We start from the raw sequence: 136,191 nt of genomic DNA, 5'->3' as shown, positions 1-136,191 counted from the left end.
TTGACAGAAATCAACCGACCTTAATAAAAATTAATCACTCGATAAAGAAAAAAAAGAGGAATCAAACCTTGCTGAAGTTTTATTTTGTCTTTTTAATTAACTGATATTGCCTGAGTATGTAGGAGGGGGGGGAAGAACTAGAAAGTACCAGAGATGATGCAAAGGGTTTGCTCTCTCCCATGTCATCCCAGGTGTAAATAATGCTCCTGTTAATTTAAAGCCAAGGCTGCCTGTCTGTATGACTTCACTGCACTCCCATTAGCTCTGTCTTTATACAGTGTCACGGGTGCAAATAGCCTGGGTTGGAAACTTCCCCCAGAGCCACTTTAAAGTGACTCCCAATCTTTCCCTTTAGTGGTGTTAATTCGACTTCACAAGACTGTTTGAAGCTCCATTAGGCAGAGAAATGGACCTTCTCTTCTGCTGGTGCCTTTATTCAAATAGCAACCATACCAAACAACAGCAAAAAAAATCTGTTTCATATCAGGCCAAATCTCTGGGGCTCCCGAGGACAGCTGAAGGAGATGTGGGCTTCCTTTTTATGAGACTGAAATACATAAAGGATTTATGCTTTGCATTTCTGTCTCTCCAAGCACCTTGGAAACCTCCTCCCCACATGCAGGAGGAGTGGGAGCAGCTGATGGAAATGGGAACAGAGGAAGAACCTGGCCTGGATACACAGTGGCATGCTACTGGGGAGGTTTTTTTTTTACTGCAGGACAGGTGCAATGTGAGGTGCTGGGAAGCTGTAGATGGTTTGTGGTAGGCTGTGGTCATGTCTATATTTCTGTCTGGCATCCTACAAGTGGGTGATGGGGGTGCTTGGCTGTCATCAGTGGGAGTGTGACTGGCATTAGCAAGAAGGTCACGTTCCAAAAGCTGTGAGACCCAAAACATCAGCTCTGATGGCTGGAGAAAGGTTTATCATGCCCAGAGAACCTTCCAGCCCTGCTTCCAGCACCAACCCCAGCTTCCAGCAGGGTCCAGGAACAGAGAAATTGGGGAAAAGGGACACACACCCAGTGCACCTTTGCTGAGGGTGATGTCCCAGCCTCTGGCAAGCTGCAGGGTAAAACACCTCCTGATCTGGTGGCTTTCTCTGAACCATCATGATTGACAGTCAATGTTGGATGTGTCCTTTAGGAATCTATTGGATCCCTTTACTGACTGTCATCTACAAGTTTGGCTTCTACAACCTCCAGGAGCAGTGAGTTCCACAGAGTAAGTGCACATTTTGTGAGAAACTACCTGTCCATGCTCTGAAAAAGAGAATAAATATTCCCCTGAGCCCTTCCCTTTCCAGGTTGGGGTGGGCCTCTCTCATCCTCCATCTCAACCATCCCTCTGTTTTTGACAGCTTAGACAGCAAGGGATGGTGCAGTTACCCCAAGTTTTGGCTGAGAAAAAAATATTCTTAGAGGACAGTCTGCCCCAGGAGAGCCAAATGGTCCCTGGGCTCTGGCAGGTGCAGGGATTACAGCCCAAAAAGAAGGACTGCAAGGTCGTGGGATGTGACTTTCTCCTGTCCTCCAGGAGAGGGCAATCCCTGGCTGGAACTGAGCTGAGACACACTGGTTAAAAAGAGATGCTTGGGAGGATTTTCCTCTTTCACTGCTCCTTCCAAGCGAAAGCTCAAATTACTGTGATAGAGGAAGGCTGTAAAATGGAAAACCCAGATGGGGGAACTTACAGGAAGGGTGAGTTTGGGGTGGCCTGTGGATATTTTATTTTTTTTGCATGGTGGCATTCATTAGTGCAAACTGACTCTGCTCACAACAAGGAAAAAGCAGAGTTTAAAATAAACTGGAGTTTCTTTTGAATCACTCAGAACTTTATGCTGAGTGATCCATTCATAGCTCACCATTTATTTTCATTAGACTTGTTTTTCATTCTTCTGCTCTAACATTCTTCCCTTTCAAAGACCCAGATGGGTAAAACCAAGTTCTGAATGTTTTATTTATGCAGTGCACCCTCACATTAGCAAATGCATTCTTGACTTGCCCTGCAGAGACAGGCTGGTGAGCAAGACCCTAGCAAAAGTTCATTCCAAGTTTTATTCAATGTTAGTGAGAGACACGGATCAAACAGCTCAGCCTGTTCCCCAGTTCAGTTTCCTCAGATGCAAAATCAGGTTCATGAAAGTGTAACATTTTGCAAGATGTCAGAGTGCAGAAGCCATGAATTAAACATAATTTTCTTCATGTTCTCTTTCCTAACGGGGCAGTGAAGATCCAAGGCAGAATTTCTGATCTGTTTTACCATGCCTGTGGGAGGTGTCCCACGTCCTTCACAGAAGCTGCTTTTGAGCACGGCCTTAAAATTGCACTTGGAGATGTCCAGGAGATTGTGGAAGAGGGAAATGAGGAGAGGAAAGGGGGTCAAAACATTTCTGAGTGAAGAAACCACCCACTGCGTGGAGAGCTGCTCAGCACCCCAGGGATTTCCCAACTACTTCCAGGGAGAAGGTTTGGGAAACCTAATGGACAAGTATTGGATGGGAAGTGGGCATCCCACTGAGCTGCTTTATCCTGGGAAGGGTGTGGTTCAGAGAAAGAATATCTGGAAAATAAATGAAAAAAACCTTGTCAAAATAGCCCTTGGACCATCAGGCCTCTTGCCAACTGTTAGGTACAGAAAGCAAACAGGAATGAGAGAAAAGCAAAACAAAACAAAAGAAAACCAAAAAAGCCCAAACTACACTCAAGCCTGGGAGACGTGGAATGTGCTTTTTGGCACAAGCTGAGCAGGAGAAGTTTCCAGAAGAAACAACATGAGTGAGAGGATTATTACGAAAGGCCAGAGTGTCAAATCTGTGCTGGGAGTTAAAAGGAGCCCATAAAATCCACTCACCAGAAATGGAGCCAGAGCAAGGTCTGGAGTTAACTCCTTAAAGTCTACAAAACAGTGATAACCATCAGGAGGGACTTTCTCTATGTGAGGTGCAGAGTCTGGGCAAAGTCCCATCTTAGCTGTTACCCAGAAAGCTATAAAGAGGGAAAAAGCAGATCAAGCAGGTTGATGAGTGTTTTATGCAACGCAATAAATCCAATGTCCAGAGCAGCTCACTAATTTAAACTTTCCTTTCTTAGCCATTTATAATAACTCCTTCAAAAATAAAAGAGAATCATAACAATATAAATCAGTTATATTATAACAATAGAATCCATATGCACCTAATTTTACCATCATTATTAATAAAAATTATTGCCCTGTGGTAGCTCTGTGAGGTCAAACCCTACTGGGGACCTGCAAACTGATTGCAAAGTAGGGAAAAAAAAGAAATTTCAATGTTTTGCTTTTTTTTTTCCTATTCAAACCCTTTGCATTCACTCAGCAGTTACACGAGTTACACAGTGATTTATCCTCCCCTGTGTAAACGCAGTGAGTTCCTGAGGTTATTTGAAGACTGACAAGTCTGAAGATGCAGAGCTTGAAGAGATATTTCAGAGCATTGCCTAAATAACACCTGAAAGTGGGGGACAAGATTGGAGTGTAACATGTTCCTCACTGTTATGGTGGATGGGACAAGAGCAAACGGATTTAGATTGCAGCTAAGATTGATGTGACACAGGTTCAAAGAATTTGGGTCTGGAAGGAGCAGAAAGGATGGATTCAAAGTCTGCAGGTGGTGAGGGATCTCTGGTGCTGGGTGGATATGTGTCACAGTGATAGCAAGATAAAACTGCCTGAGATCATGTGGCAAGCTAAGGCTCCTTCTTACAGCTCCCACCTCCTGCTTCCCTTGCAGAAAGTCTTTATAGGCCTCTGGTCACATAAGGCAGGAGCAACTGATTAGATTAGAGGCCAGCCCCAGCCTGTCCTCACTTCCCCTTCTGCTGCTGGCCTTTGGATCCCAACCCTGCTCTACAAAAACGTGAGATGGAGCCTGTCTGGAGGGAGTGGGAGGCACAAGTCCTGCTCTCCCTGCACGACTCTGGCTCATCCACACAAATCAGGGAAAACAAGAGGAGAAGCAGGGTTCAGGAGATCATGAAATGTTGACTGGATGGACAGTGCAGTCCTGTTGGGATCACTGGTGTTCGGAGACATTTTGAGAGAAAGAGAGGTGCCAACATTTCCAGAAGATTTTGGTTGTTCTCCTCAAAAGGCAGGTGCTCAGTCATAGGGAAGGACTTGATACCCACACCAGAACAAATATCGTGCCTCCAGCTCAGAGACAATCACACTGAGATGCTTTGAAAAGACAGAAACAAATGTAATACAGAAGCAAAGACAAACTAATGAAAGTCAGAATGAATTTATGAGGCACCTTAATGAAACACGTGGACACACAGAAGATGAATCCATGATGTTTAAGCTTTTAAGTCTGCAGATTGCATGGAACACGCATGAGTGAGAAGTTAATAAATTTCCTAGCAAATGGACAAGATCATGTTTGCACAGAGAAAACCTTTGCCCAAAGCATGTGTGTGTGGTTAGTGAAAGATTCAATTAGCCTCAATTTAATGCCAGTTGCACAACTGTCTTGTTCAAAGACTTGTACTATGTTCTGTCAAAGGTTGCACCCCTTAAATGCTAACATTTATGGATTGAAGTCGAGCAGCTTTGCTCTGCCCGACAGATGGGTCTTGTTCCTTTGATGCAAAAGATCACAGAGAAAATGATAAACAAATCATGTCTGATTCCATACCCACAGTGACAGAACATATATAATAAATGTTACTTTTTACTTAATTACCCAGAAAATGCTCAAACGACAGAGGGGCTGCAAACAGGACATGGAAGCTCTGAGCAACAGGAAGCTGGGAACATTTATCAGCCATCCCACAGCAACACCCCTGCCCAGCTGCTGATCAGAAACCCCAGCACCCTGCTGGGTGAGCCTGAAGAAACAACCCCCCCAGGTGTCAGCAGGGATGAGACCCCCGGGGTGCCCCCCTGAGCATCCAATGGGCTCAGCTGCCATCCCTCAGTGACCTTGGGGACACATTTGAACCCAGGGATGGCAGCACCGTGGAGAGCTCCGGGTCCCAATGGTGTTGGATTTGGATTTGGATTTGGATTTGGATAGGGATTGGGATTGGGATATGGATAGAGACAGGGAAATGAGTATGGATGAGTGGATATGGTATGGATAGGGACATAGGTATGGATACGGTACAGATAGGGATAAAGTCAGGGATAGGGTTTAGGGATAGGAATAGGAATAAAGAGGAATTGGTCTCATCTGGACACTGATGTGGATTTTCTGACCCAGGGTTCAGCCCCAGCTGCACAGGCTCATGGCAAAACTCCACCTGTCTCACCAAGCTCCATTAGGATTCTCCATTCCCAGGAGTTTTGGAGCTTCTTTCCCAAATCAATCCTCTGAAAAGAGTCCTCAGCTACGGCTTGAGCCTCCTCTCTGTGACAGAGAACATTAATGATGGGTTTGATAAGCAAAAGCTCTGGTGACTCCTCACCAGTTCAGAACTGGGAAGGGTTGTCCCTGCTCTGAGTACGGCCACGTTCTGTGACACAACCCAGGTGTCATCCAAGTCCAATCAGTTGGGCTGTGCTTTGCTTTTCACCCCTGCACTGATCTGTTTGCACGTGGCTGCCTGGAATCACTGTGCAACCAGTCAGAAATGCCTTAAAACACCTTAAATTATAAGAGCAAAGTAACACCACCAGCTTCAGTTAACAAAGTCAAATAAAATATAAACTAATAATAATAATAATAATTAATAATATAGTGATGATCATCATAATTATAGTAATAGTATTAATAATGATAATTATAATAGTGATAATGAATATTCAGTCGCCTTAAGCTATATTTAACACAGAGGGAGAAAAAGAATGATTTCTTCCCGCAGTCGGGGGGAAAATCTGCAAAATAAGATAAAGGTAACAGGTTTTCCCCTAGCTGACCGGGTGCAAACACGCGGGAGGGAAATCGCCTGCGGAGCCCCCGTGTGTGCGGAGCAAGCGACTCCGCACCCCTGCGTTGTGTTTTGAAGATCTTTTCTTGCAGCCAAGATCGGAAAGATCGGGAGCGTCTTTGTTCACAAGCCAAGCAGATGCGCAAGGCAAACTACCAAATCAACCGCGGGGTTGTGCAAAGCAGAAACCCTCTTTTTTTTTTTTTTTTTTAAATAAACTAAAATTGTTTTATCCAGCTTTAATCACAACTTTTTTGGAAAAAAACCCAAAAAACAAAAAAATAAATAAATAAAGAAATTAATGCTGGTGCAATGCGGCAGCATGAACTGTGCAGAGCTCCGGATATTCTTTATTCATTATTTATTTCACTCACCAGCGGCGACAGTGATTTTTCTCTCCGCTTTCCCTTGAGAAATCTGGAGCTGCAGCACCCTTCTTATCTCCGGTGATAACTTCCCACTGCTGTTTAACTGCGTCTGTCCTCTTCTGTCTCCTCTTCAGGCAGTAGAGAAAAACCTTCCAGAGAAACCGGGAGGGATAATTCAAAGTGACCCTGCGGAAAGTGTGACTGCAAATAGAGACAAGTAATAATTTGCAGCCTAAAAACTTGGTGTCTAGATGCAGGGAGAGGTTAATTTTTGGAAGAGGAATAGTGGCTTGTGGGTGTGGATTAGTGCAACGTTTTCTACAGCTTAAAAAGGGTTAAAATGAGCACGGGGAATTTTACAGAATTATTTTCAAAGCTGAAACTTACATTTTATGAAATAGATGCCTCCTCCAGAGTGATCTCCGGTGCTATTTTTAAAATTACTCCATACTACTTTTTACGTGTGAAAATAAAAACCAAACCAAACCAAAAACTATCCAAAGAAAACGAAAACAACAAAAAATTGCGAGGCTTTTGCAAACGTTCCCTCTCTCTGGGGCCGCACGGGATGAGGATCCACAGGGCCGCAGCCGGGACAGGGGTTTTGGGGTTTTCCCTCGAACTGGCAGGTGGAGTTGGGGGTTACGATTTTCTTGGAATGGGGTTTATGTATTGTAGAGCTGCTGCTGTCCAAAATAAATTAAAATCCGTGTGATCTACGACTTTCGCTGTTCTAAATTAGTATTAGTTTTAAAATTTTTTTTTCTGTCTTTGTTAGGTTTTTTCCTTCCAGAAGTAAATTGTATCGCATAATTTTCTTTTTTTCCCGGGTGGTTTCGGAGGTGGGGGAATCTCGGTCGCAGCCTCCCGGGTGCCCACCAGACCCTCGGCAAACTCTTCTCCTTGAGGCAGGAGCTTTCCGTCCCCCCGCCCCGGCTCCGGACCCTCGGGGGGAGCACCCAAAGCTCTGTCACCGTCCTTTGAGGCCGGATGAATCTCTCAGCCGTGTCGGACACTTTCAGCCCGGGAACGAGATCCAAGGCTGGAATTTACTGGGATTATCCCAGTCCGTGAGCCCTCAGGGGGTTCTGGGGCACCCAGCGGCAAGTTGGTCTGCACCCATGGCTCTTGGATAAAAGAGGGTGGAATTATTTAATTTATTAACCCATCAACCCCAACCTTTTTCTCTCTCCCTGGTTCCTTTCACGGAAAAGGTCCCCCCGATTTTTCCTTTGCTCGTTTTGCCTGCGCGGCCGCGGAGCAGAGGAGAAGGGAGATAGGGGGGGAGAGGAGGGTGGGATTTCCGATTCCGACGGCTGGATATCGAAGCATCGGGATTTACTGTAAACCATCGAGTCGGTCTTTTCCGGAGAGGATTCGAGGCGACAAAGTCTGAGAATGTCACTTAGCCTGAGAATGTCACTTAGCCAGAGTTTGTCGCAAAAAAAAAAAAAAAAAAAAAAAAAAAAGCCAAACAAAACATCCCCTGAGCTGTTGTTCAGGCGGCGATAAATTTCCCCTCTGGCACGGAGCAAATTGAACCACGGCAGGGGGGAAAAAAGAGGGGGAAAGGCCGGGCTGGGAAGGGCTCTCTGCTGCAACTCCTTAATTCTCAGTAGTTTTATTTCTGGGGGTCTGATCTAGACACCCACCCTCCTGAATCAGCCACCACCCCCAGCAATAGGGTTTCCCTGGTGCTGTGACCCCCGCAGGTATTGCCAGTCCCTTCAGGCAGGGGGTCTCTGATGGAAGGGATCTTGATTTATATTCAAATCATTATTGGACTGAATTACACTTTTCAAGAGGTGAAAAGGGCCTGACGCACACAAGCACCCCACAGGCACAGGACCTTGAGTGGGCTTGAGTGGAGTGGGTTCTGCACATCAACCCAGGGCTCCACTGTGGAGAGGAACCCAGGGCCTTCTGCTCCCAGTGGAAGGCTGGGTGGTGGAGTGAGCAACAGGGTGAGAAAAGCTCCTCTGGCATGGTGGAGACTGGAAGGAAGGTGAGGGGAGAGAGCAAAAAAACTATTGTCCATTAATTCCCTCAAAAAAATTTGGCATCTCACTTCTTCTACTGACATTTGACATTTGAGGCAAAGGGAAGTTAAAAATAAAATAAAATAATGTAAAAAAAAATTAAAAAGAGATGAGGTTTTGAAAAAGGTGGACTTTGGAGGCAGGTGAAAAGGAAGAGTTCAAGAAAGTTTATGTTTTGGGAGAGAACTGAGGTTGATGGTCCCCAAGGCTCTTGGTGGCCAGGTCCATCGTGCAACCATTCTTCATGTTCCAGCCAGCCTGAACAGAATGTTTCACACAGAGTCCCTGCAGCCTTTTCCAAGCTCTGCTGTTGGCCAGGCTGGAGGACCCCACAAGTTTGCCATGTTTTCTGGTGCCTCTGGCCTACTGCTGGCAGCCAAGCTAGGTGCTAGGCAGATTTGGGAGGATTTATTTGCAGCTTAGATTATAAATGACATTCACCTTTCTATGGCAGAGTTTCACAGAGATCTCAGCCAGTTTACAATGACTGTAAGAGGTGGAAATACAATTAGAGATGATGGTAAAGACAGAAGTACAAGTCAAACCTCTCAAGTTCCAGGGTAGCATTCAAAGTGCTGGGCTCTTGGGACTTTGTAAATATATTAATTCCTTTGCAGCAGAAGCCATAAACCAAATGGGAACCAAATCTTGGGATTTTTATTTAAAGCACTCAGTCTTGGGCTTTGAATTCATGCTGAGAACAGAGACAAGCCAACATTTATTTTTGTCTTTGAGAAATGTTCCTCTTTTCTTCTAAGACTTGGGTGGGGAAGAACTGGGAAGTATTCTGATAAAGAATAGCTAGAGGCAAATTCCAAACCTCCAGTTATTTTACTGAGGAGATTTCCTAATCCAACTTTTACCTTTTCCTGGAATAATAAGATGGGGAGGACAGAGGAAGGTGACTGCAAGGATGGGGTGTGACAAATGCCCAAAGCTTTGGGTGGTTTTCCAGTTCTGCTCCGTACATATCACATTATTTCATGCCTTTGTGTAACCCTAGGTTTAGTGGAATGTGCCTGAATGATGGTTGAGCACAGATGTAGGAAAAGACTGCCAAAACTGCTCCAAGAAAGGACATGGGACTGGCAATAAAGAGAGCTGCATCAGCAGAAATGGAGCCTATGAGCCCTGGAATCTCATTCCAGACTTCCCATCCTCTGTGGACTTTTGATGATTGGGAAGCTGGGAGAGGGATAGGAAACTGGGTGGCTGGGGTCCCAACACCACCAGCTCAGGCATAGACTCAGCATTAGATTTAACAACAACAACAACAACAAAAATAAAGAGTGAGTGGGAAATCAGAAGGAAAACAAAAAAACAAACAAACAAAAAGAGTCCTTCAATGCTTTGTTTTGAAAAAAATACTTTTGTCACTGACTTATGGTGATGAGGGCTTGGCCAGGGCATAGAAAGCATCATGCAGGTAAGGAAGAAGATTTGTGATTCCTGGGTTCCAGTTGTCTACAAATTCAGACTGAAAAGGTAAACCAGGATAAAAATAACCACACCATAAAGTGCTCTTACCTTTTACCACAAGATCAGCAGACTTGGGGACTAATAGGGCATGGAGAAGGCCTTGTTAGGTCTGACTCCTCTCTCTCTGAGCTGGGGCTGTGCACAGCTGTAGGAATGAGCTTTGTCCCTGAGCTGACTGGCTGTGGAGGAAAAGCCCATTTGTTAATGAGAACAAAGTGATGAGGCTGAGACCAGAATCTCTCTGGTTGCCAGTTAAAAGCTCACACTGCTTTCCCTCAGGTTCCTCTAAAAGCTCCAGCTGAGATTCCCAGCCCTGGGGGTCTCATCAGCTCCCCCCTTGCCTACCAGCAGAGATGAGGACAGCTTGGCTCCCACCAATCTGGCCACCAACACCAGTGTCTGGGTCTTTTCCCCTTCCCCCAGCAAGTGCACCTCAGCACTCACCCTGCATCCCCTGCCCATACCTCAGGCAAAGCCATCAGGTACCAATAAAGCTTAAGGTGTGTGATTTTTATGTAAACATTTATTTAGAGGTGGGTTCTTTGGTCTGCTGGGGAGACTCTGTACCTGGGGCACATTTGCCACTGTGTACAAACCTTCAGGGTTCTTTGAAACACCTCCTGAGTGGTAGGGCACTCAGGGCCAAGGAGGGAGGGAGTTTGTGAAAATAAGAATAGAAAAAGAGCCTTTATCAGGGGCAGCAAGGTACATTAACCAGGGGTTCCCATAAAAATACCACTGACCTTCCTTTGCTTGTGAAAACCTTATGTCTGAGGAACTGCAACACTGTGGGACTCATTTCCCTGTTCACACAAAAGCACTTTCTCTTTTAATGTTTGTAGGGAAAAAAGTCCCTGGACTGGGTAAGGAAGATCCCAGGGTTGGGCAAACCCATTGCTGTGAAAGGCTGGAGGTGGGAAAATTGGTCCTGGTGGTTCTGGAAAAACATGCTGAACTTATCTCTGTGCTAAATGACTTCTTGGAGGGAGAAAGAGGAACAAACTAAGTGTTTAGGGCCAGCCACATAAGATGTTTTATGGAAAATATTTTGTCTTCCAGGATAGGCTGGTATATTTTAAAATAATTTAAAAAATCATTATTTGGAAGTATGTTCAGGAAATACAGAGGTGTTCAGCACTATTTTCTAATCGTAAGAGGACATAGATGGTTGTGCAAAAAGGGTGAACCTTCAAATGACAGGAAACCCACCCCAACCTGCCATGTAATTCAGCAGAGGAATTTTAACAAGAAGCACCTGCCTGTCTCCTCTGGCTCAGCACTGGCCTTTATGGCTTTACACACATTGTTAAACTTAATCAAGCTCATCAGTTTACATATAATTTCTAATGATTAAACTCTCTATGGCTGTTTTTTCACATACAGGTGAAGGTACTAAGGTAAATTAAAAATAAAAAAACCCAAAAAACCAGTAATCAGCTAAAAACCCCATGCAGGCTGTTTGCATGCTGTGCCCTGAAACAGGGAACTGGAATATTCTCAGCACCAGCATCCAAGAGTTCCTCCACACAGACTCTTGAGGAATCTCACAGGGGAGGAAGGATGGGAAAAGCATTTGACCTCACAGCCAGGCTGCTCTTTGTGTCCACGTGACACCAGGAGAAGCACGACCCCAGAAAATGGTCCCCATGGGCAGCCCAGTTCAACCACTTGTGCTGCTGAAGGACCAGTACGTGGTGGACTGGGATGGTTTGTCATGGTGTGTTTCAGATTCAGAGATGAGGAAATGTTTCTGTGCTGACTAACATCACCCAGGGTTAAAAAAAGGAGCATCCAAACAATTGGAAGGAAGTTATGGGGGATGGAAGGATGGCCACAGCCTGGAAATCCCCAGCATGAAGAGAAGGAGATGGAGCAGACAAGTCTGAGAGTGCTGGGCTGGCTGGCTGTGTCCTCTGCTGGGTTGTGTGTACCAGGGCCCAGCAGCTGCATCAGGCTCAGTCCTTGCAGGTGACCTCTCCCTACTTCCCTTTGTTCCACATTTCTGGCTGTTCAAATGCCATGACCATCGAGAAGTGGATAAAGAGAACAAGTCCTGAAGCCCTGAATTCCCACTTCTTTCTCAGTTCTTTGGCTCAGTCCCACCTTCACAGGCCCAGGGGGGCTGTTGCTGGGTGCAAGCATGGAAGGAAGAGCACTCTCTGTGTCAGCTCCTGCAGGTCACAAATCTCTTGTCCATCTGAAAGATATTGTCTTGCTAGGCCACTGCTTGCCCAGGACAAATGTGGGGAAGGCACAGAAAAATGTGCTGTGGGAGAAGCAGTTGGATCTCAGTTGCTGGGGGAGGAAGCAGCAGCTCCATCCCTGGTGGATTTGCAGTGCCAAGTTGGTGCTTCAGGGCTGTCCATCCAAGGAGATTGTCAGGAACAAATAGGAAAAGCTGTAAGAAGGTGACATGAAATAATAGCTCATGCTGCAGATATGCTCTGCTTCATGCCTCCCAAATGTGCATGAAATTATTCCATCTCCTCTGCACTAAACTTAAAGAGATTGCTTTGAACTTTAACCAGTGCAAGGCACTGCCTGGTTTTGCTGGTGCACTTCAGGGGAATTGCTATTGATTTATCTCAACACCAGCCCAGGAGCTGATGAGAGTGATGGGGAGAGGAAAAGCTCACCCTGGTCCTCAGGGCTGTGTGTGCTCGAGTGAGGCCAAATGAGCTGCACATCCACCCAGCTCCTGGATTTTTGGGGATCTTCTGTCCTGGACTAAAGCTGGAAGTTGTTGCTCTCAGTGCTGCCAGAGCTCCACAAGTGCTCACAGTGCAGGAAAAATTAGTTTAACATAATATATCTGCTTTCCATTTCTTCTCTTTCCTGTTTCATGCAGTAAATAATAAAAAAAAAAAAAATCTGTGAGAAAAGATGCTTTGGGTGTTTTTCCAGGAAAGCCAGTGCAACACTTCTGTTTCTGATAAACCTGAAAAAAACAGTGTACCTGGCTTGGTGTGTGGCTGTGACTGTATATGAGGGTGTGTGAACAGGTGACCATGAAAGGAAAAGGAAATTTCTTTTATAAAAATTAATTAATCCAAAGTTTGGGGGGCAGATGAAGTTATATAGCTGTTTTAATAGATTAAAGATGGTTTTGTTTTATTTTGTTATGTTATGTTTTGTTTCGTTCAGGAGGAGATGTTGTCCAGCTACCCTTTTCCTGATGAGATTTTCCAAGCCCGAATTGTTTTCTTCCTCTGCCTTGTTTGCAAACAGCCCCTCAGGTGGGCAAAACCCACACCAGCACCCTCAGTTATTTACACCCACAGTCACCTTGCCCGTTGAGGAGCTGGACGACAAACCTTAAAAGCTCCAAGTCCCACGAGGTGTTTGAAAACTGCCTGGGTTTTGGCCAGATTAAGCTCCTTTGTCTCATTCACTTGCTCAAAGCAGTCACTGAGGCATCTTGCTGAACTGGGACTTCAACAAGGAAACGAAGGTGTGAGTCCAGGTTAATTTTTTGTTAATAAATTATTGAGTGGTGCTGAAGCCCGTGCATGCAAACACAGACCTGGCTCTGCTTCCACCCCTCCCATTTCCACCCCTCTCCAGAATTTCAGGGCATTTCCATGGGAAGCAGACAGGAAAGTTGAATTTTCATAACCTGTGCATGTCCTTAAGCTCCATCATCTTTTGTACAGGTTTGAGTCTGGACCTGACATTTCCCCCTCTTTCACTTCTTATGTTCTTGCCAGGACCTGGTTTCGGGGTCACAGGCTCCAGGTGGGTCCCTGATGGGCTTTGTGAGGGTGATTTGGGGTTGAAGATGAGTTTTGGTTAATCAAATCCCTTCAAAACTCCAATAAATGGCCACTGGAAGGTGACACAGGTGGGACCTGAGTTTCTTCTGTCCATGGCACACACCAAGTGCCCCAAGCTCCCTTTTTACCTTCACGCCTCTGCATCACTCAGCAATTAATGGCATTAAAAAGAAACAGATCTTTTAACTCAATTTTTTTTTGTTGTTGTTGCTGCTTTAGGCAACTGAAGATAAGTGACACTGGGAGTTTCTGTGTAAACCCCTTCGTAGTGTCATCACGACTGATGCCCGCCTTTCCAAGCATTTTTCTTCATTCCCTACCACCCTTCCTGTGGCCGTACAGACAGCCTTTATTTTCTTATATAAATGAAAAGCAAGCGGGTGTGTCCTAAAAACCAAATTAATCTTTTAGCCTTGGGTGTTTAGGGACAAAACCAACCCAACAGGTAGGGAAAAAATATATTTATCTGCACGTTACTGAAAGGGGCAGGAGACGCTTGAAAGGCGAGCGCGGGTGCAGAGGGGGCTTTTCACTTTTTAGGTAAAAATATGTTTTAAATGGGATTTTTTCCTTCCCGTAGCCCGCCCTAGGGCTGGGGCCGCTCTCGGCAGGTCGGGGCTGGTGTTCCCCGTGCTGTGCAACCTCAGACTAAACAAATCGATTTTTTTTCGTCCCCGTTTCTCCTCCGGGCTCTCGTTTCTCCTCCTGCCCGGCCGAGAGCAGCAGGAATCGCCTCGATCTTGCGGTTTCTTGAACGCAAATTGGTGAGAAAAGAGCGATGGAGGCTGCGGCTAAATGCAAACTGGCTGCGGAGTGGTTGTGCGCTTAAAGAAGGAAAAAAACCAAATGTTTTTAATCATCAGAATAAAGACAAAACGGTGGTTGAAAGGAATTGAGAAGAGCCCCTTTTTCTCTGTCTTTTGGTTGCAACAGAAAATCGCACACGGATCCATAATGCGGATATTTCACAGTCTTGCCCTGAGCATTAACATTCAGCACACGGGGCTCTGCAGTAGGAATGAAATGGTTTGGAGTGTGAACGAACAAAAACCCATCAGAAAGCCATGACTGGATTAGATTTCACCTCCGAAAATTGACATATTTCTCATTTGGACCCTTACTTCTGTAGATCAGAGCAAAAACTCCAACAAAAAGAGCTCTTTGGTTGCTGCTTAGGGAATATTTCATCCCAGTGGCACTTCCAGGGTGGTGTGAGACCCATCAATGTTGAGTCAGGTTTATTGTTTGCAAGCACTTTCATTTTTTATTTTTTTTTCTTTATTTTATAGAAAGCAATCAAGTCATCTAGCAGAGTAAAATAACGATTCCTGGGGAATATTCATTATGTTTTGCCTTTGTACAGAGTGTAGCTCCATGATCTATGGAAAAGGCTTTTCCCTGGCAGGGTTTTAGAGCAACGAATTTAATTTTAAATTTATGGGATATAACAACATTAAGGAGCCTTCCTGTTTTGTTTACACGTCTAACATTACACGGTGATGTGCAGCAGCACACAGAGGAAGAGATCAAGTAGTCTTAGACTTGAAAAAATAATAATTAAAAATGAAATATAAAAAGGGAGCTCTGCCTCTCTTCATCATTTTATTTTTTTTATTTATGGGCTCAGATTACGAAACAAACGGAGTGAGGACATTCAAAAAATACCTTTGTTTCAGCTGAAGGAGAATCAGGGGAAGGCAGAGCCGTCTGACATCCCTGTTAATGACATCCCGTCAAGATGCTTGTAAGACCCAAGAATGTTTACAACGTGGTCTCAAGTTCAATGACAAAATCCTTTGAAGGGGGGAAAAAAAAAAAAAAAAAAAAAGCAGCCCAGACACTTTGTGCAGTGGGCATGAACTTGAACAAAAGGAAGGAGTCAAAGGCTGGGGGACAAGGGGGGGAGGAGTGAAGGAAGGACTCGGAGCAGTGATTCCACTGCTCCTGTTTCTGTCTCCCCTGTGCTCCTAGGTGGATTTTGGATACGTTTTAATTTGATTTAAGGGGGAACAAAGGAGGAAAAGAAGGAAAGGGAAGGAAAAAGTCAGTATGGTTTGTACGCACCTTGGGGCAGAGTGGGGCAGAAAGTGCCTCTCCAGTGACATTGATTTAAACTCAATTGTCCTACTAAAACCACCCCAGAGCCCCCCACCCCGGGACTTCTCAGGGCTGCTCTGCCCCAGGTTTCAGTCTGCCGTGACCCAGATTTTGGGGCTGCTCCTCCCTTGGTTTCAGGGTGTTTTGCACCAGGTTTGGCGCTGCTCTGTCCCAGGTTTTCTGAGTTTCAAGTTCAACGGCAAAGGGAGGAGGGGGGCAGCCATCACCTGGCCCGGCGCCCCCCGGCAGCGGCTCCTTCCCGGCTTTTTACGAGGATGTCGGGTCTTTCTCGCCCTTTGCTGAGGCCGCCGTGTAAAGGTTTTACAGCTCTCCCTGAGACTCTCCTCCTCCCCTTCCCATCTGCATTTTCCGCCCTGGATTCGGGAATGGATCTAAGGCCAAGGAGTGGGGGGCGGGAGGGGGCAACGTCTCCCAGTATGAGTCCAGTTTCTCACTAATGAGAAGGGATCCTGACTGGGCTGGAGGTGTCTGGGGAGGGGGGGGAGGGTTCCACCCATTTCATGATGACATCGGGGAAAGATCCTTGGGTAGAGGGGAGAAAAAAAAAACAAAACAGATGGGAAAAAGAAACCGCTCACTTAAAGGTTTAACCCTTAAACTGCCTTCGAAGGGGAGCAAACCTTTCCAAACGCAGAAAAAGTCGGAGTTTATTTTGAAGTTTCGGTCAGATACGGGCCAGATTTCTTCTATTTTCTTGGATTATTTGCTTCTCTCTGGGGGAGATCCGAGAGGCTTCTTTCTGTCGTGTAAAGCTCTGCGGCATCTCCAGACACCCAGAAATCAAGGCAAGAATGTTCAGTAGCAGTAACACAGGGTGAAAGAAAAGAGGATTTGGAACTTTTTACACAGAAAAGCCAAGCAAACATTCCCAGCCCCTGGAGGAGCGTCGGTTTCGGACAGTACCGTCGGGATTCAGACCCAGGATACTCCCTCCAGGTCCCTCCAGGACCCACCACGGCTACAACGGGCTGAAGGAGCGTTATAGGCGAGCAGAGGGATCTGTAGCGCGATTCTGCGCCCAAACTGCCCCTATTGTCCCCTTTTCTGACTTTTTTTTTGGTTGGTTTGCTGGCTGGTTTGGTTCTACTTGTGGCCGTCCCCGCAGCCCCGACGGGATGGGAATTATGACGTCAGTTCCACCTCCCCCGCTTACGTCACCGCTCGGGGATGTTAAACCCGAGCGCTATTGGCCGGCTCCACCCCCGAGTTGCTTACGTCACGCTTGACGTCACGGGAGAGGTGACGCCCACCCAACCGGGGAAAGGCTGCACCCCGGGGTGCTGCCGGTACCTCCTGCAAAGCGCGGGGCACAAATGTCTCGGAAAAAGGCAGAAAAAAATGGCAAAAACACCGAGGAACCCTTGTCCGGCTCCTCTCCTCTCCCGGGGGCTGCTGGAAGCCAGTTCCTGCCCAAACCTGAAATATTTAATAAATATGTTATTAAACAAGAACAAAATCACTATATAAAATTAACGTTATTTAGGACACGATGCGGTTTAATGCTTCAGATTTGTAAAAGAAAGACAAATGAGGAAAAGGGGAAAAAAAGGCAAAGTTTTGGTTGCGGTAAGGGCATCTTGGAGTTGCCTCGCCCTTTGAGAGGCTTTTCTGGGGGCTTACAGTCAAGTTTAAAAACTGCTGCAGTGCCTTTGCCAGCCGACACACCGCTGCCTTGAGACACCGAGATATTAAACAAAGAAATTGTGATTGTGGAGTTTGCACTTCCCTGAGGCTGTAAAAACGACCCCCAAAGAGCAGAGAAATGCAGACGTCCGAGCAGATTTACTTTCACCCTGTTCATTCTGTAGAAAAGGATGAGGACGCTTCTTAGTATTAACCAAGATTATTTAATGTTACACGGGGATTAGGTCAGCACATGCTGCGAAACGCATCGCTCTAATTCTGGGTTAGCAGGAGGGAAAATGTGGGTACAAATCCACGGATATTAAACACAAAGGAAAAGCGCGTATGGAATGATACGGATTGCATTTACCTGTACCAAAATATAAGCGAGAACATACAATTATGACGCTATGTTGGGAGTACAAACACGGGTATATACATTTTTTATGGGAGTATATATTTATATCCACACAGCCAGTAGCATACTGTGTGTGTACATGCAGTGGCTGGGGTAGCTGCTGGCTATTCTATAGAAAATCGGGGACACAAAGAGATGAGAAAAAGGTAAAATAAAGCGTATTTCTAAATACGTGCATGTGCATACATGTATGTATATTTTATATTTATATAACCACGCAAAAACAGAGGACGTGCCGTCATAAAAAGGGTTACACAGAAGTCAGCCGCAGGTCCTGGTGCAGCCCCCCATGCCTCGGTGCAAACAGTTCACGCGTGTTTCTACATAGCACTCTCAGATTTATTCCCCCTCGGGCGCGTGTTTTGATACTTCTGCCTGAATTAAGGATATTTTTTTTTCCTTCTAGAAATACATGTTTCGATTCTAAAGACCACATTCCCTATGACCCCCACCCCTGGATGGCCCCTCTCCCACCGCAGGCAGGCGATCCCGGAGCTGAATATTTAGTTTAATTAACGCAATTAGGCATTTTTAGTTTCCTTTTCTTTTTTTTTTTTCTTCTTTTCTTTTTGTAAGTGTTCTGGGGGTGCAGTTCAAACCGAAGCCGTGGGAGATGGAGCGAATACAAAGTGGCAGCAGCGGCGTAAGGCAAGAGCAAACTGCACAGGGTCCTCTGGGTGCAAAGTGGAGAAGGGATGGGGCATCTTCGCCCCTCGCCCTCCTCTGAGGGGGTCTCACCCCCTTGGGAGCGGTGTGGAGCGGTGCCCAGCGCTGCACGGCCTTGGGGACGGCTGAGCCCGCCCGGGCCGCCTCTCGCTCCCGCCGCTGAGGGTGCCAGAGACATCTCCCCCTCACCCTGCGGGGTTTGGGGACACACACAGATGGGGAACCCTTTAGGGCTCGCGGTGTCCGCGTCCTCACGGGGTGCTGCTGCTGCTGGTTTTAATTTTGGCGACGACTTTTTTCTCTTTCACCCGCCGGTTCTGGAACCAGATGGTGATCTGTCGCTCCGTGAGGTTGGTGGCGGCCGAAATCTTCCTCCTTTTGTCACGGGTGATGAACTTGCTGCTGGCGTACTCCTTCTCCAGCTCCTTCAGCTGCCCCTTGCTGTACGGGACCCTCTTCTTGCGGCCCCGGCGGAAGGAGCAGCCGTCGGGGGGCAACTGCCCGGCGGAGTCTGAGCATGAGGAGAAATGGGGCTGAGGGGAGCTGGGGGGGGTCCCCAGGCATCCTGCACCCCCCCTGTGCCCCCTTCCCATTACCTTTCCCTGCAGGCAGCACCCTCTTTCCCTGCCACCACATTTCTTCCCTCCAGCCTCCCTGATATTTAAAGATATTTAGGTGTTAATTTCTCCGAATTGATAGTTAAAGATTATGTTGCGGGGTTTTTTTCTTTCCTGAATTTCTTATTAATATTGTGGGAAGATATCCAGGCACAGGTAAAATACCGACGTGGGTAAGACCCGCGCTAATTCCCGAGCAGGCGCTCCGCGTTTTCAGCGTGGTCGTTGCCCGGCCGAGCAGGGTCAAGGGCAAGTTCAGTCCCACCGGCATGAAATGGGAAGGGTCCGTGTGTGTGTGTCCCCCAACATCCCCATTCACGGCCCTGTACGGTGGGGTCAGGGACATCCCTGCCCCATTTAAAGCAGTCCCAATTCCCGGTGCTGCTACTGGCCGGCATGGTGTATGAACTCGGGCGGTGTTACCTCCCGCCTCCCGGCCGTGAGTTACAAAGGGAGGTGTTAATCAAAAGTATTATTTTTGGAAGCCGATCTACTGGGTAATTGGGGTTAACTCGCGAATGGGTGTTCCTAGACGGCAAGAGCAGCTCCCCAAGAGATCATTTTAAACCTTCTCAATCCCAACCGCGTACGATGGACCCACAGCCCCCCTCGTCCCCTCTCCCAGACCAAACCCAGGGTTTTTACCTGCAAAGGCGGATTTCAGGAGGTACCCGGCCTGCCCCTGCTCTTTGGGGCAGCACATCTGGCTGCTCCAGCCGCCTCCCAGAGCCCACGGCTGATGGTAGCCATCCACGGGCAGCAGAGTCTCATGTCGGGCTTCCCCGGGGCCGCCCAACCCCGGTACCACCGACACGTCCAGGTAACCGGCGACGGGCTGGTAAGGAGCCCCGTAACCGGGGTAGAAAGCGAACTCGGCGGGGCGGCTCTGGAAATCCTCGGTAGCCCCGGAAGGATCCAGGTATTTCTCGGTGGGGAAAGGCCCCTGAGCCGGGCCGGCTTTCAGAGCGCTGCGGGAAACGCGGCAGGAGTAGTAACCGCTGCCGAAATATCCGTAGGGCAGCGGGGCGGAGGCGGCGGGACCCGGAGGGGCGGCCGGGGGAGGCGGTGGGGCAGCGGCACAAGGCTTGGGGGGCTCGGCCGGCCCCTCCGCGGGGTAACCCCCGGGGTTCATCCCAGGGGGAGGCGAAGGACCGCCGAGAGCAGGAGGGGGAGGAGGCAGCAGCCCCCTGCCCTGGCCGCCTGCGAAGCCGCCGGCTGCCAGGAGCCCCTCGAGGCCCGGGGGGCCGCGGGGCTCCGGGGGCTGCATGGGGGGCGGCTCGGGGGCCGGGGCATGGGGAGAGCCTGCTCGACAGCACCCGGGCACTGCCCGAGGGGGGTCCCCGGATCTTTTTAAAAGGCTGTGAGCTGCCTAGAGCTGCCTTTCCCCGCCGGGCTGCCCTGACGCAACGGCCGGGGGCTGCCTCATTGGTTGCTGCTCGGGGAGAAAAGGACGGAGAAGGAGGAAAAAAAACCAACAACCAACCCCAGAGAAAAAAAAAAAATACACCTCCGGCTCCAATAAACCCTGGCTGCAGAAATTGCGAAAATACTTCTATTGCAATGGGAGAAGGAGGGGGACACACCGCCCCCCCTCCCCACACGTGACAGGCGGGTACACGGGAGGCGCCTCATGAGCTGCATCTTGGAAAAAAAAAGAAAAAAGAAAAAAAAAAAAAAAAAGAGGTAGAGATGGGGCGAGGAATGGGAAAGGGGGAGGGTTGGGGGGGGAATGAAGGGAGGGGGGGAGAGAGAGGAAGGGGAGGGGGGATCACGTGGAGGATCAGTCCCCGGTGGAAAAATCCGGGCTCAGATTAAAACCACCTTTTCCCCCTTTTTTTGTTTTTTTCTCTTCCTTAATTCTGTGTGGCCCCTTCTTCCTCCGCAGGTCCGGAGGCTTCTGTCCTGCCAAAAAACAGTCCTGTCCCGAGGAGATCCAGCAAGGTGACTGTGGGCAGACGTGGGGCAACGATGAGGCCCTGGGGGCTCCCAGCCTCGCCCCTTGCCTCTGTTGGGTGGGGGGTTTATCCCCTACAGATCTCTGCACACCCACACTTTAAGCTTCCAAAGGCTAAAATCTTTATCCTTGGGCAGAGGGACAGGGCACGGCTCTAAAAGCAAGAAAAGAGGGAAAGTGGGGTCCCCGGCATTCCGAAAAAAATAACTGCAAAGGGAAGAGAGGAAACAACCTGCCTGAGAACATGCCGGGCGCTGGCAATGCCCTGAGTCGGGGCTGCAGCTCAGTCTGACCGCGTGTGAGAGCAGCCCAGAGGGGTGGGAAAATAATACCCAGAGCCCTTTTGGGGTCCGGGAGCAGCAGGCAGGTGGAAAGACAGACAGAAGGGGGAAAGGCAGACTGATGCAGCAATAAGGGGTTACATCAGCCTGGAAAACTTCGGAATTAATACACCGAGGCCTGTGCCTATTTTGCGTGCTAATTAATTATTCAGGTATACGTGGGTTTAATTGCTTGTACACATGACACAAACACACAGCCGCGTTCCTCGCTTCTTTTTCTCACTGGTTTTCCCCCAAAGGCCTTTCTGAGAGAATTTTTGCCAGAATTCCTCTAAAAGCAGCTTGAGCTCATGCCTTGTTCCCTTCGTGCAGAGCAATCTAGATATTTCTGCTTTCTGCTTATCAAGTCACAATCAAAATTCTTCTCCTGCCACGTTTCGGGCCAGCAAAGCACAGACCCATCCGCCCAGAGGAGCTGCCACGGGGGTTGACACAGAAGGACACCCCGGCAGAAAAATAAGGATTAGAATGATAATTGCAAATCTCCCTCAGGAAGGCAAAAGGTTCGCTTCTCTGCGGGGGGCACAAGACATCCCCCCCAGCCCCAAACCCGGCTCCTTCCAGCTCCCAGCATCTGCAGGGTCTTTGCCCCCGGCTGTTTCGGCGAAAGCCGCTCCCGCATCCCTTCCGCCTCTCCTAGGGAAATAAATAAAACGCATCGCGAAGTTGCATCATTCTCTCTCCTCTCCCACTTAAAAACCCTGGAGTCTCACCTATGGGTTTTTGTTTTTTTTTTTAATTAAAATTTAAAATAAATCCCTGTGGTTTTCGCCTTCACCTTTCCGTTTTCAAAGCTTCTTTCCTCACTTTCCGTAGTTTAACGACCGCGCTCCTTCTTTGATGCACTTTTTATTCTTTTCCTCTCCTTCCCTCTCCCCATTTGCTTTGAACCCGCCCATAACTGGGACGCCGGGGCACGACGGGCGGGCGAGTATTTGCCCAGGGGGCCGCAGCTCCCTCGCGTCTCACCCCACTCACGGAAAGGTCGGGCTTAATCCGGAGGTCAAGGCCAAGTTGAAAGTTAAGGACTTGTTGCCTTCGGGGCTTCTCTCTGGCCGTCGGGGCTGACCCAGTCACATCGCTCCCCCCCTCCCCGGGGTGAAGCTCCCGAGGTGTCCCAGGCTGAGGCTGGAGCCGGACAGAGCGATTTGCTGCGGATTTCCCCGGTAGCTTGTGGCACTTTATTTCCTTTTTTAATTATTACTATTTAATTATTATTAATACTAATCAAAGCGGGGCAAAAAATAGCAGGAGTGCCATCCACCGACTGAAGCACCCAGCGCACACGGACACCCCGAAGAAAAGGGGGCACGGACGCACGATTGATGGAAATAAGATTTCATTCCATTTCCCAAAAAGTCCTCGGGCAGGCCGCGGGTGGCACCCGGCTGTCCCCGTGTCCACCGATGCTGTCCCGGAGAGGAGCAGCCTCAGGGAGGAATTCACCTTTTCACCCCCAAGAACCCCCCTCAGTTTATTTCTTTAGAGGCTTCCGAAGCTGCAGCGGACTTCGTGCTTTTCAGCCCGTGCTGCCCTTCAGCTCGTCTCCTGGGAAATTTTCGAGCAGGCTTTGCCGTGGAAAGGGTTTAAAATTCAGCCTCAAAACTAATATTAAAATTTTCAATCTATGACAAGTTTTAAGGAGAAAATTTCAGGGTGGTGTTTAAGTTCACGAGAAAGGGATTATTTTCAATTAAAAAAAAAAAATCTTTTACCAGTTTCTCTCTCATCTCGGTGATGTGGCTTCAAATTATCAGATACTCTTATCAGTTTGCAATTATTATTTTATTATATTCTTGACAGAAACCATTTAATATTTATGCCATCTGGAATCCGAAAAACAAAAACCAAAACCAAACTATAGAACAACTTTTTAATAGTCTGAGATTTTTTTTCTTTGTAAGCCAATTGAATTTGAGGCCATCTTTACAAAAGACAGGGGGAAAAAAATCCCTCAAAACCAACACAAACCCCAAAGCAGTTTGAAGAGGGAAAGAGGGAATTGGAACTACTTAAAGACTTAACGTTTGGAAATAATCAATTGTTGGAAAATTGAATTCTGGGGCTGGAAAGGAGCCCAGCTCTTTGGTTTTTGATTTTTGGCAATATTTCTGGGAAGAAAAAAAAAATCAAATAGAGGCAAACATTTTGATCTTCTTTTTCTTTCTTTCTTTTCTTTTTTTTTTTTTTTTTTTTTTTCTTCTCTTCTCCTTTCACCGCCGGCCCCTTCTTCCCCACCCCACAGGCATCCCCGGAAGGTTGGGATGTAGGTGCGAATATTTCTCTCCCTGATGCCTGGAGGGCCAGAATCTGTACTTTATAGCACATTGCTCGTGGATCCTTTGAACAAATCAGCTGGCATGGGAACAGAGAGCCTGGTCCGACTCCTCTTTGCTCGTTTTATCCCTGCTCTGCAGTGAAGCCCTGGCGCCACAATCACTGCACCGCACTTCTGGCATTTCCCCCCATCTCCTTCTTTTTGGTGTGAAATCTGGGGTGATTTTAGACTCGGGGTGTTTTTTTTAACTTGGCTCTCTCCATCACTGCACCTCCTGGGTTTCCTCTCCCCTCCCTGGGTTGGATTGGAAGCTCCTTCCTTGCTGTTCCCTCTCCCTTTGAGAAGCCGGCCTGGGGTGTGTTGGTGGTGTCTTGCTGCTGGTCTGGCCAACCTAAAACCCCCACTTCGGGTCTCTCCCTCCTTTTCAGCAAAGTGAAAAACATAAGACACAGTGAGAGCTCTCTGAAGGCTGCAGAGACCCCCCTGCTCCTAGCCCCAGACCCATCCACTCCCTTGGAAAATGCCCCTCACCAGCAGCCTCTCCCCCTCCAGCCTCAGCCTCTCCCAGCCCAAAATCTCACCCCAGAGAGGGTGAAACCTCAAAGTGGACCAACCCTGACCCCACTTCTGCCTTTGGGGGGGGGGGGGGGGAAGAAGAGTACAGTGAGTGTGTTGGGAGACTTTGTGATGAAAAAATCACAAGAGATTACTGCAGCCTGTGGAAGATGGTCCATACAACACCCTCACCACTGCCATTGCCCTCGCCGCTGCCAGGGCAGCTCTGGAGAGGTCTCTCCTGTCTCCTCAGCCCATTGTGCTGTGATGAAGGGTGATTCCCAGTGAAGAGAGATGGATACAGCATGGAAAGGCACTGAGCACCACGCCTGGACCAGCCTGGAGCTCCAGCACCATGGGGACAGGCAGGGACATCCCCGTCCTTGTGGCCATTAATACATTTTTACACATTTTTGCCCAGTCAGAAATTGAAGGGTTGGGAGCACGGTCTCCTCCCTGTCCTCCTCTCAGCTTCTGAATCCTGTTTGAGATCCCAGCATGAGGTGGGAAGAGCGATAGGGAAGGAGTGAGAGCACACCACGAAACGAGCATATCTGGAAACACTGAGGCCAAACTGCATCCCCAGAGCTCCTCTTCCCTGATGCTGCTGTGGTTTCCGTCACTTCCCTAGCTCATACCTCCAGGGAGATATAAATCCCCGCGGTAAATCAGACAGGGTGGGCAGTGAACCCCCCAGAGCATCTCCACCGGCGGCCTCCGCTTCCCATCACTCTCCGCCGTTTGCACCTTGTACCTCCCTCCTCTCCCCAGGACCCACGGGAGCAGCCGGGGAGGGCGAGGCGCGGGGCAGGGAGCCCCATGGGTGCCCCCGGTTCTGCCCCCCAAGGAGTGGCCCTGAGCGCCGAGCCTGCCTTGGTTCTGGGTTCCCGACGGGAGTGGGCGGGTGCCCGGGGCAGGTGGGGACCGGGGAGGAGAGTTTCAAAGGTCGCTTTTCCCCTCTTTCTCCTCCTTTCCTTATTGCAAGGGCGGTGGCCGGGAGTGGAGTAGAGGAGGGTGGGAAGGAAGGCGGGAGAGGGAATGCGGTGGCCGAGGGGAGACCCTCAACCATCTCCCGCATCCCTCCCCGGGCTGCAGCCGGGGCTCGGGGGGTCTCACGGGCTCCGGGGATGCAAAGAGCTTTTTAGCCTCAAATGGAAGTCAATATCCAACTCCAGGTGTCTCCTGGATTCACAGCTTCCCCTCGACACGTTCCCGCTGGTAGGACTAACCAGCTGATGCCCAATTGATTTAATTTGGGGAAGAAACGTGTTGCTGTGAATCAATTAAAAAAACAGCGCCAAGTCGACGAGAGAGTGAATATTTACGAGAAGGGCCAAACTACATCAGATCCCACGTGTGAATACCACACTGGTGTTGTTGCTTTACATGAAGGGCAAAGTCGGGTGTTTTGTATTCTGCTTTTCAGAAATATAAATCCATCCACTTCTAAGGAGCAAAACACCGGGACAACCCCTTACCCGAGTCCGGTGTTTGCAATCTCTTTTTTTCCCCGTTTTTTTTCCACCCTAGGAGGGAGGATTGGGGCTCCTCTCCCCAGTCCCGCCGGTTTTGGGATTGGGGAGATATTTTCGGTCGATTCAGGCCGTTTGCGGGCAGAGAAGGTTGGAAACCCCGCGGGTTTCAGCACAAGCCAGCAGGAGCTGGAGAAGAAGCATTTTTAAAATTATTTCCCCCCCCCCCCCGATTAGGAATAAATCACGTCTGAAAAGTTTAGCGTAGTTCAGCTAAAGCAAAAAAGGGTCTTTCTATAAATCCAGGCACTGAACAAAGCTGGTGTATTCTCATCTCCATTGCCCGCGAGCAGGAAAAAGGGTTTAATATTCACTGTCCTTAACGTACTGATGATAAATAAGGACCGTGGCCGAACAGCAAGGACGTAGCACGCATCAGCCCTCAAGCCAACGGGACCATCAATGCCCTCAACCTTTTCCACTCGTTTTCCCTAAAAAAAAAAAGCCAGGAGACTCCTTGTCTCCGCCGCTGAGGTGCCCCAGGCGAGTTGTGCTGCAAACCAGGCAGAACGATTCCCACCGCCACATCTCCATAGGTCTTTATTTATTATTTTTTTTTTTTCCCCGATTATCTTGTTTAACCCCGGATCCACTCACCCCAGCCCAGAGCCTCCCCCCCCCCCGGGTTCCTCTCCCCGCACTTGCCGGTTTTCCCGGTGCTCGGAGATTCCGACGGGGAGAAACCCACTGCCTTCCACTCTCCCCATGCGGATTATGAATTAACAGACACTAATTATAACCAAGAACCTTTGAGAACTTTCCTGAGAGCGCATTTATCCATACATTAAACCAAAAAGTAAACGGATAAATACTGGCATCAATCACCACAATTGTTATCATCGCTACACTAATTACCATATTGATATTCCAATATTCATGCGTTATGATAATTATTCTTAACAGAATAGCATCCCGGTGATGTTTGTATTTAACTTCTGTGCCCGCATATACAAAGAAAGGTGAGGAAAGACCCGCTCAGGACAGGGCAGCACCGCGGGCTCGGGCAGCACCGTGTTTCTAAAGCCACAAAGAAACATTTTCTGTTTGTTAATCAACCGAAAACAACCAGAAAAAAAAATCAACCAAAAAACCACAAAGTCAAAAACAAAACCCACCCCAAAACTCCAACAACAAAATACTGACCTAGTGCAGGAAAGCGGGTAAATAATTATAAACTTAATTAAGATTTTTTTCTTAAACTGTGAGGGTTTTTTTTCACTTAGTCCGTGTGTTTCCTGAATTATCCTAATTCCCGAAGGAAGAGGCGTTTTTCCCTCCTCCCTCAGTAATATTCCAGCGTTACCTGTTTTTTCAGCTATCCTGGGAAAACGACCGATTTTTCCTCTCCCGTTTCAGTGCCACCGACTTCGAGGCTCCCCCGGGCTCCTGGTGACCTCCGGTGCGGTTTTGGGGGTGCAATTCGCCCCCTCCAAGCCCTCCCTGGGAGGGAAGGGTGCGCGGAGGGGGGCAAGGTGCCCGCAGCCGGGACGGATCTGTCGGTGCCCGCTAATTACCGACTAATTACCGACTCCTCTCCTCCCCCCTGGGCTGACAAAGGCATCGAGTTCCCACCCGCGAAAGGTGCTGCTTTATTTTACGTTAATTATTCGGATTATTAAAGAGAAACCAAACCTGAAGGTGCCCCAAAATGTGCCATTACAGACATTAATTTAAGGAGAGGTTTGTGAACCACTCGGCTGGTCACACCTCCAGGGCTAAATTTGGTTTGATTTGTTTCATTTTCTTCCTTATTTTCTTCCCGGCAAATTTTTTTCTGTGGGGCCCGGGGGTCTTTGTGATCCTGGACATGAATCCTGGATGGAAAAATTCGGAACTTTCCCTGCTGAATCATTCCTGTCCTCATGAAGCTCCATGGGAAGGGAATGATGCATCTCTCAGCAGCCTTTCCCCACCCTGTTTATACCTTTTCACATCTTAACTTTCAGGCCATCTCTACAGCTTCTTGTCCTCCAGCAAGGAGAATTAATTTTCCTTCTTAATTATCAAACAATCAGGATGTAAAAACCGAATCAGACCACAGCATAACTGTAAATAAAAAATAAACCACGAGTGCAGGGTGTTAGGAAAGCCAGATGCAGATTGGACATTTGTTCTGCCATTTATTTCTGTTTGTACTGAGTTTTTTACCCCTTCTTCCCCCTGATCGGTGCAATTCTCTTTCCTAGAGACAGTTCTCCACGTCAGGTGTTTGTGCTCTGTTTGGAGCTGTCTACAGATCATGAAATCCATTTTAAAATTCAGTATTTTCAGAATTCTGACAATTTTTTTTTAATGTCTCAAAATTCTGTTCTTCCTTCTAATCTCAGGCCAGTCCTTGCTGCTGATCAATGCAGTTGAAGCATAACTTGAATTTCCAAAGAAGCAAGAGGTTAACAGTGACAGAGTTACTCACTGCACCCTAGAAAGCCCTTCAAAAAAGCATTTTCAGTCCTTCCCCTTGGCAAATATCCTTCCAGCATTGTCCAGGCCAGTTTTTTTCTTACAGCAGATGTAGCCCACATGTGTACACTTCCACACCCGTGCAAGGTGAGTCTGTGTCTGGCCAGTCATCCCCTTCCCATTGCCAAAATCATCTGGACTTTCTGCTACCTGTGCCCACCTCCTGTTCAGTTCACCAGGAGAGGCAGATCTGGGCTCTCCCTCCTCGTGCAATGTGAACACCACACCAGAGCACTTCCAAAGCACCCATCTGACAGATGGGTGACCCTGGGTGTTGCCTTTCCACTGTCATTATCTACAACTTCTGCTGCTCTGTCATGTGCTGCAAGACATCAGGGAGTGCTGGCTCGTTTTTATCAATGCCAGGACCAACAAATGCTGCTTGCTGCTTCCTTGGTGGCTGGGAGCAAAGTTACCACCTGGGTGATTGAATGTATTCGTGGATTCCTGCACCCAGGCCCTGGCTGCTAAAAGCAGGGGGGGTGACATTGCCATCCCTGGCAATTTTCCATTCCTTACTGAACACGTGTCAGAAAGACTCCCAGTTGTTGCTTAAGAAAAAAAGATGAAGAATTAGATGTTTTTTTCCTCATGGTTATTTTGCTGTAGTTGTCTCTTTTCTTGAACTCCTCCTTCTCAAAACTGCTTGTAGAGAAGATGTTTTCCTCCTTCCTAAAGGTAAGGATGTAAAGGATCTAAAACCCCTAAAGAGGGGTTTAAAACCCCTAAAGAGGGGTTTTATCTTGAATATTCTAAAAAAATCTGTATTTTCTCCCCCTGATCCCTCCCTTCTTCAGAACAATAACCCAGGGACGTCAGGCACAGTGCTCCTCTGGCTGTGCTGTGGGGCAGGAAACCCAGAAGATTTTCATCAGAAAGGAGGCAGAGCACTCCACAAGCTGCAGCCCTCCCTGTCTCTGCTGGAATATAAATCTTCAGATATATGTTGTAATGAAAGAAGCTGTCCCATAGGCACTGGAACTAATTAAACCACAATCCCATGTTCCCAGCAGAGGGGATGTGCCTTGGGGGCAGCTCTGCCAGGACCACAAGTGGAGACTGCACCTTCCTGCTCAGGCTGGCAGCTGGAATTACCACAGGCCCTGAAAGATGCTGAGCAAATGTTCTGGCTCCCGACCTGTGTTGTGTCTCCTTGTTCTGTTTTTCCTCCTGTTGTTCAAGCACAATTGGGTGGGGATGTGTTCTGCTGTGACATTCATGTTTCTGTTTATTACAGGGTTATATCCTGACACACATATATATATATTTATATTTACATCCCCATCCTGCAGCAGGTTATCCACACTGCTTGGGCAGGACTGTAATTAAAACCCCATTAATTGATGGTTATTTGTAGGATGGAGGAGCACCAGCAGCCCAGCCTTAGCAGTTGTCTAAGAAGGGGCTCTCTGAATGCAACCCAAAAGGACCCAATGCTCCTGCTGTACCATTTCTTTTTTGGTGAAGGAGGAAAGATGGAAGCTGAGGCTTGTTTTGCCCTTGAAAGTAAGTGATCAGAGGGTGAATATTATCTACAGCATCTGAAAAGCAATCTGATTGGAAAGTGATGCTATTTTCACATGCACACAAACCCTTTAATCTCATTTTGCACGATTTTATTGTCGCAAAGGGTTTGTGCACTCCTGCAACTAGACATCCCCTAGCCTAGATAACTCCTCAGTGCCTTTAGCTGACAGTATTGCTGTATATAATAATTATAGCTCATGATCATCTTACTTTGCCCAGCTGTTATTGACACAACTCATCTGCCAGACGTTGTTTGAAAAACACACTACTAATAAATGCCAGCAGAATCTGCATGCCTACAAACTATGATGGAGTGAAAAATAATCAACCTGCTCCAGTGAACAATCAAACCAAAGTGATCATCACACACAGTCAGACCTGAAAGCCTTCCAGGCAGAAACATTTACTGGAATTGCCTCCAAAATACACAATTCAAAGTGGGCAGAACAAAGGAGGTTTGGTTTAACTGAGCAAGTTTATTTCAGGGAATCAAGGTGATGGTGTCTGATATTTTGGTGTATTTTAGCTATTTTAGCTGCTTGCAGCTCCTCAGCTCAAAGCAGGGGTGAGGCTGTCCCTGTGCTTTGGAACACCTGAAGCTGCCAGCCCGTTCTTGTGGTACCTTCCCCACGGAAATACACTTTTTCCTGGCTTCCCTGTAACTCCTCTTTGCCATTTCCCAGGAGCTCAAATGAAAAACTGGCCCCAGATTCCTCCTGTCAGCTTGAGCTGGAAGTGGGAAGTGCTGGGAATTCAGCACCACCCCGATCAGCAGCAGGGAAGTGGCACAAGAACAAGTGCAGATCATGGAAATCATTTCTCCCCCACCACATGAAGTGAAGACAACTGGACCTGTGCTTGCCCTTAGCTGAAGGGCAGTGTCAAAACTTCATTTTCTTTTTGATTAACTCTCAGATTAAGTAATTTAAAGGGAAGGAAAGTGATTCTGCTGAGTGACACTAATTTCAGTCTGATTCATTTTACAGTGTTGTAAAAACAATTATGTGCCTGGCACCCTCCAGAACATTGAACACTGTTCAATAACCACCAGATCTACTGAGATGAAACTGATACAGCTTGTTAGAGCATCAACGTGCTGAAAATGTGCTCTGCAGCCAGGCCAAGTGGACAGTGGCTTTGGCTTTTTTTTTGGTATTATAAGCTTGGCTGGTTTTCCTCAATTTAAATGAAAAGGTGCAGTTGCTATAGAATCTTTTGATCAAATTTTTAAATGACTGTAACTCTCACTTGGTCGCTTAATTGGATTAGTTTGATTCTTTGGAAGTATTAATAATCTGTGGTATTACTTCTTAGGAGCTTTCAAAGGACTAACCTCTTGGGACAGATTTTTAAGTATTTAGCAATTAATGTCAGAAATGGCCAGCTTCCATTTAAGCTGTTAAATAAAAAGAGCATTCCCAGCACATTTGATCCCAAGGATCTCCCATCCTGTCCTAACTCACTGGTCAGGGCCACACACAGCACACTGAACTTCCAAAAGTCCAGGTTTGCTGAAACTTGCTGCTTTGGTTTGCTGTGTCCTGACTACATTTACATATCTGGTCATTCTAATATCTCAACTGATATAATTATTAAACAACAGCAACAAAAAAAGCGCAAATGATTAGTTCTGTGCCCTTTTCCTTTCTCCACAGTGACACAAGGCAATGAAGAGATTTTCTTTTACAGACACAGAACCTTTTCTATTGAGATTCTGCTGTTGAAACAGATGACTTAGAAAAAGAATATCTCAATAAAATTCACCTTTCCATGATTAAAAGGTAAGAGGTGACTCATGGCACAGCAAAACCAGTTGAGCAGCATCTCTAGCTACCTCTGCTGCAGATAACAACAATCACAACAAAATAACAGCATTTCTCTAACATAATTCCACGGGTGAAGTTCAAAGTATGAGCACTGGAGGCTGAGCTGGCACAGTTCACAGCAGCAGGCTCTGGACACAAGGATGATCAGGTAGCACGAGGCACTGAGTCCTATTTGTTCTGTTCCTGGTAAATACAAAGCAATGGCCTCAAATCCCTCTGATGTTGTGAGGGCTCTGGATGGGGACAGTGCTTCCTTCTCTACAGTTTTGTTAATATGTAGTAAATAAATGTACAGTTTCTGAAATGGTGCTTGAAAAACAAATCGCTTTGTCCAGTGAAGCAATCTGTCAGATCCATGAGGACCTTTTGCCTCTAATCAGATGAAAACTAGGCTGAGGAAGGGCATATCTGTGAGTAGCTGAGTGCTCTTTCAGCAGGGTTAAGTGCAAAATGAATGACTCTCAACGGAGCAATATAAACAACAAGCCCTGCCAAAGCCCCAGACTCACAGGATCACAGTTGGTGTTCCTCAGTTCTGTGTCTTCCATCCTTTACTCTTCAAGAGCCTGAGAAGTAAGACTCTGCTGCACCACATCAATGTATTTATTTTTATAGTCTTTACAGGCTTAGGGAATGCCATAAATGTACAGGGTTTTTTCAAACACATCTCATCCCATGCAGGAGAAATTTTCAGGATATGGTGTAAGCACTCAGCTCTTCAACTGAAGGTCAGAGCAGAGAAGTTTTTATCTGCACTAACTGCAGATCAGCCACCACACTGGCCTTGGAGCAAAGGAGTTTTTATTGAGCAAAATAAGAGCTGGCAGCAATCAGACAGACAGCAAGTTCCAGTACAACTGTTTCATGTCAGGACATCCCCAAATTCTTGACATGTCTTTTTTCCAGGCAGATTTCACTGGTCAGCTATTGACAGATGCTGTGTGATGCCAAAGGGGTAAAAATGGAAGCAATTGCCAGAGGAAGTAGTTAGGAAAAGAAACAAAAAAATGGTTTTGTCAGTTCCTGGTGAACAACACTGTCCACAGCAGAGAGGATCTCTCTGATTTGGGGACAGAAACGTTTGGGAGCAGAACTTTGCTGAACCCTCATAAGGAAGGAAATATAATAATTAGGAGATAAATGCTATGTCCATACTATAGGCTGAAGCTTTAACCAGCCTCAGTGAGTTGGTTATTAACCTCCCTCAGTTGGTTACTCAACTGGAAGTGGTAGAGCCAGGGCAGGGATTCTTGGGCATTGTCAGTTCTCAGTGAATTAAAGATAGCTGAGACAAGGGGGTTCCCAAGGAGCTTACTCCTCTGCTACAAACCTGCATGCAGAAAAGGGTTTCATTATTTTGGAGCTTACCATGTGAAGCCACCTCTGTGCCACTGTTCAAGGAGAACTCACAGTTTGAGGCCAGCTCCACCATGCCACCACTGTGGGACTGCAGGACAGATGCAAGCTCTGCAGATGGACTGAAATAATACACTGAAAGCAAGCAAACTCTTCTCCTCAGCTCATGACACCCTTGCTACAGATTCTATTGAACCCCTGCCTGGGACTGCTGAAAAGCTTGCAAAACAGACCAAAAAAAATCCACTTTACTGGCAGTATATTTATGCTGCATTGTCTCCAGCAATGACAAGGACAAGATGGACAAAGTGAAGGCAGCAGAATCTGGAACCTTCAAGGCTTTTCCTTCCAGTTATAGCTTCTACCAAGTCAAAACATCATCATGGAGACAGTTATCATACACTGAATATTGCTGATTAATAAAAACCAAAGCAAATCAGTTCCCCTCTTAGGAGTGTCCAATCCTTCATTCCTAAATCACTTTAAAATTAAAATTAGAAATCTTGTTGTTCTTTCAGTGCTTTGCTTTAACATCTATAAAAAGTATGGTGTGAGTAAACTGCTGAGTCAAAGGAAGAAATTACCTGCTGAGTAACACATCTCTCCTCACTCCAGTGTGAAGCCAAACCTGGCAAGTGATGGGCCCCATGGAAAGACCCATCTGGGTTTTATATGTATTGCAAAAGAGGAAAAACAGTAAGCACCACACTCGGCTTGAGATCCCAGCCCCAGGCTGGATGCAGAGGTGACACCAACCGAGTGTGTGCCAGGGAGGAGGAACTGACACCAAGGAGTTTGCCCCTTCCTGACTGAGCAACTCCCACCGCGGGTCACCTGAGACACTTCTGAGCCCGAAGAACCGGAGAGAAGCTGATCACAGAGCTGAGGACTCTGCAGGCGTCTGTCCGGCCACAACCACCCTTCTCGCAGACATTCCGTGTAGTCGATCCCCCTCTGCCGGGCACTTCCCAGCCCGCGGCTGCGGGAACCCTGCGGGAGACCCGCGGAGGCAAAACAAAACGAAACCGGTGATAAGGGAGAGGCTGGGGGAAAAAGAAATTTAAAAAGGTTATATCCAGTTATTATATATTAGAAATATAAAATAGACCAGCAAACAGCGTGGAAAAAAAAAATAGAGCAGTTAATAGATGATGATGCTGCAGGATCAAGCAGAGACTTTTACTGGGTCTGTGATCCAAGATGATCCCAAACTCTCAAAGAGAGCACGACCCTGGGGCAGCAGATCTGAGAGCTCCATCTCATAACAACGAGTGTTGTTATCCCTGATTTAATAACAACATCTGGGATCTGCAGCCACCCCTGCTGTGCTTCTTTATGTAATGATAACCCTACTCATGCCTGGAAGCTTCTGTTGCTCAAACTACTCCTGAGTTGGAGCAATTCCATTTCTTAGGACAAGAAAGGATTTAGGACACAAAGTGTAAGGAAGAAATGTGCACTCCTGGATCATTTTATAACAATTATGCCTTGCACAATCATAGCACTGCAGATTTATTTACAAAGAAATGACACAGAAGGAACATTGCAATAGGAAAAAGTATAAAGTCTAGGTAAAGAAACTTGGGAAAGACAGTAACATCTTATTAGAACAATTGGTGTACCTAGGAAAAGCAGGTGAGCACTTAATCTCAGGACAAAAATGGAAACAAATCCAATGTATGCTGCCAAGCTGCAGGACAAACTCCCCCCTGGAGTTTTCTTCCCAATTTAGGTGTTCAATTCTGTTACTTATCTGAGTTTCCTCGTTTGATTTATTCAACAGCAAAACATACTGTGCACTGGGGAAACACAAATGTCCTGGTTTGGGCCAGGATAAAGGTGGTTTTCTGTTTCTGTACTTTTGCTTTTAGCTAAGTCCCTTGTAAGTAGTCTCTCTGAAATTAACAGCAAGTTTCTCATGCAGTGTGTGTGCTTTTAGGATTGATAACACTTGATGTTTATAGTTACTGCTAGAGACTGGTATGCAGGCCAAGGACACTGCTCAGCTCTGCATGAAAACATTTTACCGTCCAGGAGGATACAGAGGTCCCACCTGAACCCTCCTTTAGGGAGGAACGGACAAGATAGATGCCAGAATTGACCAAACAGAGTATTCCATCCCATATACGTCACACTCAGTATAAATTTGAGGCATCACGAGGGCCGAGCCAGATCTTTTCCTGATTTCCTGCTTCCCTTCCTTCACCCGGCATCCTGGAAGGATCCTGTCTGTTCATCTGCCTGTGGTCCTGATCCGTGCCAGCCCATATCTGTGTGTTCCTGCCTCCAGTTCCCGACTGCTGCCGACTCCAGGAGTCCAGCCTGGACTTTCCCAGGGCTGCCCTGCAGCCTCGGTGGTGACGTGAGAGTTATTGGGGGAAAGGGGGAGGAATGTGGTTTCCATTTTCCTGTATATTTGTGTATATTTAGTAATTTTTTCCCTATTTACCATTACTGTTTCATTAAAGTTGTGTAGTTTAGTTTCCAACTCATAAGTCTCTCTCCCTTATTCTCTCTCCTTTCTTCATCGAGGGGAGAGAGAGATTAAAGAGAGCGTCTGTTATTCGGTTTAATTGCCGGGCCAGTGTTAAACCGTGACAACAAAGAGATGCTCTGAAGGCTTCTCTCAGGTAAACAGTACCCCCTCTGGGAGCAACTTGGAAATATTCTCTCCTTTTTACCTCTTACTTCCAGTGTCTTTCTCTCTGGCAGAATTAACTCTGTTCTTGTTAATGGAATAATTTGTCAGCTGCATGCATACATTATCCTGTAAATGAATGAACAAGATGCAGGGTTAGAAAGGTATTAGCTTCCTCCCTTCTTCTCTACATGATCCTGGTCACACTGCATAATGTACAAAGCATCTTAATTAAGCACAGAAGATTTAATGGCACTAAATATGATCAGCCCTATACTGATCCCATTACTCTAAAGAACCCAATAAATGAGGCTCAACAGTTTCAATTTCACTTCACTGCAATCTCATCAGCATTCCAACTCCATCACTTCTGAGAAATCAGCAGTTTCAATGGAAGATAACCCTCCTTCTCAGTCAGGCCCCATACAACCACTTATTAGCAGAGCTAATTCTGTGCTGGAATGATCCAGAACTGCACACCAGAACCTTCTCCAGCCATCAGCTAAGCCACAACTTCTTTTCATAAAGAAGCAAGTCAGAATATCTTAGCATTTAGGACCATTTTTTTCTGTCCAAGATGTCTTTTTTAAAATTTTTAATCTTTTTTTTAATGCTTTGTGAATAACAGTATCAGAATACTATGGAAAGCTATTTAGGTATCTACTTATAGAACAACCAGCTGTGCCCAAACTTGTATGCAGCACTGATCTGGACAATATAACACAGGCTTTATTCTACTAAAGGATCTGCCTAAACACTTCATGTATAATTTTATTTATTGTACTCAGATACTACGAAGATAAATGACAAGTATTTATGAAGTGCTTAGATATTCTCAAGAGAAAGATGCTTTGGCCAGTCAAACCATTATGATTTCTCTCTATCTCTGGTTGTGATGTATTGAACTGCCATTAACTCCTGCTAATAGGCTTGTTTACTTTTACCAAGCTCTTCTGCAAAGGGTCAGAGGATGCTGAAATAACAAAATGTGCCAGGCCCTTGTTATGGAGGAATATCCTCTGAGGGTCAAAGGATGACTTCAGCTCATAAATCCTCAGACCAAACCTAAAATTTATCAATAACAATAGGCTGGGCAGGGGTCAATGAAGCTGATCTGCTTCTAAACATGCTTGAATTACAAGCGTGCTTCAATTACAATCTGCATATAGCCTCACCAACTCAGAAGCACCTGAATATTTTGAATTTTCATTAACTCATCTGTTGAGGTCGTATAATCTGTCCAGCACACTGATTTCTCTTGGTTCCCAAAAGCTGTACCAAAACCCTGCAGCTCCATGCAGAGGAAATCTGAGAAGAATGAAGATTTGTGATTTCAAACTCTCTGGATTCAGAGGGAGATGTAAACTTGCTATTCAATTAGACCTCAGCCATCAATCAAGGTGGATTGCTTTTGCTCACTGTGCATGTATTATTTACCAACTGCCTGCTTTAGATGATAATCCAGGCAATTAGTCATAAATTACTACCAAAGAAGCCAACAATTTCTTACTGTTTCAGGAGCTTCATGCTAGCCAGCACTAATTGCAAGGACAAATGGTTCCATTGATAAATCTGAGTGGTGAAAAACAGATTCCTGGAATACAACCCTGAATAATGCTATTTTTGGGTTGGGAATGGAGCCATTTACAGAGCTGCTCCACGTCCTTCTCTCAAGGCAGGAATCCAGAAAACCCTGGCAAGGACTCTCAGCTGTATTAAGTTCTGACTTCTTGCCTAACTTCAGTCATTATGAGAGAAATATGTCTGGTGATCACAAGCTGGGGCTTCAGGAAGATTAAACATTAGGGATAGCACATACCCACAGGGAGCAAGAGTCAGAACAACAGGGACCAGATGTCTGGAGGCAACTGCATCAGGCACGGGATCCCCAGGCAGGCTGCCGAGCTGCGGAGCAAGACAGGCAGACACAAAAGCGTTTGATTCCCAACACTTCACCTGATAAACAGCTCCATCAAAGCTAAAACAACCCTGTGACCCCTCTGCCAAGTGGACATCGCGTTCACCTCAGGGAACAACCACACCGCCAGCCTGCTGCCTTCCCCACCCACAGCACCTCCCAACGCTCTGCCAGCAGCGCTCCAGGACCCTCCCCACACAGCTACAGCCACAACACCACCTTTTTTCCCCAAGTTTCGTTCCCGCACTCGTCCCCCGGGACCTGGCAGGAATTCAGGGCCATGGGGGGGTTCCCTCCAGGAGGAACAGCCCGGGAGCAGCCTCAGAGACTCCATCCCCTAGCAGGACACCCACCCCCGAGTGTCCTCGGCGGCTCTGGAGCACCCCTGGGCTCGGAGCAAGAGCAGCTCGCTCCTGACGGGCACTCCCCGGAGACCCCGGGAAGGCGGGAGCCCTGGGGGGGTTGCGGGCAGCGCTGCCTCGATCCCGCCCCGCGAACCCGCACGGACACCGCACAGCGAGGCCGGCAGGGGGCGGGAGACTGAGCGGAGCAGAGCCCTGCCCGCCCCCTCTCCTGATTGGCTGCTCACCCCGCTTAATCCCCGCCCCTTCATTAACAATTCGCCGCTCCATTGGGCCAAGCGGAAAGAAGAGGCGCTGATTGGATAAACCAGCAAGGGGCGGGGCATGCGTTGTTACGGCAACAGGGGGACGCGCAGGCGTCAGGGGCGTGCGCCGCTGATTGGCGCGTGCGCATTGCCGGCCTCTTTTCCCGCTCCCGAAACAACGGCCGCTGAAAGGCCCCGCCTCGCCAGAGGGGGCGTGGCTTCATCTGAACGGCCACAGCCAATCACAGCTGTGAGAGCCGTGGTGATTTGCATATTAGAGTGGGCACGGAGGCTGCGCAGGGGGTGTCGGGAGGAGCCGTCTGAGGAGGGGTCCGTGGGGCCGGGGCGCCTCAGGGGTCTCCCTGTGGTACCTCTCCTCCTGTGGGGCTCCTCCTGTGGTACCGAACCAGGGCCTGCGGTACCAAACCAGCCCCAACCTCGTTTTCAGCCTTCAGGCGTGGTGGGGGAGGTCTGGCGCTGCCGGGTTCTGCTTCCAGCCTGCTGTGGGAAGGGATCCGTGGCCCCTGAGAGGAGGGCGGTGTTGGTGTGAGGGTGACAGAGCTCTGGGCAGCGCCAAATGTTGATCCCGAAGCAGCAATGAGCATTGGAGGCAGCAAACCTCGCCATGAAACCCTCTGCAGCTGGTTCTCTGGACGAGGTTTCAGGACTGGATTTCAAAGAGGTAAAAACAAGCTTGAGGCTTGATCTGAGTTGCCCTAAGTGCAGGTTCCTGACCACGCCGGCCCTGGGGCAGCCTGCACTCACAGGTTGAATACCGTGCAAAAATAATCCCGCAGACACCTGACCCAAAATCACCAGTTTTGAGAAGCTGGAAGCTTTGGCTCCAGGCTCTGCTGGTGATGTTGGCACCGTGGGTGGCACCATTTGCAGACAGAATTTGACTCAGTTGTATGAATTCAGTTCCTGCTGCCATGGAAATGGGCTGGGCTGGCTACAAATGGAGGAGGTTGTTCTAATGGTTCTACAAGAAGGCTTGGATTTCAGTTTCTTCGTTTTTATTTGTGATACTGATTCCTCTGAACTAAGCTGCTCCATCTCCATGGCAGCCAGCAGCAGAGTTACTGGGGTTCATTTTAAACTTTACAATCCTGGTGTGTGCTGTAAGGTGAAGAGTTTTCCAGCATTTTCTGTAGAATTAAAGATCCAGTGGGCTACTTAGATTTATTCGAGCCATCTGTAGCATACTCAGGATGATGCATCCAAATGATAGATAGGGGTATGTAGTTTCTACATTAAAGCAGCATCTTTTTCTCTTCTGGTACTTGTAAACACAAAGATTGGAGTCTTCACTGGCACTGACTCTCATTCTGGGTCCCACAGTGATGCATCTAGTTGTCTTCTTTCTCTTCTTTCCCACATATTTAAGGATCAAGTGCAAGAATTTGATGTTTAGGGGTTGTCTTAGGAAAGTTCACAGAGACATATGTTATAATATCTCTTTCAAAGTTAATATCCCTTCCAAAATATGTGTTAGGGTTGTAACTCTGTGTATTCTCACAAGAGCAGAGGGGTGTTCTAGTAGGCAGCTTGCAAGAAATTTTAAGTGTCTCCATTTTGCCAGATTTGTTGGAAAACTCATGAGTGTAAAGCAAGAATCACATCTCAAAGCAGGACTTCCGTGGTGTAGTTCTGAAAGGAGAGGGTACAGATCTCTAAAATCATCTTATACCAACAGAGAAAGAATTTCCTGAAAACGTAAAAACCACTGAGCTGTCTAAAAAATAAAATCTTGATGTTTGGTTCATGGAATGAAGAGCTTTTCCAGAGCTTTCCTGCATTTTGGATCAGAGCTGTCCTAACAATAGCTCTCTTTAAGGAAGGATTGTCAAGCCTAATGACTCCATTAAGGCAGGCGTGGGTTCATGCATGCTGCTGCAACCAAGTAATAACTCTCAGGAATTAAAAATCCATATGGCTCTCTCAGCTGTACTGCATTGCATGTGCAGCAGCTGCTCTCAAAAATATTGTAACAGTTATTAAAAAAGAAAAAAAAAAAGAATTAACCATGCTGTGTGGCTTGCAAAACTGCAAGTTGTTATTAAACAGAAAGAAAATGAGTGTAAAAAATGTTCAGAATCTTTGGGCTGACCATCTTTTTTTTTTTTTTTTTTTTTCCTTTTTTTTTTTCTTCTTTTTTATTGCTATTTGTTTCTAGTTGCATTTAGATGCTGTAATCATGAACAAGGCCCCCCAGGAATAGACATTACACCAGCACATGGAATATTCTGCTCTCATCCTGTTCCTGGGGAGGGGAAGCAGGCAGGGGATGAGGCCTCCAGATGTAAGTGCCTCAGGGCTGGAGTTATCAGCTCACTCTGGAAGCAGCTGCTCCCACTGGCCAATCTCTTATGGATCAGTAGAGGAGAAGTGCAGCCTGATGAACCCCACCAGGTTTTCCAGGCTGGCAGAACCATTGGGAAGGGTTAAAAACTCCCTGGAGGCTGAAGGGCATCAATCCCTTTTGGCAGCCATCCCTTTTTTCCTCCAGCCTGGCTCCCTTCTTGTGCTGTTCAGCCTTTCTCATGGTGAAGATGGGGAGGGAAAAGGGGGATTATGCCACAGATTTTCTGAGTGGCTTTGGCTAAATTCCTGTGTGTCTGCCTAACTGCTTCCCTGGCTGGAATATAGGGGTAATGTTTAATTATGTTTTGTAGAACACAAGCCTCTTAAGGCTGACTTCTTCGGTGCTTGTCATCTGAGGCTGTAATGTGAAAGGAGCTATATTTAAAGTAATTAATTTAGGATTGTGTTGCTGATGCCTTTGCTGTATTTTAGACTCTCAGTGCCAGACAAGTAATTATATTAAACTATAAGCCCTGGGCACTCTGCAGCCAGCAGGAGCTTTGTCACTGATGTTGTTTTTTATTGGTATTACATGGTAAGCCAAGGCTTGAGCCTTTATTTAAGCCTAAACTGACCTTGCATACAAATTTTGCTCAGCTCTCATGCCTCAGAGGGCAGAGAATCCACATGATCTCTTAAAGAGGGCCCTGAGCAGTACTTGTGAGTGGGCTGGGCACAAGTTGTACCAGTCATAATATATCCCATAATATCAGGTAGCTAACAGAGAATGAAGGAGGGAGCTCGAGTTCCTTCCTAGAAGGCTTTAGAATTGTCTGCAGGGTGCAGCTGAGATGCAGATAACTGGGGAGATTACTTTATAGTAACTCAGCTTCCATTGAACTTCCAGAAACATTGTGGTCTGGATCAGGATTGTGGTGTTGAATTTTCCCTGCAGGTAGTTCTGGGCTAGCCAGGAAGGTTGGAAAGAAATCATCTTGAAAAGGAAAGTCCTCTTTGACCAACAGTGAGGGCAACCTGAGCAGTCTGAGCACCAGCTCAGCCACTTCAGTTGGGATCAGAACCTGACGAACCCCTCTTCTGTCCAAGATTTACTGCTTCACAGACCAACAGAGCAAAATGTAAACTGCAAGACATCCCTCTTTATCCCACAAGCATCTCTGGTCCTGTTATTACCCTCTCCAGTCCCCTTCCTCTGCTGAGCAAGCCAGGTGACTCCAAAACCAGCCACCCAGCAGATGCTTCTCAGTACTAACTGTTCTTAACCCCCCCACTTCATCTCCAGCTTTTTTTTTTTTTTTCTTTCCCTCCTCATCCTCCCCCCATGTCCTACCAATCTCTGCTGCCTGGCACATGCTGCAGTCCCACTGGAGTGATATTGTGATGGAAATGAGGGAGGGGATGCAGGCAGAACTGCACAGATTTACAGCACTCCAAGGGTTTCCATTAAAATCCCTGACAACTCCTTATTTATGAGCAGACCAGCAGCTCCTCTTAATATCCAGGGCCTAGACCCCATTCACTTCAATAATGCTGGTTTGGAATAAATGAGCCAGAGGATGGAAACCAGTTCTGTTAGTATAATGGAGGAGGCTAATAGCTGTTTAGAGAAAACAACTGATGTAATTCTGGGACCCAATCCTCTCCCCAACACAACAATAAAGGTTGGAGTCTTCCCTGTTCCACGTTGTGATTTAATCCCCTGCAAAGAGGGTGATAAATGGCAGCGTTTGGTTTCCTGCCCTTGCAGACCCCATAAGCACTCTGCTTGTGCTAGAGATAAAGGGGCTCATTTGCTCCTCTGCAGACAGGAACAGGTCACTGGATCTCCACAGCAGAACCAAAAAAAAACCAAAAACCAACCACCCCTCTGCAGCAGTGTAAGATATTCATTCTGTGGGATTTTTCTGAGCTGTCTCACCTCAACCAAAGTCTCATTTTAGAACATTTTTTCTGCTGTTCCTTTTCTGCCTCCCTTCCCATCATTGACCTCCCAAACACAGGAACACCTCCACTTCCTGAGTGCAGGACTGATCCCTCAAATAAGGACAGGGGTGATCAAAACACTCTCTGGGTGTGCATTATGCTGCTGTAAAGAATTGCCCATTTCTTCTGTGTCTTAAAATCAAACTGACAAGTTGATTACTGAATGCAGCCACTCAGTTGCTGGCTTGCACACAGTTTTCCCCCTTTGTTCACCTGCATCTTGTCTATTTACATTCCTTTTGTCAGGAATCTTTTTATTTCCTTTCAGCTTCCCCTGGTCTCCACAGGAGCCTCATTAAGGTGAAGAGAAGCAGCAGCAGCAGGGAGAAGCAGCACTGCCAGATGGACCAAGCTCCAATCCTCACACCTCCCCCTGAACCACAGCACTATGATTTTGGAGAGGAAAGATGATCCTTTGCAGGAAGAGGAAAGAAGACATGGGCAGATGAACAGGGACCAGGAGAAGAATGGGTGGAGGAAAGAGGCTGCTCAGGTGAGGAAAGGAGCTGTGGCTGTACAATTAGTGGCTGTTGTTATCATCCTGAGAGGAGATTTCCTCTGGTTTGCATTTCACACAACACAAAACATCCCTGGGAACTGGGAAGAAACGTGCCAGGGAGAATATGCTCAAAGTCTATCTGTATGATAGGGAGAGAGAGCTCAAGGGAAGAATCAGCTTCTTGGAAAAGGAAGGCAAAGGGTCTGACAAGAATGAAGGTGAAGAAAGAGGACAGGGGAAAGGGAGAAGAGCTCTCTGAGGCTGAGCAGGTTTGCCTGGATTGAATAAAAAATGCTTCACTGCATAGGAGCTGTGATCACTCCTGGAAAGCAAACTGGGCCAATTCCTAAGCTGGACCCATCTGGTGAGCCCTGTAAAGGTTCAAAAAAATCTATATTCACTGTGATTTGATCTATATCACTGTGATTTGGCCCACAAAATACAACTTTTTCCTTGTAGATACATTTCTAATGAATGGTCATCCAGCTGCCACTTGAGCTCTGGTATAAATGGTGCCAAATCCCTACTGTCCCTTTTGAAAATTTATTTCAAGGTCCTTAGCTGATCCATATCAATGTGCTGTTGGATCTCATCCAAAGTATAACTGCACCTAATTATCAGCCATTGGAGCTACTTCTGTATTAAACCATAAAGCTGAGATAGGATTGAAGCCTCTTATGATTCCAAAGGCTAAATGCAGCTGTAACATAAATAATGCTCTAAATTACAAGCCAAATGAAAACTTGGTCAGAAAATATATGATGTAATTTGTGCTTAGAGGTAAATTGGTCCCTGGCTGCCCAGGGTAGGGGGGTATGACCTGCATCAGGCCAAAGTGTAAGGCTGGGAGCCTGAATCTGTCACCATCACAGGAAACAAACGAGATCCCTTCAAACACCTCCCAAACCCAACGTCCTGGTGAGATTTATTGCAGTCTGACCCCCTCTGCTGGTCACCCACTGGCTGCCTGCGTCCCAGCACCTCAAAAGAGGCTCGGAGGTTGGTAGAAGCAGTAGCAGGGGAGTGGAAAATGAAAGGTAAAAGGGATGGAGAGGCAATCCAGGGATGCTGACACTTGGCACTGGTCTCTCAAGGACACAGCTAGTGCTGTGACCCAGCTCCAGCCCTGGGTGACCTGGTTGGGGTTTATGTTACAAGCTGCTAAACCAGTACTAGTGCAGAGGGAAGGGGCTGGTAACTGGCACTTGGGTGAACAACCAGAGGTTTCATAACAATGACCTCTGTCTCTCCCCACCTTTGATCTGTTTCTGTCAAGATGTTAAGCAGTAGGAGGAAGAAAAATGTAATTTAGGATGAGAATGAACAGGAAAAGGTTGGGGGGGAGCATTTTCTTGAAAAACAATAGGGCTTAAAGAATGCTCAGTTGTCAAAATTGGGATGAAACTATGCAAGGGAGTGTTGAGATACACCACAGTGTCACTCACTGTGACAATAACCAATAATGCCAAAGCATGGACAATCCTGGGGTTTTTTAAAAAAACATTTTATTGTCCAGAATGAGGAGATTTTTAGCTTTTTCTCCTTGCTTTGGAGAGAAAAATATCAATACACTGGGTAACCCAGCAGAAATTCAGCTTGAGGTTTGAGATCTGCTGGAACAGATATAAACAAATGGATCCCATCCAGCTCATTTTAGTTCCACACCATCCTCTGGCCTTCCTGATACAGCCCCATGCTGTGAGAAGCCAGAAAGGATCAGCCAGCTCAATAGGTGCTTCCTGTTAAACAGGGACAGTCTGACTCCCTTAGAGACACCCTGGTTTATGCTAGAATCATAGAATCATAGAATCATATGCTAGAAGTTACTCAGAGAGGTGCTGAAGTTCTTTGTTAGAGAGGAGCTTCAGCCAGTAATTGAAAGCCTGCAAATGGCTCCCTTAAGACCCCATCAATTCCTCCAATTTATTTAAAAATGAAGAGAAGTAGACATCTTTTTTTAAGATTTTGTTTTCATATAGTTTTTATTTTTCTTGGTGGTGATCTTCTGTTAACAGGTTCTTTAAGTAATGCTTGCCAGTATAGTACAACTCAAGTCAGAAATATTCTGTTTAAATCTAGATTGATAAAGAGTGCTTGGGTGTGGAATCAAAGCAGTAAAACATACTGTTAATATTCTTAAAACTCTGTGTAAACTTCTTAGGATTTGATATATCTTTAGATATTTGATATATCTTCAGATATTCAGCAGGAAACAGAGCCTAATGCAGATGAATAATAAAACTTTACCCACTTGTGTTTGCACAGAAAAAAAAAAGAACTGTTAATCATAAATTGAAAATCCCAGAGCAGAGTAAAAAAGAAGTAACTGGATAATCTGTGCACAAAGCATTGCAACAGCCCAAGGCACTTAGTTGTGAATCACAATGTTTCAGTTTGAGAACAAGCTCTTCTTGTTAAATCAAGAAGGTTTAGAAACATAAAAAGGAATAATTCAAACTCACCATTTGCTCTGATTGAGGATGCCCAATATCTGCCTGAGAGACCAGTTATCCTCTCTGCTGCCCAGACAAAGCAGCCACTGCTTTCCTGTGGGCTCCACACCATAATAATCTGCCCTGGCTCAGAAATCCCAGGTTTTCCTCATTTTGTGATGGATGCAGCAAGCAGTGCTCATGCCTCACCCTGGGCTGAGCCGTGCTGCCTGTGCAAGGAGGACACTCTGGCTCTTCAGAAATACCTTTCTTTCACTTGCTTTGCAACTGATGGTGAAAGAAGAGATGTATTTTATTCAGACTTTTAATAATTGGTTCTGCACCTGAGGAGCTGAGCAGCACTGAAGGTGTGATCCTACAAGGTTATACCCTGTTTCTGGTCTTTGGTTAGCAATCATAGTGCTGCCTTAAGCAATAAAACCATTCTAAAATAATAGATCAGCCAAGCAGAGAAAACTGCTGTACTGCATCCCATCACTTGGGTCCCCATCTGAGTGAATGAGTACATGGCCAATCCTGTTAGAGAAGTGGCACCACAATCAACTCAATTACAAATCACAGAATTTGCAACTCATTCCACAAGTGTGTACACTTGATCCAAGGCAGAGGACTTGAGTTTGAGGACAGTTTCAGGATGAGGAAATCTGGAATTGTTTCTGTGCTGGTCGTGTGCTGTGTGGAACAGAAAGCTCAGAACGACAGTCCTGGTGTCACAGTTAGCCTTAACCTACACAGTGATTTTGGTCTATTCTATACTGCAGCCTCTGCTGCCTATTCTACTGAGCAGATAGACATTCAGAATTACTCCAGGCCGTGACAAAAAACATGGTCATCAAACACCTGCTTTTTGGACTTGTCAAAGCTCTCACTGCAGACTGGGCACTCCAGAAGATGGCTCTGCACATGGGCCTCGTACTGACTCGTTGCAATTTCTTCAGGAAATACTTCATCACACATGGGGCACTTCCTTAGAGAAGCCTGAGGTAGAAAGGAAATGCAAATAAAGCCAGTTTAAAAATGATGTTCAAAGAGAAAAAAAAAAAAAAAAAAAAGGAAGTTTTAGTAGCTAGATAGCAGCACTTTTCCACAAGTCTTTCTGACTTCCAACACTCTGAAGCTTTCAAATGTCTCCAGGCTTCTCTAAATAGCACTTGAGAGAGCTTCTGAGAGGTACTTTAAATTTCCACCCTACATAGCACATGTCTGTGTCTCAAGTATGAAGTAAGGTATTTAGCAGCTGCTTGCTGCTCGTTCTGACATTAGATGCTGCCAAGAGATGGTCTTTCTTAAGGTCAACAGTTTCCTTCCTCTTCCTGAGCACACATAACTCTTATTAATTCTATGCATTAAGCACATCTAGCTATATTTTATTGTCCACTATCTTATTAGGACTAAACCAGTAGACAGACAACTGGTTACAAGGTTTTTGTTTCAAACCACTACTCTGTCTCTAGGTCACTAATTAACATCCAGTCCTGTCCACTTTACTTACTATGTCTGCAGCTCCTGCAGCTCCTGCCCCCAGGTTTGCTTCTGCTGCTGGAAAAAAAGAAAAAGTCAATTCATGTATAACAAAATACTTAAGAATTCAACATGCTGACAAAGTAGTGATTCTTGAAACATGAGGATGTGGCTCTGGATCTGAACCTCTATACTTAGAACTATGGAAACTGGACATAAGCCACAGAACTGTCTCTCAGCTGAATAAACTAGCTAATCGTTGTCTCTCTTGGCAGCAAATGAACAGACAGCTGATCATTTAAGTCAATTCTTAAACCTAGCAACATTTGGCAGCTGCCAACTCATCTGCACACATGCAAAGCTGCACAGAGGTGCTGCTAATAATGTCCTTGCTACAGCACTCAATTTGAGAGGGAGGGCAATTTGCTGAGACTCCAACTGCCACACATTTGTGGCTGCAGACAGAATGCCAAGTAATCTCACCACAATATGGATTTCCAAACAGAAGGCCTTCTGCTCTGGGAGCTGGCATTGGAGCTTGGGCTTGTGAAGCAACAGAGAAGGGAGAAACCTCTCTGGCCTGTGAGAGATGCCTCACGAGTCCCTCATGCTTCTCCTGTAGTTTCTGCAAAGGGACAGAAGGGCAGAGTGAATTTCCAGAAGCTCAGGAGAACATTTCAGAGAAAAGCCATACTTTGCACCAACACAGATTCTTCTGTATCAGAATCAAAATTACTCTGAACTTCTTTTAGGTAGCTCAGTGCTAGTCCTGGTTGACAATATGGGAAAGGGAGCTAAAAATGGGCAAGGATCTGTCCTGTGGCCTGCTCAGAAAGGCAGACAAGATGATCACAATAGATTAATACATTGAAAAGCCAAAAGAATGTCCTGAAGTTGTGCAGAATAAGGAAGAAAAAAACTGAGCAGTCATTGCTTAGACTGGCCAGAAAAGCTCTGATCTCTCAGACAGGTAAATCCACTCATTTCAGTGTTGTCAGAATTCAGGAAACATCAGGAGGGTTTGAAAAGCCCCACGCCACTGCAGGCAAACCAGTCTGTTCTCTGGGGCAAGTTTTTGGACCCTTCCTCTTAGGCTGTACAGATGTGGCAGCAACAACTGTCAGTGTACACCCAGAGTCACTTGTAGGTGCCTGCAGACAGCCTGGCCTCAGGTGACAGTCCCCAGGCAGGCACAGTCAGTGACAGGGAGAGGGGTTGATGGAACTGAGCACCAGACTGAGAGCCTGGGGGCATCTCCAGTGCACAAGAAAGGTGAGGGAGCTGTGCCAAGTTCTCACCTGATTTTCCTCATCGGCTTCCTTCTTTTTCACCTCCAGAATCTGAAACAAACACTTCTGCTCCTCAAGGTCTTTCATCAAGTCACAGTTTTGTTGCTGTGAAGGGAGAGTGATGTTTGATAAGTCATGGGAAACTGGCAAATAAAATAATGGCAGCTCCAAGCATGGGAGCTGTCAGATACTCACTGCTCATGCTGCATCTGTTACCAACAAACAGCCCTTCTCTTGCAATGGGACTCTTCCCATGTCACAGTTTGTCACCCAGGACAGCTCCATGGCACCACTCATGCTCTTTATTTTCATGACAACAGGTGAGAGGACACATGACCTCTGAAGGGGACATACTGAGTAAAGAGGGAGGCTGAAGAAAAGGAACTCCTACAGCTGAAAAATCCACCCTGGCAGGTGAGTGATCCACGTCTGCCAGGTTTCCTGGTGCTGTGAGACTTGCCCTGATGGCAATCAGCCAGCACATCTTTAGGAATTTAAACCTGTAGCTTACTCTTGAATTAAATCAGTGAATTGGATAAGCTAGAGAGAGCACTTTAGGATCCTGCAGTCACTCTCAAAGTATCACTCTTAAGAATCCTGAACATTTGCCATCACAGCACATCCCATTTGCACATCCCATCATCTATTTTAGGCATCTAATTTTCAATGTCAGAGTAGAGCCTCCAAGAGCCTCCTGAGTAGCACAGAATCAACTTCAGGTCACTCAGGACAACAGGCTAAAGATGATCTGATGGCCTTGGGCATTGCCAAGGATGGTTTCAGCAGCAGGAAGAAATGCCCCAGCACACTGCCCTCTTTCTGTCATGGATTTCTCTAGGTTCTCATTAAGACTGAGGAACATTTGCACCTGCTCACTGCTAAGGGTGGATACCTCAGTCTCTCCACCCTGGTTTCCTGAGCACTCTGATACTCAGGGGAGACTTTACCCGTTGAGCTCTGCTCACATGTAACTGGTGATTCTCTTCCTTTAAACTTTCAAGCTGCTCTGTCTTGGCATGGTCCATACGAGACAGATTTTCCACTTCTTTCTCATAGTTTGATACTTGAGACTGGGGAGAAAGAAGCAGAAAGTGAAAAGGGAACAGCTCTGAATGAGGAGCAGAGGATTTCTCTTGCTGCAGAAAGCAAAGCTCCAGAACCCATGGCTGCTTAGTATTTTTTTTTCTGCAAACATTTTTTCCTTTGTAGGAAAAGAGCAGTTACATGGGGATACTGGGAACTGAGGTGTTCACCAGAACACACTATTCACTCACATGTTCTCAGAGGAGCTGAGTTTCAACATGACACTGGGAGAGAACAAAGAGAAAACCAGAGCCTGCAGCCAGATGGTCAGCACATCCTGCTCTTGCCCACACCTCAGACCTAACAACCAAGCTATTTTCAGTCTACCTTCTCCCTTTCACATACCTCCTAGCTCAAAGTCTTCTTTTTCACCCAAGTACTGAGCATAATTTTAGAATGTTTTTCTGCCTGGATCTGTAGCTAGCAGGAGGTAAACATCAGTCTGAATTTGGTCAACTTCATGCACATGCAAAGGGGATGTTTTTAGGGAATAAGATCCTCTCAGTTTCTCTTAGCACATCCCTCTCTACCCTTCCTTCAAGCACAGAGCTTTCTTGAGGTTTCCTGGAGGACAAATCACATCAAAGCTTTACATTTTCCTAAAGAACCCATGTAATCAAAAAAGAAGCTCAGGCACCATGCATTTCCCCATGATTGCTCAGCTCCCTGCCAGAGGCAAAGTGAAGCAAAAGGGCAGCTGTATGTTTGCTACCTGCAGCTGGTCCATGTGATCCAGGACTGTTTTCATTCTGGTTTCCAGGTATTCCTTGTCAGAGGTCATGTTCTGAATTTGCTCTTTGAGTCTGTTCAGAATAAATCAAAACACACCACACTTTCACAGATGGAAATTGAATCCATAAGGGCAGGGTGCTTACAGGAAGCCCTGGTTTGAGATGGGCTGGAAATACACTTACTGGTGCAGTTCTGCCTCTCTGCAGTCCCCCAGCTCCTTTAGATGTTTATTTTCCTTTTTCAGGGAATTCAGCTCCTGCTCCAGTTTCTCTGTGTTGCTCCTTAGGGACTCCAATTTTTTCTGCAGCTCCTGAAAACCACAGTGAGGTTGATAAGAGGTAAAATGAGACTCAAGCAATAGTCCTGCTCTGCACTAGAACTGCAAGGTCCCTCAAACACACCACCTCCAGACACCCCCTCTGAAGGAGGGAAGTCTCTCGTTTGCATCCTGACTGCTCCTTCAGACCCCATTTTTTTGTATTAAGCCCCATGCAAAATTGAAAGTGGGAAAGATAATAACAAAGTGATTTCAGGCCAGCCCTCTGAGGCCCTCTGAGCCCCTGACTCCTGGGTCTCTTGTTCATCATAATTTTTCTTATCACAGTGGAGATGTTGCACTATTTGGCAAAGGATCAAACAGATAATATGGGGAAAAAACTCTTAAATTTTCTCCTGGAATCACACAGTGAAACAAAATCTGACTCAGTCTCTTTTCATCTTTCTGAATGAAAGCTTTGACTTAATATATGGAGGGTTTTTTTTTTTTCACCTGTTTGTTCTTGATCTCCTCCTGCAGATCCATGTTCTGTTTCTGCAGACTTGCACAACTTGCTTTCAGCTCCTCATTTTCTTCACGTAAATTTTTGTTTTGTATTTCAATTTCTTCCACTTCTCCCTGGAGAACAAAGGACCAAGTTCTTTGTTCATATCAGGAGGACTCAAAAGATGCATTCTGAATAACACAGGGCAAGGACAGATGAGCTCTGCAAAAACACTCTGAACCTCCCTGAGCTTTCACTCCTAGCACAGACCAAGCTGCTGCTCCAGTGCCTCCTGTGTCACCAGAAATGAGCAGAGGTTTGAGGCTTTTTGTTAAATCAGGACATGGGTACAGTCATGAACAAAAGGGCTGCACACAAGGCACTGCAAAACAAACGTGCTTGGCTTCACAGCTCCTCAGTTACTGTCCACCTGCTTGCTCTGACTCCCCCCTAATGGGAGGCTGATTCCATGGAAATGACATTTCCACTTAAAAGATATTGAAAATTCTCTGAAACACCGTGGATTAAGTCACTCCCTGTTAAAAAGAGCCCACAACTGAAGTGATAAACTGCAGGTAGAGAAATAAAAGACTGCCCAGATGTGTGTGACAGACCAGTAGCAAAGCCCAGAACAGAATCCAAGTCTGCTGAATTCCAGCTTGGAATCCGATTTCCCAGATCACTCCATGTTAGCAGTGAGCACAGGCCAATAAAAACAGAGGCAGGAAAAAAAGCAGGAGGGGAAGAGAGGAGAGGAGAGATACCTGTGTGGTAACCACCAGGATATCATCCTCAGTCTCTGCTCTGAACTGGAAGGGCACACTGGCTCCCCGGACCAACCCATCCTGGTCAACGTAGCAGAACTGGTAGTACTCATCATCTTTGGGTAGGTAGTAAGCTTCAGAGAAATACAACCAGCCCATCAGAGGCAGCTCCTAATTAATTATTCAAGTCTCTTAACCTCAGAAAACTGAGACATCCTGCTTGAGTGTCGTTCCTGCACCCTTAGCAAATCCTTGTGCCAGCAAGAAGAACACAAACAAGATCAGTCAGGGCAGTAGAATCCAGCACATTCAAAATTCTGATTTATTATGGGATTCAACCTGTCTCCCAAAGCAGGGTCTGACAGGTACTCTGTAATTCCAACTGTTTTCTTAATGTTTATTAGCAGCTAATTAAGCTAATGACTCCCAGCAAAGTAGAAATGCACATATATCCCAAGTCACTTGAGCTCCAGACTCACCCTTGAACTGGATCTGCTGCTGCACAGTGGTGTCACTGGGGATGTCACTGGGCAGAGGAGCCCACATGAAGGTGTAATATTCCCGGGTTGTTTTCCAGCCCACCTGAAAGAGCAGGATTTTTTTAATGGCACCATACAATTTGTGATTGTTGTTACTGGGAGGATTTTTGCATTCCTTTCCTGACTTTTCTAAGAGTTGCAGCTTATGCATGAAAGGATAATCAGAGATGAGCCTTGAAGCTCATCAGGTCACAGCAGATCTGGCACTTGGCTCCTCACCACACAAAAATGTCTCATTACACAAGGTTATTACTGAAAAAAAAAGAAAACCCCAACCCAGTTTTATCAAAGCCCAAGTTGTTTGCTTCTGCCTGCTGTTGCTGCTTTCTGAAGCTTGACCCATCTGGTTTCACAGCATCCACTTACCCTGAAGATGCCCACCCAGTCCTTCCCACGAGGCAAGATGTTCTGTGTCAGGGTGTAGTAACAGGTTATGTCTCCTCCAGGAACATAAAACTTCTCCACGTTGTTAAAGACAACCTGGGAGAAGTGGCAGCTCTCTAAGAGGAGAGCAGATGTGGGAGGCTCGTTTGAGTTCTCATCCATTCTGGAAGTCTATGAGAGGAAAGAACAAGGGGATTATCTCATCCATCTTCAGATGCTGCCAACACAGTGGTGCCTGTGAAGGGGAGGAAGATGAACAGCTTGGGACTGAGGGAGCTGTGAGGTCCAAAACCTCCTGGGCAGACACCAAGGTTTCTCAACAAGACCCACGAGCTCAGTGGGGTCCAGGCTGCTTCTAGGACCCACTGCACCCTGCAGATCCTCCTCAGGTACAAGACACTTCCATCTGACTGCTGCTACCTCAGTGCCTGGTGCCCCGAGGCTGCCAGTGGGTCCAAGCCGCCTCCCTCCTGCATGGGAAGAACCCCAGGAACCAGACCTGTCTGAGCCAGGGGTGCTTTGCATGCCTGCTGCTGGGATCCCCTGCTTGGAGACCCTGCTGGAACACCAGCTGTCCCCATGTGCAGCCTCACATCCTGATTTTCACTTCTGGATTTGACAATCCAGGCACATCCCCACCATATGGAACTAACTGGGGGTGCATCAGCTTTCCTGCAACCTGGAGACCCAGGTGTTGCTTGGGAAGAACAGAGGTTTGGCTGCATCCATGAAATGCTCCAGCAGCAGCACAGGACACAGCCAGCAGCCTCCTGGGCAAGGAGCTCCAAGATCTGTGCAGTCCCAGCACACTCCCTGGCACACTCCCCCTCCCCAGCCTGGCTCTGAGGAGACAAGGACCCACTCGTGGTGGTGAGCAGCAAACTCAGCAGCCTCCTCCCTTCCTGCATTCCCATCCGAGGCAAGGAGCCAACCTCCAAACCTTTCATCTTCAGCTTCCTGGCTCCAAAGGAAGAGAGGTACCTGGCTGAATTCTGCTCCCATGGCAGAGCACAGGCAGAGGAGGTGCTGGGCAGGCAGATCTTCCTGGCTCTGTGTCCTCAGCACTGTGTCACGGGGCTGTTATAGCCTCACTACTCGTGACTGCCACACAGAAGCTGCAGCTGATTCCCAGTATTGAAATGGATCTGTAGCATGACAGCAGAGTCAACAAACAGCACCAGAGCTCCTGCAGGAGTTACCCCTCCAGAACACCCGAGTGCCACGCTGCTGCAGATCACCCCAACAAAGATCTGGAGTGGGGGTGTTGATCCAAACTGCATCCAAGCTGCCAGGAGGGGAGGCAGGGCTGGAACCTGAGCCCCCAATCCCCCTCAGTGCATCTCCCAGGCAGTGGGGCTGCAGCCCTGGCAGTCTGCCACGGGGCAGATGACTGCTGAGGAACTTCGTGCCAATCCCAGACACTTCCATCCCAGGAATGCCAGGCAGGACATGGCACTGACAGCAGCCTCAGAACTGAGGGAAAGTTCATCATGAGCAAACCATCCTGCTGGAGCATCTCAGGACAGCTCCAAACCAGAAGTTTTCCATGGAAATGGACTCCCTGGAAACCTTTGTGTTTTGTTTTTTTTTTAATCTTCTGTGGTGGCTTTTTTTTGTTTTGTTTTTTTTTCTTGTGCTCTGATTTCTGGAAAACAGGCAGAGGTGTTGAGATGGGGATAGCAGAGAATGGAAGGGCAGGAAAGAGCAGCAGTGACTGCCCTGACACCAGCTGCCTTGGGAAGAAGGAGAATTCCTCCTGCTGGGACCAGGAAGCAGAGCAGGCTGCAGAACTGGGTGCAGATGTTCAGGACACACCAGACACAGGAGGCTGCAGAACTGGGTGCAGATGTTCAGGACACACCAGGTGGTGGTGGCTCCACTCTGAGTGAGCTCAGTGGTAATTCATCAAAGCTCCAGAATTTACCTGGCTGATGTCAACCTGCCCTACCCTGAGGTGATCTGGAACACCAAGAACCTCTCCACAGCCACCAGAGAGGAAGGAAAAGAGAAAACAAATCTAAGTACAGCACCTTAATCACCTTAATCACCTTAATCACTGCAATGAGCACAACACCTTAATCACTGTGCAGCCTCAGGACTGGGCATGAGCCCTCACTGTCAGAGGGGTCCAGTTAACTTGTAAAGGGAATGGAGTCAGCACATGGATGGAGCACAACGTGTCCTGCTGCCCCGGGAAAAAAGAATAAATAAAAATGTGGGTTTTGGCGAAAATATTTTTGATCTTGGAGGAGATGAGCCGGTGCAGAGCATGGTGATGGCAGAGTCTGCAGCTCCCTCCCAGGAAAAGGCACCGGGAAGCAGAGGGGGGAAGAGATTTTATTCCCGTTTGGGTTTTTGTTGCCGTGGGGCAGCAGCGAGGGCAGAGGCGGCCCGAGGGGGGTTAATGATGATGATAATAATAATAATAATAATAATAATAATAATAATAATAATAACGGGAATGACCACGGGGCGGTCCCGGGTACCGGGCTGTCGGGAGACCCCCACCCCGCAGCTCTTCCTCCGGTGCCCGCAGCCCCCCCTCTCTCCGGGCCCTTTCCTTTCTCTGTCACCGTCGGATGTTTCATTCCCGAGGCCAGAGCACCCCGGAGGGGGAAGGGAAACGTGATTCCCCTTCCCGAGACACCGAGCTCCCGCCGCGCGTGGACACCGGGACAGCCCGAGCCACGGGGGAAGGGACCCGGTTCCGGTTCCCCTTGGATCCCGGTACCGAGAGTCCCAGCCCAGGGTGTTTCCCCCCCTCAGGTCCAGGCATCCCCAGCTCCATCTCTGGGAACCGAAAGTGAAAGTCCCGCCCCGCACCCGCACCCGCCCCGCACCCGCTCCCTCCTGGGCCTCCCGCACGGCACCCGGGGGTGGGGGGGAAGTGCAGGAACCGGGGGATGGGGGAGATCCGGACCGCCCCCACCTCACTCACCGAGAGGAAACCCCCAGGGCTGCGAGGAGGAACCGGAGAACGAGGAGGAGGCGGAAACCCAGGAAAAGGCGGAGGAGAGCCGGGAAAAGGCGGAGCCCCCGCCCGGACACCTCCCCCTGGGCGGGGGTACTGCTGGAGCATCCGCCCACACCTCTCCCGGTACCGCCCCGGGGTGGGCGGGCAGCCCGGGGACACCGGTACCGGCGGGACCAGATCTCCGTGTTCACCCCGCGGGATCCAGCGGTGCCGGTAACGGGACCCGAACCCCCGGGGCGGCGGCAGCACAGAGGTTAAGCTCCAGCTCCGCTCCTTGGGGAGGAACCGAGCGCTTTAATGAACCCCGGGAAAAGTTTAATTAAAGTTTAATTGCTCAAAGGGCTCTGAGGAGAAAGAGCGAGGGGCAGCGGCAGGCGCCGCCTCTATGGTAACCTCTATGGTACGAGGAGCCGCCCCCACGGGCGCCTGGAAGACCTCCAGTCCTCCAGCCAATCAGCGAGCGCGCAGGGAAACCAATGAGAGCCCGCCCGAGGACACCGCCCTGCCGGCCCCGCGGGCTACCCCGGATGCTGGTGGGCGGGGCTGCCCGTGGCTCAGCCAATCAGCAGCGCGGGTGTTGTCCCAGGATGCTTCGCGCCGTGCCGGGCCGCAGCCAATCAGCGCGGAGGACGCGGGGGGGACACGGCAAGGTGAGCGGCCCGGGGGCTCCTCTGCTCTCAGAGCCGCCGCTCCGCCCCGCAGAGCGCACCCCGCACCCCGCACAGGTGGGACCCGCGCCCGGCCCCGCTCCGCAGGCCGCGGGGAGAGCCCCGGGGGACGGTGCCCGAGCAGCCCGTGCCCTTCGCTGGAAGGCGGAGGGCGGGAGGAGCGGCCGCGGTTGTCCTGACCCCCCCGAACCCCCCGGGGCTCGGCCCGGAGCGTTGGGCCTTTGGCGGGGGCAGGGAGCGAGTTAGAGGAGGGAAAGAGGGGCAGCTCGGAGCCTGCCCTGGAAAGGGCCCGAGCGAGGATTGAGGGAGGGAGGGCAGTGGGGGGGGCACGGAGCCCTTCGAGGGGCCGGGGAGGGGGGGAAGGCTCAGGCAGAGCTCGGGGGTGGCTGCGGTGGTCGTGTGGGGGAGGGCAGCCCTGAGAGGGAGGTGGGAATGGCGGGAATGGCGCTGGAGTTCTCATTTCTCTGTGGTTTGTTCCTTTACCTGCCGCAGGTTAAGCAAAATGCAGGCTCCCGTCGCTCTGCTCAGCTCTCCAGCTCTGGTAGGTCGCCTGTGCCATTGGTTTGTTGCAGAGGGTTTCAGTAAGAGAGGGAGGGTCTAGGGGGGGGGTGCTGGGGCAGGAGGCTGCCTGGGACCCCCTGAGTTGGGGGGGATCCTGGGGGGTTTGGGTTTGCTGTGGGTTTAACAAGAAGGGGAAACAAGGTCACCTCTGGTGACCTGGGGGTGGTTCCCACCATCTTGGGAGATGTGTAGTGAGCTGCAGGCCCGGGGCTCTCTCTGAAGCTCAGCTTGCTGCTGGTCAGACACCCTCAGCTGCTCTTCTCTTTCAAGCTCAAAGTTAGGAAGAAGCTGATGGGTGTGGGAAGGGCCGAGCTGTGGCACCTCTGGTGCTGCTGCTCATGGATCTCAACCACCTGGCTGCAGCAGAAGCCCTCTGCATTGGGGGATGCCTTTGCTTTTGAGGCTTCTCTCATGTAAAGCCTCCAGGACTGTTTGGTTTTCGTTGGATCAGGTTTGGGGATCAGGAATTAATTTCCTCTTCGTTTCCTTCCAGCTCCGGTGCTGCTCCAGGGCTCTGGCCAGCCCAGTGTCAGTGTCTGTTTTCAGCAGACCTGAGCTTTCCACTCTACAGGTGAGAGTTGGAGGTGTTTGTGCCCGTGCTGCCCCTGATCCAGGGTGGTTCCTCCTGGGATGGGGGGGGAAATTCCCCTCTCTGCTCACACAGAGCCCGGACCAGTGACAGCCTGGCTGATCTTTCTCTTGATCGGAGAAGCAGCAGCTGTGAAATTGGATTAAACTTGAGGTTCCTGCTTTGCAGTGTCTCATTCCCCTCTCTCTGCTCCCTGTCCCACAGCCAGCTGGGGTTCCCCACCCCCAGCCCCCCCGCAGGGAGCTCCAGACCAGCTCCATCTCCAGGGACATCGACACCGCTGCCAAATTCATTGGTGCTGGAGCTGCCACCGTGGGGGTGGCTGGGTCAGGAGCAGGGATTGGGACAGTGTTTGGCAGCTTGATCATTGGCTATGCCAGGTAAGAACCTGGCAGGGGATTGGTTCCCTTCTCCCAGCACTGGGTTGGATTCCTCTGCTGGGGAATGCATCTCAGCACCTGGAGGAGCAGGGTTAGGGGCAGCAGCTCTCTGTGGGGTAGGAAGTGGTGGTTGGAATCCATTCCTCTGTGAAAATAAACAAGAAAGGGGCTGAATTGTTTGAATCCACCAGGTCTGACCTCAGAATGAGGAGGCTGCTCTGGGGGGCTTGCTGGAAGCAGCACAGCACTGCTGGTGGGGACTGGGTTGGTCCCAGCAGGGGAGGTGAAATCAACCTCCAGACCAGGGAACCTTGGTGCAAACCAAGGAAAACTGAAGGGTTTCTCCCCCCAGGAAACTGCCTTGCACCCCAAAATCCATGGCTGCAATGGGGTAACTCTGCTTTTCTCTGGGTTTCCTCCCCTCAGGAATCCCTCCCTCAAGCAGCAGCTCTTCTCCTACGCCATCCTGGGCTTTGCCCTCTCCGAGGCCATGGGGCTCTTCTGCCTGATGGTGGCATTCCTCATCCTCTTTGCTATGTGACACCTCCTGCTCCTGCCCGGGGCCTCCATCCCTCTGTGCTCTGCGGGTCGAGTCTGCTTCCACCAGAGACTTCCAGACTGACAATTAAAGAAAAGATTTCTCTAAATAAACTGGTGGCTTTTTTCCTCTCTGTTCTGCTCCGTTGGTGGGACGTGCTGGGAGACACTACAGGAAAGCTGGGAAAGAATTTTTCACTCTAGTGATGAGGGGTTTGAAGTGGCAGAGGGGAGGCTGGGGTTGGACAAGAGGGAGAAATCCTTTGGGGTGAGGGTGCTGAGCCCCTGGGTGCCCCCAGAAGCTGTGGCTGCCCCATCCCTGGCAGTGCCCAAGGTTGGATGGGGCTTGGAGCCCCCTGGGCTGTGGGAGGGGTCCCTGAGCATGGCAGGGGGGACACTGGGGGGGCTTTAAGGTCCCTTCCAGCCAGCAGAGTGACCCTCTGTGCCTCCAGCAGTGCCAGCAGTGTTTGTACAACCCAGGGAGAACACAAGGACAGGGCTGAGTTTCCTTTCCCCAGGCAGAGCTGCTCCCAAGGTCAAGCTCTTCCCCTCCTCCCTGGAAGCATCACTGGACACAAAGGGATCTCAGCTGAGGTTTAGGTTTCTTTTTTTTTTTTCCCCATCAACACTGCAGCTGGGTCAGAAGTTGGAGTGCACGTGGGAGAAGCATTTCCAGAATCTCACCCAGGTCTCAGAGCTGGAGGTAAAAGCTGGGGTGCAGGGGGTGCTGGGGGGGCTCAGCTGAGCTGCTCGAGGGAATTCCAGCTCTGGAAGCCTCTGGAGAGAGGTTGGGACCTCTGGGGACAGGAGCACCGAGCAAGAGCTGCTGCAGATTCCTCTGGGGGAGGAAGGGGACTCCTAAAACCCACCTGCCCTGGGGACTTGCTGGAGAAAAGAACTTCAGGAGGAGTTGGGTGAAGGAGGGGAAATCCCACACGGGGCTCATGGGGATGAACCTGTGGCAGGGACCAGGAACCTCCTCAGGGAGCTGCTGGAGCTGGCAGGCAGAGGACTCGGGAATGCAACACCCCGAGGCAGTTCCCTTCATCCCCCTTCATCCCTTATTTCCCTTCGTTCCTCTTCCCACGCCCAGGGGGAGCAGTGACCCCCCCGCTGCTTCTGGAGCAGAACCGGCCTTGGGGCTGAATCCCCCTGCTTGGGGCTCACCCCACAGTGTCACCGGGCGGTGCTGTGCAGGTGACAGATGGGCCTTGTAGGCAAGAAGTGGAGCTTCAGAACCCCCCGGACCGGAGCGGACCGGGACCACCTCTCCCCCCCCCGGACCTTCCCTTCCCTCACCCTGGGGCTGGAGGACTGCGGCTCCAGGTGCTGCGCGGAGCTTTGGGCGCAGCCGGAGGCATTGCCCGTTCCCCGGCTAAGGTGCCGGAGCTGCAGCCGCTCCCCAAACTTCAGCTTTTTCCACAAAAAAATAAAATAAAATAAAATTAAAAAAAAAAAATAATAATAATAATAATAATAATAATAATAAAAAAATCCCGCATTGTCCTTTCTGCCTCCTCCAGCAGCAGGGGGCGCTGCTCCGCAGAGCTACGCTCTAACCCGCACCGGGAGAGGCGTCTCCGTGGTTGGTAGGGACGCTCTGTCCTCCGCGGGAAGACTCTATGGTGAAAGGTGGGAGTAGTTTGCGACGAAAGTGGGAGGGTGGGAGGGAGGCGGCGCTCTGGCCGGCGCTCGGTGGTGGAGGAGGTGCCCGGCGGGGGCCGCTCTGGCCGGCGGACTCGCTGGTGCGGAGTCCCGGAAGCGGCGTTCCCCAAGGCCCGGAATGGCGGAGAGTCCGGCGGCCGAGGAGGCGGCCCCGGCCGCGGTGCTGGCGGCGACGGGCAGCGGGGGCACCTCGGCCGGCCCGGGGGCTGGCACTGGAAGCCCCGGAGTTTTCATCCCGGCTGAGCTGTGGGCGGCGGCGGGTTTCGGCGCTGCGACACCGGGAAGCGGCGGAGCCCCGGGAAGCGGCGGAGCCCCCATCGCGGCGGCAGCGGCGGCGGCGGGGGCCGCGCTCCTCACGCACTCCGCCTTCTGGGATCCTACGGTCAGCGGGGACTGGGACAGCGAGCGGCCCAGCCCGGCCTGCCTCCTGCGGATCAAACGGTGAGAGAACCAACCGGGCCCGGTACCGGTACCGACCTGGCAGGTGACTCCGCTGCTTCCGGCCCCGCGGGGCCCCCCGGGCCTTAACGGCAGTGGGAGCCCCGGGCTGTGGGGGGGTGGAACCGGGTACCGAGCCGGGGTTCGGGAGGCGGCAGGGACTCTGAGCTCGTCCCCGGTCCCCGCGGGGCTGTGACCGATCCCGGAGCCTTCCCAGCGGTCCGGCCTGGGGGCAGCCCCTGTCCCCCCTCTTCCCCGGGGCTTTCCTGAGCACAAACCCCGTGTGTCCCCCACCTCTGTCTGGGCTCTCCCCTGCCCAGGTGCTTGAGTGAGGATGGAGCCTTAGAGCCGATCCCCAGCCCCCATCTGGGGCTCTTCCTCCATCTGGCCGCAGAGCTTTTGGCTCATCGTGCTGCTCCTGCCCTGCCTGGCTGCTCCTCTGAAGCTCTGTTGGATGGGGAGGACAGACGGTTTCTCCATCAACAACGTTCCCATTAAAATCTTTATCCCAAACCCTGATGATTTTGCCTTCCTGCTGCTTCTCACCCTTTGGCTTTGGGAACCCTTCAGGGATCATCTGGCTCTGCCCAGTGTGGCCATGGCCTTTGAGCCCAAGAGCAGTGTGTTCTTTTTATGGTTAGAAACTCTTTTTATGGTTAGAAACTGTTTCTAGGCTCTCTTTCAACAACCTCCTGCTGGTGCAGGTCTCCTTGCCTGCCAGGCCCTTGGTCATCCTTGTTCCAGAACTTGCAGGATATCTTCCCATGATGGCAACAGAGATTTGGGCATTTTCCCAGTCCCATTCCTCCAAAAAGCACTGGCTCTGCTTTTTTCCCAAATAGAACAGGGGAATGGGAGTTTGTCCTGGAGCTTCAGTGCAGCTCTGGTGAGGGGAGGGAGGTTTTATTTTTTTGTGGAGATAAAAGAAGGTACTTGTTGGGTTTCTCTCTGAGCTGTGGGTGATGTGCTGCTTCTCAGTGAACTGAGTCTTGTGGGTGTGCATCCTCCTGAACCCACTGGTTAAACCCAAATGTTTTGGGAAAACACATGGCCCAGTGTGAAGAGGGGAATCCCAGGGAGGGAAAATCAGCCTTGAAACAACAAACTTCACCTAGGAGGGCTTTGAAATGTCTGCCTGTGGGGGGAGTAAGTTTTCCAGCACCACTGTGATCTGTGGTGAAAGCCAAGCTGGCAGGTTGGCAAGGTGTGCCTGGTCTGGAGCCTTCCAGGGTGCTGGTTGTGCTCTTGAAATGCCTCAGCTCTGTTTTGGGGTGGATTAGTTGGAAAAAAACCAAAAACCAAAAACCAAACATCCAGAAAGCAAGCAGAGGCAACAGAAAAATGTCTGTCTGCAAGTTGCCATCTCAGAAGTCTGTCCTTGTCACTCAGGGGCTGGTGAGGGAGGTGTTGGCTAATTCCTCTCTCCTTTGTCCAGGGATATCATGTCCATTTACAAGGAACCCCCCCCAGGAATGTTTGTTGTGCCTGATCCCCACGACATGACCAAGGTAAGAGGAGATTTGGAGCTGGTTCAGCTCTCTGCACGTTGCTGCTGCTGGCTCTGGCAGGCTTTGCCCAAATGGATCTGTGGGGAGGAGTCAGGGGGAGTCTTGTAAGAGCATCCTGAGGCTCCAGTCTTGCTGAGATGGAACAGGAAATAGAAGGAGGTGCTGGAGGAAACTGGCTCCTGTAGAGAAATACCATCAGAGGGATCTGAGGAGCTCCCATAGACAAAGCCAGCTCTGCTTTAGTGGCTCCGTGGCCCATTGGGGTCCTCAGGCAGCTGATTTTATCCTTCCAGTGCTTGAAAATAAATCAGTAGGGCAGCTCAGGGAAGACCTGGAAATGAGAAGTGTCCATGAACAGTGCTGGAGGCTTTGTAACCCTCCTCTGGAAGCTGGAGAGGTTTGATTTTGGGAGATGTGGGCCCTGTCCCTCTGTGGAGCTGTCCACAGGGTTCTCCCAGGTCCCAGGGTTTCCTCCAGGTGTCACCCACCCTCCCACCACATCCCCTCCAGCAGAGCTGCTCCTTAGGAGGGACACAGCCATGGCTGGGGGGCCTCTCCTGCTCCACTTCTTCCCCTCCTGCTTCTTGGGGCTTTTTCCAGGGCTGGGAATTTCCCATTATGTCCAAGGGAATGCAGGGAGCTGGGAGGCAAAGGTTGCTCAAACACTCCTTGATCCAGTGTGGAGAAAGGGCAGCAGCAGCCAGTGGCACCCTACTTGTGTGTGGGGGGGCTGCTTCATTTGGGTTTTTTTCTGTGCTCCACACTTCTGCCCCCCGCTGACCAACCTCAATTTCCCACCTCCCACTTAAACACCTCCCTTGGGGTCCCTGGAGTTTTGGGAGGTGGCACAAAGGGGAGGTCTCTGCAGCCAACCCCCACCTGGGGCATTTTGCTGCCTTCCCTCAGCCTCTGTAAACTGAAAGTGCCAAAATGTCCTTGAAAGGAAACAAAACATCAGCCCTGGGGCTTTCCCCTGGAATCCTGGGGAGGTCATGGGCTCATGGAGGGAGAGGCTGGGATCACCTGGGGAGGAAGCTTCCTTAATAGTTCCAAGGGTGTAGATTTCCTGGTGTCCAGGTTGGGATTTTGGAAGGTAATTAGCATGGAGAGAAGAGGGGTTTTGTTTTGGATCCTGTCAGAGGAAGCAGAGCAATTTGTTTTATTAAAACCAAATCATTGCAGGACTGCAGAACAAGAGGAATGCTCTGGTTTGAGTCAAAATTCTGATTATTTTTTGTTTGTAAAATGAAATATGCTTTTTTTCATATTTGAAATATTTTATTTATTTTATTAAGCAGAGCTTACCAGCTGAGCTGGGATTCAGTCTGGTTTGGACTGCAGAGAGCTGGATGGGAGGCAGCTGTGGCTGACCCTCCAGCCCAAACCTTGCTTTGGGAAACCTCCACTTCCCCCTGGAGTGTGGCAGAGGGGGGGAGAGATCCGTGCAGCAGCTCCTGCTGGGGGTTGGGGCCGGGCTGGGGTGTGCTGGGGCAGCCTGCGGGTGCTGGGGGTGCTGGTGCTGGGGGTGCTGAGGGTGCTGGCCGAGTTTTCGAAGTGGAGCGCAAGACGGGGCTTTTGTTTTCCAGATTCATGCATTGATCACAGGCCCCTTTGACACGCCTTATGAAGGGGGTTTCTTCTTGTTCCTGTTTCGCTGTCCTCCAGATTATCCCATCCACCCACCAAGGGTCAAACTGATGACAACGGGAAATAACACAGTGAGGTTTAACCCCAACTTCTACCGCAATGGGAAAGTCTGCCTGAGTATTCTCGGGTAAGAGGAGGTTTGGGCTGGTTGGGGGGAGGGATCAGGAGGTGGCTGCAGGCTGGGTGCTGCTTTACGTGTCCTTCTCAGTGCCTTCTGCCCTGAGCTTGCCCCAGCCACCTGCTTGGCTGCACCTTCATCCTTCTCTGAGGTCCTGTTCAGAACCAGAGCCCTGACTTTGCCCCAGATGCACCGTGATGCTTCTGAGAAGTTGTACAGAACCAGAACCTTAAAGCAACATTAATTCCTTTACTAAGAAGAGTCTTAAAAGCCCCCGAGTACCAAGCAGGGGAAGTTCAGTGGCCACTGATGCTTTTCTCCTGCTTCCCCTTGCAAAGCCTCAGCCTGAGCACTTCTGTTCCTTCTGCTTTTGCGCTTTGCAGCTCAGTCCTTGATGTTCTTTGGGTGTAGGGTTTTGTGGTTTTAATTTCCTCTCTCCCTGTGGCTTCAAAAAGAAATAAATAAAATGAAAAGCCGCTAAGAACTTCCTTGAGAGCCATTTGACTGCTCTGGACTTCCACCTCCCCATAATACATGGGGCTGAGTGGTGGGTGTCATCATTTACAAGCCTTGCTCCCATCCTGCCTGTTCAGACAGGCACTAGTGCTGCAAATGCTTGTTATTCACCAGCTTGATTTTTTAATTTAAAACAAAGGAAAGGTCCTGGTTGATTGAATGGCTCTGCCAGAGGAACCCTGGTGGGATATTCCCACCCCCAGCTGTGGCAGTTGCCAGCCAAGAAAGGTTTTTGCTGAGGCTCTGGACTGGGCTGTCTGTGGGTTCCTTCTGCTGCAGGGAGGTGGTGAGGGCAGCTGGGTGAGGAAGGGGCTTGGATTGCTGTAGGGATTTGATCAACCAGCAAGAATCTGGCCCTGATGTGGTTATAGGCACCTTGGCTGGGGTGATTTCAGCAGTGCTGTACGTGTGGTGCTGCCAGATGCTGGCCCAGGGCTGGTAGAGTGACATTGTGCTGGGACACGGCACCCTCAGGAGGCTTCCTCATCCAGTCACCTGGTGCAGACACCTGCAAAGCACTGAGATGTGGTGGGCATGTCCATATCTTGAGGGTCTGAACACCCAGCACCTCCTCTACAAGCTGCCTCCTTGCTCTTGCAGTTGTGGCCCTGGCATGGAAGCTGAAATATTGAAGAGCAACCGGAGAGCTTCAGCTTGAGCTGAGATGGGAAGCACAGAGGGAGCTGCCAGTAAAAGGATTTAGGAGGAGCATATGTGGGTCAGCACATCCTTGTGAGAAGGGAGACAGGGTATGTGTATCTGGAGCTAGGGTATTAAGGGCAAGCAGCAGAACAGCTTTTTCTGCTGGTGCTTTTTCTGTGCAAAGGTTTTTTTGCTGCCCTGTGTGGCTGAAACAGGCAGCTGACTCCTAGAGCAGAGCATCCATGAGGGGGTTTGGCAGCAGTCCTTGTGCTGAGTGTCTGCTGTGTAGGCTGGGGGAGTTACAGCCTTGTTGGAGCCTTGAAAATCAGATTTCAGTTCTTAAAAGCTGTTGGGTTTCACTCAGGGTAGTGCTGGTGTAGCTTGTCTTGCCCCAGGCATCTGTGCAGGATGATAGCCATAAAGTGCCCTGGAAAGTGCTCAGAAATGTTACTTTTTCTCAGCTCACACATGATGCCCTGTGTGTGGAGTGAAGTTTACCAGCCCCTCTTATCTTGCTCAAGTTCAGATGCTCTTTTGCTTGAGAGAATGATTTACTCTGACCTTGAAAACCTGCTCAGTGCCCAGAGCTTTCTGTAGCAGCTGTTCCTTTTCCTGGCTGTGGTTTCCCAGTGGAGGGGTGGTGCTGATTGGGCCAGTCCTACATTGTTTAATTGCTGCTTTTCTGTTTTAATAAATCAGCACCTGGACCGGGCCTGCATGGAGCCCAGCACAGAGCATCTCTTCAGTCCTCATCTCCATCCAGTCTCTTATGACTGAGAACCCTTACCACAACGAGCCAGGCTTTGAGCAGGTGAGAGTCTGAGGTTGGATCATCTCTGGGGCTGCAGATATTTGTCTCTTCTTTTTTACACCTTGCTCCTGGTGGCAAATCCCCTTCTGGAAAGGGTGACAAAAATAGGTTATGTGGCTTAGCTCCTTTCCAGCTCTCTCTGCCTCTTTGTCAAAGCTTGAGCAGGAGTTACAAGGGAGCTCTGAGCCCCAGGTAAGGTCACAGGACAGCAGGAGGCATTGGAGAAGCTGCTGGGGAGGTGGGACAGCTCTTCATTTATCTGCTGCATGACTCCTGAATTGGTTTCCTTGGGACATGTTGTCACACAGGAACCAAACTGCTCCAGGTTTTCGTGGTTTTCCAGCAGGTCAGAGAGAGGCAGGTTTCTCTGCTAGCTTTACCAGCTGACCAGTCTCCACAGCTGCCTGAATCTGAGGCTCTGGAGGGATGGAAAATCTTGCCAGCTTTTCATTTGCAGTACAAATGAGCTCAGCACACACTGGTTTGTGCACCAGTGAGATTCATCAGGCACAGGAGGGAGAGACCAGGAACCATTGCAGTCATGTGGACTCACTGGCCCAAATTCTATTTCCAGGAGAGGCACCCTGGGGACAGCAAGAACTATAACGAGTGCATTCGGCACGAGACCATCCGTGTGGCAGTGTGTGACATGCTGGAAGGAAAGTGTCCCTGTCCTGAGCCACTACGGTATGGAAAGGAGGCATGGAAGGGGAATAAGTGGGTGTGAGGAAGCAGAATAAACCTCTCTAGCTGCCCTTCTTGAAATCCTGAGAGTTGCTTCAGGGAAGAGCAAGTCTGTAGCTCTCCCTGGGTGGGTTTGTTTCCCCTGCAGTGGGTGACTGCATCTGCGTGGTGCTCGGGAGCTGTGGGTTGGTTGGACAAGGGCTGTGTTAATGTGCACCCTTGTGTTGGAGAAGAATTGCCCCTTGTTTTGTGGGGAAAAAACATAACCTCAGAGGGGAGGGGGGCTGCCCCAGCTGTTGTGGAAACATGTGTGAATCTCCAGCTGCAGGGATGTGGTGGTTTCTTTTGTTCTGGGTCCTGCCTCACTCTGCCCCCTTGGCTGTGTGGGGCAGGGTCCACACTGATGACAGGAACTGGAGCTCAGTGGGGTGCAGTGCCCCTGGCTGGTGGCATTGGTGTCACACTGATTTCATGCTTACTGTTTGCTCTCTCCTTGTCCTCAGGGGTGTCATGGAGAAATCCTTCATGGAATACTATGACTTCTATGAAGGGGTGTGTAAAGAGAGGCTCTATCTCCAAGGACAGACAATGCAGGTGGGTTGCAGACCATTTTCCTGTTGATAACACTTCCCTGGATAAGGGTGTGTGGCTAGTGACAAACAACAAAGTGCAGCACACAGAGGTTCATGGGGTGGATCTGGAGCTTTTCTATGTTTTCAAGGCTGTTTTGACTTCTCAAAGTGCTGGACCAGGCAAGCAGGCACTCCCTTCAGCAGTGGAACCTCTCCAGTTTGTGTTGAGCAGGGAAGGCACAAGCCCCTTATCCAGGGCTGGTGGCAGCTGAACTCCATTGCAGTATTTTCCTATTGGGTCATTGCTGGAGCTTCTCTTTTTCTGAGGTTCCTTTGCTTATCCAGCAGACAGCAACTTTTCTCTGTCACAGGAGATTGCAAGTGGCTGACTGAGTCAAAAGTTACTGGAGGAGGAGGAGGGAAGGGGTGGGGGAAGTGACAGTTTGCCAGACACAGCTAGACAGGTTGAGCACAGGGGGTTGTTCTGCAGGAAAGTACTTTAAAGAATAGGTTAGCAGACTATTTGCATATGAACAGATGTGTCTTCCTGCCTCATCAGCAACCTCTTGTCTGATTCACTGAGAAATTCCACAACTAAGAAAAAGATGGAGGAGGTTGATTTATTGATCTTGTGTCTCTGAGCCCTCTTTTCTTGTCAGTGCCTTGGCTGGCTGGGTGTTTCAGGAATGAAAAGCATTCCCAAAGCAGGAGAGTTGATGTTTGCAGTCAGAAATTCCCTTGAGGAAGGTCAGGGTCTGCAGAATGCTGAACTGAAGGCTGTGTAGTGAACTTTGGTGACATTGTCACGTGTGGTCCACTGGGTCTTTATCTCTGGGGCCACAGGCTGGCTTGTAGCAAAGATTCCCATCAGGTAGGACAACATAAACTCACACACCATCTTACCCAATCACTGTGTGGGTTTTTTGGTTTTTTTTTTTTTTTGGTTTTTTTTCTGTTTTTCTGCCAGGAGGATAATGCTGTTTGCTAACAGCCTGCTCTGTGCTTTTCTTCTAGGATCCTTTTGGTGAAAAACGAGGCCACTTTGACTATCAGTCCCTATTAGTACGTTTGCAAGGAATCCGGCAGAAGGTGCAAGAGAAACACCAGCAGGAGAATACAGAAATAGACTCTGAGAGCAGCTCCTCTGAGACAGAGACAGACACTCAAGGGTGCTCTAAAGCTTAGTGCTGCGTTACCAGTGGAGAGGCCAAGCCATGGGGATGTTTCTGTCTTCACATCTGAAAGTACCCCTTGACAGACTCAACAACCAAACCAATGCCAGAGCTGAGAAAACTCCAGGATAGCTTCTGTCTCCTTCTCCTGCTCTGGTGGATAATGCTGAATGAGAAGACTTCATGCTAGACAAAGCCAAGCTTGTGACAGGCTACTCTTAAAAAAGGTACTTACTATGCTAGAAAGCTGGAGCATGTGGCATCAGGTTTGTTGTTTGGTTGTTTTGTTTTTTTGGGGTTTTTTTTGTTTGTTTGTTTTGTTTTGTTTTTTTAGGTTTTTTTTTTAGGTTTGTTTGGTTTTTTTGTTTTTTTGAGACACCTACACTGGTTGTTTTGGGTTTATTTTTTGTTTTGTTTTGGTTTTTTTTCCCCTTTTTCTCCAGTTGATTAAAAAATGAGATCTAGACTGCGAATCCTCTTTACAGCTTTTCTGTTCCTAGACAGTCAGCCCTTCCCTGAGGCTGTGCTGAGCATGGAGCTGGAGCTGTGGGGAGCATTTTGAGTCCAGGGAATTGTTGTCCTGAAAAAAAAAAAATAAAGTGAACTGCCAGCAGGTTGACAGCTCACAGAGCCTGTGCCTGGGCAAAACCTTTTTGTGTGTGATGGGAGAGCTGGAGTCTGTCTGCTCTCTGGAGCCCATCTACCTGGTGTCTTTCTTCTAGATGCTGTTCTAGGCAGACCAAAGAGAAAAGAGCAGTGGTGGAATCTGGGCTCCTTTATTCAAAGCTTTACTCAAGCTCTGGCTGACTTTGTCCCACTGAGATTTCAGGCACAAAGTAAGGGGCAGAGGGAAAGTGGAAACTTGCAGGAATGCATTTGTGGAGTGCAGGCCTCTTCCTCCTGGCCTTTTGGGGAAGGGAGGATGAGAAAACTTAAGTCTAGTTTGTGTATTACTTTTTTAAGGTGTTGATTTGAACTTCACATTCTAGAAATACTTTCTTTTGGCTGCTCTGAACGGAGCTGTTCTGTTTCCTGAACTGCAGCACTCTTGGCTTTCCACCTCACCACTCACTGTAGCCTTTTTTGTCCCTCCCTTCCTCTTCCTGCCACCCCACTCCCCACTGTTCCCTCAGGCTGGAGGGGCAATTCTAGTTAAGGAAGCTGCTGGTTCTGGGTGGAGTTCTTCAGAGGTGGACACCTTGTTACTGCTAAGTTCCTTTGCCAAACTTGGGGCCTAAAGTTTAACACTTGAATGCTTTGGAGGTTTGAAGCAGCAGCTTTCATTCTTGGTGAAGGTCAGGCTCCTGGGAGAGGGGTCTGCTGGCTGCAGGTGGATGTCAGAGACAGACCCAGTTTCTCCAGGAGGATGAGCCTTGGTGAGGATTGCTTGGAGCAGTATAACGTTTTGTGGATAAAGAGTTTAATCCTCTTTTTTAAATTCTTATTATTTAAAGCTAAGCACAAAGTTGCACATTGGCCCTCGTTTCCTTCAAGACCTTTCCCAGCAGCTCAGCCCTGTTTCAGGCTCCTGGTGGTGGTGGGAGAACTTCCAAGAGTCATCCTTGCTCTAAAACAAGCTCAGGAGAGAGGGGCCAGACCCCCCCTGCCATGCCCTGCTGAGACAGGCAGTGTCCTGTGCCTCATGGGTTATTTTCAGTCTGATTTTCTATCTACTCTTGTGGAACTTGGAAGGCTGCACACCACTGCTTCAGCAGCTCTGAGAGGTGAAAACATTTCTGAATTGTTCAGGTGCCACTGAACAACTTGGGAACCTTTTTTTTTTTATGTTTTAAGTTTCCCCTTTAGCAAGCAAACTCCCCTGGTCTGTCATTGGCTTGATTTAGGCTTAAACCCCATCTTCCCAGGAGGTAAAGCTGAACTGACCCAGGACTCACTCAAAACACACACACCCCCCAGAGAAGAGGAAAGCAAAGGGTGCTCACCTTGAAGGGGAGGTCTGGGGGAGGCAGAGGGGTCTCACAAGGAGTCATGAGCTTCTTGACTGCCTCTTCAATCCCACTGTAAATGTCACATTGGTTTTTTTCACCCTTCGTCGTGGGTAGAGCTGTGCCTCTGCCCCTGCCCCAAGGCAGAGCTGGTTCTGAAATCTGTTTGTGATGCATGTGGCATTTCCCATCCACCAGTAAAAAGGAAAACAAGAAAATGCCTTATCGTGGACACTACTCACATAACTAGCATGTGGCTGTAAGAGAGGTGTTAGTTTTCTAGCTCTAATCTTGTCTGTCCTACCATTTCTGAATGTTGCCATTTCAAAGTGACAATCCTCAACTGACTGCTCTAGGCAGAGATGTTTTAGCAACAGATTTTTAGATCTAATTGAGTTGAAAAAAATATATGCACAAGAGTCACTCTTAAGATACCTTGTTTATATACTATTGTACATAAGATTTTTTTTTTTTTTTTTTTGTGCAATAAAGTTTGTTTTGGCAGAATCTAGCCTGTGGTCCTCCTTAGTGGAACAACTCCACAAGGCAGAGAGGATGACAAGAGCAGTTCTTAGAGGCACTGCTGGCTCTGGCATTCTTTACAGTCCCATTTGCACCCTCCCAGGCTGCAGCTGCAAGGTCATGTTCCTCTTGTTGTGACCAGGTTGTCTGTACTGGTGAGTGGCATTTCCACCCACAACAGAGGAGAAAATTCAGAGATAAGCATTATTTAGTCCTAGTAAACTTTCCAAGCTGGACACTTCTTATAAAACTTTTATTTCAGGGGATATGCAAATAACCTCACAGGAAGGCTTCTGTACAGGCACAGAACATGAAGCAGTCAAGGTATTGCCTCCTTGGCTTCCTCTGGAGTGATTTCCTGAGAGTAGAGCTCTGTGAAGAGAGCAGGCAGCCAGTACTGAGGTTCTCCCACTGCCTGTGTGTCCAGCCAGGCCATTCCTTCCTTCAGCAAGTGTTCCTGCACAAAGAGAGGGGAAACTGGGAGTGAAACTGAACTAAATGGCTGAGAAACCACTTGCAGGAGAGGCCTGACCCCACATTTACACTGGGGTAAGGGAGCGTGTAGAACTGGGGCACTCAACTGGGAGAAATATGGTTGGGACATCCAGCCATGGAGGACCTGAGCTAATAAGGTTCAAGTTTAAAGGGAGATCCGTGAAGCCACAGAATTATCTACAGCTTCTGAGATGCTGCTTTCCTCACCCTGTGTTTACGTGGGGCCTTTGGTCTAGCAGCCAGGGTAGGATCCCCTGGGCACCCCTTGTGAACTGTCTGCTGCAGCAGTCACACTGCACTCCACTGTGCACAAGAGACCTTCACACCTACCAGCACTTGCTTTGCACGTTCTGTCTCCCACTTCAGGCTGGACTTGATCTCACTGACTGTTACATAGCCCTTTTTCTGAAAGGAGAGGAAAAAATTACAGTGTGCTTACAGTCAGGGCTTGAATCCAGAGTTTAGAAGTGTGGAGAATTTTGCCTGCAGGCCTGGTGTCATCACAGTTCCCTGGCATGGAAGCATCAGTTTATTTCAACGTGGTTTTATCTGAAAATCTCCTGGCTCAGTACCTCTGCCAGCTGCAAGACAACAGTGTGATCCATGTTGAGTTCAGCTGGTACCGACTGGATCAGGTATGTTCCACCAACAGGGATGATCCCAAAGCCATTCCCCAAGACCTTCAGTTTCTTGATTGCACGGAGGAGATCATCCCTGAGGAGTCAGAGGGTCAATGCAAGGCTTGGAAGCAAGAGCCCCTCTCAAGCTGCACACTGTGTGCTGCACCTGAGGAGCAGGAGCTCTGAGCAGTGAGAGCTCCTTGGAGCTTGCTGCAGCTTCAGGTAATCAACAGCTGAAACTGGGTTTTAGAAAGCAATTAAGAAATTAGTTTGCACTACCCCCCTGTGGAAGGACAGGCTTGGATTAGCTTGGATTAGAGACACCTGAGCTGCAAGTGCTGAACTTTCAAATCCAGCCCCATCAGTGATCAGGGTGAGTTGTGTCCTGTACCTCCTGCAGTGAGCTGGAGCTGCCCCCTCCTGCCAGCTGAGGCCACAGCAGCTCCAGCAGAGTGGCACTGGGAGCCCTGGATTTGTGGGAGATTAATGGTCTCCAGCTCAAGGCAACAGGGCTTTATTTCTCAGGGAAAGCAACCTGCTGCTTTCTGGAGTCATGAGTGGTGGGTAAGTGGCTCCAGGAGTTAAATTTGGAGTCCAATTAACAGCAGCACCTTCAAGCACTTCCATCACCCTCTTTTCTTCCCTGACTGCTGCTTCATTCCCTTTTTTTTTTTTTTTGGGATCCCTGGACACTCACTGGCTGACATCCTGAGCAAACTTCCCTCTTCCCTTCAGCACTTGCTGATGAAGTTCTTCCAGTGTTATCAGACCTAGAAGGCAACAAGAGGGCACAGGAAAACATCACTGCACAGCAAAGAAAACTCCATCAAGAGCAACCAAGAGTCCTTTGTGCATTTGCCACTGGCTCACCCCCTCTTCCATCTGGAAATCGATGAAGATGGGTGATGGTCACATGCTGGAGAAACAAAACAAAGCTTTTGGGGCACAATGAAGACAAAACTGCTGTCTGAGTAATTTGGGAAATGTAGCAAAGAACACTACACCAAGACCTTGACTTATTTCCCACTGGGAAAAGGAAAACTCCCCCTTGCTGTAACTCCCAGAGCTGGTGGGGTCCTCACCTCCATTCCTGTGTTTCAGAGCCAGGCAAACTTCAATGATCTGCACACCCAGTTCATAGTAAAAATCTCCAACTCCCAACATCTCTGACCAGAATCCTTTCCCAGCTGTGAAGTGAGAAAGGGGAGGAAAAACACTCAGCAAAAATATCATTCTGAAACAATTCCTGGTGTCAAGTAGGCTGCTCACAAAGCTTTGTGAGGACCCTCAGCTCTGTCAGGCTCCATTTTGCTCATCCCCACCCATTTTCTCCCACCCTTTCACGAAATCACACCCAAAGGTCCCCCACACCCATTACCAAACCCCACCACGAAACAAACCCCAGGAATCAAAATCAAACCCCAAAAATCAAACCCCATCTGTTATCCTCCAGGGAACTCCAGCATCACCGAGTTCTTTACAGGATGAGAACAGGGAGAGGGACCCTCAGCCCTTCACCCCTGGGCCTGCTCCTCACATGCCAGAGGATCCACACCAATCGTGGCACACATGTCCTGGAACTGGACCCGGAACTCAGGGTTTTTACGGATCTCTTGCTTGTGTTTGCTGGCAAACTCTTCTAAGTTGGTCTTAAACATGTCCAGCTGCTTGGACATCTACAAGGGAATTGCAGAGAAGCTTTTTTTTGTTTGTTTGTTTTCATGTTTAATGCAAGGCCTCAAGAAACACTCAGCTCTCCACCATGGTGCCTGCCCCGTGGTATTAGAAGAAGAAAATGATAAAAAAAAAAATCACTCCATGAAGTCAGAATGCTTCAATTACTACAAACCAGAATCAGTGGAGTTGAGGCAAAGAGATGTGAACTGAGAGAGAAGTGGGGCAGCACTTTTAGGTAAGTGGGGCAAAAACAATTCTACAGAACCAAAGTGGGGCTGAGGTTGAGAAGGGAAAGCAGAACCAGGTCTGTGGCAAAGCCCACAGCCCCCTGGAGGGAATGTAACCCCCTGTGTGCCAGGGGGATCCACTCTGTTTGTGGATAATGCCCTGGAAACCACAGCAGAGGAAAAGGAAGCCCCAGGTTTGCAGCTGGGTGACACCCATGGTTCCTCCTGCTGCTGGGGCAGGGGACACCTCAGAAGCTCCCACCTGGGCCAACTGATCTTCAGCCAGGACCGTCCCTCGCTCCTTGTACTTGGCCTACAAGAGGAAAAAAGGGGAGGGTGGAGAGATGGGAGAGGGAGCAGAAACCGAACCTGGAGGAGGCTCCTCAGGGGGCTGAAGCACCAGGACCAGCACCAAGCAGGGAGGCACCGGGACCCTCGGGGCTCCCATCCCGGGCTTGGAGCAGGGTGGGGAGGGGCGTGGGGCCCCACGCTGCTCCCCAGCCGGCATCGTGGGGGCCCGGTGCCCCCTCCTCCCAGGGACAGAACCTCCCCCAGGGTCCTTCACACGGGCAGGGGGGGCCGGGTCCCATTCCCACGGGGCTGACACCCCCCGGTACCGGGCCTGGCAGCCTCCCACAGGCCGGTCCCGCCGCCCCCGGGGGCTGACACACCCCCAGCCCATCCCGGCCGCCCCTCTCCCCCTCACCCCCGGCGGGGTCTCCCCCATCACCTCCGCCAGCTTCTTCTTGGCGATGGCGCCCGCGCCCACCCCCCGCCGGTGCATCCCGGACCCGCCGCGCTCCTCCTGACGTCATCTCCCTGCGACGGGCGCGGCCGTGACGTGGGCGGGGGATGTGGGGGGGCTGCGGGTGGCCCCCGGGACCTCCCGGAGCGTCTGAGGGGCACGGGGGGGGAAACCGGAGCCCCAGGGGGGGGTTTGTGGTGTGCAGGGTGGGGTGAGGCCCTTCGGGGCCTTGGGGAACAGCGGGGAGGGGGAGAGGCCCCGTTTAGGGGGGTTGGGGCTGCTCTGCCGGTGTCCCCTCCCTCTCCGGGGTGGGGGTGACCCCACTGGGGGGCTTCAATCTCCCCCGGAGTGGGGAAGCCCCGCTTTGACTGGGGGTGAACCCCCTGGTGGAGGTAAACTCCTGATTTTGGGGTTGGGTCCCCTCTGTGGGAGGGGGTGACCCTCACTGGAAGGATTTTAATGCCCCTCAGAATGGGGGGGGGGGGTTAAATTTAATTAATTTTTTTTTTTTTAATTATTGCCCAGTTGCAGGTCCTAAAGACACAAAACCCCCTTGGATCAGGATCAGTGTGGCAGGTCAGTCAGCTGGGGGCCTTGTTTGGAAGGACACTTCTTTAAAAAAAGCAATTCAGGAATATTTTATGGTTCATCCCCCAAATCAAGGTATACTGAACCTTATTTCACCTTCAGAGAAAACTTTATTGCTTGCATTAGCAAAAGAGAGAACATGCAGAGAACAGAGAGAACAGGAGACATTTTCCTCCTGAAGTGCCTTGCCAGGATGAAGAGGGGGCTCCTCAGGAAGGTCCTGGAGTTACACAATCCTAACAGCAGAAGTGGGAGAGAAAAAACATAAATTCCTGTGCACTTGACCCATTTTCCTTTGGTTCCTGTTCAGAAATGAGGCAGAGCTTGCTGCCTGCTGCACCCCCTCTGATCCCTTGCCAATCCATACTGATAGCAAGGTGTGTATCCAAGTTAGTGCCTCATAGTAAATACCTGCAGGTTTTTGGGTACAAACCAGCAGCTGGCTGGAGGAGGGAGATGCCAATCAGTGTTTCTCTGCAGGAAAAGCTGCAGCATGAGCTCAGCAGTTGTTTGTTTGCTCTGGGCACTCAGCTCACCTTGTCTGACCATGCTGCATGGAACTGTCTGGAGCACAGAGCTGCCTCTTATTTCTAACCTGCATTTATTCATGGCTAGTTCATCCCTTTCTGTTCCTATGCCAACTTTTGCCATTAGCACAGACAGCTCTTTTCTTGCTCTGGGGGTTGTTTTGGGGGTTTTTTACATTTTTTTTTCCTAGGTGACTTTGTCTCTCTCAGCCTTCCTTTTCCTCAGCTAAGCCCAGGATGGGTTTGCCATTCCCTCCTGCACCTTTTGCATCCTCATTTCTTGTTCTCTTTCTCCCTGAGTGCCTTTCATAGCAGTGTTCAAAGCACAGGAAGAGCATTTCCTGTGAGTGGTCTGATGAACACCTCCTGTTCTCGTTTAAAGAAGGGGAAAGGGATCCAGTAATTTGTTGAGAGGTGTGTTCCTCCATGGCTTTGTTCATCCATGGGCTGAAGGGGTTTTTGCAGAACCAAACTTTGGTCCAGCCTCTGAACTCTCCAGTCATGGAGAGCTGAGTCGAGGCATCTCAAGAAATCCTAAATCCATGGACTGAGCTCTGCAGGGAAACACCTCTGGGGACAAGGGCTGGGAAGGGAATGTGTGTGAGAGGAGGAAGAGGCAGCCCAGCCACTCACTGTGGTGTGCAGAGATCAGCAGACATCAGCCATGTCAGAAACTCCTGGTTGAAAACCTCCTTCAAACCTTCTGAGCCTTCTGGAGGGGTCAAACTGCAAGAAATGAGCTAAGTCAGAGAAGAGGCAACTATCCAGATGTGGTGTGTAGCAGCCTCCTATCCCAATCCCCTCATCTTCACAGGGGTGTTTTATTTTCCTTGTCTAATAACAGCTTGGACACTGCTAAAGCCTCCAAAAGTTTTGCTCTCTCTTGGACACAGAGAGCTCCTTGCACACAGCAGTGATCTTGGCGTGTGAACATGGCTGTCAGGCTTGGGGCACCAGAAGAAAGGGGCCAGTGCCCCCCTGCCTTAAATCCCACCTCCTCTGTGACCCAGCAGGCATCAAAACAAAGGCAGAGTGTGGGTGAAGCAGCATCTAAACTCCAGACTCACAGAAGAAAGTCTTTGTTTCCAAGAGGGACTTTCCCCTGCAAGGCGCTTTTTCTTTTTAAATTTTATTTGCAATTAGGGAGATTTAGGGAGCACTGGAAAACAACGGAAAAAAAGTTTAAAAATGAAGCTCATCAAGCTGATTAGCATCAAAGGTTTCCCTTCCCCCCTCCAGTTCTCCCCCCAGCACAGGTTAGACAAACATCTGTCAGGAACAGTTTGGGGTGTGTTGATCCTGCCTCAGCACAGGGGTCAGACAAAACGACCTCTGCAATCCCTCAAAGCTCTGCTTGCTTTGATTTGGTGTTTTCCATCTGACTAAGCCATTCTCAGGGCCTGAGACACCTCTGTGAACCAGAACTTTGCTCGTTTCTCCCACCCCAGGTCATCCCTTGGACCCTGCTTTCTAAAGCTCTTCTCATGCCAAGGCTGGAAAAGACAACAAATGCCCCCAGATTCTTCTTCTGGGTGACTGGCCCATGACTCCCTGGAGTTAGAAATTCCTCCTTTTCTGCCAGCAGACACCAGGGTGGTGCCTGAAGGATGCAGGCTGGGTGTGGTAAGTGCTTTCCCCCCCTCCTTTGTTGCCACCATTGTAGGGCTGTGCAGCAGCAACCTGTTGTGGTTTCCAAACTCCCCTTCATGTTACAGAAATGCTTGGGGGATTTTAAACACAGAAGGTGACTTGAGAACAGATTTTTTCTTCAGGCTTTTGCATCTAATTGGCTTTTTGAACAGTTGTGACAGAAGCTAAGACTGGGGGGAGGTGAAACATCCTCTTGCCAGGCTGTTGAGCTGCTGACACAGCACAGTTCCCTAACACTCAGACACTCCAAACGAGGGCAGTGGCTCCAGATGGGGCTCCCTTACCTTGCCCAGAGGTACCTGTTCTGGGTGAGCTCATCTCACCATCATTACCACAACCAGGAGGTTTTCAGATTCTTTTCCTCTTTAAAAAAATTCAGCTTGGATGAGAAACAAAGTAGGGAGTTTCTCCTGAGTCAGGGAGGTATCTCCTCTAAATTAACTTTTCCTAACAGGAGCTTGTAGCAGTGTTAGGAGGAAAGAACAGTTTTAGTCCTTTGTTTAAAAATTAACTGGTCAACATGCTGAGGGCATGAATGAATCATAGAGACATAGAACTATGGAATCATGGAATGCTTTAGCTTGAAAGGGACCTTCAAGAATAAAGGTTTTGTTGTTTGCTTTTTTATTATTTTCCCTTGCGTTTTGATTTGATCAAATCAGAATGTTTTGCAGAGATGTATCAATTTCCTCTCATTTTCACTTGAGTTTTCTTTTGAGAGGGCTTTGTTTTATGAGGTCAAAGCTCTTCATTTTGACCTCTCCATTTGGATGCTTGAGGAGTGAATGAGTTTCAGCCCTGTCAGAAGTCTGTGCTTTGGCCTTATCAAAGCTCTGGGGTTGAGGCTGTGCTGACATTTGCAAAACAAAAGATGACCCCAATCATCTATTAATTATATTTTTTCATTTGTATTTTGTGAAGAAAAGTTAGAGAGGCTTCTTCTGGCCTTTGCTTTTGTCCTCACTCCTGAGGCACAGTTTCAAAATGGGAAACTCCCTCCTGAAATTAAAATCCTCTTCCTTTCCTACAAGGCACCTTTAACATCAATTTCTGCCCCAAAGCATTCCTTCAAAAGTTAAAAGTTTGTGCACCTTACCCTTCCCTGAGGCCAGATTTTTTTCCTCCCATCTCACCTCTGATTTTTCTTGGCTTTCAGAAGCCAGGAGAAGAAATCTTGGGCTTCCTGGGTGCCCAGGTCCAATCTTTGGCCATTCGCAGCTGGTACTTGGGGCTGAGCTTCTCTCTTGGATGGCTCGAGGATGATGCTGGGAAGGCGAAATTCGCAGAGATCAGGCCGGGCTGCCACGAGAGGGTGCCAAAATGTTGCTTTTCCACAAAACCCAACTCCCTCCCTCTCCATCCCCAGCAGCCAGAGGAGAAGGTGGTGGTGGGCAGGGAGAGGCACAGCAGCGCTGGGTGCCCGCAGCCCAGAGTTCTAAAACTTAGAAAAACAAAGCTCAGAAAAGCATTCGGATCAAGCCCCTAGGGGATCCCTGCTGCTGTAAAAAAAAAAAAAATTATTAAAAATATCCTGGGCTCTGCATTTTTCTGTCTCCATCCGTTGGCTGCCGACAGCTGAAGTTCGGACGGGAGGAACCTCCTCACTTACTCGCTTTTCTTCTCCCTCCTGGCCAGCAGCCATTCCACGAAGTTCTTCTTCAGCACGTTGTCCATCGTGCGGCTGTAGTCGCTTGCCAGGGTGGCCTCAGAGTAGCGTCTCTGCACTGGTTTGGCACTGGGAGCCCTCAGGCTGAAGCTCGGGGGCAGAGCAGAGAGACAGCATCAGGACCCGGCAGGGTTTTGCTTGCAGTCTGCAAGGTTTGGGGTTTGGGCAGCATTTTTAATCTCTTGCTCCGGGTTCCTGCACTCCAATGGGAGGAGGTGGCCAGAGAAGGGGGTTGCATCTCTCCTCACCCCTCTTCCCAGCTGAGTTTCAGCAGGGACAGCTCAGGAGGAGGAGAGCTGGGGATGCTGAGCAGCTGGAGGCAGCCTGGTTGTCCCTGCCATAATCTGCTTTTGGGCTCCAAACCAGGGCCCCAAGTGTGCTCAGGCTCCTTCTGCAGTGAACTGCACCCCCAGAGCCAAGGAAACCTCCTGTGTCCTCAAAGGGCTCAGGGATGGGACAAGGGCTGAGCTGGAGACCAGGGCTGAGCTGACAGTGTAGACAGAGTCCACACTTAAATTAACACAGGATTGCAAAGCTGAGCCTTTTTTTTAAGTAGTGTTGTCTGGGATTGCAGCAGCTCCTACTGCTCTAATAAGGATTTTTGGGGATCTTCTCAGGTGGTAATTGGAAATTTTGTAGCAGAAAGAAAGAAAGGGAAAGTCTTTCCTGTGTACCTGCTGGAGTGAACTGGTGATGTTTTCAGAAGCTTCCAAACACTGCATGCCCCCCAGCCTCATTCATGTGAGATTATTACATCTTGGTTTTAGTTCTTGGCCAACCTTCTGCTCCTGGTTGACTTCCAGCTTGTTCTTCCTAACCCAGAGCCATGAAGTTTGTAGGGAAAACTTGGGTGTTCCTGGCTCTGTCTCAAAGGCTCAGGGCTTTAGTTTGATATCTGCCTTATCTTTTGGTCATCTCTGTGTGCTTGGCTGTCTGTTACCTGAGATCTACCTCAGGACTCATGTTCTCACCTACTCACCAAGATGCCGATGCAAAGAGTCCTCTTGCCTCCAGTGGGGAGCTGGAAAAGGCTCCAAACACACCTTGAGCTTCACAAAACACTTACCCAGACACATTCTCTTCCATCAAAACAAAACCCAGAGAAGCGAGGAGCAGAGAGAGGACTTTGACAGACAGCATCCTCTTGGCCGATTTCTCTGTTCCAAAGCTGATGTCCAAGTCCTGTAACACACACAAGTGACAGGACAGTGAGCCCAGAGGCACGTGCCCGTGCTTGTAAGTGTGTTTCTTCAGCCCTTGTGCTTGGAACAACCTTCTGGACCCTAAAACCCCTCTTCTGCCCTTCCCAGTTAAATCACTTTCTCAATGCCGAGGCTCTGTCCCACCACGGTGTCTTTTACTGTGGGTTCCTTCTACTTTTCTTGTAACCATCAAATTCCTTGTGGGGCACAGATTCCTGGAGACAAGGGCTTTGTCTCCCTCTGTGTTTACAAGCTGACCCTGTGGGTCCCTCTTTGTGCTTCCAGGATCAAATCAATCTGGAGGATGTGAACGGGGAAGGTTGGCTGGATCGGGCAGTTCAGTCACAAGAGCATCCTCCTTATCCCACCCCATGGCTTTAGGAGCCTGATCTAATTTCTGGGAGATTTTCCATTGGGATGGAGAATGCCTTATGTAGGAGCCAGAGTCAGGGAATATCAGTTAGGACAAATATCCCCTGGCGAGTGACAGGCTCAGCTTCCAAGATTTATTAGTTTCAAGCTGTTCCCAGTCCTCACATCCACAGCTCAGCTCAACAGCCCTCGGACATTTGAGCTCATTTAATTACTATTCCAGCTCAGCAAACTCCCTACAAAAATGGGTCTGATCATGGATCACAGATATATTTTGTTACCCCTTTGTTAGAGCTACTTCTGGAGGCTGCAACAGAGCTGCTGTGAAGGGGAGTAATAAAGTAACAACGAGAAAAGTTCTAGGTCAGGACTTGGGTATCCCAGCCGTCAAAAATTTACTTGTGCACTGATAGAACTTTAGTTAGATAGAACTAATAGAACTCTAAATATTTCTACTCTGACAGCAGCCTAATTATTGGTTTGGAGAGAGAGAATTTGCAAGTTTGGCTGTTGGTTGAGGTTAAGGCTTTTTAAAATCTGTTTCTGGTAAACTGTGACAACTTTTACAAATGTTTTCAGCCCTTCCTATGAAGTGAGAAGAATATTAAACGTGTCACATTATCTCTGACACATCCTGGTCTGAGGAACACTCTTAAAAGCAAGGGTATGACATTCTGGACAAATTAAAAAAAAAATAAATCAAACCCTAAAATCTGAATGGGCAAAAAAATCCCCAAAACACTTGGAGCTAAAGCAATAAAAGGCAAATTGTTACAGAGCATGTTCACAGCAGAAATCAACTCCATTATTCCAAAAGCTGAGGAATATTTGAAATGAGAACAGAAAAAGAAGTGTCAGGATTCCCCCCTTATTTCCTTTTCATTTCAGAGATTGGTGATAAAACTGTGGGTACAGTGGTGGCTCTGAAAGCAGCCAAGTGGCGCAAGAACATTGTTCTGCTTTGGGTAATTATTTCTGATGCTAAGGGAGGCAATGGTTTGTAGCCTTCATCTCAAGACAGGGCAGTACTCCTCCTCTGCAGGATGTAGCCAGACAGGGAGGAAAAGCAATTCACATTTTCAGAGACTCTAAAAAAAAAACACCAAACATTTTTTGAGGTGGTTCAAGACCCCTTTTCCTGTGCCACTGAGCTGGGGTCACTGAGATCTCCCAGCCCTGCCTGGCACAGTTTGCTGTGGTTCCTGCTCTCTTTGGAGCCTGTTATTTTACTCCTTCACAAAAGGAGGAGCAAAGGATCTTTGTATCATGAAGATCTTCCAGTCCCCCATGCAGTGCTACACAGCATGATCCGTGTTTGATTCATAGCTGGGAGGTCCCAAAAAGCAACTGAGAGCTGATTTCTTCTCGTTTCCCTGTGTAGCACATGGGGAAAGGTGCAGATCTTTCCCTTTACAACCCAACACATACACTTCTGAGGGCTTTGCTGCTAAAGCTACTGAGAAAACAGCCAAGCTTGCATCATTTTGGGGAAAAATTCAGCTGAAGACACGGGCTGTTCCTGCTCTGCCATGCACTTGCAAAAACTTCACTCCCACTGTTCTCTTAGGAGAAAAAAAGAGGAAAAAAAAGATGAAATAGAAAGACTAATGAGTTGCTTCTTACCTTCTTGCTTGTCTGAAGCTGCCTGGAGGATTTCAGCCACTTCTAGTGCTCAGAGGAGACCCTGCAGGGCTTTTATACACATTTGCTGTGCAGGACCAAACCCACTTCCAGGAGGTAAACAGGAAATCAAGCACCTCATCAAAGCAATTCAAACCCACTTAGGCTGCTTCATTAGGTCCATTGACATACAGAGCAGGAAAACAACCTTTTAAAATATGTTTACATTAATGGCAATTAAACATTGAGGTATCACAAAATCAAGAATGAGCCCGGGTGGATGGGTGGAATACATACGGCAATGGGCTAAACCTTAATTCCATGTGGCACCTCTTGCCATGATAAAAATTTCCTTAACTTCCAATCTTTTCCAAGTGTCATCTTTGATCCAATTTGCTCCATCTCTTCCAGAAGGAATAAATTTGCTAAAATCCATAGCTTCTGTCATATTTTTTTTTTTTTTTTTTTTTTTTTTGCTACCATCAAATCTGGGCACCTCAGTTGTGCTTGGTGACCCCTTTGTGCAAACCCCAGATAGTGAAAACTGCCTCTCTCCCCCAGAATGTGTGCTCTGAGAGGGGAAAACAGGATGAGAGTGACAGACAAGAAATAAGCAGGAAATAGGGAAGCAGTATTGGTTAATGAAGTGGAGGGTGGTGGCCCAGCAGCCTCCTGGGGGGGTGAGGGCTGGCAGCTGGGTTAGCCTGGAGCTGAGAACCCATTTGAGCTGGTTCTGGGCTGGGTGAGGGATGGTTTTCCTGTGGCTCTGCAGCTGCTGGGGACACGGGTCAGTGAGGCTACCACCTCCCCCTGCCCCTGCACAGCTGGCTCCAGGAGAGCAGATGTTCTGCAGATGTTCGGTGGTGCCATCAAGGATCTGAAGGGCAAATCTGCTTCCCAGCAGCTCTGCTGCATCAGGTATTTCCCCTGGTGTCTGACCTGCCCTGCTTCCCCCAGGTCTCTCTGGCAGAACAGGATTCATGACATTTTAACCCCAAAATCCTCTTGAAGGGCTGCCTGCTGCTCTAGAATCACCCCTCATCCACAGCTTCAGTCTGGGGAAGGATTCAGTTTGTTCCAACCTCCCCTGTGGGGTGAAGTGAAGCAGAGCCCATGGGCTCAACTTCTGCAGGAGGTTATCCAAGTTACAACCTTCCCCTCAGGTCTCTCAGTCTGGTTTTGTTATTTTTATTATTACCATTATTGGGTTGTTGGATTTGGGGTTTTTTGTGGGTTTTTTTTTTTTTGGTGGAGTTGAGCAGAGCTGCTGGAAGCAGGAACCCCCCATACCTGGAGGGATGTGCAGAGCCTCCCAGGTTGGTGCTGGCTCAGCTGCAGCAGGGATTTGTGTGGGAAAGCAGCAAGCAGGGCTCCTGCTTGGCAGGGCTGAGCCAGGAGCTGCAGGAATTATGACAAAATTGAGGGTCAGTTGTTTCAGTGAGGGTTTCACTGTGCTGGCCCAGTGCTCCTTGTCCCAAAGTGCAGAAATCCATCATGGGGAGGAGCATTTCTTCATGGGAAGTTTCTCCAATTTGCAGTTCCCTCCGAAAAAGGGGAGGCTGCTGCTCTTCTGACAAGTGCTGCTGGCCCACACCAGGAGAGCACGGAACGAACCAGGTGGCTTTTTTATGTTCATCATTCAAATGTCATTTTAAAACCCTCCTGCTGCAACCAGCCTCTTAAGAAAAAAAAATAAAATATATATATATAGTTGCCTCTCTATTACCTTAAGATAAAGGCTCAGGAGGACGTTATTGGGGTAAATTAAGAGTTCAATGCTATTAGGGAGTAATTACAACTCGCACAGGAACCACTTACTATGTGGCTCAGCCCTCTGGTGAGCAGCAGAGAACATGCCAGGGTCTCCAAAAGCTTTTCAGCCATGCAGAAGCATCGTGCCTGCTGTAATAAACACTGCCCTAGAATAGTTGCAAGCAAACAATTGCCACTCGGAGCACAGTTGCTAATCAATAAAATGGAATAGTTTATCCCAGTGCCTTTATTAGATGTATTCTGAGTCCTTCCCTCCCAGCCAACTCCAGTATCTTGTTTCTCCAAAGCACAACCTATTTGTTTGCCTCTCATTAAGTGCTTCTGGAAGTTATAAAATTAATAAAGTGAAATAAATATCCAGCAACATTAAGGGCTGACCCAGGCATTGCAGCCATGGTTGGTGCAGGGATGCAGCTGGTACAGCAGTGTGTGAATCTAAAATTTCTCCCAGTCTTTCAAACAAACAAAAAAAACCCCAACCAGGTTTGCAGGAGGGTTTTCCAAAGCCAAGTTTGGTTACAAAGCATTTTGAGTATTAGATGTCCTGTAATCATGGCAAATAGGGCTTGAAGTGACCTTAGGAGGTCACTCATTCCCTCCCCTGCTCCCAGACAGCCTCAGCTTTGCTTACATCCCCTGGAGTGGACAAGTCTGATCTGTTCCCAAAACTTTTCAGAAATGGAAATGCTGCGAACTTCCCAAGACTTTTTTTTAGTTTTCAGCTCTAACATCTCCCCTTCAGTGCTACTGTTTCTACCTTTCTCCTATTCCTGGTGGGTGCAGTGAATAATATTTTTTTCCTGGTTCTTTGTTGTTGTTTTTTTTTTTTTTTTTTTTTTTTTGGAGGGGAAGCAAAAAAACACCCGAATGGGATCTACAAACCATGTGGAATCTGGACTTCTTGCTGCATGCTCTGCCCTGTTTCTTTTTTCCCTCAATGCCTGTGGTACCTCCCAGGAGCAGTGACCCACAGGACAGTGACCACGGTAGCAAAAAGCCCCCAGCAGCACCTGGAACATCCACATGGGGAAGGTTTATTTAAACCACTAACTTGCATATCTCCCCACTTCCATTTTTATCTCTGTGTGTTGTGCACTGTTACTGCTGCCAGAGGCTGCAGAGTTGAGCTGGACTTGGTCTTGCATTAAGACAACCTGGGCTTTACCCTGTTAGCACTTTAACTTGCAGCAATTAATCTGAAGGTGAAACTCATCCTTGAGTCCCCTCCTTTCCAGCAAAGGTAGAGCCAGAACCAGCCAGCTGGGGAGATCAGAGTGGTGAAGCTGCAGGAAAGGAGAAGAAATAATCAGTCCTGCTAAATCCCAAGTATCTACCAGCAGGACAAGAAACCAGACAACCCGGCCCACGGCAAGGCGCCTGCCCAAGTGGCTGGTTCAGTAACCTGGAATTATTTCCACCTCCTGCCCTTTGCTGCTCTCCTAACATCACCTTCCTGTCAGCCCAGTGGTGCTGGCTGGGGGGTTTGGGGCAAGGTTTGGATTGTGAAATGACCTCAATTTTTTGCAAAAATGACCCACACCAGGCAAGTGTTGCCCTGCAGGTTCCCACCTGCCAGGATTCCCTTGTATTGGGTATAAAAAATTAATTAAAAAACCCCTCGAGGGCTGAGCCTTCTGCTGCTCCAGGGGTTTTCAGACGTGGAAGGGATGAAAAGCAGTGGGTGCTGGAGGGCTCTTTGGGGGCTTTAAAGTGGGGCTTGTAACTGTAGGGTCCCCAAATTTATCTTGGTGGGGCACAAATCCAATCTAAATGCCTTTAATTCAGACTGTAAGGAAACCTGAGACAAATACCTGCAGTTACTGAAAGGAAAACATTTCGTCTGTGCTTTCTGAGTGCTGCACATGTTGGGAGGGGGGTTCGAAATAGCAGCTTGTATTTGGAACAAGGCCAGGGGGAGTTCAGCAGTGGCAGGACTCATCCCCACGATGCTTTCTCAACTGAGCTGAGTTTGTCATTGTACCAAGTGCAAAACTTTCTCCCACTGCTCCATCCATCCGTGGGGGAAATGGCTGCTCCAGCTCCCTGGCCAGCTGCTCACAATGGGTTTGGAGGGAGAAAAACTAAACTGACAGGTTAGAAAGTTCTGCTGTCAAGAAGTGGCGGCGTAATCATTTTGGAGAAAAAAACTGAAAGTGGACTGGCTGAGCAACAGCATCTCAGGGTTCAGTCCCAGGAGCAATTTTCCTTTCCTCGAACTTGGAGTTTTCCACTTAACCAAAGAAAGGAACCATTTCCACTGGGAAGAATAAAACATAAATCCATGCAGACCAGCTTTGGGGGGCGAGGGGGGGGTTTCAATTTTTCCTGAGTGTTCCTCACCCCCAATGAGGAATTCAGGGTGATGTTCCAAGGGACCTGGGGAGGAAGAGCAGAGCTGAGCACCCTGCTCTGGTGAGAGCCCAAAAACTGGAAAGCAGGAGCTGGGAAGGAGAAGCAAATAGTGGTGTGGTGTGGTTTGGTTTGGTTTGGTTTGGTTTGGTTTTGGTTTGGTTTGTTTTTTTTTAGTTACCAGAACTAAAGGATTTTTCAGGATGGGAGTTAATTTTGAAGCCAGAGTTTCTTGTAGTGTTTGCTTTGTTTTTAACTGAAGCACTAAAATGTTTAGGGAAGGGGCAGAGCTTCCACCAAGTTTAACCATTTCCACCTTCAGCACTTGCTGCTTCTGAGCCTCCCACCCTCCAGGGAGCAGAGGGACATTTCCCACCTCTCAGCCTTTGATGCTCCTCAGCTCCAAGAAACCATCACTTAAACACCAAGAAGAAAACAAGAAACATCTTGTTTCCAAGAAGAGAGAACCAGGGTATAACTGATAATCTGCTTCCAGCCTTAATTTTGTTTTAAAGCAGAGCCAGTTTGATTCTTAACAAATTTATCAGCAGGAGCTTTAATCAACTGGATCTTAGATCTGAGCTGGTTTTCCAGCCATGAATATTTTCCACATAATAAAAACTGAACAAAAGGGGGTTTAAACTGGGATTCCACTTAAGTAAAAGGAAATATTTCCCAAATGTAACCCTCACTCTCCTTATTCTGTTGAATTCTAACCGATGTTTGAAGGACAGGTTTGCTCCACATTCATTTCAGCTAGTTGAGATTTGATTGAGACAAATTCTAGGAAAACAAAATTCTTGGGTTTTTTTTTTCCTGTGTATTTTACTGGAAACTTTCAGCCTGTTTTTATTAGCTGCTAATAAATACGTGTTTTCAAACTTTCAGAAATGCAGATGTTTTTCAAAAGTTTCTAGGGTCTCTAAATGCATCTTTAGTGTTGTCCAAATTATAGATAAGTGAGATGAACAGATTTTTAAAAAATCACACCATAACCACAAATTAAAGCAAGATTCAAAAGTTAACAAGCAAAAAAAGAAGAAAATATATTTTGTTCCTGTTTACTGCTAATCTGTCATAAAAAATTAGTTCTTTTTTAGATGTGTTCTGCCTGAGCTCAACAATACTCCAGCAGACTGCAGTAATTACACCCCTGCAGCAAACCCTCATTTCAGTGAATTCTGAGCTGCATTATTTAACACCCAGCTACAACCTTCTCCCTTAAGAAATTTCCCTAAACTCCTAAGTGGCAATAATAATTATTTCAACTTGTAGATAAATTGTAAAAACTCATTAAGACCACTTCTTCCTGATTCAGAGATTGAAATCTTTTTTAAAAAACCCCTCAACTTCTGCCCAAATCAGATTTTTATGTATTGAATCGGAAGGAGCTTTATGTTGATGGGAGAGTAAAATTTGAAAATGTTTGTACAGCCCCACGGAAAAAAAAAATAATTAAAACCCCCCAAACCAACAGCACCTGAGAGTGCTTTTAAAAACTACAACCCAATTTCGAAAAATCCCGGGGGAGGAAAAAGGCCAGAAGGACTTTTTGTAAGTGACAGTGCCCGGGTGCAAACTGTTGCTCAGCTCTTCCCTGCCTCCAGCTCAGCAGTTGCTGCTGACACTGAAATAAGGGAGGGGAGAACTGATTCCCTTTGGGGGGTGGATTTTGTGGGGCTGAGGTTGGAGGGAAGGGCTGCAGCCCTCCTGCTCCTCCCCAGCAGATCAATGATTTGAGTCTCTGCTGGTTGCATTCTCTAAATACCTTGAATCTGGAATGCTCCAGCCAGGGGAAGGAGGTTGACTGATGGGTTTTCTTGTTTCAGATCTAAATTGAAGACTTCTCTCTTTATCTGCATGTTTTTATTTTCTTTTTTCTTTTTTCTTTTTTCATTTTTTGTTTGTTTTTCGTAGTGTTTGGTTGGTTGGTTGGTTTTTTGTGGGGTTTTTTTGTTTTGTTTTGTTTTGGTTTGGTTTTTTGTTTTGTGTTTTTTTTAAGCTTGGTTTTCTTCATGCCCAGGATTGTGTTACACGGGGAAGGGATTGGGTAAACCAATAAAAGCAACAACAAAAGTATTCTGGTCGAGATTAGAAATAGATGCCAAGCAGAGGGTGGGTGGTTTCTTTTAGCTGTGGTTTGAGGGGGGGACGGATCTCAGGAAGGTGCACACCAAAGTTTTCAGCCAGGGAAAATTTGAAGTGGATTTTCTCATCTGCAAGATTTTTTTTTTCCCTCTAATTTTATCACTTTTCTTTTCACCTGTGAATTGAAGGCTTGGATTCAATCTTGGGAAACCTCGGGACCAGGCAGCAGAACTTCTCCACAGCCTCCTCTGGTTGATTTGGTTTGGTACTTCCAGGAGAGCCAAGTTCTGCGTCTGGAAGGATGGGAACCAAACCTGCCCTGGTAAGGAACATCTAAACGGTTTTAAGGCAAAGATCCCGGGGCAGCAGGCTGGATGATACAGGAGGAAAAGCTAAAGGCTTTTTTTGCTTTAAATGATCGTGTCTCAGGATTTTTATAATTAATTTTCATGGGGTTTCCAGGAGGCTGTAACACAGAGCACGTACAAATGTCCCCGGGTGTGTGCATCTAGTTCTTCAAATGTCTGCAACTTCTGCTTCCCGAGTATCACCAAATTTATTTACCAACCAATTTTCCGCCTGGCTCCTCCTCAGCCGGGAGGAAAAGACGAATTGAAAAAGAAAATAAAATTTATTTCTCTAATAATTAAAAATCTTTTAGCACTACAACTCAGCACCCCACATCTGGGCGGCACCAGGGAACAACCACAGCTGCCCCTCGACTTGGGGGTCCCGCCCACCCCTCTCAGCGCTGTCACCCCCAAAGGTTACCGGGGGAGTGTGCGGAGGGGGGTCGGTGCGGGTTGCGCTCCCGCGCAGGGAGCGCGGAGTTCTCAGCCGAGCCTTTACTTCGATGGGCAAAATTCCTCTGGTCGGGATTTTTCTTTTATTTTTTCAATTTTTTTTTTTTTTTCCCGGATCAGGGATGGGATGGGGGACAGAGTGAATCCCCCCCTCTCCCGGCGGGTGGGGCAGGCGGGAGCCGCTTTTCCCGGGGCGCGTTGCAGTTAATTGCGGGCGCGGAGGGGCAGGACCGTGCCCCTACTTGCAGAACAACGGGAGGGAGGGACAGGGCGGAGGGGGAAAGATGAGGATGAGGGGAGCCGCGACCGCCCCTTCCCCTCCCCGCCCGGCAGCATCCGGGGCTGAGCCCCCGGCGCCCCGGGGCTCCCCCGCCCGCCCCGTCGGGGAGGCAGGAAAACGGGGGAGGATTGTGGGCGGTGGGGGACATCCATGGGGGGATTGCTGCTATTTTCAACCCATCTTGAGCCTAAAAATAAAGCTCTCCAGAAAAGGCAGGCGGGAAGGGAAAGGAGGAGGGGGTGGGGTGGGTGTGTTTCTCCGCACATGCCGACGGGGCGACCCCCCTCTCCCCTTCCTCCCTCCCCCACTTCCCAGCCCCGTCGGGGAACTACCCTCCTCCACCGTGGGGCCCTTTTGTGCCGGGAGAAGCCCTCCCCTGCCTGCCCTTTCACCCCCGCCCCCCGGCCCTTTCCCCGAAGGCTTCCGCGGGGCTGCACATGAAGGGCTTAAAACAATGCCGGGGACAATACCCCCCCCGGGGGGCTCCCCCAGCCGCCCCGCCGGTTCAGGCCAGCACCGGGGGGGGGGAGGGCGGGTCATTTCCCCCTCCCCCGCTACTCTTCTATCCCCCCTTCATCCCCAGTCCCCTGGCGCCAAGGGACCTCCCGGCCCCTTTGATGCCAAAGTTTTTTACACCCAGAAAAATCCCATTGAGGCACCGGGGGAAAGGGGTGGGGGAGGGGCGCAGTAGGAGGAGGGGGCGGGGGGGCTGCAGCAGATGGGAAAGTGCGTCCGACGGGACGGGGCTGGGCGGAGGAGAGGGGGGAGGAGAGGGGGGGACACACGGACACCCACATGGGACGGGGTGGGGGGAGATGCGTCCCTCCGCTCGGAAAGGAGGCGGTGGTGGTGGGGTGCGTGAAGGTAAATAACGTAGTATTTAAATTAAAATAAATAAATAAGTGGATGCCGCCCCTTCCTCAACCACCCCACCCCCCCTCACACCCACCCACCCCCACCCCCGGCCCCTCCCCCAGGGGCTGGGCCCTCCCGCATCACCACGTGGCTTCCTCCAGCAAACATTTTCACTCATTTTCCAGGTCGGTTTTATTTAGAGGCGGTGCCCGGCTGCCGAGAGGCGTCCGGTGACACTCCAGTGCCACTCCGCCGACTTGGGGGCCCCCACAGCCGGCGCCACCGCCTTGCCCGCCGCCACCACCACTCGCCGGAGCCGCCCCCCTCCCATAAGAAACCCCCTCCCCTTCCTCCAGCAGCCACCGCCCCCCTCCCCAAAGGGGAAAAAAAAAGCCTTTTAAAAAATAAAAGGCGAAAATAATAGAAAAAGAGGAGGGGGTTAAAAAGAAAATAATAATAATAAAAAAAGCAGCTAAACGTCCGGCTGTGGGGCGGCAGAGCGCGGCTGGAGCCCGACGGCGCGGGCGCACCGTGGAGCCCCCCCGGGAGCCGCGCTCCGAGCCCCGGCGCGCCGCCGCCTCCCGCCCGCCGCCGCCCCCCGCTTCTACCGCCACCGCCGCCACCATGAACAAGCTTTACATTGGGAACTTAAACGAGAACGTGACTCCAGCCGACCTGGAGAAAGTCTTCAACGACCACAAGATCTCCTTCAGCGGGCAGTTCCTGGTCAAGTCCGGTTACGCCTTTGTGGACTGCCCCGACGAGCAGTGGGCCATGAGAGCCATCGAAACTTTTTCGGGTAAGGGACGTTTAGCTCCTCTTCCCCTCCCCGCCCTTTTCCTCCTCAACCCTTCCCCAAGCCCCCACTTAAAATCCCCCCCCCACAACCAACACGTGGGGTCCCCCCATGCTTCGTTGCGCCTCGTCGGGGTTTGCATCAGCGGGAGGTGGGGTGGGACCCCCGTTTCTCCTCCCCCCCAAAAAAAATAGTGTGTGGGCGAAAAGAGCACCCCAACCCCCCACCCGGCCCCCCTACCCTCACCCCTCCTGGGGTTTTGCGGGGTGGCCGCCCCGGCAGGGTTGGGTGCGGGGGTCCCGTCGCGGTCCCGGGCGAGTGGGCTGGGACTTTGGCCATTTTGATTTGAAACTGGGTTTCCTGGGGCATGTGATGTGTGGAGTAGCGCGAAGGTCGCCATGCTGCTCGCGGGGAGAGAAAAATCTCCCCGTGAAGCAGAGAATTTTGAAAATATTTCAATTTTTAATTATTTTTTCCCCCCCCCCCTCCCCACATCTCGGCTTGGGCTCCCCCCACCTCCCGCCGGGCTTTTCCCTTTTTCTCCCCCCTAAAAAAAAAAAAAAAAAAAAAAAAAAAATCATCATAATAACCCAGCAGCAAAGAAACCCACTCCATTTTCAAAGAGAAATCCATTTCTGCCATGGAGTTACAATTTTTTGAGCCTTTTAATGGGGAGAGAGAGAAGGGGAAAGAAATCATCCCGAAGGACTTCTTGCAGGGAATAAAAGAAGGCAGAATTCAATAAAGGCGAAGAATTGGGCTCAAAATATTATTCGTCGTTTTCTTTCAAAAGGGGGATGAACTAAGGAATTAAATATTCCTAAGGAACATTGTCCAGGCAGCTAACTCACCACTCCCTCCCACTGCTTCCCATTCGAAGCCAGTCTTAGATTTAATAAAATGCACTGGTAAAGCAATCGGGAAATGCATTTCTGGGTACTTGGTCGTATTTTGAATTAAATTGTGAGGTTTCATGTGATAGTGTGTTACCCAAAGCTTTCTGACCACTCCACCACTCCACACAGATTTTCAAAACCAGACACATTTTGTTTTTAGGGAAAGTGGAGCTTCATGGAAAACAGCTAGAGATTGAACATTCAGTACCTAAAAAGCAAAGGTAATGCAGTGTTTTAATTTCTTTTCTTGTCTTTATTTTGAAATTTCTGTGGGGGAAAAAAACCCAACATGAGATAAAGGAGGAGAAAAAAATTAAATTGCACCCAAGGATGTGCATGTGAAATTAGAGATGTTGGTCACTTGGTTTTAGATACATCCCCAGCGAGATGAGAGGCAGTTTTGAGGATCAATCATTAACAACTTTTTTTGGTTGTTGTTGGTTGGTTGTGGTTTTGGGTTTTTCTTGTTTGTTTGTTTGTTTGGTTTTTTGGTTTTTTTGTTTTTTTCTACACAAAACTTCCTGTGCAAGTTGTTTGTTGGTTTTGGTTTTGTCTTTTTTTTTTTTTTTTTTTTTTTTTTTTAAAAAAAAAAGAAAAAGAAGCAATTCTGCAGCAGCTTGCCCAAGGTGGTTGGATGGCTGAGGAGCTTTGAGTTGGGATTTTCAACTTGTGGCAGTGGAAGAATTTCCCATCTTCTCTTGGAAAACAAAAGATTTCACCCAATTCACCGACAAGCAGAGTGTAAAATTTAAAAAAAGAATATATACATATATATATATATATGTATGTGTATATAAAGGATTAAGAAAATAGAATTTGCTGGGATTCCATGAGTGAGGACTTTACAAGACTGAAAACCCCCCCATGGGGCTGGGCCGTGCTGGGGAGGGATTTAAAACCCAGTGAGCACGGGGTGCTGGCCTAGCTCCTGCCAACCTGCAACTTTTCTTTTGTGCTAAGAACTGCCTTTCTTGGCATTTTCCATCTACCTGCCCAGCAGCTTCACCCACCACCAGCAGCCTTGCCCAGCCTGACCCTTTTTCCATCTTCTTGACCCTTTGTTGTTGAGCGCCGAATGCCAGAGCAGCCCCCAGCCCCGTGTTCCCTACCCCTGCTGGGGCTCAGAGATCAATTAGAAAGAGTATTTCTATTTTTTAAAAACTTAGTTGTTGGGTTTTTTGTTTGTTTTTTCAGAGATTCCCTCCCACATGCACCTTCCCCAGCTCAAGGAGAGGCCACCCAAGCTAGGGGCAAGGTAATCCCTACCCCCAAATAGTCCACGTTGGATCGTGCAGCTTGATCGGCCACGTGAGGAGGAGGTTAACTTCGGGCTTGGAGGGAGGAGAAGCCATCTCTTCCTCCCCAGACTCTCCCAGTTCTTCCAGGTCTTAACAAAACCCTCCCCAGCTCCTTGGACTGGGTGCTGGGAGCCCATTTTGGGTGTTACTCCTCTTTTTGAAGGGCTGCAAAAGTTTACAGCCCCTGGCTGTGGCAGAGCAGGTTCCTCTGGAGGGGGAAAAGAAAATATCTAATAGTTTCCTAGCTGAGATTTTATTATTATAATTATGATGATGTATTTTTTAGCCCCTGGTGGTGGTGGTATCGATCATCATAGGGTCGTGGGGGTCACTGGGGTTTAATAATCAACGAGCAAAAGGGGATTTTTGGAAAGGCAGTTACACACAGTAACATTCCCAACCCCTCCTTTATTTATTATTATTATTATCATAATCGTCATCATCAACATTTTTCTTCACGCTGCTGGCTCATCAATGGGCTGGGGGGAGCAGACCCCCCACTCCCTGGAGAAATCCACTGAAACCCAGGAATATTTCTTTGGTGTCTCTGGTGGAACGCGGGGGGGGGGGGAACTTTACAATAGGTTGCTTTGCATTTCTTAAAACGTGCCGTGTCTCTGTTTAGTTGCTAAACCTCTGTTTTAGGGGGTTAAAATGCAGCTCCCCCCACCTCCGGCTGCTGCTTTTAAAGGGACCCGAGCAGCGTTCGCAGCCGCTCCGGGCGAGGGGGGGGTCCGGGGGGCATCGCCGGAGCGCCCGCGGTTACTTTGTCTCAATTTGGGGAAGTAGTTTGTATTTCTGGGTCAGGAAACCAAATGAAAACAATCAAAAAACCCCCGCAACAACAACAACAAAACCGAAGGCGACTTTTTGGTATAGAGGGGCTTGTAAACTTGGCAGGTTGGTTGCCCCAAACAAAATGTTGGGGGGTGTTGGGTGTATTTTGCTTCCCACCCCCTCTCCCAAGCCCTGGCTCAGGGCTGAGCAGGGGGGCTGCATGAAAGGCAACTTCTTTTTCTTCTAATTCTTCTTTCTGCTTGTTTTTAAGACTGGATTTTCCAGTTTCAGAGCACACAGAGCAGGAAATGGTTAATCAAGTGTGAGCAGGGAGGACAAAATCCGATGGGTTTGGTGGGATCCAAACAAACCAGCCTCCCTCTCCCTCCCCCATAGCCTGATATAAATTTTTATTTTTACTATTTATCCCCTTTAGAAATGTGGGAAAACAAGTCACAAGCATTGGTGAGCTTCCCAACGAATTTATAAAGTAAAAAACCCACGTTATTTTGTTTTTCTTTTGATTATGTTTTTCTTTTTTTAAAAGTACAAAATAGGAAAGCTTGAGGAAAAGTGAGAGGGGTGGTTTTAGGAACTAATGTGATGGGTGAAATTGAAATCTTTCCTGCTGGTGGGTTTCTTTTCTTCTTTAAAATCTCTCCTTAACCCCTCATAGAAATTAATTATAAAATACTGAATGTGTTCATATGGCACCAAAGAAAAAAAAAAGAAAAAAAAAAAAAAAAAGGAAGAATGGGCTGTGTGGTTGCTGCACCAAAATACCCAAGAAGGATAAAGTGATTTAGAGTTGTTTAATTACACTGAATCTTCAACTAACACTTAAAGCTGAAAATTATGTTAATGATCACAGAGAACCATTTTAACTAAATACTTTAGCAGTATTAGAGTATAAAGAAAAGTCAGTGTTGATAAATACCCCGTTTAATTAAAAAAGCTGAGGCTTTAAGTGAATGGAATAGATTTGCTTCAAGTATCTTGTTGCTGGTGGGGAGTTATTTTTGCTTGAACTTTGCTGATAGAAAATCTTGGAGAAACTTTAGAGGATGTGGAAAAAACAAATCTGAAAAAATCGTTGCATGCTTTATTCTTTGGAAGGATAAAAAAGAAAATATTGTTTAAGGCAAAGAAAGAAATAAATTCAGTTTTCCTACTTCAGATTAAGGATTGCTTTGGGTGGGGGTTGGAGCTGAACAGCCCGAAGTTGATGGGGTTGAAAAAATGAATGAATGAATGAAGAGAGGAGGAGGGGTGAGGGGGGAAAAAAGTGAATCCATCAAGCAGACATTCCAAATATGAGGAATGTGGAAGTGAGTCGAGCACAGAGAATGGAATTGGGGAGGGGGGGAAAGAGGGAGTTGGGTTGATAACAGCTCATAGACTTAAAACTTAAAGGGTGTGTTTTTAAGTCGAGATCATTCACAAGCAAAGCTGTAGGTTTAGAAGGGTCCTTGTGCTCCAGAGCAGGACGTGGGAATTATTCAATGTTGTTAATGATGGGAGGACTGAGTATGGTGGAGAGAAATGGATAGAGAAATCAAAACATTTGCTTTTTTCCCCCCCATTCTTCGTTTCAAAATGATGTTTTCACACTGAAAAAAACCTTCTCTTTGCCTGGGAGTAGTTGTGCAGTTAATTATTCGTAACGAAATCTTTCAAAATAGTTGATAAAGGCGAATGGGATTTTTTTGTTCGTCATCAGTAACCCCCAGAAGTACCTTTCTCCCTCTCTGATGTTTGGATTCTCTGAAAATTTAACTGGGGAAAAAAAAAAAAAAAAAAGTTTGCTAGTTCTTTTCCATTAAAATGAAAACACTTTTGTGAATGCTGAGACAAAATCTGTTTTTAATCCAGCCTTTAAATCATTCTCTTTCCCTTAGAACAGGTCTAGTTTGCAAGCTATAGGAGCACTTAAAGTAAAGATTTAGCAACACTCTGGTTTACAGCAGGGCTTGCAACTGGTAAAGGAGTCTGAGTGCTTCTTGCTGAGTTTTGTGGGATTTGGAAAAAAGGTGATAACCTGGAGTTCTTCTTGGTCGTGTTTTTGTGAGCCCCCAGCTGTGGGCTGAGAGCTTTTTGCTCCTGATTTGGCACCTCTATAAGCATTTGGAAACGAGTGGATTTTGTTAATTTCCATCTAGAAAAACTAGAAAGAATTGGTTGTGAAACTGAGCATTAAGAATTTGTCAGTAAATTTTCATCCAGAAGGTGTAAAACTCAGATAAATGAATCAATTTTAACACACCTGGGAGAAAGAATATATTTACCAATTTAGAGTCTTAAGTCAGCAAATCCTTGAAGTCCCCCTTTCCCTATCTGGCAAATAAGTCTAAGAAATTCCAAATTTAACCATAAACTTCATAGCCTCAAGTTTTGAACACGTAGAATACAGAGCCCATCCCCTGGAGATGCTCTTTGTTAAAAATCTGATTTTTTCAATTCCAAAGAAAAAGAATAAGTAGAATTCCCAAGAGAAACCTCGGTGGCAATTGGTGGGGATGGACTCTGCTTGAATTTGTTTCTCTCTTTGCTTTTTAGTTTAAAACCCAAGCAAACAGAGATATGGGGAAGGGAAGCTGGGGTTAAAGTACTCACTTTGAAAATTGTAATCTTGCAGAATTAAATAGGGATATATATATATATATATACACACATATATGGAGATTTCTGCCCACCCCTAACCCAAACTTCCAACAAGGTTAATGTTTTCCAAAGTTACTGGGAAGGTTTGGGGAGAGTGCAAACTGCTCAGGATGGCCCAAGAGTTTGCAGCTCCAAGCTGGAGTGGAGGGAATCATCTCAGCCCCTTTTTTCCTGATGGGGTCACTGGCTCCAAACCTTCCAGATTTGCTGGATTTAGGGATTTTAGCATTGCCAGCTGCCTCTCTCTGGGTTTCTAGGTGAAGTGGGGTTCCCAGTTACTGGAAAGCCTGTGATAAACTGGGGATAGTGGGAAGGAACCAGCAGGAAGAGTTTGCAAGGGCTGCCTCTCCTCCTCTCTGCCTGATGGGTTTGAGCCTTTGTACACCTTTAAATTCTTCTTCTGCCCAGAAGTTATTTGGGAGGGTTCTGCACTGTTCAGCTGGGGGGGTTAAAAAATGGACTTGCATAGGGAAATTGAAAAATTTAAGAAAACAAGTGGCACAGGAGCAAAAAATGTATCAGAGCTGGGGCTGATGCCCCGCATCATCCTTTATCTGTTCAAGATGGCTTTTACTTGCTGCAGGGAGAGGCACCAGGAGTGTTGCAGAGGCAGTTATGGAAGATTTGCTCACTAGGAATGTTTTTCTTGATGTATTTTTTGAAGCCCAGCCCCAGGAGGTGTTTGCCCACTCTGGAGATTGAGGTAGTGTTTTATCTCAGCTGCTGACCCAGATTGTTACCAGTCAGGGGGTGAACCCTGCAGGGAATTCAACTTAGAAATCTTTGCTGGGGTTTCCCTGAACATTGCAAGTTTCTTCTGGAGGTTGTGGAGCCAGGGAGGGGGTTGCAAGGGTCTGGGTTGGAAGGTTTTTCTTGTTCCTACAAGAGGTGTTGGGGCTTTGGATGTGTGCCTGTCCATCTGTCCTCTCTTCTTTGCATGTTTGCTGGGGACCTGTGAGATGTTCTGCCCAGGTGGCATCAAGACCCCATGTCCCTGCAGAGGGGATGGGTTTGGGCAATGTTGGGTTTGGCCAAGATGACCTCAGGAGGTTCCTTCCCACTGAGTCCTGCCCTAAGTTGAGGGCAGATGTCTCACACTGAAGCAGGATGGAGGTTTCCCACTAGCTCAGCATTGGTGCTGCCCCTGGGGAGCTGTGGGAAAGTTACTATAAGGTGTTTTAAGCTGCTTTGCTTCAAACCAGTGTATTTTGCTGGAATAACATGCTGAAGGGGAGTAGAAACCAGTTTCCCATTGGCTCATGCCCATGACCTGCTCTTCAAGATGCTGGAGCTGTCTTTGCATTTGGTTTTAAAAGAAAGGGGAAAAAAAATTAATATTTTAATTAAAATCCTCTTGGTTTTCTCCTTTGGGTGGAGTTCACCATGAAAGGGGCTTTCTAGAAGGGGTCTGATGAAGGTTGGGGTCCTGCAGCCCTTTCCTAGCTCCTGTCCCTTCCTGCATGGGACACTGCCCGACTCTTGTCCCCTTCCCTGGGGTTTGGCTTCAGCTTAGGAGCATCTGAAGCAAAGAGGCTGCTTTTTGGGGCTGGTGCCTGTTTAGAGGAGAGGCTCTGGGGTACCTGGGTGGTCTGTGTGAGCTGGGAAGCACTTTTGGGAAAGGATTCACCCTCCCTGTGCTGCTGCTTCGAGTTGAGTGCGCTCCAGCTGTGTTCCCATTGGGGGAACTTCCCCATGGAGATTCATCAAACTCGAAGAGTTGAGAGGACAGTTTGTGGAGATGGTGGCTGGAGGGGAAGGGCCAGGAGTGGTGGAACCTGACAGGAGGGAGTGGGGACATTGGTGGGGATGGGAGCAGCTGGAAGGGCAGCGGTGAGAGCATCCTACTGATGGGACAGAGCCGGGAACTGCAGCTTCCCCTCAGGAGGAAATCAAATGGGGAAAAAAAAAAAAAAAAAAAAAAAAAAAAAAGAGAGAGAGAGAAAATAAACAAACATAAAAAAAATCTGTCCATCTGCCTCTGAGGAGCCCTCGCAATCTGCCAGGAAATGGGTCATTTATTTTATTGTAACTGACACTTGGGAGCCCTGACATGGGCAGAGCTGAAATTTCACACTTTTCTGGCTACCGTAATTGTCCAGAGCAAGCAAATTAAACCTTAACTTGTGGCTATCCCCCACACAACCAGGTCTGCTCTTATTTATTTTTTAATTTTTTTTTTTTTTAACCCACTGCATTGAGTCTGGGATGCTCCCAACACCGAGAGCCTCTAATCAAAGCAGCAGCAGCCCTGCGCTTCAGGACCTGCCGGGAGCTGGCAGAGCTCCACACAGTGCGCAGCCAGATGCAGATCCCTCACAGTCCAGGGGTATTGCCATGTGTAAACAGCACTTGAGATTCCAGGGAAATAGATTTGCACAAAAAGGAGAAAGTTTTTGACTCCCACGAAGGTCCTGCGATGGTTTCCTTCGATTTGATTTGCTTCGATTTTTTTTCAGAGGTGAAGTTAAAAGCAGCGATCCTCAGGGAGCAGCCTCCTGGTTTGGAGTATAATAGAGAGGGGAGAGTTTTGATCGAGGCAAATAAAAGGGAAGATGATAATAATTAATAGTAAAAATAACAGTAATAATAATAGTAATAATAATAATAATAATAGAGGCTCTCAGGGCCAGGTTTTCACCCACAATTGGAGCCAGATTTTTCCAACTTGCATTTAAGCATCTAAATAAAAGCTCTGTTTCCAGAAGTGATGAGTGCCTGATGTGCTGAGCACTCTGGAGAAATCCCACTGTGGGGATTCCTTGGTATTTCTTGGGATTTGGATCCACCAGCTGACACCCAGAAGGTTTCAGCAGTTCCTCAACACTCCCCACTCCCCAGGTCCTACCCCTTTGTCCCCTAGTGCTGCGGAGGGACTGGATTTTTGGGGTACAAGTTGGAAGGTCCAGAGGAGTTCCTTGTCCCTGTTTTTTAGCTCGTGGACATGTGGAGAGCTGTTGTGTTTAATGTTAGCGGCCAAAGGCTTGTCAGACTCTTTGGGAATGTGGGAAGTGGGCATGGAGAAAGGCTAAGGAACTCTGGAAGAGGTGCAGAATACGAGGTGCAGAGCTGCTGCTTGGAGCAATGCCCAGGATGCTCCCTTCATCACTCCTAGTTCAAAGTTTTCTCCAGCATTTATCACCTCTGCCTTTGCTTAAGCTCCTGCACAATCCATAACTGGGGCTTGGACCCTTGGAGAAGCACCTGCAGTGAAATGATACTGCATTTAGGTGTCAGGAGAGCCAGGGGCACCTGTGGGGTATTGGCAAACTCCATTCCCTCAATAGCAACACTGTCAGACTCAGGTTCTGCCTCCTAACCAGGACTGGCAACCTTATCCTGATTATTCCTTGGTTAATACTGCTCCCAGCCCAGCAGACCTGATCACTCAAGTGGGTAGTTGTATACATACACACAAATATGTCTCAGTATATATTGCTGGAAAGATGTTCGTATGTCCTGGGATCCCCTGATCCTGGCTTCCAACCTCTGGCATCAAACAACAAATTATTTCCATGAAGTGATGGAATAAGCTTTTGAAAATTAGGACTGAGTTTTCCTAAAAGGAAATTGATTTCTCTGAGTCAGAAGAGATTGTGGCTGCTGTTGGGCTCTCTGGGGTTGTTTGGTGGGGATGTAATTTCAGGAGAAGCCAAGAACCTTGTGTGAATGCTGGGATTTTGGGCTCAGATTCATGAGGCTCTGAAGGATGTGAAAAAAGGGAAACCATCCTTTAGAAGTGAATGGGGTTGCTCCAATGGTAAAATGAGGCATATGTTGAATTGGAGCCTAAATATACAACTTATCATGAACTTTATATAGTCATTGTTTAGTGTTCAATGAGCTAATAATGCACCGTGTTTCCCTGACTTCTGCATCTTCTTCTTGCTGAAGGCAGCGATGCAAAGTGGTTGTGACTTTTATATGTGATACATATTTGGGAGGGGGAGGGACCAGAGAATATTGGTGACTTTTTAAAAACTTGAAAGAAGAACTATCCAGAGTGATATTGTTCCCGTCCCTCGCTGGCTGCACACCCTGGCACGAAGATTTGCAAGTTTTAGGTGCCAAATAAGGTGCAAATTTTCTCTCTGCTTTCCCTAAATTCTTCTTTGAAAGCTGCTCTCTGCTCCTGTGTGTGCCAGCAGAACTTGGTGATGGGAATGTTTAGAGAGGGCACGGATGTGTCTGAGGGGAATTCACTTGGGAAAAAGTCCAGATCAGATATCCAGGCAGCTTCGTGCTGGGTTGCCCTGGTGGAGCATTGAATTTATTTGGTGGATGTATTTATTGGGTTGGCTTTTCACTTCGTTTATGCCAAAGTAGTGGTGGGCTTTAAATGGCTTTGCTTCAGCATTGCAATTTCCTCTGTAACCAGCTGAAGGATTGGAGTAGAAAAACCTCTGCTGTTCAGCTCCTGCCCCATCCTACCTGAATGTCAACCTTTTCCTTCGCTTATTTGTCACCTCCCTTGATAAAAACCCCAACCCCAAACTAAGAAACATGGATATCTTATCTGGTCTGGAAAGTTTACATCTCTGCTGGTGGTCCAGCTCTAGTGGGATGAAGGAAGCATCTGGGGAGGTTTAACCCTCTCCAAGGAGATGCCTCCAAAGGAGAAGCACAGCTACATGGTCCCCAGTGGCTTCCTCAGTTGGGTGGTTTGAGATGGGTTCATTGGCATCTTTTCTTCTGCCTCCAAAGGGTAACTTTTTGCAGGGTAGGAACTTTATTTTCCCATTTTTCAATGAAAACACTAGATCTCATTTTCTTAGAAGAGTTTTGATTTGTCCTCATCTCCTTTCTGAAGAGGGAAGGCAAGAGGATGTGAATCTGGCTTGAACCAGGTCTGGTGAAGAACTCAGTTCATCTCCTTAAAATTTGGAAATGAAGAAGAAAGAAATGGTTCATGTGTACATTTTCATTTCAGTGATGCAGGATCTCTGGCCATGCTTGAGCATCATCAGGTGAATTTGGTGTGGTTTTTTTTCTCCTGCATTGCTGGTGCATGAGCACTTCCAGTGAGGGCTTCTCATGCCTGGTCCTGCTGGGAAGTCCATATGTTGATGGGTTTACAGTATAACCAAATGGCATGTGGGGAATCTGAGAGATGTGGTAGTTTGGCTGGCAACCCAAAATGAGGCAAATAGGGAATCAAGTGGCTGAAGCCTGGAGGTAGATTCTACCTGAGCCGGTGGAGGGTGTTGGGTTGTGCCCCGAGGTGTGGTAGGGATCTTCTGTGGGCTTCCAGCAGGTATCTCCTCTTCTGCTGACTTTTGTTTCCTCAAAAATGAAGGGAGCATGAGGAGAATATTCCTGCTTGGTGGAGGTGCTGGCAGGTTGAAAACCTATCAGTTTAAAAGGGAAAAGCTAGTAATTTTATCTACAACTTTTCTCTGGGTCCCCCTGGCAGCATTTGTGTCTTAGCAACCACATTTTCCTATTTTAAAATGTTTGAAACATTAAAAAAACCCACCATCACCACCACATTTAGTACAGGATTAAGTGCTTTCCTGAATCAAAGCCTAACTAGATAAATGAAATGCTGTTAATTGAATCAGGGATGCACTGTGTTTTCAGCCCCCAAATTTGCATAACATTTGCATTTGATTGGAAAGCTATCATTAATGGGGTTCAGTTCTAGTAGGTCCTGCCATGTCTCTGGCTTTGGCTGTCCTCCTCCTGCCCTTATTCATGGCTTTGGTAGGAGATGGCTGGGAGAACCCAGAGCTTGGGTGCTTGGTCCATCAGTGTCTTGGTGCCATTAGTCACCTCTGCTTTGAGAAACAGCTGGTGAGGGACAGAGAAAGTCCAGGAGATGTTGGATATGAGAGAGAAATCCTGTGGAAAGTGCCTGGTGGATGTGTGGCTCTGGTGTGATGGCAGAACCTGATCTGCTGCTGCTCACACCCTAATTTCTGGGCAGTGCTGGGTTAATGGTTGGATTTGACCATGTTGAATGTTTTTTCCAACCCAAACGATTTCATGATCCTAATGCAGAGAGGTGGGACAGAGGACCAGCACCTCCTGCCAGGGTGCTGAGGATTGGCCCTTTCTCTAGCAGAGGTCCTGCACTCCCTGTCCTCTTGCCCTGCACCCTCCATCCTCCTCTTGTACTGCACCTGCTGTCCTCCTGTCCCAAATTCTGTGTTCTCTTGTCCTGCACCCCTTGTCCTTCTCCCTGCACCCAACTCCTGATCCCCCCTGCTATTCCCGTGCCACCAGTGATTCTCAGGGCAAAATCCCTCCTGTCCTTGGGTGAGCCCCTGCCTGTTGCCATGAGCCATATCCCTGTGTGGGTTGCTGCAGGTTTTATCCCAAACTGCCCCTCTGTGGGTGCAGCACTGCTTCTCTCCAAACATCTCCCCAGCTTCTCCATGCTGGGACAGAGCAGCTCTGCCCTCAGGTGGGACCTGTGGCCAGGATTTTAGTGGGAAGAGGTGACAGCTGGAGCTCCTCACTGGAGGTGGGGATGCTCCCATGGGTTGGTTCTACCCCATCAAAGCATCTTCTGGAAAAAAATAAATAAATCCGTGAGGTGCTCATAGAAAGGGATGGGAACCCCTGAGTGGAGCTTGGGCTGCTTTGCTCGTTTCTTTTGGCTCACGGTGGCCAACTCCAGCCTCCTGCTGGCCCCTGGCCAGGCTGCCTGCTCCTAACTAGCTGGTGCCTCTTTCTTGGGTCCCTGCCACTGTTGCCACCGTTCCAGCCTGCTCTGGGGAAGATTCTTAATGAAGTGGGAGTCTCTGGCCACCCTCTAGAAGGTGATCCCGAGGGGGGATAAGAAAAGAGGAAGGGAGAGTAGGATGCTGAGGGCTAAAGCTGTGCAGGGAGATTTAAAAATTAAAAAGTGAACTGTTAAACAAACAAACAAACAAAACAAGAAAACCAACAAACGAAACCAAAAACCCAAAGCAAAACAAACAACAAAACCCCCCCAAACCAAACAAAACAAAAAAACAAAGAAAAAAAAACCAACAACCCCAAACCAAACCAAACCAACAAAACGAAAACAAAACCACTCCAAAATAACACACAAGAACCCTCCACCCAACAAACAAAGCAACCCCAAAACCGAATTTGGGGTTTTTAATGGTGATTCATAGAATCATAGAATCATAGAATTGGCTGGGTTGGAAGGGACCTCAGAGATCATCGAGTCCAACCCTTGAACCACCGTTGCGGTTGCTAGACCATGGCACTGAGTGCCACATCCAGTCTTTTTTTAAATATCTGGGTGAGCAGAGGATTTCATGAAGGTTGCTTCAGGGATCAGTTGGTTGGTGATGCTGTGGGCTGGGGGGGCTCTTGGTCAGGGACATGGAGCTGTTTCCAGTTGGCTTCACGGCTTTTTTGGGACCAGAATGATGAGGTTTGCCTTTGCAGCCACCTTTTTTCCTGTTTCCCCTCATTTTTGTCCCATGGAGGAGGGATTCCTCCTGGGGCACTTGGGCTTTGACCCACATGTTTTTGCTGGGTGCAGCAGAAGAGGGTGAGAAATCTCCTCAGGACCAGGGATATTGCAGGATCCTCAGCCCCTTTCCTGGTTGCTCCAGGTTTCTCCGTGGAACTTTGCTTCATCTCTTTGCTCCCCCCCCCTCAGTGAGGTTGAACCTGGTGGTGTGTTGAGCTTTCTGAAGAGCTGGTTGAAGGAAGACCTGAGGAAAACCTTTGATGGGGCAGATTTTGGTCCTTCCAGTGCTCAAGGGCAATAAGGGACAAACCTCAGATGTTTGGCTGGGAGTGGCTCCACGTTGAGGGTCATATCACAGCCTCTTTTTACGTTCTGGGTGCACTGGGGATGGGTGTTTTGGCTTTTTTCCCAGTGAGCCCAACCCACATCTGGGGAGGATTTACTGGAAGCATCAAGAGATGTCAAAGGGCTCACCTTGCCTTCGAGGAGAGGCAGCAGATCAGTGCAGGGCTGTTGGGAAGGTTTTTCAAGGCTGAAGGATGGATGTAGTGGGCTGCTGAAATCCTGGTTTCACAAATAGCATCATGGGTGTGGAGCAGGAGGAGGCGGATGCTGGGATCCATCCCTGGGATCCATGGTTCCTCTCCCTCCACAGCCCTGCAGCTGTTCACCCTGCAAATCCTGCAAATAAACCTATTTTTTTGCCAAGGCTATGAGTCTCCAGCTCACTGTAAGGATCTGGGAGTCTTCTGCCTTGAGCATCCAATGAGCAAGGTCCAGCAATTGCCTTCTCCTGGGGGCTGGAGCTGCTGGAGCTGGTCTGGAGCATCCCAAGGGACAGGAGCACCCGTCCTGGATGACAGAAAGGGTCGGGTTGGTGGACGGTGTGAGAAAAAGCAGCAGGGAGGAGCTCCCACCTTTGGCACAGCACCAATAGAAACCCGGAGTTATTTATTTGGAGGAAGGCTCTGCTGGGAGGTGGGAGCAGTCAGGATCAAGCTTTTGCTTTTTGGGGTTTATTTTGCCACGAGGATTTAAATACAGCAGGACCTGCTTCTAGCCAAGTCAAGGTTTATTTCTTGATGATTTCCTCTGGAATTCCAACCCGGAGCTGAGATTGAAGCAGGAGGTGCTCATCAGTGCAGGAGGTTTCCACCCACCAGGCTGAGTTCACCCAAAGGGAGGGGGGGGATGGCTGCAGCCCCCAGACCCCCTCCCCGTGGCAGGATGGGCACCATGGATGGGTCAGGAGTCAAACAGGGGGGGTGCTGGTTCAAGCTGGGATGTTGGGGGATTCTGTTCTGCTTTGTGCTCAGCCACTTGGGCTGCTAAAAGCCCCATCCCTCCCTCTCAGCGTGGCCCGGAGGGACTTAATACCCATCAGCGGCAGAGGAGAAGGAATAATCCCGGTGGTGTGGGCTCGATGGGAGGAATTAGGGGTTAATTAACATATTAATGGAAGCACAGCAGAGCAGCCCCTTTGCCTTGCCTGGTGATGCTTTTCTCCAGCAAGCTCAAGGAGGAGATCTGATTCTTTATATTTCAATTATTTATTTTTTAATTTAATTTCTTTTGAAGGGGGGAAGGGAGAAAATTCGATGCTACCAGCAGAATGAGGGTGTGAGGACATAAATGGCTCTTTTCTCTCCCTAGCACGTGTGATTCTGGTCACGTCTGTGCCCAACACATGCTCAGCCCAGGCAGATGCTTGTTCCTATCTGAAGTTTCTGTGGTTGGGGTGGGCAGGAGGAGACCTCCAGGATTTCCTCTAGTGCTTCAAATACTTTTTGACCTTCCCCTGGCCTGGGACATTCTTGGCATTCTGAATTTCTTCATCTCTCTCTCTGTCCCCTTCATTTTAGGATGTGGATTAGCCTGGAAACCAGAGCTCTGGTTTCAGACCATGGTATGTCCTCCCCTTTGCCTCCTGTAGCTCCCCCTCTACCTGTTGCCATTGGGATTGGGTCTTTTATTTATTTTTTTTTCCCCAGCCACCCAGTTTGCATCTCTAATAGTGACAAAATTGGATATTTTGGGTCTTTTCCAGTGGCTGAGCTGGCGAGACCACTGAAAATCTGATTTTTTTTTTTTTTGGTGCTTCATTTTGAATTTTAGAGGGGGAGAGGGGTGGGCCAACTCATCTTTTTTGTTAGAATCTTTGGGAAATCTTGTGGAAAAATCAGTTCTGGTTTGGTGTGAAACCAACTGTCCTAGCCAGCCCTTTTTGGGTTGGGTTTTTTTTGTGTTTTTTTGATCCCTGTGTGTGGGTTTTGCACGGAGAGGCTGCTGGAGGCAGTAGGAAGAAGATTCTCCTAAACCCTCCTGGTGGCTTTGGGCTATTTCATGCTGAGACAATGGCTTCTAGTTGACAAATGAGCTGAGCAAACTTCTGAAGTTGTGGAATTGGAAGATAAGCATCTGGAATCTTATTTTATCTCCTTTTTTATTGTATGGTATTTTGGGGGGGGGATTATGTTATGTGTTTCTACTTTTGAATTTGAAGCCTGGGTCTGTGAGGAGCAACTCTGAGGGTATTACCCTGCTATAGTGCTGCCATTGTTGTCATTTCTCTTCCTTTCTGTCCCAGTTTGAGTGGACCAGGATAATTTTTGGTACCCAAACTGCTGAACCATGAACGACACTTTCCTTTAAACATCTTAAAATTCAGTGGGTTTGCTTATTCCTGGAAAATGGAGCCCAGCAGGGAGGGGGGGGACACACACCATCAATCCAGGGGGGTTACAGCCAAAAGCCACATCCTTCAAAGCCTTGGGCACCTAAAGTGGTCATTGACTTTAGGTGGAAGCTCTTGGGGTGCTTTGGTGGCATTTGAGGGTGCTGGAGCCCCTGGATGAGGTCATGGCTGCTCTCAGCTGTCTGAAGCGGCTGCAAAGGGAGGGGGGACAGCAGTCCCCCTGGGGTAAATTTGGCATGGGGATTAAAAAGAAAAAAAAAATAAATTTTTTTCTACTCTGGGAAAAGTGAAGTTAGGAAGAGCCAAAAAAAAAAAAAAAAAAAATGTTGGTGAAGAAGCAGCCTGGGACCATCTCGGGTGGTGGAACTGGGATGCCCAGACCTGGTTGGCTTAGTTAAAATTCGAATTGTTGGATGGGGTGGTGATGCTTCAGCAGGTGCCACCAGTGGTTGGTGACATCCCAAGGGTCAGCTCTTCATGCTTGCAGTGCAAGGTTACACCAGCACATGGCTCCCTTTCTGCTTTCTATTCCGATTTAACTGGGCAAAAGTCTCTGCCTTTCCATCCATGCCAAGGTCAGGGCTTCAGCCCAATGGTCCAGAGAGAATTTTGGGAATTTTTGCATCTTGGTGAAGCTTAGGGCAGAAATCCAGCACCAAGCAGCCTGGGTGTAATTAGCCAAAAGCCATCAGACACCCCAGTAGCATATGGAAACGCAAAGCTTAATTAGAGCCATCAGCAGGCAACAGTTCAGTGCAAGTGGGCACCGTTTAGGACACCAAATCTGCTTTTTAATCTTTGTGGTTTTTTCCTTTTTTTTTTCCCCCATTTATTTCAGGAGCCGGAAAATTCAAATCCGAAACATCCCCCCCCAGCTGCGATGGGAGGTAAGAGGGAAGAAGTGGGGATGGGATTGAAGGACTAATTGCCTCCCAGGTTTCTCTGCTTGGGGTTGAAGTCCAGTTCTCTTTTATTTTTTAAATAAATAAATTTAAATAAATTTTTAAAAAGCATTTTTTTTTCAGTGTTTAAAATTTTCTCTTTTATTTTTATTATTAACTGAGTCAAATTCTACCTGACCCTTGCATACACGAAGCTCATGCCTCTTCCATTCCCAGGAGTGAATTCGACTGCTAGAACCTGAAGCTACATCAACAAAAATCCCTGTTAATAGCAGGGTTGTGTGACTTATGTAGTGTATAAGGGACAAAACTGATCTTTTCTTCCCACTAACTGCTGGGACATCTTCCTGATTCTCTTTCCCCCCTCAACTGGCTCTGAGGTCCCTTGGTCCAGCACCTTGGGGTAGGCAGGAGCTTCCTTTATCTAATTCCTTGTGACTCCTTCATGACTCAAAAGCTCCCTTGATCGACAGATTGTTTTTTCCCTGTTTTTTTCTGACTCCACCAAGTGTTTTCTTTTCTTATTCCCATCTCCAGGTCCTAGATGGTTTGCTAGCCCAGTATGGCACCGTAGAAAACTGTGAGCAAGGTAGGACTGAAAAAACAACCTCTATTCAAGATTTTTTTTCTGCCCCAGCTATTTTTTTTTGAAGGGGAAAGATGGACACCTGGTTTTCTTTTGGCAGCAGAAGCCATGGCTAAAGATGTCAGGAGGTGTCAGCCCAGTCACTGGGCCTTCCAGTTTTGTTTCCTTTTGCTAAAAGATGAATCTTGGGAGTGGCTTTGGGTGTCTCTGTGTTGGGTACTGGGTCAGCATCATTCCCACCACATCCATGGGTGCTCTCACATGGGGAGAAGGTGCAAACTCTTCCTCTGTCTCCACCCTGGCAGGTTTTATCTTGGCATCCAAGGGCCATCAGTTGAGACAGGAGATTTGAGATCACCCCTAGGATGTTTCATGAGAGATGCTGCCCTTCTTTATTATTTCTGCCCTTCTTAATTATTTCTGCCCTTTTTGCTCACAGTCAACACGGACAGTGAGACCGCCGTGGTCAACGTCACCTACGCCAACCGGGAGCAGACCCGGCAGTAAGTGCCCCCTAGAAACACTCTCCCTACCCTGGCACCAGCCCGTTCCCTGCTTGCAGAAAACAGAATTCCCAGGGCTGGGAATCAGATTACCCCATAATTCCTAAATTTTGGCTTGAAATGCAGCAAATCTTTGAGGACACCTTCCCTGAGCTCGGATTTCTTCTCCTTCACCATCAGGTGAAAGCCCTCTAGAGGACATCTCCACTTTTGTCTTTTCTCCGCAGTTCAGAGAACTTTTTGCTCAAGGCAGTGTAGATTTTTCTCATACTTCAATGATTGCAGGAATTCATGTCTCCAGAAAAAGGAATCATGAGAGCAAATTTCATAGGAGCTGCTGGGTGCCAGGGAACATGTCCTCTCTGGCTGGTGACTGTCGTTGAGGGACATGGAGCTCCATTCCTCCTCCTGCTGGGGGAAGATCAGGCTTGGACTAAATACAAATAAAAAATGAATTGTTTTCTTTCACTCAACAAGAGGAACACCCCCAATTTGTCCTCCTTTCCTTCTCTCCTGCTTTTTCCTCCTCTGGGGTGCATATGCTTCATTGAGCATCTTCCTCTGCTCCCTTCACATCACCCAGGGCCGGGGCTGCTTACTGGGAAAGTCTCTATTTGGACAATTTTAGGGTTTTCTGGGTTTGGGGTTGGGTTTTTCTCGCAAGAGTCGAGGCACTGAGCAGTGTATGGAGAGCTGCAGGTTTGGTTTACCTTGGTAGAAAGCCGGGGAGATTGGAAGAAGCTGTGGAAAGGGGTGGGCAAAGCAGTGTCTTTGCTCTTGCTGCCAGCCCCATCTAGCGACAACTTCTGCCTCCTGCAGTCCCTGGAGTCCCACCGGGGAGAGGGATTTGAAACAAGAGCCCGAACTCCTCAGTGGAGATGTGTGAATGCCAAATGACTCCCTGCACGATCCCATCCTGCACCCATCACTCCCATCCTCTCCATAGGGTGCTCCATCCAATCCTTTGGCTCACCCAGTCTGAGTGGAAAGTCCTGCCAGGTCTTCATGCCACCTGTGCCATCTCTTTCCCTCCCTTCTGATGTTTCCTCACTGGGTTTTATACCAGGACTTGGCCCATTTTGAGTCGTGCTGATGCCACTCAGCTTAGGAATGTGCCAGAAAGGGACATCCCCCCCCTCCTCACCCCAACCTCTTCTCTTCCAGAGCCATCATGAAGCTGAATGGGCACCAGCTGGAGAACCACGCGCTGAAGGTCTCTTACATCCCTGACGAGCAGTCCATACAAGGACCTGAGAATGGACGGCGCGGTGGCTTTGGAGCACGTGGTGCACCCAGGCAGGGCTCCCCCGTCACTGCAGGGGCACCTGTCAAGCAGCAGCCTGTGGACATCCCCCTCCGCCTCCTGGTGCCCACCCAGTACGTGGGTGCCATCATTGGCAAGGAAGGGGCCACCATCAGGAACATCACCAAGCAGACACAGTCCAAGTGAGTCCGTGCTCCTGGTGGTCACTTTCCAGCTGGTTGAGCCCAGAGGTTGATGGGGAGGGGTTTTTTTGTGGAGAATGGGCTGAGAAGAGAATGGTTGAGCCTGGAGAAGAGAAGGCTCCAGGAAGAACTTAGAGCACCTTCAAGTGCCTGAAGGAGCTCCAGGAAAGCTGAGGAGGGACTTTGGATAAGGGCCTGGAGGGAGGTGATGAGGGGTGATGGCTTTAAACTGGAAGAGTGAAGAGTTAGGTTGGACATTAGGGAGGAATTCTTTGGTGTGAGGGTGCTGAGCCCCTGGCCCAGGTTGCCCAGAGAAGCCCAGAAGCCCAGAGAGGTTGCCCCATCCCTGGCAGTGTCTCATTCCAGGTTGGATGGGGCTTGGAGCCACCTGGGCTGGTGGGAGGTGTCCCTGCCCATGGCAGGGGGGTGGGATTGGGTGAGCTTTAAGGTCTTTTCCAACTTTATTCTGTGATTCTGTGGTTCTGTTTGAGTCCCCTCCAGCTCTCTCACCATGCAGGATGATGTGTCCAAGAACCACCTTGTGCTACCCCACCCCAGCCAGGCTTTCCTGCCTGCACTTCTCAAGGTTTCCCTTTACCAGAGACACCTTGGCTGGGATGGGATGGGCCAGGAGGTCACCACTTCCTCCAATCTCATTCAGTCATGACCCTGTTGAGCTTCATCCACCTGCTCTTGCCTTTGGCCCCCAAGCTTGCATTGCTGATGGGTCTTGTCCCTCAAGGATGGTTTGATCTAAGAGGTGATGGACAGCCCACCCTGTTGCCCAGACATGTTCCTTTTTCACCACTTCTGTTGCTAAAAATAAATAGATGTTGGGACCTCAACTTGAGCTTCAAGCCACCACTTTCTTGTTGAGCCCAGAATTAATTCCCATCTCCATCCTTGGGTGCATGTGACCTTAAGATAGAGCTCCAGGTGGTCCACAGGACTGTGGGGAGAAGGGAGGAGCCTGGAAATCCACAGAGCCATCCTGTCCCATCCCACCTCATGCTTGTAGGATTGACGTGCACCGGAAAGAAAATGCTGGAGCTGCTGAAAAAGCCATCAGCATCCACTCCACCCCTGAGGGCTGCTCTGCTGCCTGCAAGATGATTTTGGAGATCATGCAGAAGGAGGCAAAAGACACCAAGACGTAAGGTTTATTCCCCCCACACTGCTGTCCATGTATGTCCCATCTGTGGCTCTTCCTTTGGTTCTGGTCCCATCCCAATGCCCAGAGTTGGGTGATGCTCCTGGGTGGGCACGAGCTTTGGCTTTGCCTCTTAGCAAGGGGGCTTGAGGTTGCTCCCATCCCTTTGGACTCAATCTTCCCTCTTCATGTTGGTTTTTGACCCCTCCAGAGCTGATGAAGTGCCTCTGAAAATCTTGGCCCACAACAACTTCGTGGGGCGCCTGATTGGCAAAGAAGGGCGGAACCTGAAGAAGGTGGAGCAGGACACAGAGACCAAAATCACCATCTCCTCGTAAGGCTTCTCAGCCCCTTTGGTAAAAACCAGGGCAGAGCTTCCTCAGGGTGAGGTGGGGGGGTAGGATGAGGAGGAGACAGGGATGATGAGAGTGGGTGGAGATGCCTACATGGCTGCTCCTAAAATCTCTTATGAAAAGTTTTGGCTTTAGATTTTCTGTGGTCCCCTTCCCATCCCTTTTGGTTTCCCTTCCTCATCCTTTTGATTTCCCCTCCTCATCCCTTTGGTGTCCCCTTCCCATCCTTTTGGTGTCCTCTCTGTCCCTGATGGCTGGAGCTGGGGTTTTACTCTTCAGCCATGTTTTTGGGTGAAGACAGATGGACTTCCCAGCACCAACCAGTGTTGGGCCCTACTCTAACTGGGACCAGACAGTCCCAACACGTGGTTGGCAGTGGCACCCCATGTCCCCAGCACCCCAGTGGCCTCCATGAGAAGGTCCAGAAGACCCGTGGTGTTGGTTGGGCAGGGTCTCAGTGCTGATGCTGGCTTTCCCATCAGCTTGCAGGATCTGACTCTGTACAACCCCGAGAGGACCATCACAGTGAAGGGCTCCATTGAGAACTGCTGCAAAGCAGAGCAGGAGATCATGAAGAAAGTGAGGGAAGCCTATGAGAATGATGTGGCCGCCATGAGTGTGAGTGGAGCTTAGTCCTGCCCTGAGTCTTGGCTGACAGAAGCTCTCCAGAAGGTCACCTTGATCAAAAAAAATGAGCATTTCTCTCCTCTCACCCTCAGCTGCAATCCCACCTCATCCCTGGCCTTAACCTTGCTGCAGTTGGCCTCTTCCCTGCCTCCTCCAACGCGGTGCCTCCTCCACCAAGCAGTGTCTCTGGAGCTGCACCCTACAGCTCCTTCATGGTAGGTCAACACCAACTCAAAGTGCTCCTGCTTCCAGCCTGGGGACCTCCCCTCCAAGGAGAAGACCTTTGCCGTGCTCATGGTCATGTCTTCACTAGCCCCTGCTGTCAGGTCCAGGATCTAGACTTCTTCAGACCTTCTTGGTCTTCTAAACTACTGCAGAGGTGGTGGAGAAGGTGCTCAGATCCCACTGGGTCTGATGGTGCACCCTTGGGATGGGCATCACTTTGGGGAGGGGACTTGGACCCTGTGGTGACACTGATTGCCCTGCATGGTGAAATTCTACCCACAGCCTCCAGAGCAGGAGACAGTGCATGTCTTCATCCCTGCCCAGGCAGTTGGTGCCATCATTGGCAAGAAAGGTCAACACATCAAGCAGCTCTCCCGCTTTGCAAGTGCCTCTATCAAGGTAGGGTTACACCCTGCTCCTGCTAGCTACCCCCCTCAGCAGGAGAAACCGCCCCAAAAGCTTAAATGGTTGGGCTGGAGGCTCAATCCCGTGACTTCTGAGGAGAGAGCATGGCCACCACCCTGCCCACGCAGCTCCCACCACAGCCACCATCTCTCTTCCCACTCTAGATTGCCCCTCCAGAGACGCCGGACTCCAAAGTGCGCATGGTTGTCATCACAGGCCCTCCAGAAGCTCAGTTCAAGGTTGTCCCCATGCTGCCCTGTGGAGCTGGGAAGGGAGGAGCTGGGTGGTGACCTCAGTTTTGAGACCAGTCTGCAGTTGGCTAAACCCCAGCAGCAGCTTTTCCAGGCACTGAGCTGGGTTGAAACCCCAAGGAACTGGTATTTCATGGGATGCTGTCCCATCCCAGGGATGGAGACTCACTGGGCTGGTGTGAGGGACTTTGACTAGGGTCTGGAGTGATGGGACAAGGGGTGATGTCTTTCAACTGGCAGAGGAGAGATTTAGGTTGGACATTAGGAAGAAATTCTTCCATGTGAGGGTGGTGACACGTTGGCCCAGGTCACCTAGAGAATCTGTGGCTGCCCAGTCTCTGGAGATGTTGAAGGACAGGTTGGGTGAGACTTGGAGCAACCTGGGAGGTGTTGGAACTAGAAGACTTTGAGCGTCCCTTCCAACCCAACCCATACCACCATGCCACGCTGAGGTAGAACATCTTGGATGGCTCCTGATGCCACCCTCCCTCCCTCTGCAGGCACAAGGCAGGATTTATGGGAAGCTGAAGGAGGAGAACTTCTTTGGACCGAAGGAAGAGGTGAAACTGGAGACACACATCCGCGTGCCCGCCTCGGCCGCAGGCAGAGTCATCGGCAAAGGGGGCAAAACTGTAAGTGATGTCCCTAGGGTGGGGTGAGACATCCCTGCTTCATGCCAGCACAGCCTAGGGACAGATTCCTTGGTGGCCCTGGCTGGGATTTCTCGGAGGGGTTTGTCCCTCCCACAGGGGGTGACATATGGTGGTCTCTGTCCTGTAGGTCAACGAGCTCCAGAACCTGACAGCGGCAGAGGTGGTGGTACCACGGGACCAGACCCCTGATGAGAACGAGCAGGTTATCGTCAAGATCATTGGGCACTTCTACGCAAGCCAGGTACAAAGCCCTTTCCTTCCCCCTGAGGGTCTCACTGGCCCTGAGATATCCCCCCTTAGGTCCCTTCCTTTGCTCTTCTCCACCCTCCCAGATGGCTCAACGCAAGATCCGAGACATCCTGGCCCAGGTCAAGCAGCAGCACCAGAAGGGACAGAGTGGCCAAACTCAAGCACGGAGGAAATAAGAGGAGCTCCAACCCCAACATGAAGAGTGGAACAAGCCAAGGCCTGGGGTTAAGAGTGGCTGGGAATCAGTGACCGTAGACAGATGTTAATATTTTTGTCATGAACCAATGGAGATGGAAGGGCAGTTGGGTTGGCTTTCCAGGTAGATGGCTTAGATTGAAAAAAAAAAAAAAAATCATAACACCCCCCCCCAAAAAAAAACCCCAAATTTGGATTAATTTTTATCCCCACCTGCTTCGATGGAGCAAGAGGTGGTAGAACAATCTGGGCCACAAGCTCTGGGTGCCTGGGGACAATGGAGTGGCCACCAGGGGCCCTTCTGGTGGGTGCTGCGTTTGTCCTCTATGTGACCTTTTGTGGTCCCAGGGGTGGCTGCATCTCCCCAGCCCCCTGCTGGGACATTCCCCTAGTGCCACAAAGCCTTTTGGAGCATTTCATGGAATGGGATCCATCCAAGGGCTAAAAAAAAAAATTAAAAATAACCAATATTAAACACCCCTCTACCCACTTCAGCACCAAATGGATTTGTGTCCCTGGGGAGCTCAGAACCACTCAGGTCTCAGGGGCATTGGGGTGGGAGGGAAAGGAGAAAAGTGCAGTGCCTGGTGAAGCCTTCAAATCCAGGAGAGAACTTCTGCTTTCCAGGGTAATTTGCTTTTTCTTTTCAGTTGGTTGAATGGTTCTTTTAATTTTAGGTTAGTGTTAAGAAAAAATTTTAATTAGGGGTTTTTCTGGGGGGGTTGTCCAATTTCTAGATTTTTAAATGTTTTTTAAATTTTTTTTCATTTAAAAAAATATTTTCATTAATTTTTTTTTTTTATGCCTATAAAATAGTGGCAGAATGGGACACCCAACCATTTTTTCTCAGCTCTTCCATTGTGGAGGTGACAAACTGTTGAGGGAGGGGGAAGGGACTTATCCCTCCTCTCTTCAAAAAAAATAACAAACAAAAAAAAAAAGAAAAAAGAAAAAAAAAAAAAAAAGCAAAAAAAAAAGCAAAAAACCCCTGCTTGGTAGGAAATTAATCTTCATCTCTTTTTGGAAATTCAACAGAAGGGGTTGGGGAATGTTCAGCCCTAGGGGATGCTCATCCCCAGGAGATGCAGTTTTGCTGCTGTGGGGCTGATTTTTTCCCCAATTTTGGGCTTTTTGCCCCCAAATCCGATCAGAACCACAAGGAAACCCAAGGATTTTTCAGCAGACACCTAGGGAATATATTTTTATTAGCAAATTGAGGTGCCAGCTCCTACCAGCTGAGGGTGGAGTGGATTTGGGGCTCCCCAAGCCTCTCCAGGAGGGAGGGAAAAAAAAATCATCTTGAGATTTGGTGCATTTTTTAAGTTTCAATTTTTGGGGTTTTTTTTTTTTTTAGAGAAAAAAACACAAAGCCAGGTCCCAGCCAGAACCCTCCTGCCTGCAATCAGAATAAGTGTTCTGAGGAGATGATACCAAATACAAAAGTCAAACAGATGTGAGATGGTTCCTGATTCCCATCACTCTTACCTGGATTTTTTTTTGAGAGAGAGATTTTCTTTTTTAAGGTTTGGTTTTAAGATTGAGGATTTGAAAGGGACAGTAACTGCTGTCATCCCCTCTCCCACTCTTGCCTCTACATTTTTTTGCTGCAAATCCATATCAAAAGGATTTTTTCACAGATTTTCCCACAACTTGGAGCGGGAGAGTGGGGAAAAAAAGCAAAATTTAGTTCAATTTAAAGGGATGGGGGATCCTGCACCCAATGTTGGGAGAAGACCTGGGAGCAACACCTCCAGCTGAGCCCATCTGGGGCTCCAAGGGGAGATTTGGGTCTAAAAGGAGGTAATTTGGAGCAAACCTGGAACTGATTCTTGGGGCTGTTTCTTTTCCAAAGTGGAGCCCAAGCCAAAACCAGCTGCAAACTGGAGATGGGGAAGCTGGGAAGGGAAAGCAGCAGCAGTTACTGTCCTGGAAAGCATCACAGGAGCAGGGAGCTGGGGTGGAAGGTCAGGTATTGCTGTGTGTTTGAGCAATGTGATCAGAAAAAAAAGAAAAAAAATTAAGAAAAAAAAACAAGAAAAAACAAGCAAAAAAAAAACAAAAGAAAAGAAAAGGAAAAAAAAAAGCTACCTCAAGGTATGAAGTTACCTCAGCAATTGATATTTTTTTTATTTGATTTTTTTTTTCTTTTCGGGGCTTGCTGATATTTTATATAAAAGCTGATAGTCTTGAATATTTTATTTTTTTAATGAAAAGAGAAGTTAAGTTTCATAATTTCTTATGAGCCAGGAGTTTATGTGCAGGTAACCAAGTGTTATGAGCTCTCTATGGAGAACGCCAGAAATTTCAGGCATAGTGGAAAAGATGGCAGCAGCTTCTTTATTATTTTTAATTATTATTAATTATTATTACTTTGGGGGCCTTTTCAAGCCAGCTGATGAATTTCAGCACCACAGATGTCATGACTCTTTAGGACCTTGCACAAATTGGAGCCCACTGATTTTTTTTTAATTGGAAAAATAAAACCAACCCTCTATTTAATGATTTTTTTTTCCTAATGAAATAAAAAAACCCCAAACCCACCACTGGCTAAAAGGGCTTTTTTCAATCCAACTCCAATGAGAAATCAGTTTATTTGTCAAGTGCTCTGGGAGCAAAAAAATCTTCCAGGATGTGAGGAGAGGGACTCAAGGCAGTGTTGTCTATGCAAAGAGGGGTTTGCTGGTATTTAAACCACACCAGCTCAGGCAACTTTCTTTTTTTAATAATTGAAAAACAAAAAAACAAAAAACACTTGGAAGCCATATATATATATATATACATATATATATATTTATATATTTATATATAGCCCAGAACCCAACCAGCCTCCTGTTGTTGCCACAGAGGTGTTGAACCATCTTCTCCACTATGATGCTGTGAAATGATGTTTAACAGAGATTTTTTTTTTTGCCTCCGTTTTACCGAGGATAAAAGAATTTAAGAGGAAAAAAAAAAAAAAAAAAAAAAAAAAGAAGAAAAAAAAAGTGAGGGGAGAGAGAGAAAAAAAAACCAAATGAGAAAATGAGAGCCATTTCTTTTTATCTCCAGCACACACTGAGGGGAGAGAGGATGAATCCAACCTTGGGAACCCACCTGAACCTGTCTGCCCTAAAAGGTCCATGGGGATTTTTTATTTTTAGTCCAATTTGCTATTTTGGCAGGAAAGAACCCTGTTTTTGAATGGTTGTTAAAAATCTAAAATACTTGCTGGTCGTCCAGTAACTCTGGGAGCTGTGGGTGCTGCTGTCCCCATCCCACCACTGTGCTGGTGGGACCAAAATCTGAGGTTGGGTGGAGAGTGCAGGGTCCAGCTCATCAGGGATGCACTGACCTGGTTGGGGTTTTTTTTCCCCCATAAATTTGAGGTTGAAGGAGCAAAATCTGTGTTGGCAGCAGTGAGCTGGCAGCTCCTGCCCCATGAGGGCAGTCCAGGGACTGTTCCCCATTTAGTTTTTAATATTTAATTTAATTTTTTTCAAAGCAAACTGGCCCCTTGTCCCAGAGAAAATTGGGTTTTTGTGGTTTTTTGTTTTTTTTTTTAGTCTCTGGCTCTCTACTTCTTTTTTTCTTCTTTCTTTTTGGGTTTTTTGGTTGTTCCCCCCACCCCAGCCTTGCACAGAGCAGTGTATTCAGACATCGGTGATTAGAATTGTCTTGTCCAACAGCAAGCATTTTGAGAACTGGTTCAAACTCTATCATTGAGGGAGAAAAAAAGAAAAAAAAAAAAAAAAAAAAAAAAGAAAATTACAAAACCAACAAAAACAACAACAGAAGAAACACAACAACAAAAGGAAACCACAGATCCCACCCCCAGTCCCGGTTGGTGCAGTGAGATCTTGACCTCAAATCTGATAATTCAGGGAAACCTTTTATGCTTTTTCACCCCTTTGCCCCTAACCCAGGAGTGACCGGGACTTTGATTTACTGTGATTTGATTTTTTTTTTCCTTGGGAAGCTCTTTTGTTTTCCCAAGGGCAGTGATTTCCAGGGAAGTGATGTGCAGTCAGGAAAACTCCTCCCAGCATCTCCCCAGCTTTCTCCAGAGCCAAACTTGAGCTGGGAGGAGCACCAGGGGGGGAAGAAGGGAGAAAGCAGAGACACAAGTGAGCCATGGGACAAAAAAAAAAAAAAATAGGAAGAAAAATAAAAAACACCTAAAAAAGCTCTAGTGAACCCAAAAACCAAGCAGGGATCCTCCTCTCTCTTTGCACTGGAAGAAAAAGGTAATTTAGGGGAAAGCCCCTCCTGGAGGGGTGAGTGGTGCTGTCAGCTCCTCTGTGCTTTGGTTTAATTCTGGTCAAAAAGAATGGAATTTTTCATTTTTTCATGTGGTTTTTGGGTTTTTCTCCCATGAGCAGCTTCCCCCCACTCATTCCTGGTTAGAGGATGGATAAGGAATTTTGAAGTTAGCAGGAGGAGAGGATCAAAGGAGTTTTGGGGTGGGGAGGAGCTGCAGGAAGAGCTCCTCTGTGCCTCAGTTTCCCCACTTGCTGGTGCCAGGGTTGGGAGAAGGAACAAATTCCATGTAGCCCATGGGAAACATCTTGGGGGTGGGATGGACAGACTTGGGGGTTGGCTTCGTTGTAATGGTCAGTGTCTTCTTTTGCTGATGAAAAAGAGAGAAAAAGAGAGGAAAAAAATATAAAAGAGATAAAAAGATGGAAAACAAAGATCTCAAATCCTTCTCTTCCATTTTGGAGGCTTCCCCAGAAGCTCAGAGCACCCACGGGGTCAGGGGTGATGCTGAGCCTGGAAGGGTTTTACAGACTCAGAAGGAAAGGAAAATCCCATGGAAATATTGCAAGGAAACCCCCTTGAAGCTGCCTCTTGGGATTCCTGGCCATTGGGTGTTCTAGGGTTTTTGGGGGGTTTTTATATTTCTTTTAGTGTATTAAAAACAAACAAAGAAAAAAAGCAAAAAGTAGGAAAATGAGCCAGGTTGTTCATCAGTGACAGAAGAAAAAAAAAAGATGATATTGTAATATTTTAATTTCTAGCTCAGATTCTTTCAAAGGTTTTGTAGACTCTGGGGAAAAAAACAAAAGATGAGGAACGCAGACTTGCTCTAAGACAGTTGAAGACATTTTAATTTAATTTCTTTTTCAGGATATAGCTCTTTCCTCCCCGTCCCTGGCTTGTGATATTTTTTTGAACCTCCTTACTTTCAGAAGATTTAGGAAGAAAAAGTTGATTTTTAATTTTTTTTTTGAGGGGTGTTTTGATTCTTTTTTTTGCTTTGTTTTTTACTTTATTTTACTTTATTTTATTTATTTATTTTATTTTTTCCATTGTACCTTTTTTTCTTTTTCTTTGAATACAATGGGTGTGATCCTGTGAAATTCCTTCGTATTCTGCAAGGAAATCTTGCAACATACTCAGAATTTTCTGGTTGCCAGGCAAGGAGTGGGCATGGTGAGAGCTGAGGGGGCAGGAAAGGATTTGGGATTCCTTGGGGCAGCTTTGGGTGGGGAGGAAAGAGATGGAGACCCCTTTGGTTCACTCAGCCTTTTTAGAAAAAAAACTTAATATGGGGTGGGGTTTTGGGTTTTTGGGTTTTTTTTCTTTCTTTCAGGGGTTGGGTTTTTTCTGGGGTTTTGGGGGCATCCTTTGATGTTTTCTTTGGTTGCTTTATGTTGCTTTTTTGTTGGATTTTGGGGCATTTTTTTTTTTTGCTTTGTTTTGTTTGTTTTTATTTTTGCTTTTTTGTTGGTTTTAATTGAGTTTTTTTGAGTTTTGAGGGCTTGGTTTTTTTCTGTTTTTTTGGGGGGGCCTCTTGTGTTTTTGTTTGCTTTATGTTGGGGTTTTTTTTTGTTCAGTTTTGGGTTTTGATTTTTTGGTTGGGTTTTGGGGCATTTGTTTTGTTTTTTATTTCTTTTATTTGTAATTTGTTTTCTTTTTTTATTTGTTCGGTTTTGTATTTGTTAGGTTTCTTTTTTATTTGTTTTTTTAAAATCTGATTTCGTTTTCAACTCATCCATGACTGCCAAGGAGATCCAGAGCAGAAGGAAACCATCCAGAGGCTTTTCAGTCACAAATTGGTATTTTATTTTCTTTTATTTTGACTCTGGGAGCCTGTGCAGCTGCAAACATCCACCTGCAAACTACCTCAGAGCTGCCAAGGGATGGACAGGGGGACGAGGAAGAGGAGAGGTGGTGAGGAAGGCTCCCAGGGGACTGTGGAGGTGGTGGGATAGCGGAGGAGCCCTTGAAAAGCCAGCACTGGGGTGACTGGGGTGGGTGTTGGATCCCTGCTGCTTTACTGGATTTTTGAGGGTTTTTGTTAAAGACAAATACCTCTGAGTGGGGGTGGGAGATGATTGGCAGAGGCGTGGAAGTGGGATGCTCCACCAGCCACGGTGAGATGTTCTGGGCCATGGCAGTGGGATGCTTATGGACCACGTCCAGATGCTCTCCTGGGCTGTGGAATGCTGCACCAGGTCATGGAACGTTCCTCTGAACCATGGTGAGAGGTTCTGCAGGACCGTGGTGGTGGGATGTTCTGCTGGACCCCAGCAGTGGGATGCTCTGCCACGGCTTAGGAACTGTAGAAGCCATTTGGGTGCTGCAAATCTCCACAGGCTGCCCCTGGAAAGGATCTTCATTGTTTTGGCTTACAAACCATCAAATAATTGACCAAATTACTTCGGCCCCAGGAATCGGGGTGGAGGACAGGACTGAAGCAATTTTTTTCTTTTGTATGAACCAGTTTGGGAAATGGTCTCTGCAAAGCCAAGTCCAGTGAGAAAGGAGCTGATTGATATTTTGGGGCAGGAAAGGGCTGATTTGGGCTCATTCCTCTGAAGTGCATCTGGATTCAGCTTGGGATCCAATTCCTTGATTTTAGGAGGAAATCTTCCCCTAAAGCACAACTCCCACCTCTGCCAGCACCCCCTCCCTTGGCTCCTGCAGCTGAATTGAACCCAGGAAATTTTAGGGTGGCTCTAGAGGAGGTGAAACCTCCCCTGGGAAACCTACCCGAGGTTTCAAACCCGGGGGGCACCACGTTCTATGGAACCAATTCAGTTTTGTTTATCTACCTCTTAGTGACAATAGATAAAAACTAGGTAGTGGCAACTCCATGTGCTGTAGTGTAGAGGGGAAAATAAAAAGAAAAGAAGAAAAAAAGGAGAAAAAAATAAAAAAAACAAAATTACTCTCTTTTTTCCAAAGAAAAATGTTCTTTAAAAATAGAATTTATGGGCTTTCTTTTTCACTTTCAAGTGGTCATTAATTGTAAAAGCACCAGACCTCAGCAGTCCAAAATGTTTGGTTGTGATTGATTTATTATTTTTTTAATGCTCAGTCTTCCATTTCTTTTTCCTTTTGAACTTGGGTATTCTCCCATCCCCTCCATGCTCCTCCTCGCTCACCAGGCCCAGTGGGGCTGAACCTCGTATGTTTGCTGGAGGAATTGTAGTTGAGGGGTTATTTTATTTTTTTTCAGCTTTTTTTTGTTTTGTTTTGTTTTGGTGGGGGGGGAGGAAGCAGAATGAAGGGGGTGATGGATGGGTGCACCCCAGGGTGCTGCTTCTCCCTGTAGCCACTTTGAGACAATTTCAAGCTATTCAGGAAAAAAACCAATTAAAATTACACTTTCTTGTAACGCTGTCGGTTTGCCTGTTTTTTTTTCAGCTTATTTATTTATTCTCACCTTCTCCCCCTTCCCTCTCCTCTTTGCCTCTCCTAATCCATGCTCTCCCCTTGTCTCCCCGGCAATTTGTTGGCTTGGATGTGGAGTTGGGATTAGGGGTGGGTGTGGGCTCCGTTTTTTTTCCAGTGAGGTTTTTGGGTTGATTTTCTTTTTGGTTTTTTTGTGGGTTTTTGGGTTGTGTTGTTTGGTTTTTGTTTGATTGTTTTGGGGTTTGTTTTTATTTTCGTTTTGGTTTGGTTTGGGTTTTTTTGGGGGGGTTGTTTATGGTTTTAGGTTGGTTGTTTGGTTTGGTTTGGGTTTTTTTGATTGTTTGGTTGGTTTTTGTTTTTTCTTTTTGCCACAAACCGCTTTACACTGTTTCATTTTTAATAAAGAGAAAAAATAATTAAAAAAATCCAAGAAAAAAGTAAAACAGTGTTTGTTTTTATGCAGTTGAGGGGAAGAACAAAATAAAAGGGAAAATGGAGGAAAAGTAGGGAAATAAAGGGGAAAATAAGGGGAAAAGTAGGGAAATAAAGGGGGAATAGAGGATAAATAGGGAAATAAAATAAATAGAGGCAAACACAGGGGGAATAGACAAAATAGATAAGTAAAGGGGAAACAGAGGAAAGAATCAGGAAAATAAAGTGGAATAGATAAAGGGGAAATAAAGGAAAAATAGGGAAAAGGGGAAATAGAGGAAAGTATCAGGGGAATAAATGGGAATAGACGAAGAAGAGAAATAGAGAAAAAAAAAAGAAAGGCAAAAGACAAATATAGAGAAATAAAGAGAAAAGAGGAATAATGGAGACAAAGTGGGAAAGGAGAAAAAATAGGGAAATAAAGGATAGAAAAAGACAGAGAAATAAAGATGAAATGGAGGAAAAATAGGGGAATAAAAGGGAACATAAGGGAAAAACTGAGAAATAAAGGGGGAACCGAGAAAAACCAGGGAACTGATGTGGGAACCAGCCACAAAATAGAGAAATAAAGGAGAGATGGTGGAAAAAAATAGAGAAATAAAGGTTGTAAAATAGACGTTGAGGGTTGAGGACAAGGCCTGGGGGTGGCAGCAGTGACGGTCGGGGCCATCCTAGGGGATGCTACGGTTCTGTTCTGGCTGTCGGCAACCTCCAAACGGGGCCGTGGCCGTGATTTGATGGGTTTGTAGGTATAATTAATATCACTTTAGGGCCGATAATCTTGCCCGCGGGTGCTGACAGAGGGGGGGTGGCCGTTTTGCAAAGCCCCCTCCCCCCGGGGATGCAGCCGGATCGACCGCGCTCTCCCCAACCCCGCTGCAGCCCCCGGGAGGTGGGGAGGGGGGGTCTGTCCGGATGCTGCGCGACAGGGAGTGGACACGCGATTGTCCCCACCCCAACTGCGAGGACAGCGCGGAGGGCGGCCACCCAGGGGCACAGAGACCGCAGCCGCTCAAACACCACCTGCGGGGGGAGGAGGAAGCTGCACCCCGTTACTGGGGGGGGGTCCCGTGGGCTGGAAGGTGACGGGGGAGTGGGCACCACCCACGGGTGACGGGGACCAAGGGTGAGGGAGCAGCGGCAAAAGTGACTCGTAGCGGTCCCATGGTGTAATGGTTAGCACTCTGGACTTTGAATCCAGCGATCCGAGTTCAAATCTCGGTGGGACCTCGTGAGGCTTTTCCTTCAGGCTGCTAATTTGTTTTTATGAAATAAACCTCTCCTCCCTCACCACAGCGGTAACGCGGCGGGAGGCGACCGCGAAATGGGAGGCGGGCGTGAGGGAACACCAAGTGCGTCTGTCACCCTCCGGGCTCCATTTTGTGCCGAGGAGTTCGTCCCTCCTCCCCCGCCCTCCTCACCCCTTTCATTGCGCAGGCGGTGATTGGGTGTGCGAGCTGACACTCTCATGCCTCCGCGCTGCTATTGGCTGAGAGCTCACTACGCCCCTCCTCCCAGCCGTGTATAGGGGACTCCTTCAGGACGCCTCCGTGGATCCGGGGGTCGCGAGTTCGGGGCGGGCGGTGCGAGGAACGGCTCTGGGGGCCCGGCCCTGCCGTAAGCCGCCATTGAGGCCAGAAGCGCCCCGAATCCCTTAAGCTTAGGGAGTGACGCGAGTTTCCAGCCGTTTTAAGATCGATTAACGACGTCAATCCCCTCCATTCCGGGATATCTGCCCAGATTAGGGGCAGCCTCCGGGGAGCTCCGCTCCTCAGGGCCCTCACGGCCTTGGCTGCTACAAGAAAGACAGAGGCCACGCTGGAGCTCTCGGGTTTATTTAGCGAGAAAGAAGAAAAATCACATTTATTTTTGTCAGGTTTTTGGGCTAGGGAGGGAGGAGGAGGGTGGAGGTGCGGGCTGCAGGGGGGGGATTGGGCCTGAGGAAAAGCCTCTTCCTTGTGTCCTTTCTCTGCCAGGGAACCCCCATCTTGGGGCATCTCTGGTGAGGGAAACCCCCAGGATGAGGTGCTGAGCAGGGCCGATGTGTCCAAGCAATGGAAGGCAGAAAAACTGCTGGAAATGAGGCTGGAAAGCGATTTACCTGCATGCTCAACATTAAGCTGCTCCCAGGCACCTTCTTGGAGCTGTAGCAGCATTGTGGTAGATGATGGGTGGAGGAGGTTTTGTTCCTGCCCCGAGTTTGCAGCCTTTTGGCTTTGCTATGTCTTGAATTTTGCTGTTTTTCCGGGGTGTGTGACCTGTGAGCAGAGCTGGGGGGCTTTGAGGGATGGATTCCCCCCATGTGGGTGATGAGCTAGTAGGAAGCAGAAGTAGGGTGGGGACAAACCTGTGGTAGGGATGGGACCTGAGTGACTTCAAGATGTTTAAAAAAAAATTAAATAAAGATGCAGCTTTCTGTCAGGGGTTGGTGACCTGGAGAAGTTCTGGAGGTTTTTCTCAAAGAGAGAGCATGTAGCTGTAAAGGATTTGAAAAAAACAAAAACAAAAAGCAAGAAGAAACAAGAGCGAAAGAAAACCCCACAAATCTTCCCCAAAGGATCACCCTCCTGAATTCAGAAGTGGGATGTTGTTTTGTTTTGTTTTGCTTTTTGTATCAAGCAAGGGATGAAATTTGTCCCAGAAAATAAGCTGCCCTATGGACCAGGAGGATCATGGCCTGGCATTGCTAGCTGGGGGGCTTGGTGAGTCCCATCTTGCTATTGCCTGAACTTCCTCCAAATCCTCGTGGATGTGGTAGGACAGGACTTTGCATCCCCTCTGCCCATACAGGTGGCCCAGCAGCCCCTTCCCTGACAGCAGCAGCAGAGGAGCTGGTGGTGAAGCAGAGGCAGCTCTGGGAGCCATCAGGGTTGCAGGCAGGACCTGACAGCCCTGTGCTTGCTTTCCCACAGCTGCCAAAGGGAGGAAGTGAGACTGAGAGGCAAGGTGAGGGTTTGAACAAGCTGCCTGGGGTCTTGCTCCTTACCATGCCCTGCCCTGTTAGGTGAAGCCCACACAGCCCTGCTCTGGTCGTCCCCTGGCTCTGGATGCCTGGTGAATGCAAGCTGAGAGCTGCAGGAGTGGTGGCCACTGGCTGGGGGGGATGCAGAAGAATAAAGAGAATAAAACTTCAGTCCCCTGGAAGCCTCAAAGCAGCAGTGAGGGTAGTGCCTTCCTGTGCCAGATGGGGAATCCAAGGCACAAAGAGGCTACAGCTTGAGCAAGGTTTTTCTGCAGGGTTGTGCTGCTTGGAGAAGTCTGAGCCCAACCCCAGCTTTGTGGTTTCAAAGAAAACCCAGTTTGCTGGTGGCTGCTAAAATACAGAAGTTTTGCTCGCAGGAAACCAAATGCAAATCAGGTGTGAGAGCCCAGAAGCACACACTGTGCTGTGGGGATAAATTTTTTTTTATTTTCTTTTTTTGGTCTTTTGCTGGCCCTTGGTTGTGCTATGCTTTGGTCTTTGGTTCTGGACTCCCCTGTGATGAGGTCAGACTACAGGGAAAGGAGGTTCTGACAGTCTTGGCTTGCAGGTGGGAGAATTCCCTGTGCCCAGTGGTGACAACAGGAGGGTGTCAGCTTATTGTACAGCCACCCTTCTCCTTAAAGGGGTTCTTGTCCTCAGGGACTCCTTTCAGCAGTGGGTCCTCACCTGCCATGGACTCGATGTAGTCCTTGAGCTCTTTGGCTGTCTTGGAGACCTGGCAGAGAAGGAAAAGGCTCTGTGTGGGTTATGGCATCAACTCCTCACTGCAGAGCTCATTAGTTGCCTGCCATCCCATCTGTGCAGCTGAGAGAGGGAACTGTGACTGTAAAGATCCCACCCAGGGTGGGGTTGTTCCCAAGAGCATCCCTGAGGTGCTGTGAGCACCTTGCTGGGTGTAGGGCTGCAGCCTCAGAGCTAAGCCCGTTTGCTTCTGCCTGCCCTGGGGGATGAATTTCAGTGGTTCTTTGCAAGCATGCTCAGGGCAGAAAGTTACCCCAAGGAAAGGCTTTTTGGGTGGAAGACTCACCATCTGCCTCTCATTCTTCACCTCCTTCTTCAGCTGATCCAGCTCCATCTTCAGCAGCTCCTTCTCTGTCATGTCCTGAGCCATTTTGGCCTGTAACCCACAGGGAAATTGCCCATTACCAGTGGCCAGCTGAACTGCTGAGGCTCTGTTGCTTCTCCCCTGACATCACTGCAGATGTCTCAGCTACCCCTATGTGAGAGAGGGGCTGATACTAAAAAAAACAACCAACAACCCAACATAGCCCAACCTAGACAGGAGGCACCTTTCAAGCCTCTGCTTGTAACATCTGCTGTCACCAGATTGTTCTTTGCTTATTCTCAGCAGGAGCACCCAGACACAGAAGCAGTTTGAGGGCAGTGGAGGAGGATCAAACCTGTTTTTTAAAGAGGCCTTTGCTACCTCAGACCCTGCTTGCCCAAGGAAAGAGGTGGCCCCTTCAGCTGAGCCCAGAAAAAAAGCCACTACCTTGGCTGGTTTTTTTAAGGAACTAAATATAATACCTATATTTTTTTTGTCTTGTGCCTTCCCCCTGTGGTAAGTTTAAATGTGGATTATGACTCCTTCATGTCTGTAAACTCAGGTTTTTGCAACCAGAGGAAGGCCAGAAGGCTTTTGGGGCTGGGTGGGTTGGAAAAATCCAGCTCTGTTTTAATTTTTCACGAGGGGGAGGTGAGATTCCCTCACAGCTGCCCTGCACTGCTGGGGTCTGTTCCTGTGTTGAAATCTGGGGTTAAAAGCCTGGCCACAACCTTTTGAATTAAAAACAAAACAAAACAAAAAACAAACAAAAAAAAAAAAAAAAAAAAAAAAAAAAAAAAAAAAAAGGAAACATCATGAAGCCAAGTTCCTTGGTTCTGCTTTGGGAGGTCTCAAGCTTGCATGTCCCATTCCCTGATGTTTTTTTGGAGCTGCTCTCCTGGTCTTTGTGCCCAGTGGTCCTCTTCCTACTCTCAGCCGATGGATTTGATGGTCTTTGAGGTCTTTTCCAATCTTGATGACTCTATGAGCCACAGCTGTGCCACCAGCCCCAGAGGAGGTGACATCCAAACTGGGTGGACCTCATGATGCTCTTTGTACCTGGGAGGAGGGAAGCCACTTACCTCAGGGGATGAGGGGCTGCCCCTCTTGGTGGTGGAGATGTTCAGAGATCCATCCAAGAGGAGATGGTGTCTTCTGAGCCTTTGCTCTCTTGCTTCGAGCTTGAGACTTCTTCAGCTCTTCTGGAGGGAGGTGGGGACCAGATGTCTTTGGTCTTTAAGCTGATAATAGACTCAGGAGAATAAACTGGTCAGGTGTTGGGCATTAACCTCAAAGCCCCCTGAGGATAATCTGGGAGGATGAGGAGGAGGGAGGAAGGATGGGGGGGAGGGGGAGGGAGGGAGGGAGGGAGGGAGGGAGGGGAAGTGCTCTGGGGGCACTGGGAAGCCCTTCTTAGGAAGCATTTGTGTCCTAGCTGGTCCAGGATTGTCCCCTGTGAGATTTGGAGGAACTTTGGTGGGGTTGAGGGGATGGACATGAGGGGAGCTGGGGTTGAGAGGACCTCCAGGGGCCGGGAGCAGCTCTCGGTCCTTCAAAGTGTGAGGAGCTGGAGGAAACTCATAATTTCTCTCCTCCTTGTGCTGGGGGGGGGGAGGGGCTCAGGAAGGACCAAGCCCTAACGTGGGTTTTGCTTGTCTTTGGCCACTAAGAAGTCACCAGGGCTGAGGATGGAGCCCGAGAGGTCCCAAGGAAGCTTCTGCAGGAGGAGGAGGAGGAGAGGCTGGAGGGGAATTTCCAAGCTTGGGGAAGTGGAAATTTCCTGCCCCCGGCACAGCCTCACCCGTGGGGATGAGAAGCATCCTTAGCCAAGCACAGAGAGGGACACTCTGTCCCGGGATGGAGTGGGACCACCACAGGGTCACTTGTCACATCCCTCCGTGCCCTGAGCCCTGTGGGCAATGTCACAAGGGGTGCACGGGGCTTTTCCAGGGTGGGGGGACCTGGTGGGGGGACCTGGCTGACCTCCAGGGAATCCCCTTCTCTGGATGAGTCCCACTCATCCCCAAGCCCACCAGGAGTTCCTCCATGGCTGACATCCTTCCCCCTCTCCTCCCTCGCCCCACTGGGCTTGACCACCAGCTGTGGCCAATTGTTTCCCCCCAAGACATCCCCCATGGGGCTGAGGCCAGGCTGGCCCCCTCCCCACTGACCCCTCCGCCCCCGGCTCTGTCCTGAGAACCACGATGAAGGTGAAGGTGGCCCGGGAGGTCCCCACGCCTGCGGGGTGTCCGTCGGGGGGGGGGGACGGACGGGGACACCGCGGCGCCTGCGGGGGCTGCGTCAGCGCCGGCAGCGGCTTCAAAACGCGGTGCGGAAAAGGAGCGGGGAGAAAGTAGGAGCTGAGCCCAGAACCATGGCAGAACTGGAGCAGCTGCAGCTTCGGGACATCCCGGCGGGCCGGCAGGTGCTGCGTGACCACCACGGCAACCTGCACAGGGTGGCCGATTACTGCGAGAGCAGCTACCTGCAGGTGAGGGGGACGGGGACAGCTAGGAACAGATGAGGTGTGGCTTTGGGGCGATGCTGGGGACAGCCCAGGTGACGTGGAGGCTGGTGGGTGACAGTGATGGCTCTGCCCTTGGAGCAGGGACCCTGAGCACCCTTGTTTGCTTGCTACCAACCACTCTTTCGTTCGTTTTTTTTTCCTCGTGCCTCAGTTTCCCCTTTTCTGCTCAGCTCTGCATGGGGTTTGGGATGGAGAGACCCAGAGGGCGGTCCCTGGGTGCTTTGAAGAGCCTGGCTTGGTGGTCTCCCTGGCTCTGAGAGTGTTTCCAACTCCAGGGTGGAGTTGGAAACTCAGCTCCAGTTAGAACCCTGGGAACCCCCCAGTGAGGGTGTCTCTGTGCCACCATTGCTACCCACCCTGCTGGGGCCATTCCTAGCACCTGAGGCCACCATCCCACCACCCCCACCACCTGTGGCCATCATCCCTCCACCCCCACCTCTCCCTGGGGACCTGCCACCACTGGGGGACCTGGCTGTGCCTCCACTGGACCTCATGGTTCCAGGTGAGTTCCTGGTGGTCTAGGCTGGAGCTTAACAGGCATGTGGGGGCTGCATGTGGCCTCTGCCACCCCCCCCACATGGAGCCCTTCAACCCATGGTGATGTCCTGGGGGGGCTCTGCAGCTCCAGATGGCCTTGAGCTGCCACCAGCTTTGCCAGCCTTGGAGGACATGGCCCTGCCACCACCACCAGCCACAGAGGACCCCCCCTGGACCCTGCAGAGCTCCCTGGAGAAAGTCCATGCTCTGGAGCCCTTCTGAGGGAAGCAGCCCCTCCTCAGAACCCCCCACCCACAGCACACACCGAGCTCAGCCTCATCCTGTTCGGCTTTGCCTTGGACCCTGCTCTGCCTTGGCAGCCTCCAGGACACCTCCCCCTCCCCCCCAGGGCTCTCTCCCGCCCCAATATTATTTTTATTTTAATATTTTGCCACTGCTGGTGCAGGGAAGGTTCAGCACCAGGGAGCTGCAGCTCTCCCAGGGCCAAGGAGGTGAGCAGCACCCACCCATGTCCCCAGGGACCCTGCCTGCTGCCCCAAAAGCTTTTGGGATGCAGAGGTGGGGGTGGGAATGTCCCAGGGGGTCCAATCCTGCCCCTCCAGGGTCCCCAAAGGGTCTCCTGCAGAGCATGGCTTGTAGCCTGACCCTGTTCTCCATCCCCATCCGCAACCCCCTCCATCCCCATCCCCAATCCCCCCTATCCCCAACCCTCACCATCCCCATCCCCAATTCTCATCCCCAACTCCTTCCATCCCAAACCATCTCCAACCCCATTCCCTTTTTTCATCAGCCCAAGAAACAAGATGTAGATGCAAGTTGGAGCCATTTCACACCTAGGTTTCTGTGCTGGCTACAACCAACTTGTGTGGCTGCACTCTAGAGATAGCGCTATATGCATTTATTATTATTATTAATTATTATTATTATTGTATTGTTATTATTTATTTTTTTATTTATTATTAATTTCCATGGCTTTAAGTTCCACACAGTTGAATGGGGTCTGGAGGAGGAAGAACAAAGAAGGTGGGGGGGTGAAATAGAGGAGGAACATCTCAGGGCTGCTTTGGTTATTTCCTTACTGCTCAGCTTTGCTGCCAGGGTGTCCAAAGCCACCCTCAGGGGTCGGTAAGGCTGTGGATATATCCAGGAGAAGCCAACACCAGAGAGCAGCAAATGCTTTAGGACACCCCATTGCAGAGTGCAATAAAAAGGGACAATTAATACTGCAGTGGGGTGGAGGGGGAATGGGGGGGACCCAATGGCAGGAGAAATGCTACAGCACCAGCCTCCTGTGGGGAGGTCCATCACCTCTCCAGCAGCTCAGGAGGGAAGTCTACCCCCATGGAGGAGAGTCCAACATGATCCAGCAAACATGGAGGGGTTCCAAGGAATGGGTCGGTGAGGAGGAACCCATCCACCCTATGGGTGAGCAACCTGGGCTGGACAGGTCCCTGCAGGATAGGTTGGAATGAGATGATCTTTAAGGTCCTTTCCAACCCAAACCATTCCATGATTCTATTCTGCCCTGGAAGCAGAGGTTGGAGGTGGAAGGGCAGGTCCTGCAGTTGCTGGGCCCATGCCATGGGTACCTGGGTGGGGATGGGTGCTATGAGAGGTTTTTTTTTTCCAAGGTACAACTTTTCCAAAAGGTTTCCTGTCCTTCACATTGGTTTTTTTTTCCCAGTCAAGTCTTAAGGGACAATGAACTCCATCAGCAGCTGAGCCAAGGATTGCCTCACCCAGATGAAGGGCAAACTGGAGCAGCCTGGGCAGCAGATTTGCCCATAAGAAATTCCCAGTGGCCACCCAAAGAGGCAAGGAGATTCTGAACATCAGGTTCCAGGGACCAGCATGGAGCTCCTGGTGGGGTGAAGCCTGTTAGGAATAGCTCTTGTGAAAAATCACCAAAAATAAAAATAAATGACCATTAATGTTGCCAAACAGCCACACTGGGCAGATGTCCAAGCTGCATAGAGAAGGGTTTGACTCAATGTGGCAGGAGGAGATGGGGGGACCTTGAGAAAGTGCTTTAATCACCAAGGAGAGAGGAGCTAGGAAAGAAAAGCCAGAAAAGCAAAACCCAGGAGAGGGGCTGAGCTGGTAGGGACAGGATGGGACACCTCAAGCTTCTCCTTTCCCAGATGGTTAGGGTAAGCAAGTCTCTTCCCAGCCCCCCTCAACACTTCTTCTTGACGAGCTCCTGGAGATAACAGGCAACTTCTGCAGCTGACTCCCAGGGGACAACAGTGGCCTGGAAGGCTCCAGGTTGCTTCTTCTCCATCTCTTGGGTCATACGGTGCATGGGGTAACCCTTCCTTGGGAAAGCCACATCAGCTGAAGTCAAAGTCCCAGAAGGGCAGAAATCATTAGCGCCATCCCCCACGTAGAAGACCCTCTGGAACTCCACCTCCTCCTGGGCTCTCTCTGCCAGATACTCGGTGAGGATTTGGCGTTTGCACATATTGGCCGGGCAATCAAGGCACTTGTGACTGTGGTAGGGCCCCAAGGTGAAGTAACCCCTCTTGTCAAAGCTGGATGGGTTGCTGAAGATCTTACGGAAGAGGGAGTAGACCCCAGCAGCCCTCAGGCTGCACTCAATGCCGAAGGTGTTGGCATCAGAGATGAGGATGATCTCGAAGAGCTCATGGTTTTTGGAGAGGAACTGGAAGAGCTCTGGCATGCCAGGGGACAAGGGGATGTTCTCATAAATAGTTTTGAAGTCCCCCATCTTCACCCCTTGGTCCCCCAGGTAGGTCAGGACACGCTGCATGTACTCGTTGTAGAAGCCCTCGCGGAAGGTCTGGCGGATGTGGTCTGGAAGGACCTTCCCTGGTGCTGCCCGGAGGATGGAGTCATCACTGTTCTCCTGGATGATGGTCTCATCAAAATCGAAGACAAGGAGGTAGCTGGGAGGCCTGGAGCTGGCCATACCCACACCCTGCCAGGTGAAAGGATGAGGTCCAGCCGTTAGCTCAAGACATGTCATGATGGTGGCCACTAGAGCAATGCTCTTTGGCTACCTCCCAGGTGGCCGTATTAGCCCAGCTAGGGCTTGAGGGGGGGATTAAGTCTCTGCTGCCATACCTCAGCCCGAACACTAAGGAGTTTATTGTGCCTCTAAAGAGATCATTTTGTCATCACTAATCCCGTTCCTGCAGTCAAGGAGGTCACTGGGACAAGCCACAACCACACATGTCCTTCCCCAGGGACACAGGGACAGACTGTGCCTTGAAGTGTTGTGTGCAGAGAGGGTCTTCAGGGGTTGTGTGTGTGTGGGGGGTTGCCCCCTAGGCAGCTCCTGGCCCACCTCTGAACAGGGCTTTGTGTCCCTGCAGACCCCTCTTGCTGCCAGGAAAACATTTTTCAGGTTGATTTTTGCTCCATCATCGTTGGGTTGGGCTCCAGAGGCTCTTGAGGACCCTGGGATAACTCCAAGCAGCTTCCTACCCTGCTCTAAACCTGAATTAAACTCATTTTGGTGCCTCTAAACCCAACCTAAATGGATTTTGGTGCCTCTAAAGCCAAACTGAACCCATTCTGGTGACCCCAGCCCAATCTCCCTGCACTCACCCCAGGTCCTACCACCTCCCAGCTGCTCCCGTGCTGCTGGTAGCCAGAGATTTGCAGGCTGGAGACCTGGTTCCTTCTCTCTGCCTCTGAGAAAAGAGGGGAAAACCCCACTGAGAGAGGCCAAAGGCAGGTGGAGAGTGACACTGACCTTAAACAGGCATGGCAGCCCCACGCCCTCGCAGCACTTTTTCATTTTCAGGACATCCCTCTGCAGGAATCTCGTTGCTTTAGGGCTGCAAACCACAGAGAAGAAGGAGAGGGGGAATTTGGTTAATGGCTTGGGATGTCCCCAGGTGCCACTTTTGGCCAGGGCATGGCTGGGGTCTACGTCCTACAAGTTCAGGACCTTTTGTCCCAGGGATGGAGGAATTAAAGAGTTTAATGCTGCTGATCCCTCTTAATTCCCCCCACCCCAAGCACCCGGGGTCTTTGCTGCCCATGAAAGAAGAAATAAACTCCAGCAACCCATGCCCTGTTCCAAAATTCCCCTGTTCTTCCAGTGCAATTAGTTTGGGGTGTTTCTTTTTAATTTAGCCTGGAAGGAAACCAGGTACCCAAAGAGCTTTGGTGAGGCTGTGCCAATCTGAGCCAAAGAAAAAAAACCCAGGTCATGTTTCCTGAATTTTGCCAACCTCTTGTGGGCATTCCACAAGAGGATTCCAGTGATTTCTTTTTCATGCCAGCAGTTTTTTGGCTGAAGGTGATTTACAGGAGGGGACGGGGGGTTGGGCTGGTTTGAAGCCCAGCATCAAACTATTTTGGGCACCAATGCAATCCATGACTCTGCTAAAAAGAATCAACCACCCCAGGGGTGGCTGAAAGGAGACATGGACATGAGAATGAAATCCTGGCTGGAGTGCTTTTAAAAGGCACTGATTTTTGTCAAACCTTCAAGCCAAATGCTATTTCTTTGTAGAAACACACAGTAAAAGCTGAGGTTTATGTCCAGGCAGCATTTGCAGCCAAATAATGCTACAGCCATCTTGGGGGGGGGGATTAACTCCCAGTTCTCAGGTTCAAAGCAAAGGAAAAGTTAAAACTAAAAATAAATTTAAAATGAAAGTAAGCATAAAGTGCAGGTTGTTTGGGTTTTTTTGTTTGTTTGATTTTTATTTTTTAATTGTATTCTTAAGAGTGGGGAGGAAATAAATAATTTGGGTCTAAGCCTTAAGGAAATGCTGTGGTCCCACAAGGAGAGCCCTGGAGTGGTTGGTGACTCCCATAGACATGGGGCATGATGGGCAGCTCGAAGGGATGATGAGGACACAGGGACCTAACCTGCCTCCCCCCAAAAAAAAAAGGTCCTCTGGACCCAAGATTCTTGCATTTTGCAAAGTAGGGAAGACCAAGGGAAGACTTAGGGGAGACTAAGAGCAAATATTTTGGGCCCAGTTCTGTTCAATATCTTTATTGATGATTTAGATAAGGGGATTGAGTCCATCATCAGCAAGTTTGCAGATGACACTAAGTTGGGGGGGAGTGTGGATCAGCTGAAGGCAGGAGGGCTCTGCAGAGGGACCTGGACAGACTGGAGAGTTGGGCTGATTCCAACGGGATGAGGTTCAACACGGCCAAGTGCCGGGTCCTGCACTTTGGCCACAACAACCCCATGCAGCACTACAGGCTGGGCACAGAGTGGTTGGAGAGCAGCCAGAGAGGGACCTTGGAGTTTGGATTGCCAGGAAGCTGAACATGAGCCAGCAGTGTGCCCAGGTGGCCAAGAAAGCCAATGGCATCCTGGGCTGGATCAGGAACAGCGTGGCCAGCAGGTCCAGGGAAGGGATTCTGCCCCTGTGCTCAGCTCTGGTGAGGCCACAGCTTGAGTCCTGTGTCCAGTTCTTGGCCCCTCAGCTCAGGAAGGAGATTGAGGTGCTGGAGCAGGTCCAAAGGAGGCAACTGGGCTGGTGAAGGGACTGGAGCACAGATCCTATGAGGAGAGGCTGAGGGAGCTGGGGGTGTTGAGGCTGGAGAAGAGGAGGCTCAGGGGAGACCTCATCACTCTCTGCAACTCCCTGAAAGGAGGTTGGAGCCAGGTGGGTTCGGGCTCTTTTCCCAGGCAACTCTCAGCAAGACAAGAGGCCATGGTCTCAAGTTGTGCCAGGGGAGGTTTAGGTTGGAGATTAGAAAGAATTTCTTTATGGAGAGGGTGATCAGACATTGGAAGGGGCTGCCCAGGGAAGTAGTGGATTCTCTGTGTCTGGAGATATTTCAAAAGAGCCTGGATGTGGCACTCAGTGCCATGGGCTGAGAACTGCAGTGGGAGTGGATCAAGGGTTGGACTTGATGATCTCTGAGGTCCCTTCCAACCCAGCCCATTCTATGATTCTATGATATTTGGGATTTGGGGCAGATTAGGTCAAACACAGGTCTGACCAGCAACCTGCATGCAACCTCAAGTCCCTTCAGAGCTTTTCAGCTGAGATTCACTCAACACCTTCCACCTCTCCTGAGTTAATGCTTTCTTGCATACACAAAAAAATTACTTATAAGCACCAGAAAGCCAGTTTGGTCTTTTTTAGCTTATTTTAGCTCTGGATCCTCCAAGAGCTGAGCAGCAGGAGGTCAAAAGCTGCATCCCCCACCCCAATCTGATGGTAATGCCCTCAGTTGAGCTCCTGCTTCCCCTTCCCACCTCTCCTTTGCTTTTCCTGAACCACCATGAGTACCAAAATCCCCATCAGGGCTCAATCCACCTTCTCCCAAAAGCTGGAACCCAAAACCAGTGGCTCTACCAGATTATCCCCAGCACCACCACTGGTCCTGCCTGCAGCCAAGTGCCTCGATGCTGCTTCCCCATCGTGGGGTGGGGGGAAGAGAGGGACCACTGGGTCATTTTCTAAAGGATTTTTAAGGAAAATGATAATTCCTGAAGTCAGTGTGACCAATTGCTGCTTGCAGGATGGGAGCAGCCTGCAGGAGCTGCCTTTGGCTCTCAGCTATCCCTGGATGCAGCCAGGGATGCAACGTGGAGCATTGGTGTGCAAAGAAGAAAAGAAAAAAAATCTAAGTCGGGTTATTCCATGAATAAAAAATAAGTCCAGGATGGGAACATCTTACCACCAACTTTTGGAGGCTGCCAGGCAAATCCCATCCTTCCCCCAGGGGCTCTTTTGTCAGCAGTCCCATCAAATCCCAGTGCAGAGAGGGAAAAGAAAAAATACCCAGCAAATCTCCGAGCCTCGAATTCCCCCTCTTAAATCCAACCAGGAGCTGGCAGTGCCTGTGGACACCACAGTGCTGGCTGCGTGGGATGGAGCAGCTGGGGAGACATTAATCCCTGTGGAACTGTGTCCCTGCTCCTGGCAGAGCTCTTTCTGTGCAGGGCTGACTCACCCACTGTCCAATCACCCTCTGCAAAAAAATAAAACCAAAACACAAAACAAAACCAAGGGGACTCCCTCCAGAAGGGAAAAAATCCTGGTTGTCAAGACAGAAAATAAAACAGGTATTTGCTTATTAATCATGCAGCAAAAAGGCTTTATCACAGCCAGTTTTGGAGAAGGGTAAAAATCTCTCTGGTAGAAGCAGCAAAAAGAATTGCTTAAGGATGCTTATTTCCAAAATTCTGATGTTTTCTTCCCCTCTGGCAACACCTCCAGCCATAGTTGGATGCTTCTGCCCTGAAAGGGCTCAGGCAAGGAAGGTGAAGCTTTTGAGTGGGTTTTAATACTCTGGCACCCTCTGCTCTTGGCTAGATTT

General features: G+C 48.6%; 9 protein-coding genes, 1 long non-coding RNA gene and 1 other non-coding gene across 20 annotated transcripts in view; 5 read left to right on the top strand and 6 right to left on the bottom strand.

Moving 5' to 3' along the window:
• Nucleotides 1-18,620: 18,620 nt before the first annotated feature.
• On the bottom strand, nt 18,621-20,253 carry HOXB13 (homeobox B13). The gene is made up of 2 exons (XM_008500163.2): nt 19,632-20,253; nt 18,621-18,880 (listed from the first exon to the last, which is right to left on the bottom strand). Exons 1-2 carry the CDS (start codon nt 20,251-20,253, stop codon nt 18,621-18,623), a joined length of 882 nt encoding a protein of 293 aa, XP_008498385.2.
• An 18,148-nt stretch (nt 20,254-38,401) lies between these two features.
• Nucleotides 38,402-48,864, top strand: LOC115599789. Its single transcript, XR_003988607.1, has 3 exons — nt 38,402-38,660; nt 42,555-42,779; nt 48,309-48,864. It is a non-coding gene; the product is annotated as an uncharacterized LOC115599789 (long non-coding RNA).
• CALCOCO2 (calcium binding and coiled-coil domain 2) lies at nt 44,738-55,302 on the bottom strand. 5 transcript variants are annotated; one of them, XM_030465905.1, is made up of 12 exons: nt 55,190-55,302; nt 52,234-52,422; nt 51,808-51,910; nt 51,329-51,462; nt 50,573-50,698; nt 49,986-50,113; nt 49,784-49,874; nt 48,954-49,058; nt 47,998-48,093; nt 47,183-47,324; nt 46,731-46,777; nt 44,738-46,216 (listed from the first exon to the last, which is right to left on the bottom strand). In XM_030465905.1, exons 2-12 carry the CDS (start codon nt 52,411-52,413, stop codon nt 46,040-46,042), a joined length of 1,329 nt encoding a protein of 442 aa, XP_030321765.1. In that variant the 5' UTR covers nt 52,414-52,422; nt 55,190-55,302; the 3' UTR covers nt 44,738-46,039. The 5 variants fall into 5 exon arrangements, with proteins under 5 accessions (XP_030321765.1, XP_030321766.1, XP_030321770.1 ...); XM_030465906.1 differs by having other exon boundaries at nt 46,731-46,774; XM_030465910.1 differs by having other exon boundaries at nt 52,234-52,486; nt 55,190-55,252.
• Nucleotides 55,303-55,737: 435 nt separating this feature from the next.
• Nucleotides 55,738-58,094, top strand: ATP5MC1 (ATP synthase membrane subunit c locus 1). Of its 4 annotated transcripts, none has more exons than XM_030465788.1 (5): nt 55,738-55,940; nt 56,383-56,434; nt 56,948-57,025; nt 57,248-57,423; nt 57,850-58,094. In XM_030465788.1, exons 1-5 carry the CDS (start codon nt 55,753-55,755, stop codon nt 57,962-57,964), a joined length of 609 nt encoding a protein of 202 aa, XP_030321648.1. In that variant the 5' UTR covers nt 55,738-55,752; the 3' UTR covers nt 57,965-58,094. The 4 variants fall into 4 exon arrangements, with proteins under 4 accessions (XP_030321648.1, XP_030321649.1, XP_030321651.1 ...); XM_030465789.1 differs by having other exon boundaries at nt 55,776-55,950; nt 56,386-56,434; XM_030465791.1 differs by having other exon boundaries at nt 55,817-55,875; nt 56,386-56,434.
• Nucleotides 58,095-59,728: 1,634 nt separating this feature from the next.
• On the top strand, nt 59,729-67,853 carry UBE2Z (ubiquitin conjugating enzyme E2 Z). The gene is made up of 7 exons (XM_030465787.1): nt 59,729-60,066; nt 61,499-61,571; nt 63,158-63,345; nt 65,194-65,305; nt 65,880-65,992; nt 66,493-66,583; nt 67,576-67,853. The coding sequence occupies exons 1-7, from the start codon at nt 59,744-59,746 to the stop codon at nt 67,744-67,746; spliced, it is 1,071 nt and encodes a 356-aa protein (XP_030321647.1). The 5' UTR covers nt 59,729-59,743; the 3' UTR covers nt 67,747-67,853.
• Nucleotides 67,854-70,424: 2,571 nt separating this feature from the next.
• On the bottom strand, nt 70,425-74,027 carry SNF8 (SNF8 subunit of ESCRT-II). The gene is made up of 8 exons (XM_030465786.1): nt 73,951-74,027; nt 73,483-73,533; nt 72,854-72,992; nt 72,399-72,503; nt 72,014-72,086; nt 71,269-71,410; nt 71,027-71,101; nt 70,425-70,658 (listed from the first exon to the last, which is right to left on the bottom strand). The coding sequence occupies exons 1-8, from the start codon at nt 74,002-74,004 to the stop codon at nt 70,521-70,523; spliced, it is 777 nt and encodes a 258-aa protein (XP_030321646.1). The 5' UTR covers nt 74,005-74,027; the 3' UTR covers nt 70,425-70,520.
• A 1,682-nt stretch (nt 74,028-75,709) lies between these two features.
• Nucleotides 75,710-90,364, bottom strand: GIP (gastric inhibitory polypeptide). The gene is made up of 5 exons (XM_030465716.1): nt 90,269-90,364; nt 79,463-79,578; nt 78,340-78,486; nt 77,864-77,995; nt 75,710-75,806 (listed from the first exon to the last, which is right to left on the bottom strand). Exons 1-5 carry the CDS (start codon nt 90,362-90,364, stop codon nt 75,710-75,712), a joined length of 588 nt encoding a protein of 195 aa, XP_030321576.1.
• IGF2BP1 (insulin like growth factor 2 mRNA binding protein 1) lies at nt 90,257-113,944 on the top strand. Of its 2 annotated transcripts, XM_030465940.1 has the most exons (15): nt 90,257-90,537; nt 91,591-91,651; nt 107,111-107,159; nt 107,712-107,763; nt 108,200-108,263; nt 109,428-109,709; nt 110,728-110,862; nt 111,071-111,193; nt 111,695-111,830; nt 111,932-112,054; nt 112,347-112,463; nt 112,634-112,708; nt 113,221-113,352; nt 113,501-113,614; nt 113,706-113,944. In XM_030465940.1, the coding sequence occupies exons 1-15, from the start codon at nt 90,363-90,365 to the stop codon at nt 113,796-113,798; spliced, it is 1,731 nt and encodes a 576-aa protein (XP_030321800.1). In that variant the 5' UTR covers nt 90,257-90,362; the 3' UTR covers nt 113,799-113,944. The 2 variants fall into 2 exon arrangements, with proteins under 2 accessions (XP_030321800.1, XP_030321801.1); XM_030465941.1 differs by lacking the exons at nt 109,428-109,709; nt 110,728-110,862 and having other exon boundaries at nt 90,363-90,537; nt 113,706-113,798.
• A 9,083-nt stretch (nt 113,945-123,027) lies between these two features.
• Nucleotides 123,028-123,099, top strand: TRNAQ-UUG. Its single transcript has one exon. It is a non-coding gene; the product is annotated as a tRNA-Gln (tRNA).
• A 2,233-nt stretch (nt 123,100-125,332) lies between these two features.
• Nucleotides 125,333-127,116, bottom strand: GNGT2 (G protein subunit gamma transducin 2). The gene is made up of 3 exons (XM_008499966.2): nt 126,980-127,116; nt 125,880-125,969; nt 125,333-125,567 (listed from the first exon to the last, which is right to left on the bottom strand). Exons 2-3 carry the CDS (start codon nt 125,961-125,963, stop codon nt 125,442-125,444), a joined length of 210 nt encoding a protein of 69 aa, XP_008498188.1. The 5' UTR covers nt 125,964-125,969; nt 126,980-127,116; the 3' UTR covers nt 125,333-125,441.
• Nucleotides 127,117-130,592: 3,476 nt separating this feature from the next.
• The window catches only part of PHOSPHO1 (phosphoethanolamine/phosphocholine phosphatase 1), a 7,201-nt gene continuing 1,602 nt past the window's right edge, over nt 130,593-136,191 (bottom strand). The window contains exons 1-3 of one of the 2 annotated variants that reach the window (XM_030466045.1): nt 135,550-135,782; nt 132,641-132,725; nt 130,593-131,860 (exon numbers count right to left, since the gene is read on the bottom strand). In XM_030466045.1, coding sequence (XP_030321905.1) covers nt 131,099-131,860; nt 132,641-132,685 — 807 coding nt within the window. In that variant the 5' untranslated portion in view covers nt 132,686-132,725; nt 135,550-135,782 and the 3' untranslated portion in view covers nt 130,593-131,098. Of the gene's footprint in view, nt 131,861-132,640; nt 132,726-135,549; nt 135,783-136,191 lie in introns of those variants that run through there. The other variant, XM_008499955.2, reaches the window with a different exon arrangement.

Source organism: Calypte anna, chromosome 27 (assembly GCF_003957555.1).
Source record: "Calypte anna isolate BGI_N300 chromosome 27, bCalAnn1_v1.p, whole genome shotgun sequence".
Classification (NCBI taxonomy): Eukaryota; Metazoa; Chordata; class Aves; order Apodiformes; family Trochilidae; genus Calypte; species Calypte anna.
This window is presented reverse-complemented; position numbering and strand designations above follow the sequence as displayed.

What these genes read in the sequence shown, in the direction of transcription:
- HOXB13 (XM_008500163.2), bottom strand. Translation starts at nt 20,253, where the DNA reads ATGCAGCCCCCGGAGCCCCGCGGCCCCCCGGGCCTCGAGGGGCTCCTG. An exon ending in CCTGAAATCCGCCTTTGCAG is followed by an intron (nt 18,881 to 19,631) that starts GTAAAAACCCTG and finishes CCTCATGCTCAG; the next exon opens with ACTCCGCCGGGCAGTTGCCC.
- CALCOCO2 (XM_030465909.1), bottom strand. Translation starts at nt 53,253, where the DNA reads ATGGGAGCAGAATTCAGCCAG. An exon ending in TCCTGGTGGTTACCACACAG is followed by an intron (nt 50,699 to 51,328) that starts GTATCTCTCCTC and finishes TTTGTTCTCCAG; the next exon opens with GGAGAAGTGGAAGAAATTGA. An exon ending in AGAGAGGCAGAACTGCACCA is followed by an intron (nt 49,875 to 49,985) that starts GTAAGTGTATTT and finishes TATTCTGAACAG; the next exon opens with ACTCAAAGAGCAAATTCAGA.
- ATP5MC1 (XM_030465788.1), top strand. Translation starts at nt 55,753, where the DNA reads ATGCTGGTGGGCGGGGCTGCCCGTGGCTCAGCCAATCAGCAGCGCGGG. An exon ending in CCCGCAGAGCGCACCCCGCA is followed by an intron (nt 55,941 to 56,382) that starts CCCCGCACAGGT and finishes CTTTACCTGCCG; the next exon opens with CAGGTTAAGCAAAATGCAGG. An exon ending in CTGAGCTTTCCACTCTACAG is followed by an intron (nt 57,026 to 57,247) that starts GTGAGAGTTGGA and finishes CCTGTCCCACAG; the next exon opens with CCAGCTGGGGTTCCCCACCC.
- UBE2Z (XM_030465787.1), top strand. Translation starts at nt 59,744, where the DNA reads ATGGCGGAGAGTCCGGCGGCCGAGGAGGCGGCCCCGGCCGCGGTGCTG. An exon ending in ATCCCCACGACATGACCAAG is followed by an intron (nt 61,572 to 63,157) that starts GTAAGAGGAGAT and finishes TTTGTTTTCCAG; the next exon opens with ATTCATGCATTGATCACAGG. An exon ending in CCCTGTCCTGAGCCACTACG is followed by an intron (nt 65,993 to 66,492) that starts GTATGGAAAGGA and finishes CCTTGTCCTCAG; the next exon opens with GGGTGTCATGGAGAAATCCT.
- SNF8 (XM_030465786.1), bottom strand. Translation starts at nt 74,004, where the DNA reads ATGCACCGGCGGGGGGTGGGCGCGGGCGCCATCGCCAAGAAGAAGCTG. An exon ending in CTGAAGATCAGTTGGCCCAG is followed by an intron (nt 72,993 to 73,482) that starts GTGGGAGCTTCT and finishes ATTCCCTTGTAG; the next exon opens with ATGTCCAAGCAGCTGGACAT. An exon ending in TTTGCTCAGGATGTCAGCCA is followed by an intron (nt 71,411 to 72,013) that starts GTGAGTGTCCAG and finishes CTGACTCCTCAG; the next exon opens with GGATGATCTCCTCCGTGCAA.
- IGF2BP1 (XM_030465940.1), top strand. Translation starts at nt 90,363, where the DNA reads ATGAACAAGCTTTACATTGGGAACTTAAACGAGAACGTGACTCCAGCC. An exon ending in CCCCCCAGCTGCGATGGGAG is followed by an intron (nt 107,160 to 107,711) that starts GTAAGAGGGAAG and finishes TCCCATCTCCAG; the next exon opens with GTCCTAGATGGTTTGCTAGC. An exon ending in CTCCAGAAGCTCAGTTCAAG is followed by an intron (nt 112,709 to 113,220) that starts GTTGTCCCCATG and finishes CTCCCTCTGCAG; the next exon opens with GCACAAGGCAGGATTTATGG.
- GIP (XM_030465716.1), bottom strand. Translation starts at nt 90,364, where the DNA reads ATGGTGGCGGCGGTGGCGGTAGAAGCGGGGGGCGGCGGCGGGCGGGAG. An exon ending in GCTCCCGGGGGGGCTCCACG is followed by an intron (nt 79,579 to 90,268) that starts GTGCGCCCGCGC and finishes TGTGTGTTACAG; the next exon opens with GACTTGGACATCAGCTTTGG. An exon ending in ATGGAAGAGAATGTGTCTGG is followed by an intron (nt 78,487 to 79,462) that starts GTAAGTGTTTTG and finishes TCTGCCCCCGAG; the next exon opens with CTTCAGCCTGAGGGCTCCCA.
- GNGT2 (XM_008499966.2), bottom strand. Translation starts at nt 125,963, where the DNA reads ATGGCTCAGGACATGACAGAGAAGGAGCTGCTGAAGATGGAGCTGGAT. An exon ending in TGAAGAATGAGAGGCAGATG is followed by an intron (nt 125,568 to 125,879) that starts GTGAGTCTTCCA and finishes CTTCTCTGCCAG; the next exon opens with GTCTCCAAGACAGCCAAAGA.